This window comes from Lagopus leucura, unplaced genomic scaffold, assembly GCF_019238085.1.
Source record: "Lagopus leucura isolate 7727_CA_CO unplaced genomic scaffold, USGS_WTPT01 Super-Scaffold_739, whole genome shotgun sequence".
NCBI classification, from domain to species: Eukaryota; Metazoa; Chordata; class Aves; order Galliformes; family Phasianidae; genus Lagopus; species Lagopus leucura.
This window is the reverse complement of record NW_024962255.1, coordinates 19,976,942-20,121,120: the sequence shown is the minus strand read 5'-3', so window position 1 is coordinate 20,121,120 and position 144,179 is coordinate 19,976,942. Positions and strand designations below refer to the sequence as shown.

The 144,179-nt window shown below is 37.4% G+C and overlaps 3 protein-coding genes across 10 annotated transcripts in view; 2 read left to right on the top strand and 1 right to left on the bottom strand.

Annotated features, from left to right (window-relative positions):
• Positions 1-2,714, top strand: part of LOC122175443 (cytochrome P450 26A1) — a 2,997-nt gene extending 283 nt beyond the window's left edge. Inside the window, exons 2-8 of one of the 2 annotated variants that reach the window (XM_042863129.1) lie at positions 106-330; positions 439-501; positions 613-723; positions 855-1,004; positions 1,343-1,477; positions 1,678-1,830; positions 2,007-2,707. In XM_042863129.1, the coding sequence (XP_042719063.1) occupies positions 106-330; positions 439-501; positions 613-723; positions 855-1,004; positions 1,343-1,477; positions 1,678-1,830; positions 2,007-2,348 (1,179 nt within the window). In that variant the 3' untranslated portion in view covers positions 2,349-2,707. Of the gene's footprint in view, positions 1-105; positions 331-438; positions 724-854; positions 1,005-1,342; positions 1,478-1,677; positions 1,831-2,006 lie in introns of both variants that reach the window. The other variant, XM_042863128.1, reaches the window with a different exon arrangement.
• A 66,747-nt stretch (positions 2,715-69,461) lies between these two features.
• Positions 69,462-135,648, bottom strand: MYOF (myoferlin). Of its 6 annotated transcripts, XM_042862887.1 has the most exons (55): positions 135,351-135,528; positions 129,762-129,817; positions 128,795-128,886; positions 117,672-117,780; positions 116,395-116,479; positions 114,145-114,308; positions 113,496-113,624; positions 112,377-112,439; positions 112,238-112,288; positions 110,688-110,718; positions 110,148-110,263; positions 108,750-108,876; positions 107,900-108,003; positions 106,912-106,980; positions 106,746-106,789; positions 105,813-105,895; positions 103,490-103,528; positions 102,203-102,327; positions 101,649-101,765; positions 100,622-100,799; positions 99,697-99,821; positions 99,239-99,345; positions 96,994-97,186; positions 95,812-95,967; positions 95,287-95,418; positions 93,771-93,934; positions 92,236-92,350; positions 92,001-92,106; positions 89,596-89,738; positions 89,293-89,466; positions 88,092-88,203; positions 86,551-86,628; positions 84,585-84,766; positions 84,322-84,480; positions 84,038-84,136; positions 83,573-83,734; positions 82,891-83,056; positions 82,218-82,294; positions 80,744-80,800; positions 78,562-78,573; positions 77,411-77,509; positions 76,694-76,819; positions 76,083-76,238; positions 75,880-75,971; positions 75,052-75,222; positions 74,384-74,532; positions 74,034-74,173; positions 73,421-73,509; positions 73,243-73,338; positions 72,501-72,642; positions 72,173-72,272; positions 71,544-71,737; positions 70,802-70,911; positions 70,306-70,453; positions 69,462-70,114 (listed from the first exon to the last, which is right to left on the bottom strand). In XM_042862887.1, exons 1-55 carry the CDS (start codon positions 135,436-135,438, stop codon positions 70,079-70,081), a joined length of 6,237 nt encoding a protein of 2,078 aa, XP_042718821.1. In that variant the 5' UTR covers positions 135,439-135,528; the 3' UTR covers positions 69,462-70,078. The 6 variants fall into 6 exon arrangements, with proteins under 6 accessions (XP_042718821.1, XP_042718823.1, XP_042718825.1 ...); XM_042862889.1 differs by lacking the exon at positions 80,744-80,800 and having other exon boundaries at positions 78,562-78,591; XM_042862891.1 differs by lacking the exon at positions 80,744-80,800.
• A 1,881-nt stretch (positions 135,649-137,529) lies between these two features.
• Positions 137,530-144,179, top strand: part of CEP55 (centrosomal protein 55) — a 13,792-nt gene continuing 7,142 nt past the window's right edge. For both annotated transcript variants that reach the window (XM_042863104.1, XM_042863103.1), the window contains exons 1-4: positions 137,530-137,952; positions 139,430-139,714; positions 142,339-142,404; positions 142,884-143,025. In XM_042863104.1, the coding sequence (XP_042719038.1) occupies positions 137,770-137,952; positions 139,430-139,714; positions 142,339-142,404; positions 142,884-143,025 (676 nt within the window). In that variant the 5' untranslated portion in view covers positions 137,530-137,769. The remainder of the gene's footprint in view (positions 137,953-139,429; positions 139,715-142,338; positions 142,405-142,883; positions 143,026-144,179) is intronic.

The window sequence follows — 144,179 nt, the reverse complement described above, 5'->3', positions numbered from 1 at the left end:
GCTTTCTTTTTTTTTTTTTTTGGCTTCTCTCCCCCTTGACCCCCACTTATTTATTTAAAACTTATTTATTTTTTTTCAATTTACTTACTTCCCTTCCCTGTCCAGCGGCGGAAATTCCTGCAGATGAAGCGCAGGAAATACGGCTTCATCTACAAGACTCATCTCTTCGGGCGGCCCACGGTGAGGGTGATGGGCGCCGAGAACGTGCGGCACATCCTGCTGGGTGAGCACCGCCTGGTCTCCGTGCAGTGGCCCGCCTCGGTGCGCACCATCCTGGGCTCGGGCTGCCTCTCCAACCTCCACAATGGGCAGCACAAACACCGCAAAAAGGTATAGCCCCAAAGGGCGGGCTGGGAACGGGGCAGCTGTCCTGCATGTGGTGGCTGAGCCTGTATCCCCTTCCTCTACTCCTCTTTCTCCTCCTTGTCCCCTGGGCAGGTGATCATGCGGGCCTTCTCCCGGGACGCCCTGCAGCACTATGTGCCCGTCATCCAAGAGGAGGTGAGTGCCTGCCTGGCACAGTGGCTGGGCGCCGGGCCCTGCCTGCTGGTGTACCCTGAGGTGAAGCGCCTCATGTTCCGCATCGCCATGCGCATCCTGCTGGGCTTCCAGCCCCGCCAGGCCGGCCCTGACAGCGAGCAGCAGCTGGTGGAGGCCTTCGAGGAGATGATCCGCAACCTCTTCTCCCTCCCCATCGACGTGCCTTTCAGTGGGCTCTACCGGGTGAGGCTCCAGGCCAGCTAGGGGTGCTCCCAGGGCAGCAGGGAGGGATGGCGGTGTGGTGTAAGTTGGCAGCATGGCGTAAGTTGCTGGGGTGGCACAAGTCCCAGCTCACTCTCCCCCTGCTTGCACAGGGCTTGAGGGCACGCAACATCATCCATGCCAAGATTGAGGAGAACATTCGTGCCAAGATGGCCCGCAAGGAGCCTGAGAGTGGTTACAAGGACGCGCTGCAGCTGCTGATGGAGCACACACAGGGTAACGGAGAGCAGCTCAATATGCAGGTGAGGTTCCCCCCATCCAGATCCATCTCTTCCCACCCTGCTTCTCTCCTTCAGTCAGCAGCGTGTTTATCTTTGGGACTGAAAATGGAGAGCAGGAGTTGCTGTCCCTTTGCCAGGTCATAAAGCAGCTTGTGTAGTGCACGAGAGTCCTGGGGACAGAGGATGCAGCCAGGCTGCTGGATGAGGGATGTAGGGTTGTGCTTGTGGGGACCACCTCCCACTCTGGCTCCAGGGTGCCCGCTCCAGCCTAAGATCACCAAGCCGCATTGGTGGTGGAGTGGGCCCAATGGGGATACCACCCTCAAGGCATATTTTCTCTCTCCTGTCCTGTGAGTAAGGAGCTGAAGGAGTCTGCCACAGAGCTGCTGTTTGGGGGCCATGAAACCACTGCCAGTGCTGCCACATCACTGATCGCCTTCCTGGGGCTCCACCATGATGTTCTGCAGAAAGTGAGGAAGGAGCTGCAAGTAAAGGTGAGTGTCTTTTCCACAGCCACTTCCCATGAGCAAGCAGTAGGAAGGTGCCTCAGAGAGGTGTCCCAGGATGGGTTCCCCTTGACATAGGAGGTTCCCTACTTATAGGAGGGTAGGGAAATACCATTAGCTGAGGGACAGCTGTCTTGCAGTGCACGGAGCCTGTTCTATAAATGTCATGGCAGCATCTTCCTACCTAGGGGTTACTGTCTGGTCCCAACCAAGAGAAGCAATTGGACATGGAGGTCTTGGAGCAGCTGAAGTACACAGGCTGTGTTATCAAGGAGACCCTCAGGCTGAGCCCTCCCGTTCCTGGAGGATTCCGAATAGCACTCAAGACCCTTGAGCTGAATGTAAGTAGGGCTGGGGCTCAGCTCCTCGTAGCACTGCCAAGTATGAATGTGCTTCTGTAGGTACCTGCCTTAGTGAGTGGGGGGAATCAGAAGGTGCACCTGCATGTCCCATGCTGAATCTTCAGCTTCCTTAACAAAACAATGTGCTTCATGTCTCCTCTCTCTTCTTTTGGTAGGGATACCAGATCCCCAAAGGCTGGAACGTTATTTACAGTATCTGTGATACCCACGACGTGGCCGATCTCTTTACTGACAAGGACGAGTTCAACCCAGACCGCTTCATGTCTCCGTCTCCGGAGGACTCCTCTAGGTTCAGTTTCATTCCTTTTGGTGGGGGCTTGAGGAGCTGCGTAGGCAAAGAGTTTGCAAAAGTCCTTCTAAAAATATTTACGGTGGAGCTGGCGCGAAGCTGTGACTGGCAGCTGCTAAATGGACCTCCTACAATGAAAACGGGCCCCATAGTGTACCCTGTGGACAATCTGCCTGCCAAATTCATAGGTTTCAGCGGCCAAATCTGAGTGCTCAACGCTTCCCTCCGGCTGGATTTCTGTATAACATCTCATATGTACATAGTAACTTTTTATTGTAACGAAGGCCTTTAAATATTTAAACTTGTAAATGTACAGTAGTTATTTATGTCTAAGTATTTCAAAAGGCTGTGATTTTTTTTCCCCAAGCACTACAATTATGGGTCGCTGATTCATAATTAGATAATTTTATTTCTATAGAAATAAGTTTTCCCCTATTTAAAAATCTTACTGCAAGCTGGCCAGATACATGTTTGACAAGACATTTCACCATGGTGTATGCATTCAGAAATATTCTCAAAGGCATTTGGGACAATGGCAAGTAGCTATCATCCAAATTATCTAAATCATTATGGTTTGAGGTTTTCAGTATTATTTGTGTCTAGACCTCATGTCTAATGTGTGAATTTTAAGTTTGATAATAAAGTTTATTTTTGAAGATCCTCTGTATGAAGATCTGCCTACGTACTAGAGGGTAGCTTAGCCAGGTAAACGAGTCTAAAGGGTTTGAATATCAATCAGGCTTGCTTTTGTGGATATGCTGTTTGCTGTTTTTATGCTCACACCTCTCCCCTACCCTCTTGCCCCACATGTGCTTCTCACTTGTGCACAGTAAACTGTTTCAGCACTGTGATATGACAGTAAGTGCTATGCGTCTCTTTATCATAATGTTGAGACATAGTAAATAAGGAAGTAAAGGGAAGCAGAAGAACAGCACGTAACACGAGTGTTTATCTGGAACTGGAGAAAACAGGTAGGGAGAAAAAAACTCCATGCAGGTTCTCTCCTCCTGTGTTACTGCTGACCTGTATAAACAGAGCACTGGCTCTTGTTCTATGTTGAGTCTGCAGTCCATGAGCCTTTACTTACAAAGGTGTCTCTTATCAGCTGTTAGAGCAAATAAAATCTGCTATGATTTCTTGTTAAAATGCAACAGTTCTGCGTAGGTCAGAGATAGAGTGTGCATTTGGTTTAAGAACTTCTTCCCTGGAATTCAGCAAAGTGAAAACTAAAAGGCAGGCACTAATGTGAATTGATTAACAGGGAATCAACTGTTGAGATGCAATTCCCTAGGGCTGTGTAAGCAGGGCAGATAAAATGCCCTGGGCATGACCCCTGTTTTGACTTAACCATAAGGTTTTTTCTGCCTTCCTGCCCCCCCCCCCCCCCCCCACTGCCCCATTACTACATCGATTAGTCTTCCTTCAAAAGTCAAACAACATTGGGTAGCTCTATAAACATCTACAAAGTAAACTCATGTAATTTGGTGTCATGATCACTTCTAGAAACATGTAATTTTTTTTCCTTTTGCTTCTGTAGCTCACTTTTTCATTATGGTCTCCCAAGGTCAAAATTATGGATGGTGTTAAGCTGATCAAAATCACTGCAGCTTTTTGATTGCCCCTATGAGGTTTGGGTTTATTTTAGGAGATGTTTCTATGATATATTTGATATGTTTTTAAAATGCTAGCTTCAAACACAAACTTCTCATACAAGACCTTATTTATGACTTCCATTTAAAGATGAGCATAGCTGCTGTAGTCTTAAAATGAAAGAGACATTCATTTTAGATTGTGCCTAGGTCTTCTTGGCAGTATTTAGGTTAGAATGTTAAATAATTTTCACTGTGCCAGTGTCCTGTACAATTATGCTCTTCAGGCATTTGATCAATGATCTCAGCTTAAGACCCATTTATCACCAATGTAGTAGTAGAAAGTTGCAAACCCTGATCCCAATTTGGAGATGATCCAGAAGTCTAGAGAACAGTAAATCTCTTGCTTTGGTATTCTTAACGTTGTCCTTGTTAATGTGACAACAACCTGCAGATCCTGATAGGAGCTAATATTTTAGAAATGCTTTATTATTCTCAACTAAAGTTCTTCATATGTGGGAATGTCTTGAATGGTCTTTCATTATTTTAGTTTACGCTTTGTTTTTATAAAGAATGAGAATCTAGTGGTCTCTGGAGAATACATACCTATTTAATGGTATAAGACTATTATCTTCCATACATTTCCCTGTTTCCTTTTATATTTTTCATTCAGAATCGCAAGGATTCTATGTTTGGAGAAAAAAAGGATCATACAATTAATTTGATTTTGTCTGAACATCTGGGGGCACATCCTCAGCTGTTGTAAATCATGACAGCATAACCCATGTTAGGCACTGCCCCCATATAATTCATCCTTGGAGTTCAATGGTCTGTCACTGCTGTGTAATTTAGGCATCCAGGAGCTAGCTTTCAACAAGCAACTCCCAAAACTGGTAGCAGTGTAGCTGCAGTAATGCAGGGCTCAGTGTGGGCTAATTGCTAAAATATTTGCCCTACTTCTTGAGCAGGTTTTACAGCCCTGCTAATCTCTCCGAGCAGCTGTATGTGGCAGGGTGGGTGTGCAGCCCAGCCCCAGGTGAGCTCTACCATGGTTACATGGCTCTACCCACCCAGCAGTGCTGGGCAGCTATGGGCTAAGGCTGCAGCAGCCAAGCACTTAAGAGTTTCTGAAGCCTCCATGCAGTGCTTGATGTGTGGTTCTTGTTAACAGCATGTAGTTATAGCTATCCTTGGATAAAATGACATCAAAGAATGACTTTGGTGTGAACTGACATTGAGGAATGCTACTGGGTAAATCAGTTCCTGGTTGAAAGGCATTAGTATTTCCAGATCAGGCTAGGACAGGTAATGCTGACTTGAAAATGGTTATATGAGCAAGGAAAAAAATTGCAAACAAACACTATAGTTTCAGTGGAAATAAAACGGTGTTGCTTGATTTTTTTAATTGTTTAATCAAATTTATTTCATTTTGTCCTAGTAGAATTTAAAAACAGTCATATTACTTTCAGCAGACAAGACAAGAAAGGATTTCTTTCTGTTCTGGTTCATTAAAACACCCATTGAAGGGACATTAAGGTTTTGCACTTTTCTAATGTTTTTTATTTTTTGTTTGTTTTGTCTTTTCTACAGGAGTCTTTTCCTGGATCTTGCAAAATGAGACTGACAGACAGTTGCCTTCCTTTCTACCCCATTTAATTGTTTGTGTGTTTTCATGTTTTCATCTGGTTAGTGATTTAGAATGAGTTTTAGAAGGGTACCAAGAAAAATGCTTCCTAATATGTAAAATATTCCAACCTTGGCTTTCAAGAAGCACTTGCCTACCTAAAGGGCACGGGAAGTTTATTAAACTGGTTTTATAGATCTGTATCTAATTAGCTTAGAAAACAGAATGCTGCTGTGCTGTGTTAATTCTGCATGTTGGCATTAGTTTTCAATGTGGGTGCTGATGAAAGAGTATGGCCCAGTATAGTTAAAAATTAATGTGCATGAAAATGGACCCCTAAGTCTGCACTTTAATGTTCCTTTTTTTGTGAATTACAAACACTCAAATAATGCTGTGTATCTCAAAGAGCTGCACTGCTGAGGATTCTTGAAAATCCAGCTACTTTTGGATTGGTCCCAAATTAAGCAAGCCACCCATTCCTAAAGTTTTTACCTTGTAATTGTTACACAGATCTTTGTTGGAACAGTCTCTTCTATGCAATACTATGTCTCTGCTGTACGTTCGCATAAGTTAAAGTTCAATCTATTCATTCTTGGTAATGCTTCTATTGATTTCTGGTAACGCTTCTGCAATATAAAGGGTAGTCACAAATGCTGTGTTTGGGACATACTACTTTGTAGGATACACTCCAGTCCCAAATGGGTTATGTTATTTATGGCTTAAATGTACTAAGTCACATGTAGTTGTCTTCTCTATTATAACAAAAAAGGTGGCTAGGTTTGGATAGCCGTTGTTAATGCAGATAGTTTTGTTTGCCAGGTGGTTTGTATTGTAAATTCTCTGTCAAGTTATACATCCAGCATGCAATGCAAAACATATACAGATTAGCAGCAAAGATTCGAAAAGTTTATTAGTTGCAACCATTAGAGTGATAGATTAGGAGAAAGGAAACATAACTGGCAGCAAGTTTAGAGAAGGCTCATTGCTAGACCAGCTTGCTTCACTTGTTTAATAATGTCTTATGAAAAATGTTATATGAGAAGTTCAATGAATAATGCAGCTTTCATTAAGTTATGTAAATGAATGTAACTTCGTGGGTGGGTTCGAAATAAAATATTAACAAATCTGTTTATATCCAAAGAGTAAGAGCAGCAGAGACAGCTTTTAATGAATCTCAAATTAAAATATTTAAAGGTGATAGATGAGAACTTTAGTAGTATGGCATAGTAGTGCTGTTTTAATAGATTTTTGCTGCCAGCCTTTCAGTTGCATCATTGCCAAGGCTGTATTTTACATATTTTCAGCTAATTAGAGCGCTATTCACTCCTTTATCAGCAGTCCCAACAATTCCGTTTAGCTTGCGTATGTTGATGGTACTCTGAGAATACATGCACAACTTGCATGATTTGCAAGGCTAGAAGGATCCATTTAGCAAAAGTGACTTATGATGTACTTGTTTGCAAGGTCACTTTGTTCACAAACGCACAATCATTCACACACCGGTTGGTTTCAATGCATTTTTGTTTTTCAATTTATGACCATTTAAGAAAGCTCAAGTCTCTACTGGTTAAGTTTACACTGCCATACTGCACAACTGCCGCAATGTGAGGAAATTATAAACCAAGGGCTAAATCAGCTGTTGACAACATGCTTTCCCTACCACACCCACAAATGCCAACCTTTTGTATGCCTTTCCCAAAACAAGTCCTTGGATTTGGGCCTCACAGCTTACGCAGAAGGTCAAAGATTATAAGAGGTTGTTTTGAGCAAAGTGGGGAATAAATTCCAGAGCTGAGGGCCCCTCACGGGATATCTGAAGAGATAAAAGTAACCAAAAGGCAGTCACTTTGCACACATCGGGGCGGGAGGCAGGGCAGGCCCTGTTTGCAATGGTTGGGTTCTGCCCAGTGAAGAGCTGAGACAGTTCAGGAAGATGTGTGGAGATGTGACACTTACACAAAAAAAAAAGCTCTTCATTAATGCTGCTTTAAATAAAATAGCTTTCTCCAGGAAACATTATTTTGAGGGAAAAGCAGAAACGTGGCTTTATTTTCTGCTTTTTAATTTGATGTATAAGGTCAACATTAGGTTAATGTGTCTGGGATCTCAGAAATATGCTGCTTTTACAGTAAAATGTAAAAGCATCTTTTACATTTTAGCAGGAAAAGCATCTTTTCAGGATCAGATTTGAATTCGCAGAGAGATGATGGTAGATCTTGGCTGACTGACTTAATTGACTGAAAGAAGCAAAAGGCTGTGGCATGCTTTGCTCTAATAGCCATTATCTCGTAACGAGACCTCCCTGTATTAACCTGTCTGTATCTCATATCTCGAGAGAGAGGAAGGAGGGGATGAGCATGCCCTGCTACTATGTCAGAGCCAGCCTACTGAATGGAATTGTTTTGTTTCCTATTGCTTACAAGTCTGCTTCGTCCACCTGTTTGTAAACTACCACACTTCTCTCATATGCTTCCCTTGGAAGTCTGGGGATTGCAGAGTAATTGGAAATCAGCCTCAGACCCTGGCAATAGCCTCCTCTTTGTGAATTAGTCTGAACTTCCAGAGGAATGGAAAGAGACAGGATGGAAACAAAGGGAAAGGCACTCTGCACACAGGGATGCAAGTGACCCCAGTGTACAGCCCCGCTCCATTGCCCGGGCTGCAAGTGCACAGGTGATTTCTACTCTGGTGTCATCCTTCTTGTCCTGACTTCTTGCATTCTTGGTTGTTGTTACAGTAAATATACATTATTAATGGTACTGATGCCATGTACAGCGCTGTAGCAAGCTGCTGCATGCATTATAAATCTCACAGTTAAAAAGTTCATTAGTCTTATCAACAGATTGTAACATCAAGTTGTGACCTTTTTGCTCATTTATGAAATGGAACAGCTCTGGTTTGTGTCATTTCTGAGGGAATCTTTCCTGTAGCTGGAAGTGGGAGAGTGCTGATCACTTAAGGACACTAATTATTAGCCAGCATCTCAAGAAATAATTACAAATTCTAACCACAGGACTGGACAGAAAGAAGTACATTTCACAGAGGCAAGTTACATGCCCACAAAGTGGAACTATCCGCATTTTATGGAATGATCGTTCTCCTGTTTTTCACAGTGGCAATTTTTTTTTTTTTTTAATAGTTTTTTGTATGCACTTACTATCAGAGCATTCAGAAGTAGAGAGAGAACATGGGCAGAGCATGCTGGGTGAGGAAAAATGAGAATCCTTACTCAGTCAGAGGTATTATGTGTTTATTTTGGTAGCTCCATGGTGATTGTTCTTTTCACCTTTTATTAACCTGCAAATGGATTAGTCCTTGTAAACTAAAGAGGAGAAACTACTGCACAACCCACTGCCCCACGGATAAGGTCACAAAGCGGGGACGTGTCCTGGGCACAACCTCAGAAAAAGAAATAGAAGTCTAAAGGCATTTACACTAGACTGCCATTGCACTTTACTAGCACAAGTGTGATTTACCGTATCAGCTCAACTGCTGACACCTTTATGTCCCTCCCTCCTATCCCAGCAGGCCACAGAGACACAGCCCATGATAGATGCTGGTGAACTTTTCCTCTGATCACCTTCTGAAGAACTTTCCCATAATCTATTGTTTTCCATCACAGTGGAAAACAAAACAAGGGTTTTTTTTGACTCTCAGTTACCAGCTATTTTGCCCTAACTTTAAAGCAATGTACTGAATTTATTACATCAGTGTGAAAGAAGTTTTAAACTCTTGTCTCTTTATCTTACTCCCTGAACTTAACATGGTCCAGAGTAAATCAACGTAATTGCTGTTAGACCTACATTGTTGCAGGAATGTTTTATATTCCATGTTGTCAGTTATTTAGAACAGTTAATTGAAATTGCAAACATAAAAAGAGGAAAGCTACAGTTAAGAAATTAACTTTTTTTTTTTCTCTGCCTGTGTCTACTGTATGAATTATATAAGGAAATAATGTTAACTTCAGCATAAGACCAAAAGTGTCTGGAATATCTAAAAGACAAAATGCAGTTGTGCATTCAAGGCAAGTCCTTCCTTTAATTGACTGCATAAATGTATATGTACTCATTCTGGAAGCAGCTGACCTACAATAACTCTAAAGCATCTACCTGGTTCCCCTAGAAAGTTGCATTTGCTTCTAAATAAATAAATGGCATGGGCTGCACCTGTTTTTCTCTCATCAAAATTCATTATGAAAGCAAAAGTCATAGGGAAGGGACATATAGAAGAGAGTGCACTTTGAAGAGAAATGGTGAAACCATGCTGCAAACTCTCCCGCAAGGGTTATCTTGAGCATGCCCTGTTCCAGCTAGCTTCTGTGTTACCACAGCCTGCCAGCAGAGCTAAGTCTATGAGCAAGCTGGTCTCATCTCAGTGCACAGCAGCATCAGTGTATATGTAGTGGTGAGATAACTGGCAGCTGCACCAGGAGAGGAGATAGCTGAGCAAGGCTGATTTGGTGCCTGCCGGTAATGTTCTTAGCTTCATCCTTTCAGCAGAGAATTACGTCTGAGGTCTACGCTCGAGATGTTTCAAAATATATTTTCTTGAAGCTCTCTGCCCTCTGTAGGTTGCAACAATACATCAGTACATCTATTTTCTAGTTCCAGTATATGAGCTATTCCTGTTAAAGCAGAATTTTCCTTGCAGTGTTGTGTGAGGCCACACTGTTAGTGTGATGCTATCTTTCACTCCAAAAGATCCCACTGTGTAGCTGGGCTCTGCATTGGAGCAGCAGTGAGCATAGGAAAGGAAGGAAAGGATTTGTACCATGGTTCTGGGCAGGATATATAATTGCATCTCATTTCCACAGAGCTGGGCAGTTTGCCTCACTATCCTCAACAAGTCAGACTGCCACCATACGTCCTACAGCTCTACCCTGAGGTGAAGGAATAGTGCCATTGTTGTGGGGTTCATGCTATGATCCCCACGAGCCCTCTGGCTGAGAGGGAGACTTGTTTTCCCCAAAGACTGGAGAAGACACCAAGATTTCAGAAGAATCTTCCAGCTCAGATGTGCTGCCCTTGCAGCCAGAGCAAGGAAGGTGCAGGAGTGGGGTCAGGCTGCCCGCTTGCCTGCTCAGTGCCTTTACACAGGTAAACTGAGGAAATAGCAAGTGAGGACAGCAGAAACATGGCACTTGCAGACTTTGTGGCTCCTGATGCAGATTTGGGATGGTGTGAGGGCCCACCTCGTGTTAGCTTCTGGGCCTCTTTTGCTGTCCTCTTGTCCCCAGGGCTGGCTCTGCGCTGTGCTGCCAGTGGTTTCTCCCTGCTCCCACAGACCCCTGGGCAGAGGGTGAATGTGGGTTTCACACTGTCTCATGCTCTCTGCTTCTCTATTTCCTGTAGCATTTTCCTGCTTCTCTTTCCTGTCCCCTGGTCACCCATGGGTGGCCCAGCAGTGCCCCGAGGCTCCCATCTGAATCCCCTGCCTTCTACCCCTGCTGAAGGCAGCCTCTTCAGCCTTTATTTGTCTGGGAAACAGCTCATTTAACTGGGACAGGGAAGATGGGCAGAGATGAGAAAGAGCCATTGTTAGGCGGAAAGCAGTTAATGGGTGCCACCATACACTTGTGTGATCTACAGACCGTGGCAGAAGTCCCTTAAGCCGTGCTGGTGCTGCCCAGGGCACTTCTCCCCTCCCAGATTTCTGATAGTTTTTGTTTTGTTTTGTTTTGTTTTGTTCTGTTTTTCCCAGCTGAGGAGGGATCTGGTACCAGTCTACACAAGTCCTTGGCATTTCTTAATGGATTGGATGGGGTAGTCACAACACACCGCACCCTGAGCAAAGGCCTTACAGTGTGCCATCAGTGACCAAAGGGCCTGGCTTTGGAGAGGGCAGGAGCTACTCTGCTTGGGAAGGACAGAGCAGACAGGGCTCAACATGTCTTCTTGGAGCAAGCTGAGCACTTGTTGGCTGTGTGGAGAGAGGGCTAGGGCCCTCACTTTCTTGAGTGTTTAAATATGCCGTGAAAAAAAAATACCACGTTGCATTTTTCATAGGTAGACACTGAGCTTTCAGCAGGTGTGTGTCAACCGTGTACTCCCAAGTGTGCTTATTTGATTCAGTCTCTGTGCTTCTGTACAAATTTGCTTTAATTCTGTATTGAACACAGTCAAATAATTTGAAAGAGTAAATTATAACTTAACTTGGGCTTTTACACCAAAAATCATTCACTGTTGCATTTCTTCCACTTTCCAGGGGACTATCTTTTGGTAGCAATCTGTGCTGTAGCTCACATCTTCAGTTCTGCTGTCTGAAGACTTGGAAATAGCTTACATTTTCATCCTTTCCCATTTTTTTTTTCTCTCATTCCATCTCTGTCTATCTCACAAATGCTGGCTTCAGTATTTAATTCTTCATAAGCAGTAAGCCTACCTGAGAGGCTAACTGTTTTTGTTGTGGCCAGCAATTTGGAATATGAGTAAGACTTTGTTAGTCAGAAATTGAGTGTTACTGATTCATTGAAGCAAATCCATGTGGCTGGTGGGAAGTAAATATGCTGTAATAAATCACCAGTGACCTCTAAGGGGAAGATAATGTGTCTAAGATTGCCTACAGGTACATCTTCTCGACTGATATGGAAGATGGCTGTTTCCATATTCCCTGAGAGGTGTAGGGAAGGGGCTTGAAATAAATCTTGTAAGAAATAGGGTGGCTGGCATATGGTGTCAGTCACCTAGAAGTCACATCCAGCCCAGCAGTGGCTGAAGTTGTTAATATATCATTGCCCTTTAATGGTCAATGAAAATGAACTTTTGATCCCAGTCCTGTTTTAAGTAAATAGATGACCCCATCAAGCAACACCATCCCATTTGGGAGCTCAACAGAGGCTAAAACTAGCAGTTAAAGATCTGCAATTTACAGACATTGCTAGTCAGCTGTGAACTTTTGTCCGGGGTGATAGTGGTGAAAGGACACAGAAGGAAGAAGGAGTGAAATTTGGGTCTGCCCAATTTCTGGTAGATTTTTTGTTTTTTTTAACTCAACTTCTTTCTGTCACAGGATATTTTGGAAATTAATGATATTATTCACAGATAATCTCAGGAGGCAGAAAACATTACTAACCCTGCTGTCTCTCTGGAAGCTGCTTGTGTGGTGGCAGGAGAGAGGTCACCTGTGGTTCAACTGTCCTCTGCCCAGAGGACTCTACTGGCAGCACAGCATTGCTGCTTTTAGTTCAAGTGATGGTGAAAAATGACAGCACATGTGCAGGCTTTGGCCCTGCTGATCCAAACTCGGTGATAAAGTAAATAAATGCTTCTACTGGGACTGGCATGCAGATTGAACTATTTTCCATTTCACTGCAAGGAATCGAAAAGGTAACGCAATATGCTGCACTGAAGGGATATGACAACCCACTTCTGATTTTATATAAAAAGTGTTTTTTCATGAACAAGAAAATTCACTGTCTATAAATATTTTATTAATTAATTTATTTATTTTTACAGATTAAAATCTTCTTTGGTAAGCCCAAACTATTAGTTAGGAATTGTCTTGTACCATAAAGCTGGATAACCCTATTTTGCTGGGGGAAGGGAACTACACAGCTTTTCACCCTCCAGCTTTACAAGCAAAGCCAAACTTCTGGGCAATCACTGTGCAAAATGCTTTCTCCCTCCCCCCCTTTCAGCGATGGCTGCAAACAAAGGTCTTTAGGGCTGGCTATCCCAGACTTCAGGACTTTTAAGGGTCTTTACTTGACTGGAGATCAAAGGTTTCTCCTTAAAGAGTTTATCACTCAGACAAATATTCTGCAGTTAGCATTTCAAACTGGGTTTACAAGTCAAATAATTTAGCAATTTCTTCCAACCATGTGGCCTTATGCAGAGGCTGCTGGATGCCAATTATAGCACCACTTTGACATGGAGTGCAGCAGTAGCTATTGACAATTATGTGTGCCCTTTTCACCATTCCTTGCCACAGGGAAAGCGTTTTCCACATATTATGAGTAGATCTCAGACTACTCAGCTGCGGTTTGAGTTCCCTTCCTGGGATTTCTGATTCCTTACTTGTCCCTTTCAGGATGTCTCTTCACCTCTCTCCCTGTTCAGAAAGCCTTTATCTCCTTTAAAAGTGTGACAGCTGTGGAAACATATAACTGGATGGTGGGCATTATTGCAATTGGTGTACAGCACAGCAATGGAACTAAAACAAAGTCTTAAATATTATTGTTCAGATTCCCTTTACTGTTAAGCCTTCTCTGCTCATGGTTGTTGTTAGAATGTTGTGGCTTTAGGAAGAAGAATTTGCCTGCTGCATTGGTGATAAAGGCCAAGGAACTTCCCAAAATGCTGTTGAGAACAAACCTTTACCAACAGCTCTTTCATGGTGGCTGCCTTAGTCCAAGGCCCATTTGTGTTCTGTCCTAGATTTTCATCTAATATAGTCTAGGTGGATTCATGCATTTTTTTTTTAATCACTTTCAGCATCTTCCAGAAATATACTGAATAATGTCACTAGCACCTGTCTTGGATTCATGCATTTTTTTCATTCCATCAGGCACAGAAATTGGGTAAATGGCGTGTTAAACAATGTCTCCACCATGCTGAAGGCTTTGACAGAATAAGTTGAAGCAGAGGAGGTAACTACATCGCTTCAAAAATAACCTTTCAGGTGAAGGCAATGACAAATACTGTGTTTGTATCATCTAATATGCAACAACTTAAAATCACAGTATACCTTACCCGAACTACCTATATAGAAATGTTGGCAAAACAAATGGAATGAACACTAGTTTCTAGTTTATTCAAGTACTAACTGAGTTACCAAAAAGATGATCAGATAACTGTTGTGTATGATATACATAGTATACAGTGGACTATGGAAGAGTGGTAGAATGCACAATTCCAGGGGAGAAAGCTGATTTTACTTGATCCATTAATTCCAGAACAAGATCATAAGGATATACTGATCTGACCATGAGGCAGGATTCCAACATAGGAGTTGGGGTGCTCATCTGAAAGTGGGGGCTTCACTCTACCTTTTGTAAAGTAGAATGTCTTTTGTGTCATTTGAAGAAAGCGTTATTAGTCTAAAGATGAGTTCTGTGTTGTCCTTCTGACTACTATGGTGGTGAGAGGGATAGATGAGTGTGAAGCTGATGTGTTAACCTGTCTGTTTTTTACGCTGCCATCTAATATGTCAGCACTGGAAAACAAACAACCAAAATTTCCTAAGATGAGTGATTTTAATTTTTGAGAGCAGAATATTTTTTTTAAGGATGAAAGTTAGGCTTCTGGAAGACTCTGCTTCCAAGGGCTCAAGCCTAACCCTTCAATAACTTAGTGCAATTGTTTCCTTTAATGGCAGTACAAACCATTGCACTGGATAGAATAATTACACAATTGTGGTCATGAGAATAGTAGTTAAAACTGACAACTGAGGCAAAAAGTTGCAAAACTAGATTATTGTAGACATCCTCCTCAGATTTCCTAATGGTCTATCAGTGTTTCAGTGCTTGAATATGAATATTGTCCACTTTATTATCTCTTTCGGGAGAGAGGAATTGGGTACAAGATAGACCTAAACTTTTGAGAGTGATTTATCAAGTACTAGGAGAATTTGGAATATGACAGTTAAGTCTGGAAAACAGCCGTGTTGTGGGCAGAATCAATGCAAAATATAAATTCCTTGTTCTCTTATATCCTATTTGGTGTGTTTATTTTACTTCAATGTAGTAAATGGAGATTCAGTTTTGCATTCCTTACACAAAAGCATAATTAATGTAAAAGAATCGTATTACCTGAAAAGTAGTTGTTATAGGTCTGAGTTAAATAAGACAGGACTGAGCAGTAAGTCTCACACTACAGATGAATAACTCCCTAGAATAATAATATTATGTGCCACAAAAAGTAGAAACTAAAATATTCACACTGACTGTAAAAGTATCTTTCTACGCTTCACCACATCCTAAGGTATGTTTTCTTTTGGAAGTAATGATATACTGAACTTTCAATATAACCAGGTCAACATTTTGCATAATATATTCCTATCGTTGCTATTGCTTTCTGAAATAGTTCTTGTCAAGTTTAGTATCTGATGGAGCAAGTGGTGGAGGGAAGTAAAGAGAGAAAGAACTGTTGTTTCTAGAATTCAATTTTGTGGGACACGATATTAATATGTCAATACCTTGCAGATGTTATTTTACAGATAACTTTATCTTGGCAACAGTGTGGTAATTTTTGTATGAGCTAGCATGTTTTATCACAAGCAGTATATCAGACCAGAAGAAATCTGCTTTGATAGTGCCATTGCAGGTAACTACTGTCTGGTCACAAAATCCATTCTCAAAATGTGTCAGACAGTCTTAACATCAGTAAAGATTTTTGGTGCTACTACATTTAGTGGAAAGCTCTTCTTGACTGTCACTTTTATAATAGTTCAAATCTTTGAAATCCAGAAAAAAAAATACTGAGCTCAATTACATTTATTTCCTTTTGCACTAATTTGGTTTAAAATTCATTATGTTTTTTTCCATCTTGAGTAATCTTTTTTTTCATGTACTTATAGGGAGCCATATTAGCAGTCTTCTCTCTGTTGCGCCACTTGAACCTTTTCATTCTCATCTCTGTGATGCTGTTAGTGAAAAAAAATCTCTCCAGTCATTCAATTTTGAAAGAAAAAACAGTTTATAATATGGGAAAATGTGAACAGTAATCCAGATGAGGCTTGAAAACACCTTCTCCGGTGTTACGAGTCTTTGACTATTTCCACTGGAAATGCCTTGCCTCATATATTCCAGGATCATTTCTGGTTTTTCATGGTCATATCATGTTGGCATTACAGTCTTTCCAAAAACAGGTAATACCTCCTGATCTCTTTTTCCCCTTTAATATTTCCAAAGGATGAGCCCCTTAGCTTAATTTAAATTGTCATTATTAGTTGTTAAGCATATATTTCTACTTGAAGTTGTACTTTTCTTCCAGTTTCTACTATTCTAACTTTCAAGAGCATCTGTTTCTCTCATGTGCTGTTCTAATCATTTTTTTGCACAGCCTCCTCCACAAGCTTTTTGTCATTCTATGAAACAAGTTAGTCACAAAACTGATCATTGCAAACTTAAGTAGCAAACCACCTCCAACAAATTCTTCTTTCAACACTTTGCCCCTAGCAAACTTTGCATCCACCTCACAACTCTCTCAGCTCCTGCTTTCTCTACCTTAGCTAACAACTTATGAAGACAGCATCAGATGCTCCACCACAGGCTTTGCCTGTGCCCAGAAATTCTGTTATTTTCTCAACACAAGGCATAATAAAATGTTATCATCCACTCTGGCATATTTACGATAAATTCTCAAAGTAAAGCTGAGCTGCACATTAGTTCTGTAGAATCTTCTACAAAACAGTCCTATGAAAATCATGCAAGAATTGATCCAACATTATCACAGAGTAAGCAGAAAGAAAAGAGATTGTTCTCTGACAAAGCAAGTTATGTGTATTCAACTTTATCAATGTTTTTAAGTTTGGAACTTTATCATGGCTCATGCTAAGGCAAGGACATTCTAGGGATATTCTAGGGAATGTTATCTGAGATCTGCAATTGTATGCATTTCAAATATTGGTGATAGTATTGTTAACAGGTGCAGCTTTGTGGTATGTTGGGAAATACTGAACAGCCAATTTCTCCCTTTGCAGAGGGGATAAAATGCAATAGCAGGATAATTTATTTTGAAATGTTCATCTGGCTTTCATGTTTGTCTGTTGATTTGTCCGCCCAGATTCAGTGTGATGAAGTTCTTTCAAAGCTGATGAAAAAATTCTCATGATTTTGAGTGGTTCTGTGTGGAGTCAGGTGTTGGACTCAATGATCCTTACAAGTCCCTTCCAACTCAGTGTATTCTATAACTTCGGTTGTGCAAAATATCTTTATTTTTTACTTGTTAAGTCTTGGTAATAACAACCTGGCACTGCTGATCTGCTTCAAGAAAAATTAACGTTTCCCGAAGTACAGGGAGTTGATATAAAATAATACCTTCATTTCTGTATTGTCTTATGATATTGCATTCATCTGAATACAGATCATCATGACGTACAACTAAATTGAGAAAAGTAAAAGGGAATTTCATACTTTTCTGCTTTGGCCGACTTCAAGCAAGTCTAATTATCTATACAAAGTTATCTGTATACTATTAAAAAATTAGAGAGACTTCAGAAAGTTTCTTTCTTGGGCTCTCTTGTAAAATATCTTCTATAATTTATATAGTAGCCATTTCTTAATGGTGGAATTTTTTTGATTATTTATATGCAACCTTATTGTGCTTTCTTATATTTTTTTTTTATTTTGTCATTAATCATGATTTGAAAAAGGGAGTAACTATGCGGTTTGGGCTCATATTTGGTCAGACAATTTATATGTGATAAGTCAACAAAATCTTTTCTCTACAAAATGGAAAGAAGCCATGAAAGATTTTTTTTTTTTTTTCTCAAAGAAAACATTCTGTATTTTTGTAAGTTCAGAAATCCAGCTAAAAATAATAGGAAGGTAAACATTCAGACTTCAGACTTAGACACCTGGTTTTGAAACATAAAACCACCTGTGCAGTGTTAAACAAGAGAGGAAGGAAGTACAGTATACAAGGTAAAAAGTACAGAGTGAGGTGATGTGATGTATCCCTTAGGTCAAACAAGAGGCTGTTTGTAAATGACCCTTCTGAGGCAGACATATGACTTCCCAAGATTGGAGCTTTCTACAAAGGGATGCATAAATAGCAGTTGTTCACAGCAAGGGTTATACTATATGGCTATTAGAGTGAATAGAAGCAACTCACTTCTTGCCAATGACAGGAAATAAGGTCAAGTAAAGATAACAGGTCTTTGAATTAGAGGTTTTCAAAATATTAGTCTTACACCTTCAGTATGGAGTTGAACGAGTGGTTCTCTTAAAAATGGCCTGCTTCTGTAACTCAGAGATATTTGAGACCAAGGGCATGAAATAGCAGTCTCTAGATTTTATACTTGCCTTAGTCAGCAACACTTATTCCAGAAGGCAGTACAATTAATAGCATAGCCAGCCTGAATGTAAATGATTCAAAAACACAACAGAGGGGTTTGGGACATGTTTTAAAATACTTTTGTGTGACACGATTGTCCGCTTTAAAAAAAAAAAGAAGAAATCATAAAGTCAGTGCTATAATAGAACTGCTAAACATTTGACTTGATAAAATATCCATAACAATGTATTGTTTGACATTTATCTTTAATATGTGTATTCCTATGGCGCATGTATGTCTCTCCTTTTCCATGATCTTTGAAGGATTAACTACTTAATCCATTCCCAGAGCATCCAAGCACTCAGCTCTGTTTGACCTTTTTTTAAAGCAAAAATTGATCTTTTCTTGTTGTTTGTTGTTGTTTGTGTCTTGTAAGTCATTTAGAATGCAAGCACTTTCAATCAGAATTTGTTAAGGAAATAGATTTTAAATGCTTTCTACAACTTCAGTCTGAGCTACTGTCCTCTTACCTCTTGAAACCTCACATGTTTTCCTGTGAATAATTTAAAAATGCAAAGTGATCAGTTTTGACAAGTTTATAAAACTAAATCATGGACACAACCTTAGATTATTTAAACTCCTGTGTATACGTGTTATGTCAGTAAGAAAATAGTAAGTAAGCTTATGTATACTTGCTCTGTAATGGGATGGATTGAAAATTAGTAAAACTATGAGAAAAAGAGAGGATCTGTACAAAACATTTTTTTAAAAAAGGGCCAATCTTGTTTTGTAGCTCCCTTAGTAAATCAGCAGATTCCATCCATTTTATATAAAAATCTTTCAGTCCAAATCAGAAATTAAAAAATAGTTAAATGCAAAATAATTTCTTTGATTTTACACATATGTTGTTATTTCAGTAAAATACAAATTGTTGGTAAATGAATAAATTCTGGATAGTTAGTAAGGTCATATAGCATGAACAGACAGACTTCGTATTTTGTTTCAGTGTTTGCATATTGTGTTTCAAGACAAATGTACAAGAAACAATGGATAAAGTCATTTATTTTTCAGAAAAAAAGAAGTAACAAGTCTGGCCTTTCATTAGCAAGAAAGGGTAAAAACTCTTGATGGTCATTAACATGTGTTAGGTGGACTAGAAAAAAAAAAGATTAAACATCCTTTCGTATTATCCCTTAATCATAGGCAATTTCCTTGATGCAGGAGTTTCATACCTTTCACAGGGATGCCAAAGTGACCTGTCTAAATAGATCAGCTGCGAGACAAGGAGAGAAAAAGGTTCACACATTTGTGTTGCTTTTGTAATGCTGCAGTCCTTCTTTAAAACAACAGAAAGTATATTTCCACCTGGAGTTTTGCATTTAAGTGAAAAATCTTACCCCTTTTATATTTTCTGCTTTGTTCAGCAGTAAAATGCCAGTGATGTTAACTGGATAAATATTGTGATTGCATGAGCAAAATGTTTGTTTCTGGTAAAAATGTGCTGTTTAGGTAGAATCAATCTGAAATATTAAAATGTATTTATTTAAAATAAAAGTTGTAAGGATATATTATGCTTAGAAGAAATATTCTTTGTATCACAGAGTGATCTATAACTTATAATGAAACCTATAGTAAGGAGCAAATGCTGTAAATAATTATATTCCAGCTATATTTTAAGGACTGATGCTTTGAAACAGTGCTAAGACAAGGTTCTTTAGCTGAAATATATTTCTTCACTACTGTACATCTCTAAATGGTGGGGATAAAAAAAAAGACAGTAGTCTTCATCAGTTGTAATATCATATTAAAAAGTCTATGAAAATCTGAATTGCAGACCAAGTGCACAGGCAGGGAGATACTGTCTTCTTAAAATAGAGACACTGTGCCAAGTCCACAGATCCAATGGTTTAAAAACTGAATATAGCATCTGCCTACTATCGAAACTTCTACTAATTATTTTTTGCAAGTGCCAGTATGTGCCTTTGGGAGGACATAACAACTTAAAAATAAAAAAAGCTATGTTATCTACTTTGAAGCCAGCCAAATCTAAACAGATCAATGTTCAGTTTTAATTGTTCTCTTTTCTGTTGCTCATCTTAGCCATGTTGGTGATACAATGCTTATAAATGACTACAGTGGTCAGTGGTGTATTGAATGTCTGAGCAGCATAGCAGAAAAATTTCCTGTTTCTCACCCATTTGCAATAATAAATATGTTGCTCACAAGTGAAATGTAGAAGGACTGTTGAAAACCATGAAGCCCAATTTGTAGTAAAATCCAATAAAATTATAGAAAAGGAGAAGAAGAAAAAGACAGAGGAAACAACTTATACTCCTCTACATAATTGTTTGAACTGGTCAGCTTAGTAGTTATAGATTTATTATCCCATTTGAGCCTAAAGTTCTGTTAACAGTACATTGAGGTAAATCTAGGTGTACTGGAGGAGGAGATCAACATCATATCTGTAATTTCTCAGTGTTTAGTAGCAGTTGCCTCTGAAGCTCTGAGTTTATGAACTCAGTAGATGCTATTCAACAAATTACATTAAGGTGTGAACAGTGATCTGTATTAAACTTTTCTGAAGGCACATATATCCAAACACTTATAGCCATCAGGATTGCTTACATGGCTTCTCCCTGTACTTCTCCTGCCCTGGTAAGCTGTTTCTTGTCTCCATTTCCTTACAGAAATCTCCATTCTCTCTGTCTTCTTTTGGCTTTACTGAGGAAATGAAAGAGAGAAAGAAAAATATTATTTGCAATTCTACTTTGGCTTTTTTCACAAATGTGAATGTTTATAAATGTCAGTCAGTCAATGCTTGTGTTGCTTAGACATTTTGTTCTTTCTGTCAATTCTACTTTTTTTTTTCTTTTCTATTTTTGAATAAAGGATACCCTCAGTTTTCTCTTAAATAATGTGTAGAGTATTATCAGTTTGACAATATGCTCTTCTGCTTTGTGTTTTCAAATACATGACAGATTATCTGTCTCACATACGTCTGTTCTTCTACTCTTCATTAACTTTAATGACTGCTTATTTCTACCTATGAGGTCCCTAAAGTAAATTTCCGAGTGGTATTTCATTTTCCTTCTTCCTTGAATCTTTAACTTTTATTTAAAAACATTTTAGAACTGGTGCCACATTTTCCTGCAGTTGTCATCTGGAGTTATTCTTTAAAACATTTTACTCAGAGTTAACTGATTCTGTTAACTCTTCTATTCAAATCATTTGGGGGCAAAAGATGGCAGTTTTCCAAGGCTTGAATGATTTTTTTTTTGGTAAATGTCTAAAGTTAAATATTTTTATATGCTCTTGAGAGGTTTACCACTCTTCCACACTTGCAATCTCTACCTGAAGAGGATGTACTAACTCAGCATATTGGCTATGCTTCTGTGCCATGACAACCTTGAGCTCAGTCATTCTGCTTGAACTTTCATTCCCAAAGTATTGGGAGGCTTCCTGAGCAGCTCCTGAGCAGTGTTGTTATTCCCATTTCACATGCGGCTCTTCATGCTTCAGTTTATAATCAGCCCATTCCTCTGCTGGATGACACACATCAACACAGATATTCATTTCTTCAACTTACATCCTAACTGCCAAATTGTTTGGTTACTGTTCTGCCTGTACAGTTTCTATCTTAACTTTAAAAAGATCATTCTTTAAAACAGACATTCATACAGCCCAAAATTCTCAAGTTTTTAGACAAAATATGGTTAGAAATTGTTGCACAAAATAAGTATGAGTTTGAGTCCTTCTGCTTTGTTTTATTTTCTACCTACATGTGTGCTGGGTTTTTTTCTTCTTCTTCTTTTTTTTTTTTTTTTCTCTTGCCTTACATGTATGGACTTTCTGTGTCTATTGTAGCAACATTCAAAAACATTAATATTGTATCTGAGATGCCTGCTGAGTGTTTTCGACACTTAGCCTGGGAGGGGCACATATGTTAGTAATGATATCTCCAGCTGCTGCTATATAAATCATAATGCCATCTTAAAAACATTGACAAAATAGAACCAGATTCTATATTGAAAGCTGGCCAATGTTTCACACGAATGTCTTTTGCAGAAATTCCTGGGCACCTGTTATAAAACTTACTCTTCACTTTCAATTAAAAGATATCCATAAGTATTTTTATTAAATACCTAAGCACAAGTGGCCATCTCTTTTTGTCTTTGGTTTCTTTCTTGTGTAAAATAATCTGCTAGACATTGTAATCTGTGCAAACTGTGTGGTTTGAGGGTCAGGTTGAAGTGGGGAACCTAACAGATGAAAAAAATTGATGTACAATTCTGAAGCTGTGCTTGTATATCTGATGTACAGTTCTGAAGCTGTGCTTGTATATCCAGTGCATACAATGCCTCCTTCAAATGCAGGCATTTTCGTTTTATTTTGTTTCAAGCAGCATCAACTGTAGTCCTATTATTTCCTGCTGGAGAAGCCTGAGTATACGAGGGAAAAAGTACTAAAAACAATACAAAATTAAAGAACGAAAACGTGCTGAAAAGGATTTTTAAATAACTACACTTGCATATTCTTCACTTTAACGTCTCAGTCTGAAATCAAATTCCTTCACTTTGAAGGTTGTTCTTTTTCTGTTTTTCTGTCCTGTGACAAACAGGTATGCTTCTGCCTGCTGCTTAAATCTTTATTATGATGCTTTTTTTGTATTCTGTGTGCTTTTCACCTGTGTTACCCATCTTTAATTTTCTCTATGGGAAATTGCACAGCTACAAAAATTACCAGCAGCTTAGAGTATTCAAATTCATTGATCACTTTTTATAGACAGTTCTCTATCTTCCTTCAGCACTTTGCTTTCTTGGGAGAATTTACTTGACAGCTTAGAAATAGTTTTTAGTAGTCTCTTTAAGAGATATGACTTTTGGACGATTTTTCCCTGTGTCAATGAGCTCTGCAGATCACAGTCTGTTTTCAGCACAGGTTTGGAGAGAGAGATGTCCTCTCTTCCTGCTCTATGCTGTCCTTTGGAACAGGGCCTTCATATTGTTTTAGCCGAATAGCAAACACCAGTAAAGTAATGTTAGCTGTCTTAAGAAGGTAAAATGAGTGAAGATCTTAGGATATTCAGACTATGGAGATAAGCATGTTGTATATCAAAGTTTTTAAAACTTTCAACATAATTTTCCCTAAGACAAAGATTTATGAAGCTGAAAGACAAATAGAAGTAAATTTTTAATGTTAACAAAACAAGCTACATAGCTATTACCTGCAAGGAAACAGCTTCTGTAATACAAGAAGCATATTTAGACCATTGAATCTTCTGTGTGGTGGCAGAAGTAGAATCATAGAATCAAGTACAATATGTATTCAGTGGCAACCAATGCTGCTAACATTAAACTATAATTTTCAGTTCATAAGTCTACTGTTGTGCTGAAGTTCTGTATTGTGAGAGCTACTAAGAGATGGAATTAGAGAAGCAGTGCAGCACAATTGAGTGTTGACCTATAATCACTCCTGAAGGTGGCTGATTCACAAAGTCGTTAGGAAAATTTATCACTAGTTCTTAAGAGACAGAGGACACTTGATCAGGAAAACATAACCAAGCAGAAATTAGCATTAGTACCTGTCACTAGCTAATGGAGTGCTACTATGAAATCATTCCATCATATCTTACATCAGAGGTGGTATTTCATATAGCTGTTAAGTTAAGCTCTGTAGAGAACACTGCCAAACCAGGAGGCTCTGTGTGCCTTATGTTGAACATGCTGTATTTGTTGCCTAACACCTTGAAGAAACTGTTAAAAAACTGTTTATGCAAAGAGAATCCCTGAAATTTTGCCAAGGTTAACGTTAGTGTGGGTTACAGACCATTCCAGAGCCCATAGGACTAGAAAGCCTGCCCAAGGGCATAGGAAGGGTGTAGCATAGTTTGGAATGGATTAATATGATAAGGAATGTAATGTAATTTCTGAATACTGAAGAGTAACAAAGCATTTTAAATTAAAGATAGGACTGACACTTTTTTTCTGTAGTTGAAACATATGCAGTGGAAAGAAAACATTTTCAAAAAAAATTTCTTCTTCTAACCTTGTACTGTAAGCAATCATTCTTTGCGAATATTGCATAGCTAACCAGCCATATTTTAGAGCCTTATTCTCTTCATTAATCTCTTTTCTTGTGGTAAAGTCCTGAAAAGCCAACACTTTGACTGTGAGCTCACTTAACATCCATTAATGGAAGTGTATGTATATTGACAGTGTAACATAAAATGAGTCTAGAGTTAAATTTAAAGTGACTATTAAAATTGTTCCATGTAATAAATAAAAAAGGGGAGTAAAAACTGTCTGGGGCATTGTCATATACAAAGTACGCAAAACATCTCATCTGCTCTCTGGCATTAACCCAGCTGAGACCTAGCTACCATGTAAAAAACAGATTAAACTAACATCCATCAAGGTGAAAGATAATTATTGCTTGTGTCAGACAACACCTGTTTTTGCAGCATTCCTCAACTCAGTTAAACTAGAGACATGCTGAAGCTTTCCACTGAATTTTACATTTGACAGTTCCCTGAGGCAATTGCGTCTGCAAAACACCTTAAACACCTTCACCTCTTCCTTTGTTTACATTTTGGGTAGATTAAAAGTGTTGAAATACTAAACAGAAAATTTAAAATGAAGCAGAAAATCCAACAGCAGACAAGACAATGATGGCCATTTGCTGAAAAGTGTCTACATAAAGATCTGTTGAAAGCATTCATTTTAGAATGAGTTGTTTACCTTCTCACGTGAATAATTTCACTTACCTCACTGGAAGTTTATAAGATGGAAAGACAGTGCCTAAAAAATGCCGTCATGCACTCTCGCTATCTTTAATTGCACTGCATAAGTTGTAAAGTAAAATGTTCATCCTGTGTATTATCTGTATTACAGGCCCAAGGCTTCACAACGAAGTCATGCTTCAGATGTCCCAAAACAGTTTAGGGCTCATGGACCAAAGTGCATTCTGTTATGTGACAAGGAATGATACATATGCTTGCTATAGCTTTTAATAGGTCAGCTCACAGAGGGATTCGGTGTCTTTTCTGTTTGGTTTTGCCCTTTTGTGCAGTGTAGTATAAAGTTTGATTTTGTGATTGCAATATCAGCAGATGTCTTTTGAAATAGACTTCTTTTGAAATACAGCTTATTTTTGCTGTAAATGGACAAAAATAAGTTGAGAACTCTAGGTCATCAGCTACTCTGCAAGTAACAACCCAACTTGATCAGGTTAAACACTGAAAAGTCCAATCCAGACTGCTTATATCAGAAAGGGTCTTTTAATGGAATTGAAGTTTGGATTATAGCTGATAGAAAGGCCAGGTGGGTGATTGTGCAAAATGGTATCTCATACGTGAATTTGATTGTAGGAGAATTGCAGCCTCTGGTGGAAAATGCACACTGAGCCGAGAGGGATTGGAAGTGGATAGGAGTACAAATAATGGAGTACCAATCATCCCATTAAAAACAAAACTGCCAGCACACGGTAATCTATGGCAAACTGTGTTCAAAGGGTGAAGAAAGCCTCTCTGCAAAAATGTGCTTCCCAAGAGAGAAGCAGAGGTACACAGAACAGAATGCACTGAGGTCACAGATGTGATATTTATTGGGGCAATAGATTCAGAGGCAGCACAGCATGCCTCATTGCAAAAGGAGGCAGCACTTAACAGTGATTGGTACTAGATGTTTTTAATGACACAGTACTTCTAAAGGCTGCACAAAGATTTGAAAACAATCATAATCAGATGGAAAGATTGGAAACAGATAAAATATATATGCCTTAAATGAAAAGGTGCTGCTGCAAACAAGTTAGGGTAGACAGTTGCACTACCACTGATAAAGTTTTAAGAACATCTTGTGGGAAACATTCACTAAAAGACCAGGTAGAGGAAATACTGAGTCTATTTCAATTAGTCTTACGGGTTTTATCTGAGAGCATGTTAGGGCAAGGGCAGTGCTGATGCCACCCGCAAAGAGGAGGGGTTGAAGGGACTGCAGTGTCACCTTTTCTTTTTGAAATTAATGTGGAGTACAGACCTTGGTCAGCAGAGTACATCCTTAAATGAGTAACCATACTCCTAGTAGAATTAAGAGAGCAACAACCATAACAAAATCAACAGAGGAGACCACAAATTCATTAAAATGAAAGGGTATCTGTCAAAAAAACAAAAACACACACACACAAAAAACCCCTCAGAAAATTAGTGATCCGTATCAATCCCTGAGTTTTTGTTAAGCTTGAAATACAAGAAGAATATTAAGTGCTGATGCAGGAAGGACAGTTATTGACACAAACACAAACACTTCATACAAAGGATGCTCTACAAGAATCCATGGTCTTAAAATAGATGGCAGGATGGCCAAGATACGTACACAAAAATATTTTAGTAACATCAACACATCAATTTCCAGAAACTTCAGAACTGTGGATGGACAGAGACCCAAACCTGATATGTCAATACAGTAACTAGAGGCAGCAGTTAAGAGTATGCAAACAGTGTGAGTGTGCCTGTGGAAAGTGTTTTGGAGACAATGCATCAATAGAGGATGAGGTCAGTGGAGAAAGCTGTCAATTATTTGAGCTGGAAATCTACATTGCTGGGAGCTGTATTAACAATACAGCTGGTACTGATTACATAAAAGCAGTACAGGAAATACCAGAAACAGAAGATAAAAAATGTCCTTTGGCTTTAGTATATGAAAAATACTTCTTTGTAGTTACAGCGACAACTGTGGAAGGTCTAGAGCATTGCTTTACATTTATTTTAATGTACCAATTCTCTGTTTTGAATAATGTGTTTAGAGCATGACTCTGTTACATTGAACCTAACTAAATAAAAGGTGCAATTGATTATTAGAGAAGTGCAATGAGATCAGTGTGAGGAACCAAATAATTAGGTCCTATATGATGTTTTTTCAGCATTTTATTTTTCAGACAAATCTGAGTACAGACCTAACATGCATTCTTTCAAATCCCAGACATAAAAAAAAAAACAAAAACATTGTCATGGTTATGAAACATAATAGTCTTACCCCTGAGTTTATAGCTTAGAACTGAGTGCCAAGTCTATATTTCTATCTGTGTTAACGCTTTAACCTCTAGTACTATCTGAAGTGATTGAAAACTGGTAGAGAAAAACCAAATCCCTAGGCCAACAGCCAACTTGAAGAACAAATCATTACAATTAGCTGCCAAAGAGGAGATGATCACAGCTGGATCCTCGTTGAAGGAACGGACCCACTAATCATGTGCACCAGTTGAATCCCATGTAACAAACCCTCACCCGTGTGTCTATATACCATGTACTTGAGTTGGTACTAGTGTTGAATGTGGCACTACATTTATCTTACAGATTTTTTCTGATCCACAGCTTCCAGATACCTGCACAGCTAAAACCTGCTTATAAAACTCACAGCCTCTCATATCTCAGTTCCAAGGTACCTTTCTGTCTGGTTTTCACAATTCAGTTTTTCCATGTTCATTTCCATTCAGAAAGACAGCTAAAACCTTTATTTTCCTACCCTGTTATTTCACTCATCTCTCTTTCAGAGCCATTCCCTCTGTAGTGTAAGTCAGTGTAAATGATTTGTCTGTGAAGGAGTTTCATAGCTTTATCTGAGCTTCTCATTCAGCATCTAAAGGTCGACTCCTATTTTTAACCCATTAATAATGCCAGTATCTATTTTCCACTTGTTACGTTTTCAAAAGAGCACCATAGTGCTTTCATCCATATATTTGGCAGAAAGCGTCATTAAGAACTTCTTTAGAAGTGCAATCTATTTATCTTCATTACCCTTAGATACAATGCCTGCACAAAAATTGCCATCAGCAGACCACTTGGGGTCCTGAGACGCCTGCTCCTCAAGCTGATGAGTATTGCTCTGGTGTTCTGTTGAAAAGCTGTAATTTGTTCTCTTTTATGTGACAGTAGAGCTCTTTGGGGCAGGGACTTAGGGATTTCTTCTGTTCTGTGTTTATGCAACATTATTAGGACCAACAGATAACAGATGCCAACAGATAAATAATTAATAAAACAGCATTAAAAAGTATGACTCCCAGAATCCAGGGTTATTTACCTCTATCTTATACCTTATGGACAGTTCTACACAGGGACTTACAACCAGTAAGTGGAAGACTTAACACGATCAGCTAGCTATCATGAAATCCTGATCTTTCTTTACCATCAAGCAGAGAGTTTGTGTGTGATTACACACATCATGTCTGAAAATGGTCTTTACAAAAGCCTGTAGCATAGCTCCAAACATCATACTCTGTATGTTCCCATGTATTTGGCTTCTGCTAACTCCTAAATTTCAGTGACACTGCTTCCTTCTAAACTTTCTCCCTCCTAATCTCTTAAAAATGCATGCATCAAAACAGCGGTCTAACAAGCCATTTTAGGAGCTGATTTGATTGATGCTTCTGTAATAGGTTGCCAGTACAAGTCCTACAACAAATTAGAAAGAAATGGGAAAGCAGCAGCACACTCAGGGTCTACAGAGCAAGGGTCAACTTCCTAAGTCTCACAGAGGGTTCAGTGTTTCTGCTGGGGAGTGGGTTTGGTATACTGTTCTGAACTTCCCAGAAGGAAGACAAGGGAATATGAAGGACTAAACCCATATTGGTCACTGCTGCAAAGGTAACAGCAGCCTCAGGGGGCTGGCAGCAAAATATTTCCTGTGCATTATTGTTCCAGGGTAATACTCCCTACTTAGGTGCCAACAGCCCCTTCCTCTCCACAGTCAGCCTGGATGAATCTCACAGAGGGGTGGGCTATGGGGGCTATGTCAGGGTGTTCTGCAGGGACAGGCCCCACCTGGAGTATTGCATCCAGTTCTGGAACCCCTGAAAAAGAACATGGAATTGTTGGAGAAGGTCGAGAGGAGGGCCACAAAGATGTGCAGAGGACTGGAGCATCTCCCTGTAAGGATAGGGTGAAAGAATTGGGGCTCTTCAGCATGGAGAAGAGAAGGCTCTAGGGAAACTTTAATGCAGCCTTCCAGTACCTGAAGAAGGCCTACAGAAAAGCTGGGGAGAGACTTTTTATAAGGGCATGTAGTGACAGGATGAGGGAAAATGGTTTTAAACTGAAAGAGAGGGGGTTTAGACTATCTGTAAGGAAGAAATTCTTTACTGTGAGTTGGGGAGACACTGGAACAGATTGCCCAAAGAGGTGTGAATGTCCCCTCCTTAGAAGCATTCAAAGTCAGGATGGACAGGGCTGTAAACAACTGGTCTAGAGGAAGGTGTCTGTGCCTACAGCAGGGATTGGAACGAGATTAATTAATTAATGATCTTAAAGGTCCCTTCCAATCCAAACTGCTCAATGATTCTGTGCATGTCAGCAGCTGGAGAAGGGTAACTTCATCCCTTGTAAAGTTCAGCAGGTTGTGAATTCTCTGCTGCATGGGGGGTACATAGAAACAATGAACAATTCAACTGGTTTGTTTATTTGTTTTCAAAATAGAATGACTATGGGAGTGTACAGAATGTTCTTGCTGTAGGTCAGACCTCCACATGGAATCTCACTGGGTTGTTGGCCTTGGAACAGTGACTCAATGCCTTACTATCCCTGTCTTTGTGTACTTTAGGCACATGGGTGGGTCCCCAAACCGAAAAAAAATATTAAGAGAAAGCAGCTGCTATCACTGATGGGGCTCCCTGGCTAACGAGAGGGCCGGATTGCAGCTGGATTCACCTCCAGGTGCGATGTCCTTTTGCAGAGCACACGCCCACGCGCCGCACCGCTCCCTGCTCTGGTGGGAGCGCGGCCGTTAGCGACGTTAATGAGGGCAGCGCGTGGCGGGCGGGCCGTGCGCAGGTGCTCGCAACAGGTGCGGGCGGACAGCGATGCACCGTCACCGGCTCGGCCTCTCCCTGCCACCGGGCTCGGGGCCGTGCCGACGGGAGGGCTTCTTCTGCTGCAAGGCATCGCCGGGCTCTGGCTCTAAAAAGCGACTGCCTCCTCCTCGCAAACGCAGTTCGCGCAGTTTTGGTCTCCTTGGGAAGTGACGTAAGAAGACGGTGGAACTGCTAACCCAGGTACGAGACGCTCTCTGGTCTGTTTGTAGTTAAGCGCGTCTGCGGTTGGCTCTGGGCGCCGGTTGCTTATCGTTATTTGCATCTGCGTAACCCGTTAATTGCGCGATCTGGAGCTCGGCAGCTCCCAGGGCGCGGCCCCGCAGGGTGCAGCCGCTCGTTGGTGCAGAGCGGTGCCTGCATCGCACCTGTGCATCCGAGCGGCGGAGCTGGGGCCGCCCGCACGGCTGCGGGGTCAGATCTGCCTGAGGATGAAGTGGATGGCTTGGAGGCACAGCTATGCTATTAGGCTTTGGTGCTAAATTCTGGAAAATAAAGTACTATCCTAAGCTGCCTTAGGAGCTTTCTGGTACTCGAATTTGTGGTGCTGTCATTGTTCAGTTGAATGGAAAGATGGGTAACATCGTTATTAAGCTTTGTTGCAGAGGTGGCACGAAATGTAGTGTTGTTAGTGATTGTTACAGCTGCAGTAAGTGAGTAATTACAGTAAGTAGAGTCTGGGTTGTTTTTTCCACTCTTTTCAATGGAAGGAAGTACTGAGTGACTGTAGTCCTACAGATCCTTGTGCAGTGTTGTTATTTTTACAGACAGTTTACAAGAGGCTGAGCAGTTGCAGGGCTTTAACGCTAATGATATCGTACTGTAAGGCTTGTTTGAATCCTATGTAGTATGTAGTTATGGCTTAAGGTGGTCAGAAATCTTTGTCATTTGTGTGTGCTGGTGAGTTATGAAGCTGAAATATGGGACATCTTGCAGGGTCTTAAAAAAAAAAAATAATTTTTAAAACCTCAAAACATTTTCCAAGTTGTGTCAGCTAATGGGTCTGAAGTTGATAAAGCATGAATTGAGACTGCTCTAGAATTTTCAGTCACTCTTAAGAAGGGATCATAACAGTTGTGTGCAAGCAGGCTGAAATTTAGGGTCTGTAAAGAGCATCACTAAGAACCTTAAATGCTCTGTGTTCTCTTCCTGTCCCCCTTCCCCCTCACCCCAGTTTTTTTTTTTTTATTTTTTTTTTATTTTTTTAAGGATAGAACTGTGAGATAAGTCAGGAGTGACTGTGACAACCTTCTTCCTTTTGGGGGAAAAAAGATTTCAGCTTCTCCATAATAAAGAGAATTCAGCACAAACATAAAAATGAAATCGCAATGCAGGCAGCCAAGTGAATTCATGTGTGCAGAGTACGTGCATTTTAACTAACTTTATCTGTGAATTCCCAGCCCTGGAGCCTATTTGAAATAAGATAGGAAGCTTCAGTCTTGTCACAAATGCAGCTACAACTTGTCCTGGGGAAGCCTTCGTAATGGGGTCAGGTAAAGTTCAATGAACTACCAAACCAGCACTATTTCAGAAATGCTAAGGTGCTCTTTCCACTGATCTCTCCACTCTCTCTGGCTGTTATTAAACTGGTAGTTTTTACAACATCAATAAAGAACTTTCCTACCCAATTGCCCCAGACAAAGGCCTGAAAGCTAGGTTTAAACTATGAAAACTTTGTGTTAGGTTCATTTAGATTGTTTTGCTGTGTCAAATACTCACTTGAGTTCAAAAGTTCACATGAACCATGAACTTTGTCATTTCACAGCAGGCAGTTCTACAAATACAACCTGAAAGTGAAAAAATTCACGATATTTAGGGTGCATTTGTTGTTGGGTACGGAACATGCTTGGAGTTCTGTGTTTGCAAAGTCCTGTCTGATTTAAATAAATTTTTAATTCTTTAAAAGAAGGAAAAATACAAAACTAAACACAAGCCAAATAATTCCTTGATCCCTGACCTTTTAGGCTTTCAAACTAACACATATTCAGTGTCTAATCATTACTGCACAAACTAAACCCAGCTAATCTTCTTAATAAATTGTGAAGTCTTGTATGTCTCATGGTTTCAGTGATGGCTTTTCTCCCTGTCTGGAATACTGTGGAATATCAAAACAAATGGGTCATGGCTTCGCATATTTGTTTAAGGCTTGAATCTATGTCATCTCATGATACGGTCTTGAGTTGAGCAGGTTTTACAAGTGTGTGTGAAGTAGAAGACCATTAGGAATGAAAAAGCAGTCAATGCAGTTTTCACCTATTTATTAGATAAAAACAGGTCGGCAAAAACTGTTTGTGCAGAGCTGCTTTTTAAATGTGGAAATTTAGCTGACCGAGGAGCCTGTAATAAATTCAGCCTCTTTTCCATGAAAAGGAATTCTTTATGCCTACTCTCCTTGTATCTAGTAGGTCTGGAGACTCAATCTATCAGGAATAAGCAGCATTTTATTTCAGACTTAAATCTGACATTAAAAACTACTGCTTTAAATCTGTCATCCTCGACTGTTAAGAAATTGTGATTCAGAGAATTGCTATGTCTGTTTTAAATAAATAATTAATCCATGACATCTGAACTATGCTTTTTTAGTATCACGCATATTTTGTGACTTCTACATTAGGAAAAAGCTCAAATTTTTGAAGTTCTCTTCATGCTGTGTAAGAACTTGTACCTTGTTTTGAGGGCTTGTCTTATAATTGCCACACTCTTGGAAACCCTCACCTAAGGGAAATATCAACTAATTATAGAATGGGTTTTTTGTTTGTTTTGTTAAATTCGCTACATTTGGTCACTGTATGAGGCACGTGTTCTTTGCAGAAGGAATCATTTGATTATTCAAAATAATTGATCGCTATTGTGTAACTCAGCAAAGAACAGACAAACATAAGGAAGAAATTAACAGTCATGTCCTTTGTGAACAACAAAGATGGAAGAATGAGGAAATGTCACATTTGGCGGACATCTGCAGTAGTTCAAAATTTATGGTGCTAAACCAATAGTGGTAGTTGAGATTGTGATCGAGCTGGTGATGTGAGCTGTGATTGTTGCTAGGATCACAACTCTACCTCCTGCCTCTTGATTCTGTTAAGTGGAAAAAAGTATTTGCTGTAAGAAAGCTTTCGTTATCTTGGGCAGTTCTGTTACATTAGAAAAGGCTACAGTATCTTAATGCCATGCACCCGTTCCAGGAGTTGGTAGTGCTTATCTTATTGGGCTAGCTCTGCTGCAGTGTGAGCTTTCCTCCTGCTTCCAGGATGTTGTGGGATTAAGCTAGCGAAGAAAAAGCTGATTTTTCCCAAACGCAAGCAGCATGTCTCAGTGGCAATAGCTTCTTATTAGGGTTAGTGAGAAGTATTATATACCACAGACCCGTCTAATGGTTTGTGTGTAACCAACCTAGTTCATGCATGTACGTGTAAGACTCTTCAGTTCTTCATGCTGGGTAAAAATCACAGTGGTAATAAAAGCCTTAAGAATTTCGGGTGTAGGTAAGACTAAGACTTCTGTTCTCTTTTCCAGCACTTGTGCAGATGGGTTGGGCAGTAGGAGAGTTACTGCAGGTGAGGGCTGTGGGCTATGCTGTTACCATAATTTGGTTGGTGAGTGACCCTAGAAACTGCGAGACAGCCTAGCATCACAGAAATCTCAGAGACAGCTTTAAGCCAGCTGGGCATCCTGAAAGCTCTCTGTGCATCTGCATAGGATTACAATATGTGTACAGTGTGCCTGAAGTGCTGTATAACCTGAGCTGAAGACAATTTCTGTTGATTTGCAATGTGTAGTTTTGCAATACAAAGTCCTGTATAAATGTGCGAATGAAGGTAGTTAGCTAATGCTAAGGCAGCTGTTCTTTGCATCTAGTCGCTGACATTGGTACAGGTGAAGACATTGGAAGGGAAAGTTATTTTTCTCCTATTCTGGACCTGGCCAGTAGTTTTAATTATCACCTTCTATTTGGGAAGCTGTGTTTTATCTGAAGAACATTCTGCTGAACCAGGCTGCAGAACTAACAATGTTTATGCAATTAAGTATTTTAATTTGATTAAAATAGGCAATGAAATATAGTGAGAGCAGTATTTTTCTACTTGTGGATATCTCTTGCATAAACAGATGTTCAGGGTCTATCTAATTCACTGTGGTAGGTCCTAACAGGTGAAAACTTCTTACCAGGTCCCCTGTTTTTAGTATCAGTTCTCCTAAATGTTTCAGGAATGCATTGATTTTTTTTTTTTTTATTTTTTTTATTTTTTTAATTTTTTTTCCAGTTTTCTAACTGTAACTCCATAATACATAATATGGAGTATTACATAATACATAATAATTTAGTTACAGTTAGAAAACTGAAAAACTCACTTTTTTTTTTTTTTGTTAGAAATTTATTTCTATAGGTCACCTTGGTCCTCTGTAGGTACAAATAAAAAATGATAGATACAAGATTTCTTATTAAAGCTACATGAAAAAGGTCAAATTCATGTAGTACCAATCCACAAATTAGACTATGGTAATTTCTTGTATTCTTTTGACTGGAATATTATTGGTGGCAAATTCAATCAGGCTTTCTTTTCAGGTTGTTGTTAATTGGAGTCATCAAATTGTTTGATTAATTGAAATAATTCTAGAGTTAGAGAAAGTGACTCACCTGGGACTGTGTTCCTTGTGAATGCTTGGATTACTAGACTTTTCTTATTATTTATTACATTAATTATTTAACAAATGTAACAGATGTGATATGTTATTGTAACTTTTTAAAAACTTTTATTGAATCTTTTTTTTAAATTTTGGTGTATAGACAGTGTACTAACATAAAAAGAAAGCATGATTCCTGTTTCAAGAAATAGTGAAGTTCTGGGTTGGCAGTTTAGGCACCTAAAATACAGTTGGGTCTTCTCAAGCTTCTTTGGATTTGAAATGTTGGACAGAAAGCTTGAAATAAAAAGTCAGTTTCCGAAATTAACCTCTTACTGTCTATTTAGGCATATTTGGTGAAAAGAGTTTTCAGTGGTATTTTGGCCTTTTGGCTCTGATTGCAAGGTAAGTAAGATTGAAAAATCATTAGGGTTATTTCAGAAATGTTCTGTTTAGACTTTGTGTAAAAGCATTTAAAATATTTTTGGATTACCATGGTGGAAAAATTGTACATTTTTTTCCAAAGCAGTTGAACTAACTCAGTGCGGTATTACCTATATAACACAGTACAAGTTTTGAGCTTCTTTTTGAAACAATGTCCTTTAGGAGTAAATACTACTCTTACACTCTACCTCCATAAATATTGCGTTACTTTGGTTGGATTTGTGTCACTAGATCAACTAGTCTTTTGGGGTTTGACTTTAAATAAGTGCTGAACAGTAGAAAAGCTGAGGTTGGCAGTGAGACCGCAGAGAAGGCAGTGGTGCACTTGGTTACTGTGTTAATGGAAAGCTGACCAAAAGATGTGGTTGGAAGTCTGAAAATAATGCAGTAGTATTGGTGCCCTCCCAAGAGGGAACAGGCAAGTGGCAAATTGCAGTTCCAACTGTATGTGTTTGTAGTCAAACCCTGTATGGGCAGAGACAGCTGCTGTGGTGTTTTGGTGTTGGTGTGCAGGCGCAGGGAGATGTTTCTTCTAGTGACTTGTGGAAGCGTTTGCCTTTAATGGAAGTGTTTACATACACAGCAGTTTCCCTGTGAATGGCAAGGAACAACATAATCGAAACAGTGGAAAGAGCAGAATGATGATATGTTGTAATAGTTGCAGCAAGGAGTTTGTCTTGTTTTTGTCTGCCTTCTGTATTCTCCAGTGTGCTCCCTGACATCCTGTTAGGGATGCTGTCAGGAGAGGGCTTTGCTTTGACCTTACAAAACAGTTGCTGTTTTCCTGCTAAATGAGAGTCCCTCCCAGCAGGTTAGCTGTGAATTTACATAGTTTACATCTTTCATATCCTCCTTCTCAGATCAGATAATTCACCAAATTCTGGTTAGCAAGTCTACTTCTTTGGATTGTTTGCTGGCTGCAAAGCTCCATTGCCTCGGCCTTCAGCACTGCCTCCTGTCCTTCAGCCAGTTACTCAACTACTACCCTCTGTTTCCCTGTTCTTTTTGAAACGTATTTCCACTGCTACAAACATTATTTTTACCTCCATTTTCTCATGGCTAGATGAAAATGATGAACTGTCAGTACTGGCTTCACAGCCCAGAAATGAATCTGTGCTATTCCTAGTTTTCACCACGGTTTTTTTGGGAAGCTGTACTGTTGTAGGAGGCTGCTCCTGTGCAGCTGTCAGAGCTCATGCAGTAAAGTGACACTCATTGCTGTATGTTTCCACCTTGGTAGGTCATGAATGCTGCTGGCCTGTCCTGTGCCCTTGGAGGCTATCCCACCGCAATACAAACTGCAGAGGATTAACTGTTTTGCTGTACTGAGAATGCTGTCTTGTCAGGTCATCCACTGCTTCAGGTTTCTGATGTGGCCAGCCTTGATTACTGAATCAATAGGTCTATCTGTACAAGTGGCAGCAATCCTCCGTGTGCAGACTGACATATTTTGTTTGCCTAAAAAGAAAGTTTATTTCCGTGCTTTATTGCAGCTGTGGAGAAAACTTAATATAGATCCACTGCCTCAGGTGTCTTGGTGCATTTCACTGCCACTTTATATGGGCAGTTCATTTATTAAGGTCTCTACAGGATGGCTTAAGAGCCTCAAAGCAACGTTCAGTTGGGTAGACTTTTGTCTCTGGCAGAAGTCCTGCTCTGAAATTGTCTGATAATAAGATCCCTCTCCAAGTCAGAGGCTTGAGATTCTCAGGATTTTGTGAGGAGAATTGTCCCTACTTGCAGTCATGCCTGGCAAGTATGCTAAGCTGCCTGCATGTACTTGCTTACTGGTGTGTTTAGAGTAGGCTCAGTCATCCCTGATGTTTAGCTGAGATGCTGTTTCAAAACTGAGTGTTCTGTTATGTGACAGGGCCTTGAAACTTCAGAAGGGGATAAAATAACTGAGACAGCCCGTTAAATAGTTGAATTTTTCCAGTGTAGTCAGTGATATGTGACATTGCTAAGAAACTTCTTGCAGAGAAGTGTGATGGGAATAGGAAGAGAAGCAGCTACTTTGAAAACAAGTTCATCATATATACAACCTCTCTTTGGATAAATCCATTATATTCAGAAAAGAACTTTGATTCTACTAAGATACTAAGGTTTTACGTCTTATATACAAATATTGTTGAAACAACTTCATATAAATACATACATATGTTTGTTGGGAACAAATATTTTAATTAATAGCTTTTCTTCCACTGTCAACTTTTGTATACAAATCCTGTCCTTACCTGTCTTTATGCTTGTCTTCTGAAGCTTTTCCTTGGATTGATAGTGAGCAGTGTTAAATACCCACTTTCATCTTCCAACCAGAAATGAAAGATTATGCAGTGACACCTTATTAATCTATGTGGAGTGAGTATCTTTTGACTTTAAATATTGTTTATTATATAGGTCAAATGTATTGTGAAAGATAGTATTCGTTTTCGAAACAAAGGAACACCTGTGTGTCACTTGCTAAAATCCCTGTGCTGTAAATTCTGTAAACTCAGTTTTGCAAGTGTTTGCTTTTTAATGTTCTGAATAAACTTATTAATCTTCATAGGAGTTGCTTCTTTGGTTAGTTATATTAGTGGACTTCCTGATGTTGTTTCCAACTTAAGATAGTGTTCATGCAGTACTTTCACAGTTTGTTTCAAATCCCAAGTCCAGTCCAATGAAATAACTTTATTTAAATGATTCACTACCCAATCTGTAGATGGCTGTTTCATGTAGCTCACAATTCACTGTGACGCTGATGATCTGCTCAGCCTATATATGACTGTGCAGACATCTGTCCTTTTTGTAGTTCTTGTGTTCTCTAAAAGTATTAAGTTGTGGCTGGTAAATCTGAAAGTTTGTGGTCATGCTAGAGAATCAGGATCTGTTCTAAGTTCAAGTGATGCTGTACTTATTTCCCGTGTTGTTTGTATTTTATGTGCTTCTAGAAGGCATTAATTTTTCTTTAAAAAGAATCTCTTTTACCTGCGGTCTTATCTATTCACTTTCATGTTAGCCTCCTAAATATCACTGCTACTTCAGCTGTTCTGTAAATATAGGAAATATACTTCCACTTTTAAAAATATTATTTTAGTGGAATGGCTTTCTGTCATAAAACCACACAGAAAGCACAGCTGAGGAGAGACAGAACAGAGGAAATCTCATTTTTATGCTACCTCACATTGGGATCTGGTTAGCTTCTGACACAGGTGTGCTCGGAGCAATCTTGCATTACTGCTGGTGGGTTAGTGTGTGGTCCAGGATAAATGGAGTATATGATAGGCTTGAGACTCATCTTCTATATAGAAAATGCTGTATTTTTTTTTTTTTTTTTTTTCTCTTTTCAATCTGATTTCTATAAGGATGTTGTTATGGCAGCGGAGTAGCAGTTAGTTATTTTTGGAAGAAAAGCACTTTACCTGTCAAAGAGTGTGCAGGCACAGGACCTGCAGTGTACCCACTGTTTCCTTGGGAATATTTGATCTCCTTGTATTGATGTGTCTATGATGCGTGGGTTTTGGAAGAATCATAGAAGACCAGGATTCTTCAGATGGTTTATTATTTAGAGCCGTGCTGTGTTATTAAAGTTAGGATTGTAATGCAGTGAGAAGACTGGATTCCTGGGCAATATGAAAACCCTGGAAATCAGGCCTAACTGCTTAGAGAAGAGGACAGAAGGAAAAGGTAAAATCAAGAGTTGATGAGAAATTATTTGGCATGGGAGGATGTATTCATCAAATGTCAATGGCACTTTCAAATAACAATCTACCTTCTAGATGTTCTTGCATCTGTGATCTCTGCTCTGAAAAATCTCTTGCATTCTTTCATCTTACAGCTGGAATATTGAATAAGTGACCTTTTCTGACTCGGATACATTGTTGTCTCTGACCTCTTCAAATCATGGTTTCACCTTTGTTGCTGCCAGATGCTTGACTACCTTCCATCTTCCATTTCTTTACACCTCAAAAACTGTCCTTCACTGCTAGCCGAGACTTTCCTGTTGGTCTGTCACTGAGCTGCTTTTCTCACCACTTGCCTCTCAGATAATTATAATTGACAGGCATTTACATTTTATTCCACTTTAGGAAAGCAAATTCCATATGGGAAACACATTTTATTTGATGCTTATTTTATCCAGGAGCTGATCTTAGTCATAACTGTTTCTCATTCAGGGTTGCTGCTTTTCTTTCTGTATTTTCCAGCTGGACTGTTTGAGGCATAGGAGGTCAAGTGACTTGTTCCAGACTGAGTCAGTGCTGTGAATTTGGACTAAACCCAGTATCCTAATAGCTCTGTCTTCTCCTCTGACCATCGCTAGACCATGCAGCATCTCTGAAAGGCTTGGCTCTATAGAAGAAAAGAAATTAAGAACGCCGAATTTGAATCATTAATTCCCAGAATGTAGCCATTGAGCCTTACTCAAATTACAATGAAAATATGTTTTTGTAAGTAAATAAACCATGCTACAGCTTTTTTAGGTTTTGAATTTGTCTCTTTTGTGCCTTCTTAAGTCCATAGTACTGATAAAATGTTTTTTATCACCAACTAATACAGCAGGGTAAGCATGAAGGGGCAGAAATCTATAAGTATTTGGCCTGTCATCATGATTGTATCATGTTGTATCATGATGTATTTTGGGCAGTCTGACTCCTGTAGCTGCATGAAATTGTAGCTGGGTAACTATTCCACTTAGTTTGAGCGTACTGCTGTTGAAAGTCTCAAGGTCAAACCCTCTTCTTTATTTGTGGTATATACCATATCCTATTTTTTTCAGAGGTGCCTTCTAGAATGCTTAGGCTTCAGAGACCGTAGTTAAACCATTTTGCTTTCTGGGAAGCTCCACAAAGTGACAGAGTGCTCCTCAAATTAAATGAAGTATGATTAAAGTGAAGAGAGGTTGGTGCAAGAGTGTCTGCTAAATTTGGGTCTCCAGTCTAAAGACTTTAGACTTGAGTTATGAGGGAGAAGAAATTATGTTGCTTATGCTTTAAAGGACTTTTAGTTATTGTTGCCTGGTTTTTTTTTTTTTGTTTTTTTTTTTTTTTTTTTTTTTGTTTTTTTTTTTTTTGTTTTTTAAAAAAAAAGAAACAATACGAAAATGACTTGTTCACAGCATCATTGTAATTCCACAAGATAGAATTTCAAAGAATTCATCTTATGGAGACTTGTGGCAGAGTTTTTATGCTTACAGCACTTATAGTGTTGTCCTCTGCGACTCAGTAAAAAAGTAATTTGCAGATATAAATCCTTTTGCTGATGCCCCATGAAGTCTTTTTCTGCTTTACTGTTGTTTTTGTTTGTTTGTTTCTCTCTTCCCATCCTCTGGCTCTTCATCCTGGTTTCCAGTCTGAGCTTGTACATGTGCAAAATAATGGTTTCCCATCTAAGTCTTTGTTCTTGAACGTAATAGTGCCAGGCATTGTCATCTGCATGTCCTGATGAGGCAGAGCTATTCCTCTCTTCCTAAACTTATTTCAGGCAGCAGTGCTACAATTGCACTGAAATTGTCCAGGAGTCTGTCCTGGAGCAGGTAGGAGGAATGGGAGCATTCAGATTAATCAGTTGAGGATCTGCAAAATTAGAGGCAGTTGATAATGTGATGTGAAATATTGTATATCCTTAGCTTATTTGGAGTCAGACATTAATAGAGTGAAGCTTCCAATGGTGAGTTGGCTCTGCAAAGCCACTGTTACATTGTTAGTATGGCTATGGGGCTGAGCTGTGAAGGAAAACAGCAGAACTTGGCTGACAGGCAGTTAGATTTTGCTAGATACCTGGCTTTGCCATTGTGTATCTTGTTTTCTTTTGAATAACATGCAGGCCCCTGGCTGCTTCCATCTGCTTTATTACCTCATATAATTAAGGCTAAATTTGCTTTTAGTCTAAAATCTATCATCAACGCTTTGACTTTCATATCTATATTACTATAAGCCATTGGTAACAGCAGTCCTGATAATGCATTATGTAGTCTTTTGGAAGATCTTTAAACTACAGGAGCTCTTTTGGTTTTGAAAATACCTAAATGTGATCATCATGCTGCTTTTCGTCAGCTGAGATCACTTCAGTTATCTGGTTCTTGTGTCAAATGTTTTTGATGATGCTCAGAATTGATTTTGAACTGGTGTTTATCTCTCTTTAGGTGCTCTGCTCAGTGGAAGATCTAAGATCCCTTTCACCACATACACAAATTACCCAATTATGTTTTAACTTTATTCTAATTTTAAATTTAAATTCATTTTGTAAGTCTCTAGACAGAGGGGAGTACAGTTAGTACTCCAACTAGTACATCTCTAGAAGCAATCATTAAAGAGGTCATTTAAGACTGACTTGAAAAAAAATGGGCACATAAGAGATGGCATTTACATACTGTAAGATTCCAAGGGAAATAACTCAAGTTTAGCAATTCTTGTAAGATGTCTGCTCTTTCAAACTCTTGGAAATTCATATTCTCATGAATTTTTCAACGAATGAACAGAATAGAACTAAAGCAGATCTGTCTAGTGTTGATTTCTAACTGTAGTCAGAGCAATTGGTTCAGTATTGGGCAACTTCAAGAATACTGGCTTTCATATCTGAAATCCTTTAATCTGCTGAAATATTAGGCTGAGGCAGAAATATGTAATTGAGGTTCTTACTGTATCTCCTGTCTAACAAGCTTTCCATAATCATGTGTACACATAATTTTTTCCTTTTTCTTTTTTAAACTAATTTTGTTTATCAGCTTACACCTCTTGTAGAATATAGGGTGAGGAAGCATTGCATGTTGAGGGGATTTGGGGAGGGAGGGTGTTGGGTTGTTAGTTCTCTTTGGACTTTTTCTGCTTAAACTTAAATTTGAGCTCTAGAGGTAAAACTTCCCAAAGTGTATCTCTCTTGGATTTTTTATTTTTTTTATTTTTTTTTTAAAGACATAAGTACTTACGAAATGGGGAATGTCTGGTTCAACACTTAATCTCAATTTAGAAAATATCAGTTTGCTATTGCTCAGTCTTTATGGTGAAAAGAAAGTATTTTATCTTCCGATGCTGTCTATTGTTTTTCCTGCATTTGAAACTTTTCTGAGGTAGTGGAACAGGAACAGTATATACTTAGTAAGTATAGTGAATGTGTTATGTAAGCACTGGATTTTTTTTATTTTTTATTTTTTTTTTTATTTTTTTTTTTTTTTAGCTCTGTAACTGTGAAATGAATAGTTTTAGTGCTCGATCTGTCTGGAAAGCTGAGCGAAGTAGCAACATACGGTTCCGCTTACTTTACTGTGGGACCACAGTATGCAAACTTGCAGCATAAACTGTTGCATTCAAATGAGAGAAAATGAGAGTGAGGGAGGCTTGCCTGGTTTTTCACCTGCTGCTATGAACTTCTGACTTCACAGAATTTGTATAAAGCCTGGAAAAGCATTAAAGTTTAACAGCTACTGGTTCTTCATCAAATCATTTGTAACAAGCAGTGCATAGAATAATAGTTGCTCCCTTGAGTTTTTTATGTGCAACACACAAGTGAAGTTTTACTTTTGCTGTTTCATGTACTGCATTTTCTTCTATTTAATAAAAACTTACTGAATGCTTCATAAGATCTGCTGTTCAACATACACTGCCAGCCTCCTACAACTGCAGCTGGTAAAGGAAGTAAAAATGTTTCACTGCTTTTATTTTTATTTTGTTGTGTTTTCTTTGTTTCTCTTTTCCTTTCTCCTTCTTTCTGCATATTACAGCCCCTTTATTGTCATTAACACTTAACATTGACATTTTTTCTTTCCTCTACAGTACCTTACAAACTGGGCAAATAATTTTTTTTTATATGACACAGAAAATAAAGCTATGCATTAGATGCTGCTTTTAGCTCTTTGAATCTCCCATCTACTTGTTCAAAAAACCTTGCTACTGATGTTAAGTGCTGAACACAGGAACAGGTAGTTTGCATCAGGGCTTCCCTTATAGCTGCAATAAGTTAATTAGAAAGGAAGGAAAAACTGACCCATAATTAGTAGGTTTAACTTTTATTGTGGTCATCACTAAATTTTGTTTTTGGGTTGTTGTTATTGTTGTTGTTCCCCCCTCTCCCCTCCCCCCACCCCGCAAAGAATATTCTTTGAAGGAGATATAAGTAAAAACAAATGACTTCCACAAATTTGCTACAGTAACTGGAAGGTTAAATGAAACAAGTTTTGATATTCTGTTGTTTGAGGGGAAGGAGGAAGGTGACTATTTGTATGAGATATCTGAAATGGGGAAAAAAATCTTTGGGAAATTTGTTTTATCTTTTATTGAATTTTCTTTTGAATCAGTTATGACATGGTGCACCAAGAATGGCTATTTCTCTCCTTCCTCCCCCAATGAATTCTTCAACAAGTAGCAAATTATTTAAGATAAATGTCTACTGCTGTAGACAGCTGCCAGAATAGAAGTGAAAATAAACTGGTGAAAGGAAACTGCCCAGTTCATGGAAAGGGCAGCAACGATATAGTGCAGCAAGTCCATGACACTTCTGGATACACATGCTGAAAGACTTACCCTGGCTGGCCTGCTACAAATCTCCCAGTAATTCATTAAGGGAAATGCTCCTTGCAACATTTCACTCCTATTTTAACACTCTTTGTCTTTACTTTCCATACTCAGTGGGTTCATTCCTATGTCAAGTGAGCCTCACTGAAACCAGTTTTTCATTCCTGATAGAGCATTCTGTTTTGCTCGAGTAGAAAGATTAGATGGATGCTTTTACTGTAAGTATTTTAACAGTCTGCAGTATTTTTCAAGGTTTGGGGTCAAAAGAAGGATATGATCATTGTGATCCAATAAATAATGCAGAATAAAGTAGCGTGACTAGTGACTGTAGCAGTGATGAATGTTGTCATGTTTTGCTGTAACTTTGAGAGACAGCCTTGAAGAAACAACATCCTCTAAACACATTGCAATGCATATTAAGATAGAAAGATAAAAATATTGTGGTGCTTCTGATCTGCTTCAAATCCCTGAAATTACAGAATTAATTTATTTTCATTATCATAGAGGGCAATTTGAGGACAATTAGTCATAGTTGTTCAGGGAGGAGTCCCATTAAGCTCACTCTTAAATTTTTCTGAATGCTGACCGTGAGATTTGTTCCATTTAAACAAAAGTTTGCCATTTATGCCAACTGCTATTTAGTTACATCAAATGTCTCTATTCTTCCTTATGTAACTTGACTACCCCAAAGAAAGTCATAGCTGAGTCCTGGTTTTGTAATTTTGTATTTCTAAAACAGATCAGAGTGAGATGGGACAATACTTGATTTTACACAATAGTTTCTGAAATATGTTGGCAGAAACCTCGATAACCTGAGTGTGTGTATCCACAGAAGTCAAGAATGTCATCTTTTTGATTATAGTCTACAGTGTTATAAGATTAGGCAGAATGGGAAGACAAAGTATAGGAATACCTGTGCTTCTGGTATACTTTTAATTTAAGATGTAATAATGTAAAGGAAAAAAGGGCATGATGGATTGATGGCAACTGCTGCTGTAGCTAGAACTGATTTGATTTTTCTAAACAGTAGTGTGCAGATCTTTGAGTGCAGTTTGTGGAGAATAGTTCTATTGAGCAGATTACAATATTGTTCTATTAAGCATGTTGTTCAAGATGTCTGTTTAACTTCAGTGTGTCTCTAGCCACAGATTCCACCTTCTTATAGACTGGAGAAAAAAAAAACCACCAACAACAAGAAGATAAAATGTTCATCATGGATGGCCTTCTGTGTGGCCTCTAGATTTTATTCATAATCCTGATGGGATCTCCATGGTCTGGAGATATATTCTATTGTGCATATGTGCTCATATATACATGCACATGATGCGGTGTTAGATGCGTAAAGGAAACTGGTCTTGAGTAGATGCATGTAAGTGAGGCATGATCTGGCTGCTGGATTTTTATACTGGGATGGGAGTGGATTGTATGTTTATACTCATCCCTAATCCAGTAAGAAAGCTAATTGCTATAAATCTTGGGAAATTTTATTGGCTGTGTCTTGTGTTGCCGGCATTATGCATCATTATTATTTTGTGCTTTTTAAAGTTTGTTTTTAGTGGTACTAATCTCTGAGACTAGAATCTAGATTGCAATAAATGCTGTTAAATCTGATGGGGGTTTCAACTTGGAAATCTGGTCAGCTGCTATGTCAGTGGTTTCATGCAAAAAGTTGTTTCATTTGCTTGTAACTCACTGGGACGGGAACTGGTAGCATTATGAAGCAGAAGGAAGCAAACTCTTTGCAGTAGTTATTTTATTTTACTCTCTGCTTTAAGTTTGAGATACTACATCAATTTCTTTAAGTCAACTTCATCTTTCTAAGTGATGAGAATATCTTAAGTGATGAGTTTGTATATGGGTGAGAGGAATGTGTATTTGACATCTTACTGAAGTCCTATGCTTTATGTGTTCTTACTATTAATGTAGAACATTATTAAAGTTTCTCTTTCACTCTTACGTTTTAGCATTCCTGTTTTTCCTTTGTGATTCTGTTTTGTGTCTAAATATTTTTCAATGTGCTATGATTCATTTAGGCTTAAACTGTCCCTACTCTGTCAGATATGTGCATCACCACATGATGAAACTAAATGATCACTGTTGTCCTTTTCATCCCAGGCCATTCTATGATTCTATCACCTGCTTGGTATCGTAACATATGCTTTGCACTTTAAGAAAGAATGCAGTGGTGCAGTCTGAATTCTAACAAGACTATATTTAATGCTCTGTACAGTTTTGGAACCTGAGGTTTCCTTCTCCTAAGATGAATAAATTCTCTGTGTTTATCTATGTGTTCTTGTAAAGCCGACCACATCTGATAGAGCGGGTGCAATTACAAGGCTCCAGGGTTTTTACTGAGAGATAATTTTTCCCTTTATTCTGTGTGGAAATATCTCCTTCCTTTCTCAGTTCTTTCAAAGTACGCCCTTTATTTGCACATATGACTGCTAGGTTAATCAGTCCTTGTCATATATGGACAGGAATATTCTTTTCACCTTTTACCTTTATAAAAGTTGCCTGGTCTGTTAGAATGTAATCACTCTTTTAATTAAGCACATATTTTAAACTGTTTTGATTTCTTGTGTCTTTATTCCAATTGATTGTATTAGCCTTCTGCCACTTTATGTTACTAATCCACCAGCAGTATCTCCCTTTTTGGTCAGCTTGCACAATGTAATCAGATACAGACTTCAAGAGCAATGGCAAATCAATGTACTAATAATATGAAAAGCAAAGAGTAATGAAGGTAGAAGAACTAAAGCCAGTAATAAATTGAGTAGCTAACAGAAAAAAAATATTAAGTAATATTATTTTTGAGTTACTGTGATGGATGTGGTTTTAGCTAGAGACCTATTACACATGCCTTAATGAAACAAAGCAGTATCAACTGGTGAAAAAGCAGCAAAGCTGATTTTGGTAACTCTAAAAATAGGAAAGTGGCAAACTGTGATGAATAACTGCTTACAGAGGTGCTTCTCTCAGTCAGATGAGCTGTGGTACCAGGAGTCATTACAAACGTGAAGATTTAACTTACCTGAACTTACCTCACCTTGTGTACAAATAAGGTGATGCATGACTTTAAAATTAACATTTAATACATTTCTGTAATTCTTCAGATTCTATGTTTATGCCTTTTCCTTTGTTAGATGGAAATGGAAATTAAATATTCTGCAGTATAAAGTAAAATGAGAACTTGCTGCTAAAGTATGTGGTATTTTTGCCTTTGCTAGTGTGTTCAGTTTTTGAAATAATGACTTCTAATATCTGGAAAGCTTTTTAAGAACCTTTCAGATTCAAAAAAGATCAGTGCCTTCCTGATTCAGCACCAAATGCATTTGTGTGTTTAAGGCTGCTAAAGTGCAGCCTTCTCTAATTTGTAAATTCTTTTGGAAGATAAAGTGATAGACTGAAAACCTCTGTTACATAAATCATTGTTTGCTCTTAAAGATTATTTGTATGCCCTGTAGTCTGAGCATGGCACTAGTATGCAAGCAAGTTATTTCTTCGTGTTTGCCATTCATTATGAGAATCCACAAGTGCTGTTGTGTTATCCAAATTCAGACTGTTTGACTGCAGCACTGGTTTTATGAGTTTAGGTTTTACTGCTGGAGTTGCATTGCTTTTTGGGAGTAAGGTAAATTGTTACTCCCCTTTTTAGCTGGAGGTTAATAAATAACAGGTACAAGAAACATTCTTATTTCTGTGATTTGAGATATCCTTGTCCACAGTGAACTAATTAATTTGTCAGTGATAGGACTAATTTGTCTTCTTACAGATCTGTGTTCTGTATCCCTATTTCCTAGCTAAACCCTAACTCTCTTAAGCTGTGTGGTTCCTTTTGCAGTGTGCTGTTCCCATGTCTGACAGTTGCTCCTCTATTTAAGAACACCTGTGACTGTCTCATACCCGTTTGCCACCCATACAACAAGAAGCAGTGTGTTCTTTGTTGGCTTAGATTTAGTTGTACTTACTTGCCAGTCATTTTGTATGTCTAAATTAGCCAACATGCAGGCAACACAGGATGGATGGCTATCAAAAAAAGGTTACAGTCTTGCAGAGATGTTACTGGTGCTTGCCTCTTTACTCCTCTTTTGAATTCACAAACTGTGTGTGAACTTGAGAGCACTACTTAGCTTTCTCAATTTGCTTAATCCAGTTAACAGGCATAAAAATTATAGGGGAAAATGACAGATAAACAAACTATACAGTTTTAGGAGCCTCACTTGAAAATGAATTAGAGCAGCAAAATATCAGCTCTTCTTGAAACAGAAGATATATTTGTAGCACTTGAAGAGCTTACCCTACCCTGTTCTTTCACTTGGCGTATAGATGAGTCTTGTAAATCAAATGAAATTAAGTAGCTGTTTGAGTTGAATCATGAATTTGATTATCATTATCAATGATGAGCTTTGATTGCCTCTGCTGCTTTTTTAGCAACTCTTGTCATCTTCTGTTTTCACATACCCTAGCAGTGAAGAACTTGGAGTTTTATCCTTGTGCACCCCATGAGAATGTGGGTTTGTTTGTTTGTGGTGTGGTTTTTTTTTTTTATTTTTATTTTTTGTGTGTGTGTGATCCACATTCTTCTTCTTCTTATGTTTCTTCCAATTCTTTGGTATCTCAGCAGTGATCTTACTGTTGAATCTGAGGAAATATTCACATTTTAGTTTACACATTGTTTCTTTTTTTCCATTTCCATGTAGTTTAGGAGTGTGTCTCCTATAAATTCAGCAGCAGCTCAAAGCAAGAGTAGAATTGTCAGTAACATGTGAAAGGGGAATCAGTTCCTCTCTGTAGACTGCTGAACTTGTATAGAGATCTATGGAGGCATCTCTCTCTGCAGATTCCTAAGCCATATCAAGAGGAGCTGTACTTTAGCAGCCTTAAACACACAAACGCATTTGGTACTGAATCAGGAAGGCACTGATCTTTTTTGAATCTGAAAGATTCTTAAAAAGCTTTCCAGATATTAGTAGTTATTATTTCAAAAACTGATATCTTTAAATTCAAATGCACGTGTTTATGATGCAATTTCATTAGGAGCTCTTTTATGGTACTTCCAAAAACCTGTGCTTTGCAGAGAACTGTTTCTCATCATGTAGACCCGTTAACCACTGCAAAAATCGATGTTACTTTCCAGAAGTTCATCCCTGGATACCCTAGTGATGACTGCCCAGAACATCAGAAAGCCGTCTTTTTAGAAAGTGAAAGTACAGCTAGCTTCTCATTTCAGAAGGGCTCTAGCGACCTTCCTGCTGGAACCTTACAGCTCCAGAAGTGCAAAGTGCATTTCCTTGGAAGGTTTTAATCTGGCTGTTGTAGCAGGAGTGTTACAATCTCTGGATTGACACAGAAGGTTATTAATACAGGCATAACTACCGTTTCTTGTGTTCAAAATAAGAATCCCAAAGCTAAATTCTAAGTAAAAATGCACATAGTGTGGGATGGAGTGTCTGCCTTACCAAAGTATATTGGTTTAGTATAGCAAAAAGGAAAGACTGTAATGCATAGCGCAAAAATGAAGGGTCATCGTGAGCATCATTGCTTTGCCGCATCATGTCCCTGCTTCAGGAAGTCATCCTTACTTTAGGAAGCATTAATAATAGAAAAAGTGAGATTAGAAACAAATCTAACTGGGCACAAACATAAGCACGGATGTGTGTTAGAAACATTAAGATTCCATAAGATTTTTTTCTTCACTGAAAGTGAAAGAATGTTTCAAATAAGGAACTTGCAGTAATTCAGTGCCCCAAGTGTATGCTCTTTGAATTGCAATAATTACTATTAGGGTAGGAGAAGAGTCAGAGTTCACTTCCTTCGTGCTGTTTATTCTTTCTAGTGTGTTGCATCATTGAATGTATGGCAGGATGGGTGTCCTGCCAGTCTTCTGTGACACTTTAAATATGGCCAATCAAAAAGAAAGAGTTTAGTGTACCATCACCATTGAGTCATGTTTTCATCTGGCAAGAGTATCAATTACAGCAAACATTAAAGGGAAAGGAGGACTTTCAGAGAGCAACAGGTCTTAGAAATGCAAATTTTCTAGTGTTCCAAAAGTGGTAGAAATGCATAGGCATTAGTAGAATAACTTTTGAGAACAGTGTATGCTTTAGTGGAATAGCTGCATATTTTCTGAATTAGATCACATACAGTGCTAAATTAGCTCATCCCTACCTTAGCCACTTCAGAAAAGAGCCAAGGGCCTGTTTATCAGACAACTAGCAGTTCATCAGAGGAGCAGATCAAAGGCACAACCTGGTAGGTGCCCTTTCATACACTCAGTGTTCTCATGCTTTTCCTTCTGGGAGTCTGTCTCTCATCAGTTCTGTCCTGTGAACAGTCAAGTGTGTCCAGTGAGATAGAGAAGTCACTTGCCCCTATACTCCAAACACTGGCTTGTCTAGAGTTGGGCTCAGGTTTTAGAATTCACTGTGACAGTTGTCCTTAAGGTGAATTAAAAATGCCATAGATTTGTCTGCTAGGTAAAGTAGAACATTCAGATCCTTGGGTTTGGATTTGCCTTGCTATCACCATATTACAGTACTAAACAAAGAAGATCAATACCACTAAATTTTATTAAGCCATTAGTGAAACCATTATGAAAAAATTACCGGCAATACTAATTCTTGATCATGGTTATTTACTAAAAAAGAAGAGGAATAAATAGAAGTTTTAGAGCAGCTGGGATTACTTCAATCCAGGAATGAGTGGCTCTGATTTTCAAGAGAGGTCTTTTGGGGAAATTGATTACAAAATTCTCTTTGCTTTCATGATAGTTCTTGATTCCTATTTGTTCCTAAGTTGTGTTATGTACATAATCAAAGGTGGGCTTTTTGTTTGTTTTTTGGGAAAGCAGTTTGGTATTTGAAGGAAAAGCCATGAAAGAAAGAGTTCAGAAATCAGTTTATATTTTAGACTTAAGAGCTGAGTTACCACTGTAGTCCAGTTACTGAATATCTGGAATACTTTCCTGCCACCTCTAAGGAAAGTGCAGTGGGAAATGGGGATATCCATTTATTCCTGGGAAAGAAAGGTAAATACCTGCAGGTTCATGCTTAGACCATGATCATGAAAAACCAATCGGTTTGTCTCCTGCTCAAAGGAGAAACCATGGTACATCCACCAAAGTGTGTAAGACATTTATTATGACATAAATAAAGGGAAATGATGGCAGTCTTAAATAAATTTGTGAAAAGAGGATTCTCTGTGTTCACAAAGAGTGAATCTGAGCTTAGCGAAGTTCTCAGACTTACTGAGAAGCCCTTAATACAAGAGAGCAAATGCTAAAATATGAAATTAAGAGTGAGCTGCCATGGGAACTTCTTGAGTGATTAAGAATTGCCATAAGCAAATTTTGTCCACAGAGGTTTACCTAGTATCATGTAACAAGTTAATGGCTGTGCCAGGAATAGAGCCTGGATCTCTTGGCTGCTGATCCAGTGACTTATCCACTGCCAAAAGCAAACGGTGATTAATGAAAAAGCATCAACATCAATTCTGGCAAGAAATAGGAAGCCATTATATGTTTGAGATGGCAAATGCCAAAAAGCTGCTTAGTCCACCTCTTACACACATTTGAATTGGAAGTACATTAATAAATCTTGGTTAGACAAATGAGCAAATGTCAGGAAATATAATATTTCTAGTTAATCTTATTTTATTTAGTTAATCCTGTAATTCATACAAAAGGACTCCCACTTACCCAGAATAGCAAAATAAAAATAACTCAAACTTTTCCTCTGTTGAGGTCTTAGTTAATCGTTAGAAATGTTGTGTTCTGTGTGTGTGTGTGTGTGTGTGTGTGTGTGTGTGTGTGTGTGTGGTGATGGTGGTGGTGGTGGCGTTTTGATTTCCCTCCCCCACCCCATATTTTCCTCTTTGGGTTTGTTGTCATTTCCAGGTACTTTTTTGGTCTGATTTTCAAGCAGCATACCTGACTTACTATATCTCTTTTAACTTCAGTTGCAAAGTTTTAGAAGTTCAATAATTATTTTTTTTGCCATGAAAAATGAAGTTCTCAGTGAAAAAAGCTTTTATATGGTGATTGATAGGTCTACTGTATTTCTGGTTTTAAAATTAACTTTGTTCATTTTTTTCCAAAATTTTTTTGCAAAGAAGAATAGTGTCAATATTGCATTCTATTGAGCGAGTTTCCACTATAGGCACTCAGACGTCAAAATGTTTCAAAAAAATATAAAAAATAAAGAAATGAATAGAAGCTTCCTTGTTCCTTAAGTTATTACTGTGTTACCCTGAACTGTAAGTGAACCCTTTTTGCTTATAAAAGAAGCAGCTGTTCATGCGATTGAAACCATGGTTCATTACAAGCTGACCTCAAATTCAGGAGTAAAACTTCCTCTATTTTACTACAACTATTCAGACGTGGACTAGAGATAAACAATAATCAAAATCAGGATGAAACTTGACTGGGAAACCCTCTATACTCTTTGGCAGAATTATAGCAGCACTTGGATCAGGGAGAGTGATATAATGTTAAATGACCCTAAAACATTCCCTTCTCAAATGCAGCAGGTCCATGCTGCCAACTCTGTAGCAAACAAAGGCTGATTGTGATGACTCCTTAAGCATAAGAGTATAGAAACATTAATTATCACATTTTTTCACTTTAAACATTTACGGAGAGTCAAGATGGAAATGGGCCTGTTTATGTTCATTTTATACTTATTTTTTGGGTGAATTGCGTCCTATTTGAATTTCTTTCCTAAATGAATGGCTTTACTTTTAGCTAGCTTTGTAGTTATATTGGGTGTAAAACTAATGAAAGTAAGCTCCTGTTACACTACTATTTTGACCGATGATGTACATCTAGAATAATGTCATACCATTAAAAAACGTAAACTAAATTAATGCTCATTACTAGCCAGCTCTCTTTTATAAATGAAGTAGGGCAGTGACATAGTGCCTTGGATGTATGTTTCTCTCTTTTGGTCTATTGTGTTTGTTATCCCTTTTCTGTAGCTCCCTTGTTTGTTGTTTGTTTTGAGACCCAGCAATCCTTTCTAATATTATTCATGACCCATATAACGAGACTTGGAGATATGATCTTTTAGTATTAACAAGAGTTCCATAGGATTTATTTCTGAATACGTGTTTGCCATGATATATTTAACTACATAGATTTGGGGTAACAAGTTTGAGTCTGTGAAGTACAGGATGCGTCAAGTAATACCAATATTAATGATACTTGTTCAGTAATTTGTAGTATAACTGTTCAGATCATTCTTTTGGGATCTGGCCTGACTTTAAGTGAGGGGATTTTAAAAACTCTGCAGTGAGTACACGTCTCTGGATTTTAAAAATGTGTTGTGGAAATATCTTAAGAAATGTCAGAAGTAAAAATCAGGGGGCGAAGCTGTTTTGCTGGATGGGAATTGCTGGGGATTCATAATGTTGTTCTGAGAAAATGTGTATATAAAATCTGATGCTATCTCCCATTGATAGATAGTTTTCATTATGCCTTATTCTCCCCCTGAAGTGCATGTGGTTTGTGGCTTTCATTATTAATAATGCATAGAATTGTTGATTTCCTTTACCTACAGATTATTAAAGGTGGTGCTTTTATTTTTTATTTCTTTTTTTTTCCCCTCCCCAGAGATGGGGTTTAAATTGTCTAGGCTTTCAATCTTAGGAAAACAAAACTTTCTTCTCCTTTACTGAGGTGTCGTTTTGAGTGAAGATCACTGAAGAGATGAGATGTTAGATTTCTCTGAAATGTTTTCTTAAGTTTGTTGGATTTTCTCTGCTCTGCATGCAGTGCCATTTTCCTTGCTTTGTGGCATTCCACATCATCTTTGTCCATGTCTGTCCTCCCATTTCTGTAAATAAACCAGGAGGATACCAGCTAACTGTCACAACAGTCTTACTAAAGCCACTGTTTGGGTTCATCCCAGCACCTTTAGACTCCATTGGGTTACTCATGTCTTCTTGTTAGAGTATTGAGGAGCCTTCCTTGAAGCCACAAGTGGGAGAGAATAAACTAATAAACTTAATATGTCTGGGCTTTTTCCTCTCACTTTCTGCTTAAGTTTTTGCCCTGTTGGTGCGAACTCTGCCACAGTCTAAGTGGAGAAGATAAAGGAAAGGGGGAAGGGAGGCTGGCTGCCTTTCTCTCCATCCAGACTCCAGGGATGAATCCCTTTCACAGGCTGCATATATCCTGTTTTCCATGTCCTACAGTTTCCTCTATAGGCATCTGTCCTGCTAGAGGAATTAAAGCAGTATTACTGTTAAGACTGGGAGTCCAATTACCTTCTTTTGATAAGCGAGCATCCGCCTTGGTACTGATCTTTTTGATATTTGAAGGGCACAGGCTCATTGGTCATTGTGACCTGCTTTATTTCTAAAACAACTTTGTGGTGTTTTAGACAGCTTCAGCTAATTTCAGGACCTTTTGAGGCAGAGCAAATCTTAGGTCAGCTACACTTGTATTTTCTAAGCACAGTTGAAACTTTGCAACTGATTTTAAAGGTACTTTTCAACAGGTACATCAAATATATCAGACTGAGAGATTACTGAAGAGATGGATTAGAACAAAGCTTCTCAAGTTACTCAAAGTTGTTTCACCCACTCCTAAAATGAAACCATGCTGCTTCCAAGAAAGGGAACCGAGGATGATGTGCTATAGAAGAATGAACAGGACTGTCCAGAGAAATCAGTATGCTCACCCCTAAAGATGGCCTGAAATAATTAAAGATCTAAGTGATCAGGAATATTTTTGTGCCTGTCATAGCAGTTGCTCTAAGTTCTGAACTAAAGCCAAAGGAGCCTGTTCTCCTTGCCTGATAGCAATAGTGTCACCTATTGAACTGCTGTTTCTCCTGCTTAGAGCATTCTGAATTGTCTTGTGTCTGTTCTTGTCTGCCCAGGCTTTACCAGGCTGATGGTAAACTATTTAGATGGCAGTGTGATGGGTACAAATTGCAGACAGGCTACCGCTTTCTGCCTCCCTCTCCTATCTCTGATGAATTTTTTAGATAAGAATATTTGTAGTTTTAACCTTTCTTCTCCTTTGCAGTGGTTTGAGTTAAAAATGAAGTGTCAGATGTAATTTTTAATTTCCTGTCTATTTCATTTTAACCCAGGTCTTTTTGCTTGTTTTAATCAGTGTGATATTTTAATGCAGCTGTTGACAAGTGACTCTTGCTTAGGCATGTTTTAGAAACATGCAAAATATCTGCAATTCAAAAAGCAAATGATGCATTGCAAAATTGAAGAGCATAAAGAGCAAAGTAGTAGACTTGTTTTTCTCTATATAGCTAGAAAGTAACAAAAACTGGTTATCCTAAAGCAACCTAGAGCAGACTTAAAAAAAAAATGATGAAGGCCGTATGTTCTTGGAAGATGCTGCATAGGTACAGCCCATGCGGAGGAGAAAATGGTTTAAAATGCGAGGGATGGTTTTCATTTAAGAGACTTTGTAATTTTTTTCAGGCTTCAAAAATGGGTTAACAGAAAAAAGATACCCACTGCTATTCATTCTTTGTAAGAACAAAACAGATAAATGCCTGTATCAAAATTGATATTAGGATAAAGCCTATGCAGGCTGTACTGTTTGTCATTCATGGTCCCTGTTTCAGGGAAGCTAGTTTTCCCTGTTTTCATCTTGGATTCACTCAGGAAAATGTAGAGGGGTCTAAACATCCTGGAGAGGACTTCTGGTGCCTGTTGCAGAGGCTGCTCTTGTAGTGATGTAGATTGTACTCATTTTCAAGAAGAGTCAGAAGAAGACAATCCCTCCATGACTAAAACCAAAATATACGGTACCTGAAATGTATCAACTTTCTGGTGCCTTCTTTGTATTGAAGTATTTGTTTATTTTGTATGTCTGAAAGTTTTTGCTTTCATACGTGTTAGAAACATTTAAGAAGGTAACAGCACGACTAAAGACTTACTGAAGCTAAAGCTAAGCAAACGCGATGTAAGGGGAGAGTGGACACTTCTATTTATTTCTACTTGCCTTTGTTATTTTGTTTTCTCCATCTGCTGCTTTATATCTGTTTACTCGCAGCATTCTGTTACTGGGTATTTAATTGCACATATGTGCCGTGCCTTGTCTTGTATAACCCTTTCTTAATCTATTGTACAACTCTTATGAGTTTTTCCGTTTCATCTTAGATTTCTTCAATTTTCAAACTTATGTAAAGCATTTATTTCAGCTGTAAAAATGTAATGTTCTGCTTCAAACTGGTTGGTTGTCCCAGACCTTATTGGGAATTGCTCCTAACATGTTGGTTTTTGTGAAAAGTGCTTATTAGTCTGCCAATTATCTTACTATGCCAGAAAGATATACATGCACATGAAAGATATACCTACAGCAAAAATGAAACCTGCACTGTGCTTATTGCTTATGGTCTACTCTGTGCTTGCTAGTCCCGGGTTGCTGCAGCCTGGAACGTCTTTTACTTGCTTGCAAGAATGTTAACTGTGTGATCTGCATACAAGTGCCAAACAGACGATTCATCCCATCTTGGGGGTGTTTGTGTCCCTAGGCATAGAAGAACAATGGACTTTGATATCCTCTGTGGTTATAGAAAAGCTAGAGAAGAATGCAGGCACTCGATTTTGCAGTTCAGATATCTTATGAGGCAGATTATTTGCAGATTAAATGGATATTAAATTGTTTCTTTTATGTTAGTTACTGTTTGTCTTTAATTTGATTTTTCAGAACAAGACAGTCTATCAGGAGGTACTGATAGCTAGACCCAAAACTTACAACCTCTATAGGGTGTTTTTTTTTGTTTTTTGTTTTTTTTTAGTGCTACTCCTGGCTTATCTCATAACTGTATTGATTTGTCTTTCATTTTCTCTTTGCTGTCCTCACTTCAAGAAAATCACACTACTCTGTAAACTGTCAAACTGGTTAATGAAATGAATATTAGTACGTGCAGAACAATTCTAAATGAACCAAAGAGGTTGGTTGGCAAAGCCATGTTTCAGCTCTAAATTTGAGATCAGTTAAGTGGCTTAAATGCAAAAGCTTTGACGTGGTTTTATGCTACTGCACTTACACTGCTTTTTTTTTTTTTTTTTTTTTTTTTCTTTTTCCCCCTATAATCACTTACTTTCTGTATGGAAAAGTAAGCTGTGTAGTGTGGAGAGCAAGTGGAAATTGTGTGGGAAAAGGTTTGGGTCTCGGAAGTCCTTAAAAAGGAGTTCTTAAGCTTTTAAATCAAAGAAGAAATTTGTCAGTTATTCTACTTCACAGCAGTAGGACAAATTTGGTGTGAGTGAGGACTTCTGTCCCAAAGCTACCTGAAGTTGCAAGTTTTGGCTTTGTTGTTGATCCTTGACAGAAATTGTAGTCCAAGTTCCCTTCACCCTCTTGAGACTTAAAGAATGCTGGCTCTCTTCCAGCTAAGGCACTGTTCCAGAGGAAGGTAGTATAGCTAAGCCGGTTAACTGTCTGAACGTAGCTGAACTAGAAAGGAAAAAAGAGTGAAAGTAGAGAGTGTCTTTTATATAAAAATAAGAGTTGCTTTGCTACAGGTTTTTACATTGACTTATTCTGACTTCTCTCTAATAATAGCCTGAATACGTTTCCCATTTATCCCAAGTTTACTATGTCCCCACCAGAAGAAACTGGCTTGAGGAAAACTTGGCATAACAAAAAGTCCTATATTAAAGAAAACTAAAAATTAAGCAAAAAGATTTAATTGGTGGGTGTCTTTTAAAACTGATTTTATCTGAAACACCTCTTCAGAGCTGAGACAGGAGAGAACAGTGTTGGCTACTTTGCAGATTGGTTAGAGACATTTAAAATTAAATATCACTTAATGCCAGATGTAATTTAATCATTTTTTTCAACCAGAAGATTAAATGAAAGAACGCAAACTTCTGTAATAAGTAATTGAACTGAAACATCTTTCAGAGAAAGGTCTCCTGCTTTCTTGTCCTGTGCCTTCCTGGACTAGTAACGTTTGTGCAGCCGGAGCGTTATCCTGTATGGCTTCAGTGCAGTTTGGTGCTGTCTTTTGCCTCTGTACATATAAATGTCTTTTTCATGGGTATTTCTAATTTGGGTATCTGCATATTTATAATGACTTAGCATTATTTATTGGTGTAAGTGCTCTTCTTTTCAAACTTTTCTTCATAAAATTTCAGGAAATCCAGGTGGTTTGTTTTTTTTTTTTGTTAGTAGTACATTTATAGGATTAAGACTATAGATGCTCAAATAAAGAACCTCAAAATAAATTGCTTTTTTTTTTTTTTTTTTTTTTTTTTTTTAATTTGGCAGAAGTTCTCTCCACTTTGCTGAATTTAGATTAATGAAGTTTGGTTTTCACGAGGTCAAGTTTGTGTTCATCATGAGCAGCAAGCCCACAAGTGGGTGCCATTTTCAGTCAGGATAACAGAGTTTGGTGAAAATAGCATTGACATATGGGGTGATTAGATTAGATCAGATGTGGTATGTTATGGTAAAGGCTGGTTTGGGGAGTGAGAGAGCTGTGATATGCCAGTGAATAGTTTTCAAAGACATGCTAAGCATCTTGGGCTTAGTCAAAGGTCCACTTCTGTGGTGGTCCCATGTGGACTAGTATTTTATTTATTTTTATATATATGTTGTTTTTTTCTCTCCAGTGTTTGTTGTTTTGGGGAATGTAATGAGGGAGTTCCTGAATACATGCAAAGGCTTAAATGTTTTTTTTTTTTTTTTTGTGTGTGTGTGTGTGTGTGTGTGTGTGTCCCTTTGGACTTAAATCCCAGTGTGACTTTGAAATATCTTTAGTCTTTGAAACATTTTGTTTTTCCTAGCATGCCTTACAAATAATCAGCCTTTAAAAAAAATTCTAACCAGAACTGAAAGCTGTTAAGAGAGTCTGGAAATATTGTTCAGATATCTTTATGATGAACAGTTAAGGCTTTTGCAACTATAATCCAGGATTTAAAAATAAAATAATAGTTAAAAACAGACAGATTCAGAGAGCACCACCTTTACAAAAGATAATAATTAGATGAAATGACTAATGGTCCTTAAAGGCTGTAAGTGAGCTGAGCATCAGTGTTAGTGTCACACCATGTCCACACAGGGGAGGATTCAGGCATGTGGAGGGAAAGCTAAGCCTTACAGAGCATGGGTTTTTTTTTTGTTTTTTTTTTTTCTCCGTGCTGCCTCATATTGGCTAGCTCAAGTAACAGAAATATTCACCTTCAATGCGTTTAAGGTATCATGCAAGCCACTTAATCAATCTTTTCTACTGATGAGTGCATGAAAATAAGAGAAGCTTTGTCTGAACATCATAACTTTGAATGTTTGTAGCAGGTGATTGTGGATTCCACAGTTCCTTTTTTCAAGTCTAACCATAATACCAAACTCACTCAGTAGGATGGACAAAATAGTTCACAGGACCAGCCACCATCTTAAAAATGTTGGGAATGTGTTGTCTCCCCTGGCTTTGGCATTGCTCCCTCTTGTGTTTCCAGTAATGTCTTAGTAGAGATTCCCACTCCTATTGCGTGGAGGATATGTCAGCCTCATTTAGCATCAGCCAAGGTTAGGATCATTGAAGTTGATGCATCCGCATAGTTCAGCATAATTTGGCACAAAGCTATGGCTCAGGTCCCAAAAGCAGGATATTACCGATACTACTGTGGGGCTGCACTTCTTCCTCGGAGAATTTGATTATTTGGGTATGGCACTGATTTTGGCTGTAGCAGATGAGTTACTATTACTTTTTAATGCTCTGTTTAGGCAATGACTCTATAATTGTTACACTGAAACCATGGAGGTTTGTTCTGGTGGATTAAACCTTGGACCAGAATTTTAGAAAACTGACTCCTCTGGTTTCTGACCTGTTGACGACAGTGGGCAAAGCTCAATACTTAACTAATAAGGCATGTTCATAAGCACTGTAGGGAGATATCACTATTACATGCCAGAGCCAGGAGTAAGAGTGTTGCTCTACAATATGAGCTGTTTTAGTCTGATGCGACATTAATCTGTACTCATCATGAGTGTGATCAGTGGGGAGTTACCCGGATCTTGGTTCATGAAGATAAATGTCAAATGTTATCAATCCAAATTCTCATATGTTTTTTATCATCACAGTACCTGAGTGCGTCCGAAGTCATAGCACTCACAAATTCATACCTAAACCAGTTAGCAAAAGATGGTTGTAAAGATGCCTCTGACAATTTTTCTGGCGGTGTCTGTGTGGATCGAATCTATGCTGTTTCCGCTAATTCTGCAACAGGCAGAGATAAGCTTGTTTAATTATTTTGGTGGTGAGGGAAAGGATTAAAACAAGGCTAGACTTGGACTCAATAATGGAGTACTAAACTCATAATAAATTCTTTCTTTTACCTTCCTCCTAGTTTGTCTTTCTACCCAGGAGGCTAAGGACATGTTCTCTCTTCTGAAATCAGTCTTTGGAATAAGCACTGCCAACAAGGCCAGGTGTAATTTAAAAATATTTATGCATTGTCAGTTCTGGAATTAATCTTTCTTAATTGAATTGACACGAACGCATGTCTGCAGGTAATGTAAACTGTCAAACACTCTGCCAGTGACAGCATGTTGGTCAGGGTGGTTAAGTTAATGAGAGATCTAAATAGTGATGGAATATCTCAGTGTTGGCTTTGGAGCCTGGTGTTTATAAATGCATTAGTAACATCACATTAACTGCAGGCTACAAGACTCCTGAGTTCAGAAGGGCTAATTATTTGTTTGCAGTTGCTGAAAGAACCAGGAACAAAACGTTTGTACCTCAGAAACAGGAGTATATTTACTGTATTGAAGTTTCTTGCTCTTGAAATGCATATAATGGAAGTTTTAAGCAGGATTTGTTTCATTTGATAATCTATTTTCATAGACTGGATATACTATTTTAAAACAAACACACTGAAGCATTTATCAGTGCTGTCTAGGAGCATCTTAGCCATTTCCACTGACAGCTAGATCAAGCCTACTGCTACCTTACAACAGAGCACACAGTCTAATAATGATGCTTCCTTCCCCTCATGGCGAAATGCTTTAGCTTTTGCTTTAGCTGTCTAACATCTGGAGCAGTGCAGGAAGGATACTGTGAGAATAGCAGGAATCATAGATAACGTTTGTGTTGAAAGAACAAAATTAGCAGATGAACCATTGCTCGCTGTAGACAAATGTTCATAGGGGTTTCCCAGGTTCCTCCAAGTTTAGCAAAGTATGCAATCTGCGTGACATGCTCAAGGGCTGAGGCTGCAGCCAAGTTATGTGCGTGGAGGTAGGAACTTATGAATTTGCAGCCTGAATGATCTATATCCTGAGAGAAATACTTGCTTAAGTGCCATAATAAATAGTAGTAAGTATCACGCTGCTTTCTGGGCTAGAGTTCAGACCTTCTTTACCATAGGCAGGCTGAGCTCAATGGAGATTTACTGCGTGTTCCTGGGTGGAGCCCTGGGAGCAAAGTGTTAAAACGTTTGAATAGGAGATAATTGAATGCTTGACACTGGGACAGTCACTCTGTAGATGTGAGTAAAAATGAGCTCAGAACTAAGTTTCCTTTGAGACACCATTTTGCTCTGGAATTTGTCAAAAATACTTTTAAGTCACACAAATCTTCCAGAGAGATGTACTTATCTTAAAGAACTAAGTAACATAAGTGAAACTTCAAGTTTGCGGGTTGATTTCTGACTGTTGGGAATTGTTAATAGCTGATTATCCACTACAAAAGCAATAACTGAGAAGATGCACTGACATCTGTGCAGGCAAGCCTGCTCTGCAATGAGAAATGTGCTGCATGCAAAGAGCAGATAGGTTACTTCTTGGTTGTAACCCTGCTGAGGTGGTGGTAGTTTCATGAGAAACTTGGCATTCTGTCTTATTTTACAGTCTTAGGTGAGTGATGCAGTTTTGGAAAAGGAGATAGCTCACAGAAGTAGTCTTGTTCCCTGATAAATGTTGTTCTTACCAGATCACTATTGTCTAGTAGTTTTTTTTTTTCCTCCTAGGAATGTAACTCATTGGCCTTTTTCCTCATGTACTTTCTTAGTAGCATCATAAATTATGAAAATTCTGTAAAGCATCCATCCACATTTTTACAAGGCAATAGCTTTTATGGCATAATTCAATTCACTGCTAGTATGTGTCTTCTTTTGATTTTGTCCGTGTTACTCATTCTCTTCCTTATCTCATGGAGACAGAGATGAAAGAAATTTATAAATGGGTCATCTGAAAAATGCAACCCCAGTAAGACTGCAGTTCACCAGGATCTTTGGAGCTGTTGTCTTCATGTTAGCACTTGGCTTCCACATCGGAGTTCATTCTGTTGTTTCTGCCAGCTAATCCATAAGTTCTTTCAGTTTTCTCTTACGGCTGGAGTAGTATGGCAAGTGTTGGGGTTGACAAGTTCAGAGTGTTCTGGCCAGTATTTCAACTCATTCTCCTAAGGTTCTGGTGGTGGTTTTTTTTGGTTTTTTTTTTTTTTTTTTTTTTTGTTTGTTTGTTTGTTTTTTTCCTGCTAAAAATTACAGTGACTATTTAAACCCTTCTAGATTATATGTGGTATGTGATAGCGTGGTTTGGATTCTTTTTATATCCATACTCCTGAAAATTTGTACTGCCATTATCCTGGACATGATCATGAACTGGTTAAAAACAATAGTAATAGGACTAGCACTTATGCTGGTAGGTTGTTGTGATCAGGCCTTGCCTGTATGGATTAACAGGAGTTTCTACTTTGTCCAAAACTGGAAGTAGCTTACTTGGTTGAAGCCAACAGTAGACAGACCATTTCTGAATCAGCTAAGCAGAGTCAAAGTAGTCACTTCATTTTAGAAGGATTATGACTAATGAAGCAAGTTCACCAAACTTAACTTTCAGTTGAGGTACTGCGTGCTGATCTTTTGCAGATAGTGGGGCAAGTTACTATTACAGCCTGACCCGTGATCCTAAGAGCTTGTGTAGTTCCAACACTACATACTGGAAGCAATACTGGTAACTTTCTGCAGGTTTTAATTGAAATTGAAACTTGTATTCATGATAAAACTGATGTGTATGTTATTTTTACAGATCAGCAATCAATTTCTTTTCTTTCTTCTTTTTAAATTTTCACACCAAATTTTCTCAGCAGTTAATAAGATTGTATTTTCTTTATATCCAGATCAAAATATTTCAGAGGTGAAATTTGGGTATTTCAGTTTTTGAGGCAGTAGTGAGGTGCAGCAGTGGATGTATACAAGATAGCTGAGGTTTTACCGAGCACGCATCCAGATGCTGAACAATCGCTGTGGGAAGGTATTTTAGACACGACTTTCTCACATAGACCCTGAGTCATCATCTCTACCGTGTGATCTTTGCAAAGGTAAGGCTGGCTGAATTAGAGACGTTTCCCCATCTGTTCCAAAACGGACTAAGAGCAGATAAGTAGTCAAAACTGACGCTAAGTGCGGAACCCTCACAGGCTTTGCCAAGTTGTCTGGCTTTTGCTGTGCAAAATGAATTTGGGGTTTCCACGCATTTTTTCTTCTCGTTGCCCTGAATGCAGAAGTTTGCTTTCAGGCCCTTCTGCTAGTTTGCGAGCAGGGGAGGTACATTTCTCTTTTCATTGCTTTGGGGGATTTCCATTCCATTTTCCTTTAATTTGCTCCTCCCTGTTAATCGCATAAGAGAAGCTCAGAGTGTTAAGTGAACAGATAATTATTGGTCTATGTATATGGACAAGAAGAATTCAGATTTACATGAAAATAGCTAACTTCAGGTTAGATCTTTACATTTGGAAATAAGCTCTTTTCAGGTCTATTTTCCTTCTATTGTTATGTGCTTTATTTAATGTGAATGGTGGATGTTTGAGGAGGGACAGAGGTTTGTTTGACTATTCAGATTCATTGGCAGGGTTTAAGTTGGCACAGCATGGATCGGAGCTGGATGAGTGGAGGCATCTGATTTCTAATTAAAAACACACGCAGCACGTATACTTCTGCAGTTGAAGTAAATCAATTAAATCTTTTCTCAGAGTCGATCGCTTTTACCGGTCTACTTTTTTGTATGCGTATGTTTAAACTCTCAGCACAGTGGGACCATCACCGTTCTGTCAGAATTTTCTAAGGCAACAAAGAGAGCCAAAAGCCAAAACAGATCCCCCATAACAAAGCCTGTGAATGAGAACACCGGGATGAATTTCTGACCAGGTGTTCCAGTTCTCTTATTGAGTAAATACTTGTCTCGGTCTTTTTTCTCTCTTAATTTTCTAACAGTAGCATTTACACTGCGCAGGATTTTGCGGGAAGGCTCGCAGGTTATGTGGTAGAGCCCGTGTTTTGGGCTAGGGGACTTGATGCGGGCAGGATTAATTGTAGGAGTTTCATTGTTTGTCTCCTGCTCTGAAAGGGAAATCCTTCGCTGTGGGGGGAAAAAAGGAAGCTGAAGGTAACTTCTGTGCCAGCTCGGAGTGTCAGAAATGGGGAGCAGGAGCTGATGGCTGGAGCTGCCGGAGGTGCCGTGTCTGGTGTCTTTGCTCGCTAGAAGTAAGGGCATAAGGCTGAAGCAAAGGCGCTAATTAACTGTTAGTTCTCAGTCGTTGTCTGAAGGAAAATATTTGTCAGCTTTGTTAATTAAAATAAAGACTTGGTGTATCCAGGAGAGCAGATGCATGTACAGAATATTTCTGCAGCATTTCTCCCCTTGAAATCAGGAAAAGTAGCATCGGGAAGTCTGGAATTGTGTTGCTGATACACTTCTCCCCAGTTAGCGATTTGTAAGGCTTTGCTCCTAACTACTTTTACATTTAAATAAGTGTCAAGCGTCTGAAGGGATTCTCTTAACTGCTTAGTTGCCATACTTGCAAGGTCTGTCTCCATGTCTAGTATACATGTGGACTGGTGGCCAAATACTTCTTAGTTGGTGTTTGTTTTTCTTTTTTTCTTTTTCCTCTTACGGTATTTATTCTTGGGGAGGTGGGGGAGAGAATATTCGGAAGGTCCTTCGTACGCGGTGGATATGATCTCATCCTTTGAGTCTGGCAACTGTCCTGAAAGTGGTTTTGGTGCACTGGGGCTTGCTAACAGAGGGCTTGACTTCAGAATATTTTGTTTGGTGTCTTAAGAGATTACCCTGTAGGATATACCCTCTGTTATTTATGTCAGCACACTGTAGCGCTATGGTTTGAAGCAAATAATAGTTTCACACTGGAGGAAAAAAAAAACAAAAAACAAAAAACAAGAATAAAAACAAAACAAGACAGGGTGTAGTAAGAAATTGGTGTTGCTTTTTTTGGTCTAAGTCTGATTTTGTTGGCTGAGGATGGGGCAGTGGACAGGAATAAATATCTAAAGCTACTAGTAGCATCATTGCCAGTGTATTGTGGGGCTGTAGCCCCAGTGGAGCAGGGACTCTATAGCTGATTCATGATCTTAAGAGAGTTTAATTTCTTCTTCATGATATTTGATCTGATAACCTGAATGGTAAGGAGGAGTATACACACAAGTCAAGAAAGCTTGGCAACTGTGCAACGAGAGTCTTTCAGCTGTGAGTATACATTGCTGTTCCCAGCTGCACAGTGCAGAGCTGAGTGCTTTCGTAGGGGTTCCTGCCATGGGCACGGGATGCAGTGAAATATGGGAGCTTGTTTATTTTGCAGTGTTTTCTTATGTAAATGCAGGGAGGTACTGTGTCTTTTCTTTGTTCCTATAGAGTTATATTCTCTGGTGTTTCAACAGTAAGCTAAAATATGAACAAAAATGTCTGTTATCATTTAGTAGGTTTTTTGCATTTTTTTTATGCTCAAGATTCTGAGGGGGAGAGTAAGTCTTCATGTGTGCATATGGGTGGTTTTAATATTCTCCCTGAAGAGAAGCATCTAATTTATATGATCTCTACTTCCCTGTGGCTTCCATTAGAAGTAATATTATTACTCTGTCACTTCTCAGGCTAGTGCTGACCTCTTCATCTTTTCTTCTACAGGAAGCCTTACTGATTGCTTTCATTGTTCACATTTGAATCTTTATTCATTTATTACAGGCCTCTTTTGAGACCTATGTCAAAATCAAACAGGAGGTTTGAACATAAGCTGATTATGATTGATAGAACATTGTGACATTGGTTTATTCACTGTGCCCCCCTGGATGATGGCTGCATTTTTTTTCTTAATTGCTGTTTCACACAGAGCTGTCCCATAGAGGACATACCTGTTCAGTGGGAGTTCAGGTGCTTGGGTGCAAATTAACAGTTCCATTACTGCCTAGCACCAGTTGCACTTAAGGTATGAATTCCCTACTCTGCTGTTCTGCATCTCTTTATTTATAGGGATGTCTGTGTCTTCTTACAGCTTGGCACCTCAGCTTTGTTGTGGCCAAAAATTCAGTGTTTCTGAAGTACTAAGAGGAAGCCTGTGCATATTCAGTTCATTTCTCTGTCTGAAAAGATTCAACTCAAATTTGCTACCTCACTGTGTGTGCCCTTACAGATGTGGTGTTGGTAGGAACTTCCTCCAGCACTGTTACTATGGTAGCAGCACTATTGCAGGAAAAGGATGGTGAAAAAAGTTTTGGTCTGTGGATCCCAAATAGTTGCTGGCAACTTGCTGCAGCCCTCAGCTGTGTCATGTACGATGCTAGAGGATCCTTGTCCGGAACTGGTGACAAGTAGCTCCCCTGAAGGAAGTCAGTGAATGCCTTGCTCCTCTGTGCTGCCACCTGTGCTTCCCTTTGAGGTGGCTGATGGTACCACTGCTGTTCAGGTCTGTTCACCTCCTGTGGTGTTCTGAATGCCCTGGTGCTTTGGTGCTTTTTGCTGCTATTTCTGGCAACTGTTAGAGCTAGGAGAGGAGCAGAACTGTCTTGGAGTCTTTCATAAGCAATTATAGTGTATTCAGAGCTTTTTGGTGGCTTTAGGAAAGAAAGCATTTTCCCTGCGGTATTCTTCATCCTGTATTTGTTACTGGAATTTATCTGTCAGCCACAGTAAATGTAACAAAAGAAACTTTTCTGAAGAGTAGCTTTGTGGTTAGAGCACTTTTGGGCTCAGCAGAGCTTTTTCGGTTGTTTGTGGTTTTTTTTTTTTTTTTTTGGTTGTGTATTTTTACAGAATTTTTCAATTTTCTTTTTTTAGAGAATTACTTTCCGATACACTGCATGACAGTTCATTCATATCTAACAGCGAGCAGTTGTGTAAAACACCTGTGTTATTTACTAGCTAAGATAATAAGTTAGATTCAGCACTGAATGCTGCATTCTTGTTATCTGGTACTGCTTTCAAGTTGCCAGTAGACACTTAGGCGTCACTTCAGCATGGAATGGAAACTTACACAACTGCAGCACTAGACTCGGTGTGAACCAGGCTGTCACTTTGAATCACTTTCTGTATGTATTTGTAGATTAGGTATGTTCCAAAGGCGTTGACAGCTGTGCTTACCAAATACACTTTGTGAAGGAATGGGCTTCGGTGAGACTGCATTCTCCCTTAACTATTAAATAATGTTATTGTTCGTATGTGAACTGTCTTTAAGGCAGGGATGAAGCATAAGCACTGGACTTTTGCAAACAAATGAGACTTGGGATGTCATCTTGTGGTTGTTTGAAGAAATGCATGAACAGCGTGTGGCTGTTGCTGAGTTTACTCCTTTATTTTACCCTGAGCTGGTTTGGGAGCAAACATTTCTTCTTGAGCTACATCATAATTTTTTTTTTCCTCATATAATCCATCGAGTTGTAAAGTAAATTACAGGAGCTCTTAATTTTCTCACAGCCAGTAGTCTGGTCCTGGGAAACTACAGAGTGCATTTACCACCATTTGAAGGGCATCTGATAGGAAATTGTACACTTCTTGGAAGGCTGAGTGCATCATTGCAGCTGCTGCTTTTGGAATATATGTGACTTCAGTGCTGCAGTTTTGGTGTATTGATAGCAAGTGATGATATACCGATTTTATTTAGCCTTTTTTTGTTAAGTGCTCTCTGTCCAGCTTTAGCCTTTCCTAGGCTTTCAGCTAGCTTGTATTTCATGCCTTAAGGACACTCAGGTGTAGCGAAGGTAGCCTCATCAAATAGAATTCATTTTTCCAAAACAGAGAAGTTATTTTGGACCCAGGTAATCATTTCTTTGGAACAAAGAGTCTATGTGTGTACTATGTGTGGACTTGTTACAGGAGTGTCCCTGAACTGAACATGTCACTACAGTATTTTGGATGTGTAATTGCTGAAGTGAAAGACCAAGTTTATTTCTATTTTTCTGATCTGATCTTTACTTCCTGGTTGAAGGCTGGATTTATTTTTTTGATTGGGTGGATGTACTTCCCAAGCTGCATTAACAGCTTGCAAACTTGAAGGGTGCAGCTTGTGGAAAAAGTGACACAGACCTGCTCCAGGCCTTGAAGGAAATTTTCATTAGGAAAGTGTGCAACCTCATGTGCCAAAACACAGATCAACTATAGGAATATGCTTAGTTGCAGTACAGAAGACAATTACTCTATAAACAGGATTTTTATGTAAAGTCATATCTGTGTGTATTTAACAAGCTACTATTTGAAGCAAAGCAAACTTACAGAAATTCCTCCTCCCTTGAGGAATTTCTAGGGTTAATTCATTTCCCATTTCCTATCACAAGGACTGGTGTGTTTGTTTTTTTTTTTTTTTTCTTCTGTGGATGTAAAGGGTGTTACCTTCAGTTGCTGTCAAGTAGAGCAATACAGAGCCATCTTGGCTGGCATGGCAAGAAACAGCATAATGTTGTTACCCAGACAGAGCTAAATCTTTGCTACAGTCTTTTTAAGCTGCTGTATTTTGGAGTCAAGCCTAATAGTTCTGTCAAGGATTACAGATGTGACTAGCATTGTATGTAAATGATAATGCTCACATTTACTTGCTTGTAAACACATGCTTTCTTTGTTTCTGAAGTCAGCTGGGAACTAGGATGGATTTTCCAGCTTTTTAGTTACTTAAAACTGTAACACTTGCATAATTATAGCAAAGCCATCAAGCCTAGGTTTGTTTGCACAAAGGCAGCTGGAAGAGAGTACCAAACTAGGTGCTAAGGGAGGAATCTTGCGTGGATCTCTGCTCCATTTTATTATTGTGTTCTGAGGAATGCTGTTCCTAAATACCTCCTTAAAGCTAAATGCTTGTCTTGTGATAGCCATTACAAGCAACAGGTTTTTCTGAACTATGATGAGAAGCAAGCTGCTGTTTTTTTTTTTTTTTTTTTCTCTGTCATACCTATGGCATTGACTGAGATAGGCTTTATTGGTATATGAGCAAACACTAGTGATGCTACCGTCAATTATTTCTGGAGTGTATTTCATTATTACTGTAGGGACAGTCCATCTGGGTAGAGATTAGTTCTAGCTCTGAGCTCTCGTTCACAGATCAAGATGCTTGAGCATTTTTTCACCAAAAAATAAGGATGTATCTTTTTGACAGGATGACTGTTGCTTGTGCCTCCACTTTAACCAACAGGGCATCACAGTTACGTAAAGGCATCCTTTACTCTAACTTGTTCAACAGAATTAAGGCAGTAACATTTATTTTGCCTGACATGTGCACAGTTTTCACAGTACTGCTTAAAAAAAGAAATCTGTGTACTGCTAAATACAGACTTTAATTCTTGCAATTTTGACTGCCATCTTTCTTTAAGGCACGAGGAGTCTCAATGCAGTTACGTATGTCACTATCACACAAAGTACAGATCCTACTGCAGACTTCCTATGTTTAAAGAACTGGAAAATGTTCATAGAGAGGCTACTGCTTTGACCATCCATATAATGAAGGTGAATCTCAGACTACAAACCTGATTTTAGTGCAACTGAAGTTTTGCAATGGATGAATCTGAAAACTTGCATTTTACTTGTGGATAAGTTTATTTAACCATTTTTAAGTTGCAATAAGTAAATAGTATATTAATATAGTTGTTTCTACATATATGCAGTTCTGATACGTACTAGTTACTGCAATGTAGATTTGATAACGTTGTACCCTAAGCAGAATGATGCTGAATCATTTTATGAAATCTGACCTATCTTTAATACACTGTAACATTTCCTTGGTACATGTAATAATAGTGGTGTAGTTTTTCATTAATTTAAAATGCAAGGTGCACCAATGGAGAGGAATTATCAGAAGATGTATCTGTTGAAAAACAGAAATAGCAAGAACTGGCAGTTTCCTGAGTGATTTTCATGAAAAATCTAGTTGGTATAGAAGCAAGGAAAGTCAGAACCTTACTGGGGTAGATATTACTGTATTCAAGAAATATACACATGGGTCTTTTGTTTGCTTTCTAAAATACCAGTCATGACCCCTTGAGTCTTGGATAACCTTGGTTAAATTCTTGTAATCTATTTTCCAGTTCAAAATACTAGCCAACAAAATACATGGAAAACCTTGCTCAATTTGGTCCGCAGTCTGAGGCAAAACCTCAGTACTATTTAAAAAGATGAGGTGGAAAAAAACTCTTCTTCAAATTGGTTTCACCATCTTCATTGACAAGTAGTTCTGTGGAAGTGAGAGAGGAAGAAACGAGGTGAAATGATGTATATGAAATACTCAGTGTATTTTTCAAAGAGATGTTAGGATTCTAGCTGCGTCAGAATGCATTCAGGATGTGCTAATTTCAGTTAAAGAAAATAAAATATTTCAGAGTAAAGTAGAATGTAGGGAGTAAAGTAACACTTAAACATTCTTACCGGCAATGAATAGAGGAGTACTGCTACAAACAAGAGTATAATCAACAGGATGATAAGGCCTATGAAGAGCCATTTAAACCTGCGCCACACAATAAATTTCATTGTCTTGCAGGGGTTTGTAAACCAAAGGAAGGAAGTATCAGGTCGGCTATATTTTGAAAAAACAAACAAATATTAATCATAGTTTAAATACAGACAATACTTAAGTGTGATAGTACAAATTATTTAAAATGCTCTGATCTAAAGCTCTGAGTTTAGAGCTGAAGGAGTTTTTTTTTAAAATCAGTGTCACTCAAATATTGTGCCATTACACTGAAACAATCTTGCATTTTATCCTTATGCTTGTGGAAGGAAGCACAGATGGCTTTTAGAAGCAGTTCTTTAAAGGACAGATACAGCTAATCTATAATAGCTCACTGTAAATGAAGATTTTTGTCAGGAACATCATAGTAGCTAGAAATACGTTCCTCAAGCTAGTAAGAGAAAGATATCTTACTTTGGCAGATCTAGTTTGGGGTTCATGTTGGGTTCATCTCTTCCTTTACCAGCTGGCCTCTCCTCAGCTTCTTTTTCATTGACAACTTCCAGTGTCATTTCAACTTTACCCTTCAGAAAACATATGACATAGTATCTTATTGAAAGAGCAAGAAGAATACTTGTTTGGTACCTAAACACAGTAGTCATGGACAAGCTCATTTTGTGTGTGTCTGGGGGTTGGTGTTCCATTTCCATCTGAAAGTTCTGTACTGCAATGGTGTCTGAGAATGATAAATAGGAAAAAAGATCAACAAAAACAGCACATGTTTTTGCTGATTTATTAGTAGTTGCATATTAAGCTCCATATTGCTTTTTCCAATTTACTAAAACAAAAACAATTCTGCTTTTCTCAATGACTGCATCTTTGCCTAATGACTAAGCATCTTGTTTTTTTTATTGCTGTTGCTGACAAATGTTTTCGACTTTTTTCCCTTCGTTTATTGAGTTGTATCAAGTTTTAAAAGCAAAAGCACTGGAAGAAAATAGAGCATATATTGAAAACGCTTAACACTCTAGCAAATGATAAATATGTATTTTGTTTAATTCTTCACACATTCTGAGTCCAAGGTCTAATCATATGCTTGAATATCTTTAATTATGAGAGTTCAAACATAGCAGCGGTTAATTAGAATTTTTTCCCAGGTAGATCCTTTGCAATTAAAAGATTGCAATTTTGAAGAGAAGGAAAGTAATAACCATACCGCTAAAATGCGAGAGCCATCCTTTTCAACACAACATGGCCACCACCCCTTCATGGATTTCTGCTCAAAGAGAGAGGCAGTCATGGAAGCCTTCTGAGAACTGTCTGCTTTGTATTCTGGAATCATGTCTATATTGCACTTCTCTGGAACTTTTGCTGGAATTATTGTTCTATGTAAATCAAGTTCCACAAAACCTAGCAGACAAACAGACACTGCATAATGTAACCAACAAAAAGCAAAGTGGTTCAATATAAACCTTTCCCGTATCCAAACATGTTCCAGGAAAAAAAAAAAAAAAAAATCAAATACATGTTACATTCTTCTTTGTTTAAGCATGTTGTGAGGGGCAAGTTTGATGCAGTAGGCTGTGTTTACACTTATCTTTTTGATGTTGACTGCATTAGTATTGATAAAATGTAGTTAGCGAGCTGCAGTACCAACCCTCATTTTTTTTAAATGAAAGATAACTTGATCTTTAATATTTTTTCCCTAGGTACCTAAAAAGAATATAACAAAGTATAGAAATATAATGCTCAAGTAATTTGTGATAGTTAAATGTATTATTTAGCCAACAATACTTTCAACATACAGCCCTTATATAATAATTTAAAATTGTTTTGCTTTCTTACCAAGATAGTCATCCAGGGAGAATTTGTCATTATCCCATATCTGGATGATCAGTTTGGGTGGGATTCTGAATTCTGTCTTGTCAAGGCTCCAAAAATGTTCCTAAATATTTAAGAAAAAAAGGGGGGGAAAAAAACAAGAGAAAAAGAGAAGCCTGCCACTTGTGGCCAACATTGTTCCTGGCTAAAAGGAATCTAATGTTTAAATTTAATATTTGTATTGAGAAAACTATGACAAATTGAGCCAAGCTGCCTCTGTGTATACAGTGAACAAAATTATCAGAGCTAGTTAAAATCTGTTTTAACTATAGAAATTTTCAAAAATACCTACCTTTTTGGAAACTATGCAGAGTTGCTCTGCTGGGAGATAGTCAAAAGGAAAAACAAATCTCCAGTTGAAGTTTCCTTCTCCATCCAGTGATCGGTAGTGAACATCTGTTTTCTGCTTATTTTCCTCATTACCAGGCATCCATCTGTAAGTACAGATGGACATCTTTGGTGGCTGCAGTGGAACCACACAGTAGCTTGTACTACAGCCATGTTACCGAGTAGCTGCAAACAAGCCAGACAAGATGCTCACAGAGGCATGGAGGCTTTCACACTCTTCCAGTTCAGTGCTGCAAACATGAACACTCAAAACAAGCTTTTGATCTGCCAAGACTATTGCTCTCTCTGTGGTGAATTGGTTTGTTACTATTTTTTTTTTTTTTTTTTTTTTTTTAGGAGTTGTTAGATAAATATTCTATAGTCTTTTGGTTTCTGTTGAATTTTTTTACATTAAGACTAGGAAATTTACAAGATTTCAGGATACGTAGCACCAAAGCTAACTCCCTACTTATCTGTTACTTCTCATCTCTAGGTTTTATTTTTTTAAGGCTGCACTTCTGGGATTTTTTTTATAAAACAGTAACTGATCATGCTGTATCTTACAGTACTTCTGAGCTGGGTACTATTTCAGAGGGTACAGGGTACACTGATTTGGCTGAACCAGATCATTTTTGAAATTCATTCTCTGGGCCAGGATATCCTGAACATCATTCATCTGCAAGTGTTACAGAATAGGATGCTCCTACCCCTTCACATAAATGTCGCTCATTTCTTCCCCTGTGATGCTTTTTTCATCCAGAAGGACATCTTTGGTGTTCCAGACAATCACTCGTAAGACATACCTAAGAGAAAAGATGTTCAGAGAAAAATAATTGAGTTAGCTTTGTCAGGGCTGACAGATGGTGTGCAAATACAAATACTTACTTTTTAGCTTTTCGGGGAGTGATGTTGAATGGAGGGCCTGGAGGTCCTAAGCTTTTGGGGAAAACATCAACCCACATCTGAAGCTTTCCCTGCAGTGGTAGAGAAGATGAATGAGGGAGTGCCATGTACACGTTCATGTTGGTCATGATAATTCCCTGGAAATGCCTACTGACTTGCTTAGCAGCATCTTCTAGCCACAGAGCAGACTTGATGTTAAGATTGTCAGAACTTCTCAGGTTCCAGCTAGGGGTAAGCACAATCCCTCATGTTATACTTCCTCAAATAAACAATGCCAAAAATTCAGAAGGTGGTAGGGACATGAATTCCTAGGGAATTCAGTGCAGCTGGGTGCCTAAGTAGTTCTCATTCTGTAGTTACAATTTTTTGTTCTCCTATATTTTATTAAGTGCAGCATCATTTGTGTCTGATTATTTGTGGCTGGTGGCCTTCGTGCTGTAGAGGAACTGCCCTCTACACTAGACTTAAGCGAGGCAACCACTGCAGATTTCGTACTCTATTTGAGGCTCATCTATTTAACTTCAACTTCTCTGATTGCTATGGGAATGCAATATTTCTGCATTCAAGAAACTGAAATAAAACCATTTCACAGTACCTGAGGGATGTTGGGCTGGAAGGTGCTATACAAGGTCCTTGTCTCCACATGCTCAGGTACCAAACCCTGAGTTCTGAGAATATGAAGGGCAAGCCGCTCTTCACCTGGACCTAGGTGCTGATGTAGTACTTTATTGGCTTCTGAAATAGAAAAAGGAAATAGAGCAAGGGCTTATGATCCAGAATTTGCATTTGAAACTTAAAAAAAAATAAAATAGAATTTAGCACAAATCTGTGCACACTAGAGTCAGATTTTTTTCCCCCCCTCATCTTCCCTAAATAGTGGAGAAGTTTTATATCTGTACCAATGTGAATTTAAGAGAGAAATATAGAGTAGATGAACAAGCTCACCAACTTCCTCCAAAGTATAATCTCGTCCCCCGTAGGTAATCCTTCTACCATTTTCAGAGAAGACAGGAGGAGCGTAGCCTTTAAACCTGGCTATGTTTTGCAATAACTGGGTTGGTTTCAGCTGATCACGCCAGGTATTCACACCTGAACTTTTAGGAAAGCAACAAAATGTGTCCTAAAATTAATCACTATTCCAGGTATTTGCAGATTGTGTATAATGTATTTACTAGCTTTAAACCAATCCAGAAAGGGCAGAATTGCAGCTGCCTGGACCAGCTGATTGATCTTCATAATGACACAATTACCTTTTGAGAGAGAGTGCATTTTTCTTTGCATATCAAAACAACGCTTTAACAATGCTTTCATGTTAATTCCCATGAATAAGTCAGAAAATTGTGTTGTGTGTTCTCTGCATAGAAAACATACATTTTACTACAGGAAAGGAATACTGAACTTTGACTTTTCTTTTTTCATTTAAGGCTCTTCTGAAGATTTTGCAGCTTTACTTTAAAGATGATACAGTGAGCTTAACACAACCAAGCAACAGAAGCCACATTCTTGTTTTTCTTCATTTTAATTATATATTTTAAAGTGCCAGTTTGTTTTATTTGTTACAGAGTGAGGACTAGATCTACCAGATACAATTTTGAATGGACAGCATGACTTACGTGCAGTACTGCTGTGGGATGCCACAGTGAGATCCGTAACGGGACAGAAATCTGTTCTCAAGATCAATTATGGTTTCACCTACTTTTTCATCACGAGTCAACGTGTCATAGTCATAGACTGAAATTTTCAGGTCTTTTTCTTGAGGTAAGAAGCAGCTGAGTTCATACATTCTAAATATAAAAATGTCCAGTTATCACTATTTCTCAAAAAGTTTATTTTTGAGGAATGACCTTTATAAGATGTTAAACAGATGCTTTTGGTGTTGATAATTCTAGCAGCAGTTACTACTGATACACTCCTTGGTATTTGTACTCATTAATAATTATGTTTTATAGTCTTACAGATATTGCAACATTCCTTTTTGCACAATGTGATACTGATAGTATGGCTTTATTAGCCACGGTATAAAAAATGCTTGTTTAATCCATAGCTTTTGTATGATTAGAACTTAATCTATGTTTTTAAAATCACAATACAAACACAGCTGGAGCTTCTATAAATGTTTTAAATGTTTTCAAATTTCCCAAATGTAAAAATTTTCCTTCTTTTTTGTATTTCTTTATTCTGGCATTAGGGCAATTTTAAGATGCATGTTGTGTTTGTGCTGTTTACGTGTGTAATTCAGAACATTTATAGACTAGCCAAACACCTTTGCTGCCCATTGATTTCAAAGTGAAATGCCTTTTGGAGCTTAATTTGTAATTGTCCATCTATAACTGTGAATACTACACTGGATCTCCATAATAACAGTTAATTGTACGACATTATCAGAAAGCATGAAAACATTCTAAAATACAGAAGATTAAAAATACAAAGAAGTTTGTTACCTGCCAAAAATGGGGTTGAGAGTATTAGGCACATAATTATCTCTGTCTTCAATTACTTTTTTGCTTAGGGTTATTTTTATATAAGGATCACACTATTCAAAATAAGAAGAAATACTGTTAAGAAATTATTATAAGCTTAATTGTATTTAATCTCTAGTACAGCAGGGTTACATCACAGACATTCCAAAGCCAACAAGTCTTACCAGCCCATTATTATCCTGGGGTTGAAGCTGCAAAGCTCTAACAATATAAATTCGCACAATACACTCCTGAGGCCCACTGTCTGGTAGCTCACAGAACTGGCGGGGAGGAGCTGGAGTAGTGGGATCATCAGGTAATGCATAGATTTTAAAGGATCCCTAAAAAGTAACACAGAGAATCAGTCAAGATAAATGTCAGAAAAGTCAGTCCTATTTATCCTATGCATATAGACAATTTTACATAGAAACAGGAAAATCACAGTTTAATTCAACTTAAAAGTTATAACTCAGAAGTCATTTGACTTGAGTAAGACCATAAAGGTAAAATTACATCCTGGGAAGGTTCTGTTCCACAGGGAAGAATGCATTAATATTAATTAGTTCTTTTGAATTAACAATTATCACATACAGTGTAAGCCATGTGCAGCTGTTCCTTCTGTGAAAAATAAAAAGGATCATACCTAAGCAGTTAAGAGCATCTGTTGCCCCTACTAACACACGCCTCTGTATTTAACTGCTGAAATGCTTGCATTTAGATTTACTAAAATGATAAAAACTTAAATGCTGGATGCAGTCTCTTGTACTCTGTTTTTTGCCCATTACCTGACATTTACCTTAAATTCCCCAACAACTGATGGATCATCACTGTCCTCAGCTTTGCCTCTGTATAGCTTAAACGTATCACAGAAATCTGTTAGATTATTAAATTCTGGTACCTTTTCCAATTCACAGTCATACACCTTTAAAGAAAGAAGAAAGGGTAAAAGCACAGTTCAGAAATTGTATGTATCAGCCACAACAGTTGGCACTGTTGGGAAAGCATATTGTACATTGGTTAGAATATCTTATGGAACTAAAGAATTCAGAGCTATTTTTATTTTTACATCTAAGTGGAAGCAATGGAATATTTGAATTGCTATCAGGCTTCATTTAAGCCTCATTAAAAACAATAAATAGCATCTCACCACCTAATCTTTACCTTCTTCATTGAGTGCATTTAGAAAAGTGTGGAAGTGGTAAGGTTTCAAATTCTAATGAAGGAATGCTAACTGATACTGCCCCCTGTCTGTTCATACTTTCTCAGTCTGGATGTTTAGGAATAAAATTCCGTTTCGATGTTAGACTAAACTCTTAATACGTCTCTCAATAAGGGGAGTCATACAGTAAAGAAGCAGATTTCTTAAACTTTTACCACAAGAATTAATAACAGACCTTTACATGAAATCATTACAGCTAAATTTTGAGGTTTTAAAAAACAAAGGGTACAGCTTTGACCAGGTTTGGGGCTTTTAAAGTTGGCAAATATTCACTTCTTTTTTCTAGAGCAATACCTTTAATGTATCATATCCTTTTGTAATATACTGTCCACATTTCTCATGTTCTCCTATTGAAGCATAAAATTTGCTCCACCAATCAACAATTTCTTCCTCCTTTAAAAAAAAAAAAAAGACAAGACTTTTTACAGGGAGGTAGAGCCTCTCATTCCATGCTGTGCAGCCAAAACAACAGTTAACCATATCAGAATGTATTCTCCAAAACTTGTTAGCAGTTAAAAAATATCAAAGGTTTATATGAAAGACAGAATTTAGAATATAATTAAGGCTGAAATAGGTGGAATTTCTCTTACCCAGGGTTAGGCGTCTATAATGCAACTACATTTAGTAGTCAGAGAGCCATGTCCAAGAAAACAATTATTAATTAGCTGTGTCTAGATAACCATTTTAAAGGTTTGATTTCTGGAGGCATACTTATTTCTCTCCTCCATCTTCCAGTAGTGCAGCACAGCCGTCTATAGCTTCCTATGTCCTAGACTGCTTAAGTCAGAGGAAGTGAATGTACGCTTAGATGGAGCATTCAGTTACTTAGTGTTTTTCCTTAAGTCTATCATACCTGGGGTCCATTGCAGGAATTGCATTCCTCTAAAAACTATAGCAAACCTGTTATGTAATTGTTTAAGGTATTTATCCTGATGGGAAAGTGTGCTAATTTGCTTTTGGCATTCCCTTTTCTTTTCAAATTGTTGCTGTATAATTACATCAATTATAATTACAGATCTGCAAATCTAAACATACATCACTCCATTAAACGCGGTGGAAATCATCTGTACCACCGTGTCAGAATCCTGTAGGTTTCAAATGCAGTTGAAGAAAAAAATGAGCAATGAACTCTTAAACACAATACTTCAGCAACTCTCATGCAACTGCTACATGCTAACAGTTTGTACGTTCAAGTAACTGTAGTTTTGATTTATTTTTTTTTTAGTTATTTAACACTGATAACAGATTTTCCCCTGCCCTCTCCCCCGCCCCCGCCCAGCAGAGTACTATTTTCCATATTTTTCCCCACCTATTAATATAACATAACTACTCTCTTCTGAAAACATACTCTAATCAGAAGTAGCACTTTTCCACTGTATATTTTCAATTGGGGGTTTCATTTGTGAGAAAGCAATGTATAGATTTTGAAGAATAGTATACGTTACCTTTTCTGTAAGCTGCTCAGGAGGATCAATCCATTAAAAAAAAAAAATAGAAACAATTATGAGGATATGCTTTGTAGAATTTAATAGACTTAAGTAAGCTTTTAGAGCTTTGCTTTCTTGTATTTTGTTTTTGTATAGTTTTGCATGTAAAGTAACCAATACCTTAAAACTTGTAGAGAATATTCAGACTGCATGCATATAACTTTTTTGCTGCTGTCAGTATGACCTTGATGTTAAACTTAATTGAAAATATATATAAATGAAAAACAAACTATCAAAAAAAATCCCAAGCTGTATGTTTATAGGGCTGTGAGGCACTACAGTCCTGTGCTCCCTGTCCTTCTTCACATAAAAAAGCAAAACCTTTCACTGCAGCATTCAATTCTGGCTTCTATTTATTCATTTCCACAGTACTTGGAGCATTCCCTGCTTTTCCACTTGCACTTGCAGAGTACACCGGATCTGATTTAAACATATTTCATCTGAAGTAAGAGCACTTGCGCAAGTGAATTTATTCAAGAGATTCTTTCCCAAACAAGTTTTGCATATATAGAATTGAAGTGTTTTGGTTTTTTTTTTTTTTTTTTTTTTTGCATATTTTAGATATCAACTTCTTTACAAAACAATTTGCTAAAAATCAGTAGCGTTTTCCCTTTCTACTACCATTTTTTCGTTTGTTTACAGGCTACAGAATTTCAGAAACTGGAAAAAAACGTGAATTATAAAATGCACTAACAATCAGGATGTGTGCCTACAGATTTATCTGTGCAATAACAATCTGCACAATCCAAAACGCTTCACCTGTTGAATAAGAGATACTGCAAACAAGATCAGATGTTCCATTAAGAGCAAGCATCATGCATTCCATTTGGAAGCCAGGATTATCTAGCGCAATTTGTTCATGTCCATGTTGTGTTTATTGTGGCTTAATTTAAAGGCATAATCCATACATTTTGGTGAAAAGCAAAGCATTTTATGAGTACAAGCCAAATGCATCAATAGGTCAGGACGCCATTCTGATATATTCTTTTAACTCTATTTATATTCTGAACATAATTATCTTTCAGGGATTTTCAGGCCTGCTATGTTTTAGTAGTCTTGTCTAACTGTAAAACAAAGTGCCCCATAAATCTGCAAAATATTGTCTATTTCTGCTTTAAAGGTAACTCAAGTTATTTATTCTTAGAAACTATATTACTAATTCACAAAATTTATAGGCAACACTGAATTAATTGCCATATTTAAAATTGACTTTGTTTAAACACTGGTTTACAACATGAAGGGTAGCTTACAACTGTGTAACAATTGCCGAAACTCCAAATTTGGAGACTATTCACAAAATATAATTGCAGCATAATACTGATTTATATATATATATTTTTATATACCTTCAGGTGTCCCTTCAAGTAATGTACTTCTTTGCATTGAGAAGAAATGGTTATGGAAAAAGTAAATCCAAATCTTCGGGCTTTCTTTCAAAATTATCAAAACAAATAATGAGTCCTCTGGCTTTGGATGCTATTGCTAAAAGTGGTAAGCAGGATGCACTCATAGAATGCCAAGGAAACAGGGTAAAATGCCATATGATAAATTTGAGATTTTGGAGTGAAATATTCACTTGGTAAAGACCATTTAGCAGTTACTGCCTTTTTTTTTTTTTTTTTCTTTTTAAATCTGTCCATTGATTTCACTGTGGATTGTTATACATAAGGTATGTCTACACTTAGCTATTAGCTTTTGAATACCTTAAAATTATAGGAAAAAAGAGAATGGATCCCTACCAAAAGTTAGGGTTAGAATTTTATTTACAGCACATTTATTTTAGTGTCTGGAAAACAGACTTTTGAACAAATTTCATACACCAATGGTGTCATTGAATCATTTTTGTTAATTTTGGTGCTTTTAGTATGAAGATTTTAAATAATTAATAATGATATAGTAATATTTAAATATTATAACAGTAGTTAATACACAGACATAGCGGGATATTTATAAATCTCCAAAGAAAGTTTTTTTATTACCTTAATATTTGTAATTAATCTTATTAGATTCACTTATAAGAATCATTTCCTCCAAGATCTCTGTATGGAATTATTGCTAAGATAAGCTCAGCCACAAGACCACATCCCATTAATATTGTGCTACCATTCTGGTCATCTCCATGCAGTATTTCCATACATACATGCACTGTGGTTGGAGAAGCCATTTTGCTGAGTGCTGTTGACATACTGCTTAAACACTGGAAATTGGAATGTAATTGATGAAATTTCTGCCTTTTGTGTCCTTATGATATTGCCTGCATATCCCTTATGCCTTCCACAGTTGTACTTAGTTATTTCAGACTGAATTGCTTTGAATATTATTCCTTCTCTCATATGGATGCAATAACTGTACACAGGTTTGTACTATGTTTTGTTTGGGTGATGTCAAACTCCAAAAGAAATTGTTTCACTTTATCTAGCATTTAAAATATTTCCTATCATAAACAAAATCAGCTAAAACTATTCACATCAGTTTTGCCAGTGGGTTCGGATCTTTTTAAAGTCTTTTTTCTTAATTTTTACTACCTTTAGAAATGCTATCTATGCCATCTAGAAAACATTAGAACATAACAAGGCTTAATTCAGATTAAAGAAAAGACATTTTTCTACTGTTATAAATTAAATATTAGGACGCTTTATTTGTATGAAGGAAATAAATATAAGAAAATCTATGAAACAACTCAGTTGTAAAGTTTCATGACATGAGAATGCTAAAGAAGAAATAAAGGAAGAATAATACAATCAGTGGTATTAAAATAACAAATACTATTTACTTTGGGACCTCTGTAACAATGAAAAAACACGTATTTTTGAAAAATCAAAGTTATGGATTAAAAGCCTACAAAATTAACATACTAAAGCATACTTAGCCTATTTTTGTCAAGAAAGCTCTATCAGCAATTTGTGAAAATATCTTCTAGATTAAGTTCTAAAATTACGGATAATTTTTCCTTGAAAAGATGTTTGGAATTTGCCTTCTGAGGTTCTAAGCCAGGAATACAATTCTGCAAGCTGAATTATTTTTACCTGTAATGTCAGACTGCACTGTGGATGTCCTGAAAGAATCAGAGCAGTAGTGTAGGAAGAGTCAGAAGGCACAAGAGAACAGGAAAGAAAAGAGGTGTTAGTATAGAAAATGTTTCAGTGTTAGCAGTTTTGGATGACTGTACAGTAAGAAAGGCAAAACCATACCTATGGGGGAAAAAAAAAAAATGAACAGCTGTAGGTCTGTGCTACAGCAGTTTTGATTCTGTCATCACCAAAGCATATACCATCTGCTTGCTTTATTTGAAACTGCTGTGTGAGAACAGGCCACTCTAAAATTACCAGTAGGTGACTGGGTAATATTCTATCATACTATCATATTCTTTCCATTGAATGACTGAATTCCTAAGCTACTGGGTAAACTGTAACTTACATTTACAGTTTGATGTTTACTATATGAAAACAGAGGATAAAATAATTATCGCATTTCCTTTGCTTTCCTGTATTCAAAGGAAGTTTGCTCCATCTGACTTTTCAGGCGGCTACATTACTGATAGTTTTGCTGCTTAGCTAATCAGAAATCACAGCTCTGAAGAAGAAGAAAGTCAAGCATCAAATTTCAGACACTACCTGAGCTGCTAGCAGTGGTTGCGTGTCCTCCATTTCTATTACTGTATCCCGGCGAGGTGCAGCAGAGAGTAGACTAACTGTAAGCCAAAGATTTTAATAAGACAATACCACGTTGGAAAAATACCATACTAAAACTTTCCATGGGATTTGAAATCCAAACAGTTACAGAAGATGTAAATTAATTCACTGACTATAAGCTTGATCCTCCAGAGAAAGCAAAACATGGCAATGAATTAAGAATAGATATGCATCATGTTTCTGTGCACTATATACAAATATTTGTCAAAAAAAAGAAGAGAATTAAAAAGAAAAAAATGGAAAAAAATACAGTTGAAGATGTCAGCTTTGCAGTCAGACCATTTTTTGCTACATTACTGTATTGTATCTTTGTTAATGAGAACAGTGGTAACATGCAGGTAGTTAAAATTCAAGTTAATTCTAAAGAAGAACTTCAGTGAAGCAGCATGCCCATTCCGACACTAGACTTTCCTTTGCACTTTTAATATCCCACAAACTACTGCACCATTTAATTTTTTTCCTTCAGGTCATATCTCCAAATAAGTATGCAACACAAGAAGGCTGTTCATCAGTACAGCATGCACAGTAAACATCAAAGGTTGGTTATTCTAGCATTTCACAGGAAAGCATAACTTGTCTTTTTCCAGCTTTTTACCTTTCAGTTGTGGAGCAATGTCTTCTTTTGTAGCGTAGGGGTCACAGCGAAAGCTTTCCAGTAAATCAATAGTACACTGTCCCACAATGGGCTTCCGTCCAAATGGTCTGTGGTCTATTACTTTAATAACAAGAGACGGGGCGTACAACTCCTCTTTTGGCAAAAGCTAAAAGCAAAATGTTAGAGTTTGATTATAATGCAGGCAAAAGGAAAATGAATAATAAAGATTCCCCCCCAAATTAGAGCTGTTACTTGATTTAGTATTGATCTACTACATTTTATGAGTATATGGTGAATGAAATTTCTGACTACATGAATGATTCAATAGAAGTCATTAAGAATACTTTTAGTTGCCCTAAATCTTCAGTATTCTTGAATCTTATGCAGCCCCCATCCTAGCAATAGGAAAGTAATCACACTTCTATATGTAAAATGATGTCTTCTCAAATACATACATCTATCCACTGTACTGGAGCATATCAGACTATACTTTTTCAATGTACACACAGACATGATTACACGATCTTCACTAGAATTTTCATGCTCAGTAACTTGCTTATGTTAAGTCAAAAAAGGATGCACAGGTTTTTCTTTTCATTCTTACATTACAAACCTTAAAAAGTATGCGGCAACTCATTTTGCTACTGATAGTTTATACAGTAAATAGGTTTTAGCAACGTACAACTTTCATGAAGAGAACAGAAGATGGAAAATTTGGCGTCTTTTTGAGGTTTTTGATCACCACAGATTCCACCATTTCACCCCCACATTCCACTATGAGACTCGGTGATGTAACAGGTGCCAGCTGGTAATTTTTCATGTTCCGCAACCCCCAAGCCAGAATCTGTGAAATAAAATCCAATAGAAGCGAAAGACAGAGAAAGATCGAGGATCAGCATGCTTAGCATGATATTCAAAAAGAAGGAAAGAAGAGTCTTTTCAATTAAAAAAAACCAAAAACATAACATGACTGACAAGACATTAAGGTTGTTTGAATGATGAGAGAAAAAGTGAAACCCAAAAATGCTTATTAAAAAAATCCCAGATATTTCTCACTATTTTTCTCCTCAAAGCAAAGAAACAATCTTGCTACCTGGAAGATGAGATTGCTGCATTTGTTTTCAGTTAGCTTAAAAATAAACAGTACCTCAACAGCAGTGAGTTGAACGACTGGTCTGATTCCTTGAGGTACCATGTAAAGCTTTGGCGCTCTTTGTGATGGAAGAATTGGAAGGTTGGAGCCACTCTGTTAAGAGACACACACACAAATACTGATTTCTTTCCTCTTACTTAAATGAAATACTTGGCAAGCATTAAAATAATTCGTTACATTATGACTTTCTATGAAAGAATATATATGATATGACACACACACACATATATACGTACACACATAAACATATACACACACACAGTATAATAAATACATGCCTTGTCCCTTAAAATAAGTTCTGCAGCAAAAAGAATGTCTCCGCTAGCTTTGCCATTATTTGTTACAGGATACCAGAGCAGTTTTGGTGTGATGTCTTCTTCTGGGATTAACTTGACCATGGGGGCACAAACACTTCTTCCAAGGAATTCATCTTTACCCTGCAATAAAAAATGAAAATCATAGTCGTTAATGTTATTGTCAAATAACAATAATAGAAAAAATAATGATAAAACAAGAATCAAGGTAAAAAGCTTTCACATACCACTTGGTCACTGTCAAACAGTTCAATAACAACATTAGGTGGATTTTGGGCTACTGTCTGTGGGTCCCCATAGATCTCAATTTCATTAAATATTAGAGTTTGGTCCCATGTAGGATTTAGAGTTGAATGAATGATCTCAGTTGTTTTGCTTTGATGGAGGAAAGAAACATGAGCGTACGGATCTGAAATATTATGCAAAGATTGAAAAGCCTGAAACCATAAGGCACACAAGCACAATTTTTATCAAACAGTACATTGTTCTTCTTTTCTGTCATTACTATTTCTACAGTCTGTTCTACAGGAAAAAAAAAAAACACAAAACAACACACTGTACATATCACTTACATTTAATAGAGCAAATTTCTCTTGATTACTAAATAGCATCCTTTATACCACTCTTTAATAACATAGTAATAAATGAAAATGATTACAGTATCTTGAAAATCACAAACTAAAATAAAAATAAAATAAAACTAAAATAAAACATTGGCTGTACTACACTCCTCTTAAATATGATCTGTAGAAGCTTTTTTCACTATCTCCACTGATACATAACTATATGGATCCATAAATAATAGAAAGGAGTTCATTCTAACTAGCTTGTGCCAAGTAAGTTTTCACAGGCTATATTACTCAGATGAAGCTTCGATTTCAGACATCTTATTTATAACAACCTCTTCTTATGAAACAACTGTATGATTAAAGCAGCCCTCTGTTTGTCAGGTCTTTAAATCAAGAGCTCTACACAAGGTATCTGATGATGGTCATTAACATTTCCTGTACAAATTGCAATTGCTAAAGACTTGAGGCTGTTTTAAAGGTTATTTTTAGGTCAGTTTCAACAGCTTTTAGTACCTGATCAGAATTGTACAACATTTGCATAACTACAAACTAGTTTCAGAAGAAAATAAAATAGAGGTGTTTTGGTTTACGTGTGACTGTGTCTGAGGTACCCCTCTTAAATTCTACATATATAAATCAGAAGTATTTTTTATTGTCTCTTAATATTGTTTTTAAATGCTACATATTGATTTAAGACAAAACACAAGACAGACAGCAGTACAAAAAAAAGCCCAACAGCTTCCTCTCAAGAAACTGCAGTAAAATATCTACAGCTGTTTATCTTATTTAACAGTATAAGAGGTGCAATTGACTTAACTAAAAAGGGGAAAAAAGAATACCAATGAATGACAGTTCTGATAAAAATGTATTCTAAACTGTCCCTTTCATCTTTCTTTGAATTTACATAAAGTGTAAAGTTATTCTAATAGAATCCAATTTCAATTTACTCTCTGACTTGTCAGTGGAATTTTCATTGTAGTTAACAATAACTAAATACTTAATAACCTGAACATTGAATTAGTCTGACTACAGAGATGCTAACTAGATACAGCACAGGTGGAATACATTGCAAGAGCTGGAAATAACAGTGCTGAAGTTATTCTTGTAAAAGCAAACAAAATCTCTGCCTCTTAGTAAAACTCAGTGTAGCTTTCTACAAGTTCATATCCCAGAAATTAATTAATATAAAATATTGAACACTGGCAGGAAGTTGCTCACATAACAACCATCCAGCTTTCCTCATCCCCACTTTTATGCAGGTTTTCTGTAAGACATCTTAAGAACTGCATGTATTGTTATTATTATTAGTACGCATGTATGGTTAAGAGAAGCTAAGGCATAGGGAAACAACCAGTCATAGGAAAGTGACCTGACCAGACCAATTCCCATTCCCCACTGAGAATTCCATTGACAGCAGAAAGTGCATGTTCAGAGCACTTATTTTTTAGCTGTACTAACAAAACCTGGATCATACACAATGAAGCCGAGGCTTCCTTCCTGGCATAGTTTCAGTGACTGGGACCTACACACAGAACTTACAGATTTAAGATCCTCTGTAGGTAATTCAGATTCCTAGCTCATTGTAAGCCTACTTTTCCACACTACAAGTAGGATTTTTCCATACCTGAAAAGCTGTCTTTGTCTAAAGCCATGAGATTTCTTGCCTGGTATACATAACAGCGCAGGTGGTAAGTATACACCCCTGTATCAAAAGGGAAAAAAAAAGTTCAAATGGATTGCACAAACATCTTTCCTACAGTGAAGCTATTTTCAGTCTATACGAATGCTTAAAACATTTTCTTGAGAAAAGCACAAGCACTATATTAACTTTTCTGCATGCTTGCAGTAGAACCTGCAAAAATTTGTTCCAACACAAGGACAAATTAACTTAAAGTAGAAATGAAAATAAAAAAGAATGCTAATTCTATTTGGGCTTCTTCAGTGCATTATCATCTAAAAATCCTTGTATTATTATTATTATTTTTTAAAACAGTGTGATAATCTAGCTCTTCCAAACAGAATCAATAACTGGGTATTCTAAAACTTAAATTATTCATTATGGAACTTGTAAAGGCCTAGGAGAGACCTTTCAACTACCTCTACATAATAATTTCAATTGCATCCTTATTTCTGTGGCTAAAATATATTAAAAAAAAAAAAAAAAAAGAATCTGCAGAAACATGATGGAGTAGCTGAAAAGTAGGATGTGATGGAAACCCTGACCCAGGGCAACATATGGCTAAGTTACTACACATTTTCTTTGAAGATGTCAGCTCTATCACTTCCAGACCTTGTTTGGAAGCAAGCGCCACTCATAACCACAGTGAGTTGAAACCTCTGAACTCTGGCAGGAAAAGGAGCTATTTTCCTCCTATTGTGGTCATTACTTGAAAGAAACAGCAAGATTACTTCCTCAGCTTCTGAAAGATTTGGGCACTTATTCCCAGAAGGGAGATAGGAGTTACTTAGGTTTCAAATAAAGGCAAATTTTCCAGTCACAGATCTTCAAGAAGGATACTGAGTCTTAAGAGGGGCACTGAATTGGGCTCTATTCCTTTTAGCACTCACACCTCAGTGTTCCCATCTTTGTGAATCCCACTATGGTAACTTCAAGGCATTTTAATTCAGTCAAGGCTGGCAAAGTAATAGTTCTCAACTCACCTGTATGGTCTTACTGCTTATACTGGGTCAGGCATTTGTCTGACCTAGCAGTGAGTTGGTTAAGTGAACCAAACCAGCAGAAAATTAACTGTACATACATAATTCTCTGCTGGTTTAGCTTCCTGCATTCTCATGAATGGACCTTAATGCTAAAGATGCCTTTCAATAAGGCCTAGAATTCTGCTTTTGTAAAAAATAGCTTAGGAACTTTGTCCATGTTACAAATGTCTGATATCAAACAAAATGAGATTACTTTATCCATATTAAATTACTTCATTCTTTTTAAAATATTAGAATATAAACTAATATGAACTGTAGACTATAATATTGAAATGATCAACAGTATTTTTCACTTAGTAGGATAAATAGGCTCCAATCAAGAATCAGATGGATAATTATCACAGGAGGTTTGTAAGTCTACATGTAAAACACAAAGAATTACAATTCTGTTTGCTACCAAAGAGAAACAGACAATTTGTAAGAAAGGAATTGCTAGGAACCTACTGTCAAAGTAGCAGGAAACAAGTGGTGTATTGGCACCAAACACCTTTGTGGCTGAGTCCTTGGTTTTGTCTGAACCCTTCCCTTCTCCATCATCGGTACTAGTGTCTGCTCCCTAAAATTTTGTGAAGAAAAAACATCACTGCATAGTTACAACTGCAGAAACAATCTGATAAAAGTATACCATATGCAGGAACATACAGGTTTCAGCCTCATTTCCTGGAAAAAGTATAACTTAATTTCTTAAGTAAATGGACATTAAAATATGTTTAGTTCCTACAAAGCTCATGTCATCTTGCCACTGAAGGTGTGCAGAAATCAATCCAGTCGTTTCATCTCATTGCCAGAATGTCTTACTGCTGGAGATACATTAGCTACCTCAGCTCTTAGTGCAGCAGAGTTCTTCTGCATTGCCCTGTTGCAGAGAAATGCTCTAAGGATTTATTTTAGCAATAGTGCAGGAAATACAGTCAAATGAGAAAGTTAGTTTTCAACTCTGTGGCATCAAACCAAGTGGTGAATCATGGACTGATATTTGGTGGGGGGAAAAAAAAAAAGGAAACAGAGAAAGGAAAAAAAAAAGAAACATTAATGCTATACTCTGAATAATCAGCTTAGAAAAACAAAGTAGTTTCCTTACAAGACTGTGTTTTACTATTATGGGCTCAAATTTGTATCTCGATAAACAGAGCTTACCTATGAAGCTGTGTTAACCTGAAAACTTGACAAGTAATTAAATTTTGATAAACTGTGACCTACAATATTCTGACCTTTCAGATACTTAGCTATTTTCTTTTTTTTCTTGTGCTTGGTTATTTATACTTGCAAATATTCATCAAGGGTAGCTATTTCAGTTTCTTTTGCTTCTGGTACTGATGCTGACACATCTAAATTATGCACATTAAAATCTTTTGTAAGTCACCTTTTCACTTTATTGCAGAAAAGCCTTCTGTAAGTAAAGTGAAAAGATGACTTACAAAAGTAATTTTGCCTTTTGATCTAGATCTCATTATACAATAATAATTTGAAGAATCAACAAGCATGTTATTTAGGAACTTAAGTACTTACTTCAATGGTCCCCTTCAGACTAAACAATATAAACTGTGTTAGTTCCTCAGTTACACATCAATTTAATGATTCAGAGACTAAAAATTAATAGATTCACCTCTTAAGGACTTTTTTTGTTTTGATACTGTGTCCTTACCAAAGCACCTTCAAGTTTAAAGATAGCTGCAGCACCATGTGTCTCTGAGGGAGCCATCTTTCGTCTCCATCGTCTTCGACGGAAAGTGTCAGAACTGCGTTGTTTCCAGTGAAATTTCCAACCAATCAAGGAAGCATATTCCCATCCTTCTTGATCTTCATATGATGACATTCCCTAGGAGATGTAAATCTCTGTTATCCACAATATTGTATAAGTGTCATGAAAAAAAAATATGCAATTGCTTTTGTAGGCACTGTTGTGATGTGCAAGTACAGTCTGTAATTACAGCTCTCTTCTGCTCACCCTTCCTGTTGTTACTGCCTGAGCTGAATCCCTCCTACGCTTCCGCACCAGTCTTCTTCGTCGGTGTGTATGATACATTTTCTCTGCAGCAACCCATGACTTTGGTTTAGTGTCTGGAGGAATAGTAATTCCATATTCCCATCCTAAAACAGAATTGAATAGTTGGCATATTTCTAGAAACACATGCAAGACACAAATAAGAATAACATGAGAATTTATTTTTTATTGTGACTACAAAGAATGAAGATTTAGTCACATGAAACTATTTGATATGTCCTATGAAGACAGGACGAGAGAACTGAAGTTGTTCAGCCTAGAGGAGGCTGCAGAGAGACTTTAAAGTGGCCTTCCATTACTTGAAGGGGGGCTATCAGGGAGTGCAGTGGTAGGATAAGGGGTAATGATTTTCAACTAAAAAGAGGTAGGCTTATATTAGACATTAGGATGAAATTCATTACTACAAGGTGCTGATGCACAGGAAGAAGTTTCTGTATTTTGGATCTACATGTTAGAATTCAGTTGTCAGGTATTTAGGACTCTGTCTTTTACCTAGATTGAACTCCTAATAAAATGTTACTGCAGAATCCTAGCAGACATTCCAGTTAAGACACTTATGGGTACTCTACAATAAATAAGATCTCCTTTTTCCTGTTAAAATCGCTATTTATTTAACTTATGTTTAAAGCAGTAACTGTTTGAGAACTTTTAACTGTTTTAAAATGAATTGAAATTCATGACCACTTAGCAAATCTTCTTGACTTCAGTCTTCTACAGGCTTCCCTTTTGCTTTTATTACCTATTTGCTTTCCATACTATTAAATACCCCTTAGATACTTTGCTATGAAGGACTGACTGCTTTTTCTTATTTCTGTAGAATCCAATTTATTGGTTTAAGTGGTTGTTTTCATCACAAGTTCCAAGATGGTAGTAGTTTTCATTTTGTAAAAGTGACAAGCACGTTAGAGTTGTAGCAACTATAAACAATGGCTCTGCTTGGTTAGGATTTTCCTGATTTGTAGTACTTGAAAACATTCTGTTTAGCAGTGTTACACTTGTCACAGAAAGACCCTGAAATCATCTTCATTTTGGAACTGGCTAGTAACTAATTTGTTTTGTAGTGTTTACATTCTGATCAGTTTTGCACACCACCTGCACATATTCATATGAATATGAAAGCAATCATTTTGTTTTCAACAATATAGAAATTCTTCACACCCTTGTGTCATCTCCTACTAGGACAAACAGACTCCTTCCCTTGCTTGATTCCTAGACCTCCTGTTTCACCTCTTAGCCTTCAGAGAATCACAGAGCAGTTGGAAGGGAGCTTTAAGATCATCTAGTTTCAACTCCTGCTATAGGAAGGGACACCTCCCTCTAAACCAACTTGCTCAAAGCTCCATCTAGCCTGGCCTTGAACACCAGTGAGGGCATCCACAAACTCTCTCTGGGCAACCTGTTCCAGTGCCTCACCACCCTCACAGTAAGTAATTTCTTCCTTATAGCTAGGCTAAATCTACTCTCTTTCAATTTAAAGCCATTTCCCCTTGTCTTGTCACTGCCCTTACAAAGAGTCCCTCCCCAGCGTTCCTATAGGCCCCCTTTAGTTACTGGAAGGATGCTACAAGGTCCCCCCCAGAGCCTTCTCTCCTCTGAGCTGAAGAGCCCCAACTCTCTCATCCTGTCCTTGAAAAGGAGGTGTTCCAGCCCTCTGATAATCTCTGTGGCCCTTCTCTAGACCCAGTCTGACAGCTCGATGTCTTTCTTGTATGGGGGGGCTCCAGAACTGGACACAGTACTTCAGGTAGGGTCTCACAAGAGCAGAGATTCTGCCTCAATCTGCTGGTGAAGCTTTTCTTGATGCAGCCCAGGATATAGTTGGCCTTCTTGGCTGCAAGTGCACATTGCCAGCTCATTTTTCGAGTTTTGCTTGTTGACTCTTTCCCTGGCTGAAGGCTTCCACCTGAAATACCAGACAAACCCGACCCTGGCTTTGCCACATACTCTAAGGTAGAATTTTAGGTGCTTGACGTCTCAACCTAAGCTTCCGTCTTCTTTAAAACAATTGACAGTACTGATCTACATCTTACAGGCCAAATCCTAATCATTGGATTTCACTAACACTGGATGTAGGAAAAAAGTTTTGGAAATGTATTTCAAACAAGGACAGGTTCTATTTCTAAGCATACTGTTCATACAACCCAGCTTTATGTGGGTTGTATGTGGAACCTTTCATGTTAGCAGATTATTGTTCACATGACACTTCTTATTTTCTTAATTTTTTAAAGCTTTTGGCTCAAAAATACCTGCTGCACTCGAGACCAACATACAGCTTCTTGGATTCTATGATTTGTTCTCTGGTAGACACAGATACATTTATTAGATAACATATAAACAGTAAATCTTACCATGCTCATCTACTGCTCGATTTAAGTCTGACTTCCAAGCATCATCTTCCCACATCCATCCAACAGGACATGTGAACTCACGTGGCGGTGGAGCTTTTTCTCCATTCTTTTATGTAGGGAAAACAGAGCAGTTCCATGTATTAGTAGATAAAATACACTGTGTAGCAAATCTTGGAACTTTTCCTCTTAAACTCTCATCTTTTTACAGTGAAAAGCACTGATTAATACATCTCACCACATCTGTGAAACTCTCTTCAGCAGCTTTCCATTCTCCCCCAGGATAGCGGCTCTCATTCTCATACACTTCATCGGTAAACTCGGTATGACCAGCATCAGCTTCAGTCAACAAACTGCAAATCCAAAGCAAACACAGTATTAAGCCAAAATTACTTAAGTAGGTCCCAGAGAATACACAGAAGCAATGTACATGCTGTAGTTCCGGATTATTGGTCTTTGTAAAGTTCAATTTTCAACACAGCTCACAAGTACAAGAACTTTATTCTCCTAGAACATCTTCCTAACATTGCAGCACCTCCTCTAGAAGTAGAAATAAGTGCTAAATTACTCATGTGTGACTAGCAGGAGTTGTTTCAACTGCCATTATTATTCAGCTGCTTTGAGAACTTCTCTTGGAAAAAAAACACATCATACATCTAAACAGAGAGAAAAAACAGACCATGTGATAACTGTATGTATTTCTAACTTTTATATAACTAGCTATACACTAAAATTTGAGAATATTGTTGATTTTATCCCTGTTCTGTTATTTACAAACTGAGTAACCATTTGATAAGTTTCTAACTCGAAAGCAAAATAAATAAAAGAACATCAAATTAGAGAAAATAGCTTCTATTTCCATTTGTTATTGTGAGTCAGAAAGCACTGAAATATGTTCTTAAGTGCCACCTGCTGGTCAAGTAGAGCCACAAGACTATTTTCCAATATGATCAGGTATGAGGCATAAACAAATGTGCATTTTAACTGGAGATTTCTCTCCTGTTATCTGAGAAAGCATCTCCATGTTATTGCTTTTCTTCATCTCAAACTATTCATTGAAATAATATGGAAATAAATCTATCCATTTATACCTACAAACATGCATGACTTCAAAATGGATCAAATAGCACATATTATCCTGCAGTGATTCTATAGGAACATCCTGTGTATTTCTCACAAGAACAAAAGAATTAAAGATTGAGTGAATCTTTCATTAAAAAAAAAAACACACCAAAACAACAAAAACAACACACCATAAAACACACACACACACCCCACACCTTTTTATTTTTATGCTGGTTTTTGTTTTTTGAGCAGTTCATTTACCCAGTCCTATTTTAAGTGTGACAACACAAATGGCTGAGCTGGGACAACTTAGGAATTGACAGCCTCTGACACAGCAAGACTGAACCTGGTGGAGCTGGGGAAAGATGGAGACCTCATGAACTGGAGCTGTCAAGGGAAGAAGAATCATATGACAGCACAGCCCCAGCCCCTAATATAATATCCCCTGCCTTGAGTCACTCTGACAAATAACATGTAACAGTTGTTTCATGAGGGTCCACAGACCTTCTCAACATACAGTGAAATAAACAAAAAAATAATAATCCAGTGTATGTGAACAACAAAAGGCAATAGTATTTTTAGAGTTATTAAAAAGCTCTGACTATTCTCAGCAAAGAAAACAGAGAGGGGATATCTTCCTCCACTCTCAGAAGAATAATTATTATAAATTCCTATATTCCTGCTTGAATAAAATTAGAAGTATCTTACCTTCTTTCAGGGTCAACCATCCATTCTCCTTCCCACTCCCAGCCTTTTGGGGGTAGAAAATACTCTCTCTTCAGTTTGATTTTTCCTGTGACATCAGAAAACTTGTGGCGACCAACAAGACCTGAGGTACCCCACTTTCCAAAAAGAAGAGCCTGATTTTCATACTGTTTGAGAAGAAAGAATAAAACAGTACTTCAGGAACAAGGAAAAGATTTCAGGAGGAAAAAAAAAAAAAAAAGGTTTATTTAATAGTTATAATTGAAGCACTCTACTAGTCACTTTATTTGAAATTAAATACCTCCTTGCCATGCCTTCCACTACTCATTAATTTCTTTTTCTTCTGTGTTGTCTTATAAATGTAAGCAATGATTCTGCTATTAATTGACACTTTATTCTACAGCCAAGCTCCCACCAAGTTAAAGGTTTGTTAAATAAAATACCTTTGCATCATTTGAACAAGAGTTTCTTCCATTCCCTAAATGCACAATCCTCTCATTCTTTTCCATTTTCCATCTCCTATTTATACTTTTATTTTGTAACACATAAAACTGAAAATAATTAGTCTTACGGAAGCTAATCAGGAAACAATTCTGATGTCAGCACAGATTATATACTGTATTTCCCTTGCTGTTAATGGGCTTATCCTAGTTTATAATGTTCTGTTCTTACTGCTATAAAATTGTTGGATTGCTTTATGAAGAGCAACAGATATTCCATATCCTCATAAACTTCTACACTAAACAAATAATAGCTTTGAAAAATCCACTGCCTATTTTAAGCTACTTAATATAGCACTACATTTAGTATTTCAGGCGTAGGTGCAATGATGACACTAGCCTCTGTAAAAATGCCATTTCCTCAACTGATATAGTAGATTACATGCAGCTTTAGGCATGCAAATTAGGCAGAGATAAGACGCTTACAGCTTATCATTATCATGAAGAATCTCTATTATATGCTGTGGGACTACTAGAAGTATTTTTCTTTCAAATTTTTTTTGCTTTTACCATTCACATGTTACAATATAGTCCTTTGTCAATGAAATCTACTGGTTTTGGCCAGTTTTTCCTGTAGCAGTTAGTTTTTGGCATTTTTTCTGCTCCTACAAAAGAACCATTATTAAGCAAAAACTGCTTGTATCCATGCATCATTTGTAAAGAAGTGAAGAACCAATTAAAATATATATTAGTATGCCAAAACATTATGTTCTAGAACTCAATCTTAATTACAATGATAAAAATCTAAAACAAGTGTCTTGAAATCACTGGAATAATCCAGATTTTCATCTGATTAGCCAGTTCAGATTCTGTTTGCTGATGTTCATCTGGTAGGCACAATGGACTTGATTATTAATTGCCTTCAATGTGGTCTACTTGTTTCAGCACTTATTTCAGTATAATAAATAATACTCTCCTTTTCTGCCAGGCATGCAAAACAATTACAGAAGAGCTCAAATTGCATAGAATTCATAAGGTTCACATCCAAGTTTAATGTAAGAAAGCGATGATGGACATACCATTTCTGCAAAAACACTGAACGTTCCCTCTGCAAAGCTATTGAACTTCTTTTCAACTGCACTGAGCCCAAGCCAAATGTTAACTCGCAACTCCACAGGCATTTTGACATCTTTTGTCTTGTCCTGTGGGTACTGACACACACATAAATAAGGTTATTCTTTGTTATGTTATATAGGTGTTTTAGCTTTCAGTACTATCTAAACAATAACATAGTTAAATGAGTAATAATACACGATTTATCTCTTCCTGCATGGCATTTCCTCAGAAAGAGCTAATAAAATAGTTCAGGAAGGAGACATTCTTTAAACGGTGCCTGCCCTAGGCATGTAAAAACCAAACACAGAGAACATTTGTATAATCCCTGCTCCTGTATATCCTCTCTCAAGTTTAATCCAGTAATGTGTTCTTAATTATGACAATAATTTAAAGCTCACGTGGATGTTAGTGTTTCTTGTCAGGAGAGTCATGCACATAAAAGAAAGTTTAAGGATTTAAAGTTTAAGGATTTTGAGGAAAAAAAATACCTTTAAGAAGATTGTTTGTGTTTTTCCACAGTATTTACCAGATGATTCAGGGCTTGTGGTGGAATACAGCACTTGGTGTGCAGGAACACGAGCATAAGCCAGTCTTTTCTCCCCTCGGATCATCCATATGATTACATCAGGCATACTGTTTTGTGGCTGTGGATTATTTGCAGGACAAAAAAAGTTGAAGTTAGTAATTAATAGAAGGTTAAATGAATCTAATGCTTAGATAACAGAAACATAAATTGACCCAATGCTTAGGCAACAGCAACATAAATCTAGTTTGTGTTTTCAGTTAAGAATCAATAATAAGCTTGAACTTACGGTAAAGAGAGGAAATTGATTCACCTCACAAGTAATGCAGTATATGGTGGTGAAATAATTATTAAAAATATCATAAAGATTGCTGGAAAACAATGTGTTGTTAAAAAGATTTTGTTCCTATATCTTTTGCAATTTTATCTAGAAATGCACTGTATTGCAATTCGTTTACTGTACAGTGACAGATCTCAGTTGCTATAGCTTTGGATTGACAAATACACACTGAAATGCTTGCAATGCTTGCACATTAAGAGTAAATCCTCATAAGACTTAGCAGAAGACAAAAACAGCCTCCCACCTTTTTTTTTTTCAGCTTTGTCCAGACTTCTGCTGAAGTCTTCCAAATTAAGTGATGTTTTTTAAAACATTTCAAAGTAGAAGTGACAAAGAGAAAATAAACACTTCTACAATGTCATGAAAACCAATTATGAAAGAGCATAATCCAGATAAAAACTCAAGACATTGTTGAGAATTCAAAAATCTCCACAAGGAGTTAATTACTATGCCTTATGACCTGCAGAAGTACTACATACACCCTGTAGTCCTTGAATCTGCAGTGTGATTTGCAGATCTGGAATAAAATAAAGGAAAAAACACAGCCACTTGGATGAGGTAAAGAGCCTGCTGTAATTCTACAAGGTTATGTTCCAACAATACATTCTCAGTGAAATTGGGTAACAAGCTGGAATAATATATTTAAGTAAATCCTAATTACAGAGAGGCATGTTTTACTTTCATGGCATCTAAAACTACCTTTCTAAATAGAGCAGATATTGCTTGATCAGCAGTGAACATTATACCAATTTGGATGAGATGGCTACTTTTAAACTTACTGAATCATTGATATTGTGTGGAACTAACCTCTTCACTTAGTTGCATTAATTTATCCAACCAATCCTCAATTTCTGTCAAAGTGGTTTTCACATCAGTAGCTTCATTCCTCATCCTTGTTGCTGCTTCTCCAATCTGTTTGAGAGACCTTAAGCGCAGCTTTTCTATCTGAGTGTCAAGGACTGTAATATTAGATTTACCTTCTATGAGGGGAAATGGTTTACTGAAAAACAGAATTATTATCATGGTTAATAACCTAAGTGAATTTTATTTAGCCATACACTAAAGGAGTACATGCATACAGTGACAAAAGACTGAGAGCTATCGCTTTCTGTAACTGAAAATCACCAGAATAGTTCTACAGCATTCATTTCTGCAGACATTTCCAGCTGACCAAGTGTTTACAGTAAGTTGAAGAAATGCTGTGCTTATGTAAGAAGCCCCAATGTAGAATAGTTTGAGGCATGTGCTATCATGTAATTGCTGCTTACCAAATCAAGCAAAATCTATTCCCTAAAATATGCAGATCAGAACATTATTGTCTCAGAATGTATACCTCAAAGATTAAACTGGCACCTTCAGACCAAGTTTAGGTTTCCTTACTTCACCGAAGCCATAAATTCTCAGAAATTCAATATATAAATACAGCTCATGTCTGTGACTACGAGAGCTATCTAACTCTGGCAACAATACATGGAAAAATCTCTAAAGGAAATCTGTTACACAGAACTTTTGTGACGCCAGAGGGCAGAGTAACTATTTAATGGAAGTAAGCAATACTTCAGCACTGCAATAAAGCCCAGGAAAGAAATGGCTTTTCTGAGGTGTGGGTTTGGAGAAGAAAAAAAAAAAAAAAAAAAAAAAAAAAAAAAAAAAAAGTAGCTTTTCATAGATCCACAATTAAATTCCTTCGGTAGAGTTCATTAGAAGTTTTTTAATGTGATACTTATAGAAAATTTCAGATGCATGGCAAAGTTTGGAAAGAGTGACTCTTCTCTGACCTAGCTTTAATAATAAGCCATGCATTTCTAAGGACTTTGACTCTGCAAAACCTTACCACTGACTATTGCACCTATCACTAGAGTTATTTCTACTAATCTCATTGCAAATGCTGCCTGTCCAGGTACAAGTACTTACACTTGGTCCAAGTGTACCATATCCAAACTTCACAAAGTCATCACATTTTAGTTATAAATGGTGCACTGAAAACTCCTATTCATTAAAACTTTATCACTGCAAAGAAAATTGTTCTATGAATTCAGTCCAAGGTATTTATTTGCTTTTGACAAAGTTTTTGTGAGTTTCCTGAAAATAAACTTCAGAGGGCTCTGTATCCTATAAACAACAGAAAGCTAATGTGGTTGGTATGTCTAGGTGCTACTGTCGTTTAATAAAACAAGTTTGAATAGCAGTGCAGATGTGTCAGATGATAGATTGTAATCACCAACACAAAGCTTAAAGTTTCTATACTCTTCAGATGGCTCCATGGTGATAATAGCTTGCCCTTAACGTTTTGCTTTCCTAAAGCACATCAGTTCTTTCTCTGCTTCCTTCTGTCCAATAGGAGGTTTATATTTTGAAATAAGTTATATAACATACAATTATTTGCTAATGTAAAATGATCTTCACCATGTTTGCTTTTTCCTCTGTTCACTTCTACTTTGGTTCTAGAGCTTGATGAATTAGTTCTTCTATAATTGCATATTTTCTGTTATTTATTCTAACAAATAATAATTACTCTCATCTTTCATTTCCCTTCCTCATCCCCTTCTGTTAATTCCTCTTTCTCATACAATTCTTTCCATGCTATTAAGAATTTGTTTTCTTTCTAGACCTTACGTGATGACTCCCACTGCATTTTCTGACTACATTACAGATATGTTGACTAAAGGATCACTCAAAAATCTTATCTTTACAGCCCTTAAGCTCTAAACATCTTAAAAAGCTTTAAGAAGATAAAGTGGTAGAAAGACATCAGAGATTCACAACATTCACATCTGCAAGGCAGTTCTGCCTTAGATTCCCCCCCTCCCCAAAGAGATGCTGATGCATTACCATTGACATAACAGAGAATAATACACCTAGATGGCTGACTGGCAATATCTGTGATGTTTTACTACTTTCAGAAACTTCTGGAATTCCAGTTTTCAAGTCAGTTCATACGGGCAATGAGTTTTATAGTCTTTAGAATTTGTTCTCTGACTCAGTAAAGGCAACAAAGAAGATTAAAAGCAGACCTAGAATGATAAGGCAAGAGATAAAAACATTATTTTACCTTATATCATCTGTAAGTTCGTCAATCAGCTTCAACCACATCTCAGCTAATCTGTTTTCAGAAATTTTAGCCTGCATTCCTGATTTTAAGTTGGTTAAGTTGGATTGCTGAGGAATTTAAAAGAAAAGGATTTGCACTTAGAAACTTAAATTGCAGTATTGTAGTCAATATAATTTCAAGACTTTATTTTGATCTTATTTTAAAGCCCAAATCAAAAAAAGACTAAGATATTCAATCTTGATTCCAATGTAACATGACTTTTTATATGTTCTTTCATACTGTATTTATTACTTCACATTGATTATCAGTGCCATTTCTCACACTGTTCAACATTTAACTTTGAACAGGAAAGAAGGAGAAAAATTATGTTCTGTCATTTGCTCAAAATGTCTTTCTTTTCATTACACATTCAAGAAAACAGACAGACCAGCAAAAAAGAAAGCTCTTAAGTAACTTACCAGTCTTTCAACAACGTTCAGGATTACATTCACAGGGTCTAATCTATGACTTATGTCCTCCCAAAAAGAAGTCAGTGTTACCACTGGCTTTGTGTTTGCCCATGGCAGATAGTAATAATAATTACCTGGTGTGAGACATCTACACGTTAGATGTAGAACTCATGGCAGGGATACATACTGTACACTGTACAAGTTGTTCTATTCACATCATTTATAAACTATCATTTAGTAAGAACATGCAAGCTAGCCCAACTTATCAAAGGATTTATATTTTTCAGCGTCTATAGCATCGGTTGGATGGTAAAACTTGACTTCAAACTGTACCATAATCAAGTGGATTTTTTTCAATAAATAATCCATTAACATTCATTATTTTAACCAATTATTTAATAATGTAAAACATTGTGAGAATTAATGCATTTCTCTGAAATAAAGTATTCAAAGAATAATTTTCTGTGATCTTTTAATATACAGAGAAAATAACTCCTACTGTTTGCATTTAATAAACTAATTTTATAGCCAAAACATATTTTTCTGTGAAATTGGTTACTAGCTTTTCTTTCAGGCCGCCAGACCCTCAGTTAAAAAAAGTTTCTGCTACCTTTGAAAGCAGAATGTTCTGACGGTGTTTTCCCTTCTTAATCCCTAGCTTTTAGATACCTGTAAAACACCGTGACTTATTTTTCCTACTAGTTTTCCTAGCATATAGTCAGAGACCAAACTGAATTCTACAAAAATTTCTTTACAAGCCTTTGCAGGCTTTTCGGTCTACTCTTCAAAGATCACGAAGAACCATGCATTATTTTCTGTCCATTTTCCAGTAATTTTTAGTGGAGTAAGAACTGTCATTCCAAAGCTATAAATACCCTGCACCTTCAAAGCACAATTTCACATGATCTTATCCCAAGATCAGCAGCAACCTTACCATCAAAAACAGCACGACTGTACTGAGTTGTCGATGCCAAAGGTTTACAGGTGGTATCAAACTTATTGCCATAGTTACCGATGCTAACTTCAAACTGGATAGGCTCACCAGTGTCTTGCAGCATGGTAGCAGAATGAAACACAGCAGCCAAGCAAAATTTTCGTCTGCGCTGGTATTTCTACAACAAGAACATTTTTAGTTCTGTTTAAATACTTGTAAGATATGAACCACAATTAAAAAAAAAATAGTAGTATTTGCTCAATGGAAACAATTTTAATATTTTCTGCTTATTTCTGGGATGTACCAAAACAACTGATGTGTGTCATAAGTTACTGCATTTGAGAGTATAAAAATGATACAATATCATAGAAAGGCTAATGTTGGAAGGGACCGTAAAAATTATTGCACTCTACTGCCCCTGGACAGGGCTGCCACCCAGGGCTCCATCCAACCTGGCCATGAACACCTCCCGGGATGGGACACATCCATGGATTTTCTCAGCAACCTGTTCCAGCGCTTCACCACTCTCTAAGTAAAGAATTTCCAGCCAATATCTACCCTAGATCTCCCCCTTGTTCTATCACTATTAGATTGGCAGCCCTTCCTTCTATTGTATCAACTGTATTTGTATCACTTTGCTTGGTGTCATCAGCAAACTTGAGGAGGGTGCACTTGATCCCATCATTTATGTCACCAATAAAGCCCAGAAGCCTGCAGGGCATGGGCTGGATGAGTCAGCTCCCAGCTGGGGGTGCAGGGTGGGGTGTAGTATCCCCTGCTCCAGCCAAAGGCTCCAACCCTGATGGACTCTGCTCCAGACCCCTCATGAAGGGTCCCAACTCAGCATCAATAGCAGGGTGGACATACACCTGGGTCTGATATTTCTGTAGCTGTGTTATAAATAAGCATCTCTTGATTCTAAGATTCAACTCAACAGTTTCAATTTTAGTACATTAGATCACACTCCAGAAATAAGCATACAAGGCAGAACTCCATTACCAGCAGTGACAATAAAACAAGAACTTACTTCAACAACCAGTATGTCATCATTAGGAATCATATCTAACTTTTTATTAACAGGTTTGCTTTCAAGCACTGTAGATAGTTCAACCAGAATTCTTCCTCTATAAGCAACTCCTTCTCCCTAGAACAGAATGACAGATTTAATCCAGTTTTACATTTTTCTCTTGAAGTAACAATCTTTCTTTGCCTGCACATGCTTATGGCATCACTGAAGTGTTTTTAAAACTTCTGCATAGGCATGCATATACATATTTGAACAAATGAAAAAAAAAAAAAAGCAGTTAGAATTAATTATAAATATAGAAGTGAAAAATATTGCATACTTGGGAAAACAAAGAGGTAAGAAATACAAGTGCACTAAAAACCTCTGTTGCTCCTTCAAAAATATGATTTTTTAAAAAATATAAGAAGCTACCATCAGAAAGAAAAACCAAAGGGAGTATAATATGGAAAAAACAAAATTTAAAGTGAGTTAATAAATTGATTTCACCCGAGTTTAATCCTTTTATTAAAATAAATAAATAAATAAATAAATAAAAAATCAATAAAGAAACTGACCTTTCCAAAGTTTAATTCGTCATATGGATCTGGGAATCCTGTGTATTCTCTTGGACTTCCGTAGAAATTTAAGTAACAGGGGCCAAATGTTGGTAAAAAGCCAACTTCTGTTTCTCCAGTGTTGACTAATAAGCAAACATCACCATTATATCTTTGTTAGTTATCATTCAGAGACAGAAAAAAGTCATCATTACTTTCAAACTGAACAGAACAAATGTTAGATATTAGTTAGGTATTAGTTATTAGTAAATTAAGAACACTTTATTATCTGAGTACATAATATGAATTTAAAGTAACTATATTTATTATTTGTTGACTATTTGTTCCTAAACTCCTCTTTCATTGTATATATTTACTGTATACTTCTGCGTGCAGTAAAAAAAGCACAAAATAAACAGAACTTCTGCCCCACTCCAAATACTAGATTTTCATGAATGTGAATACACTCACATGTTAATAGAAAAACATCTTTTCCACACAGAAATGAAACGCAACATTTGCATTCATTTAAATGCAGAGGTCATCACTTCTCTAGCTGAACAGCCACAATAAAGATGCACACCATACCACAGAAATCTAGAATTTAGCAGAATTAATCTCACTGTTTTAATTGTGGTGTAACTTCTCTGTGATTGTACTTCATGGTAAAGCAAAGACTAACATTTAGAAGGCTGATGATCACATACTACAGAAGGCAATTCCAAAAAGCTATTTTGGCCTTTAACTTAGTATTACTTTAAGAAAAATAGTAAAAAGTATTTGGGTGCAGGAATGTGTTTGTTACCTTTGAGCTGCACTCCAACTATATTTATTTTTCATTACATAAATATTTATATGAAATCTTCCAAAGTGGTGAAAAAGAGCCATATCTCCAGCTAGTCACAGAATCAGATTTCATTTTTCAAACTTTATACACATGGCTAACTATAAGCAAAGCATGTGCTAATTGTTTTTTGCAGTTATTTACTACTGCAGGGCTAAGCAGCTGCAAACATAGTTTTGACCTCATGAGTAAGTTAAAAATTGCAATCCACTGTTAGAGCACTTCATAATTGAAGCGAGCGCATGCTGAACTCTAAAACACAGCTTGAAGCATCAGCCAACCAGAAGCAACCAGTTCCAATGCCAAAACTGTTTTATACAGTAAGCTATGTTTGATAGTTTGTAATTACAATGGTGAAGTCTTTGAGAGAACTTCTAAAATATGTTTATACATTAGAAATGACGAGTTTTCTTAGGCAGTTTGGGCAACGGAGTAAAATCAGTAACAGACCAAGATATATAAACCTTCATATGATGAAGACCCAGTTCCCGAAGATGAAAGTTCTATATTATAAAAAGAGAAGATGTTGAAGATGTTACAAGACAGGAGACAACAGCATTAAAAAACAAAACAAAACAAAGAAAAAAAAAACTGCTTTAAAAATATAGTTGAAGGCCTGAGAAAAAAAACAAAAGTTCACATGGGCTAGAATTTCACGTATAATACAAAGTTTTATACGACTTCCAAAGGAAAAGGAGCTTCTCAGTCATTTAGAAACTGGAACAGGCTTCAATCCCTGAAGCTCCTGGGAATATAATCTGTGATTTTACACAGAAATGGTTTATTCCAATGTCAGTACTTCAGTAGAGAGAGAATCCAAGTAACATGTTACCCAGCACCTAAATGACGCGCTCCTGGCTCATAAGTGAGCTCTGACTCAGCAGCAGTTCAAGTTACATACTTGTGTTGGTAGTACAAGCGATTGTTTCAGAGCTGGAATTTCCCCAACAGCCCAGCCTTTCTCTCTTGGGTTTCTCATTGCCTTCCTAACCTTCGCTTTTGGCTCCGGTTGCATGTGGCGTATATGAAAGTAAAGCTGTACTTTCAAAAGCAGTATTTTTAAGGGAACCAGACCCTAAGCTTGATGTTATGTGGCTGGCAATACAATTCTATCTCATATTTCAATATCTGCTCACATCATGCAGAGTTGGAGCCACGCATTTTGTTTATAAACTCCTGATATAGTTATTTGCTGAAAGACAAACTGGACTGCTTTCTGACAATAAGTACACATCTCATAGGTTTTGTGAGCAAGAGAAAAAGAAATAAAAATCAGTGTTTTAGGTTCTTATTGTGGAAATGGTTTTGCGTCAGTATCCTACAAGTTAATGAACAACATATTAATAAATGTCAAGTGTGTTTAACCATGAGCTTTAAAATTACGTATGGACACCCAATATGCCACACTATGTTCGTGAAAAAGACAAAATATTTTTTCAGGTAAAGTAACATAGAATCATTGTCATGGAGCTGGCTCAATTGTATGAAAACCTCTTAGGAAAAGATGATATTATAGATATAGATACCAAAGATATTATTTGCAAAACATTCTCAGTATTATATTGGAACAGAAAGATAATAGAAACTGCATTACTTAGTATTCTCCAAAATCTCTGCACAAAACTGCTTATCATACTATTATAAAGAGTTTTATTACAAACTTACTGTCTAATGGAGACAATAAGCTGGAACACAGGAGGTTCCACATAAATATGAGAAATAGCTTCTTCACAGTAAGGTAACAGAACACTAGAACAGGCTGCCCAGAGAGGTCATAGGGTCTCCACTGGAGACATTCAAAATCCTCCTGGACACATTCCTATGTGACCTAATCTAGGTGTTCTTGCTCTTGCAGGGCGATTGGACTAGATGGTCTTTTAAGGTCCCTTCCAATTCCTGACATTCTGTGATTCCGGTGATAGGACAAGGGGCAGTGGGTGCAAGCTGGAACACAGGAGGTTCTACAGTATGTTACAAGCTTCACATCCTGCCTAACAAAATCTGATTTCTTGCAGTTAGTGAGTTTTACCTTTCAATTTTTATGAAGTTACAAATCCAGCAATGTAAACTGACTGGCATGCAAATTAACGACGCGCAATCATAGTTCCTAGTGAAACTATTAACATAAGGGTTGCTAAATGACAGCCATGTGGAGTTCTTAAGCAATGAGTTACAAAGCTGCTGATTAAAGCAGTGACTGACCAAAATTCCTCTCATCATCTGAAAGCAGTATGGTGGTTCTAGATCATTCCTGCAGGCTAACTACTCAGGAATATTCCAGTTTTTATTTTTTTTACATTCTTTTCCCAAGAAGAAAAGAGATTGACTTACAAGGTCGCAAAAGAAATCTTGTCTGCTAGTACCCAATGAAGTAATGATTATGAAACACTGCCTCTGAATTGTTTTTAAATATCTTAGCAAATTTACTTATCTCACTAATGGTACACTGTGAGATTACGTGGTTTTCTGAATTTGGGAAATTACAAATTTAATTGACTCATTAACTGTATGTACATATTTATCATTATATTTATTAAATATTATTTATTAAAAATACAACACTGACTTTTGAGTTACTGCTATTTTGATGTGATGTGGTATAACATTAATACTCTGAAAAGTTCCACTGTATGTTTTCTGTGAGCATTGTTTTGAAATCTCTGGAAACAGATAATCCTGTTGCCACAGAACTGAGGAGCTATATGAAAGTATGCTTTCTTAACAGCACTGATGCTTACTGTTCCTTCAAAGAGAAGAAAGTATGTTACATACTGCTGAATTATTTACCTTCAACTTCCCCTCCAGAAGAAGCAATTTTTGAGAGACTTAAATATGTTGTTCCTACTACATCATTTTTGGTAAGACGATCCCTGAAAAAGAAAAAGGAAAGGTTTTAATTAAACTTTATATTGGCTATCCTACACAGAAGCAAGTACAGGTGGCTAAAATGCACTCCAAGACAGTGTGCTCACGTTTGTATCATCTAGAATGTTTTTTTATTATTAGCAGAAGGTAATGACTAGTTACAAAAATGGTTTTTATCATGAGGAAGTCATGAAAAACTGAAAAACTCCTTCAAAAATAGTAGAATTTTAGTAACCAACTTAGAAGCCCTGCTGAAAATAATCATTTATATATCTAAGGATACAGTCAGAAATTTGTAGTAGTCAGAAATTTGCAAACCAGATCCCTGTGAGATTTTCTGCCTTCTCTCCAGAACTATGCTTAGTAAGAATAAACAGGCATACAGATAGAACAGCAACTCTAGCATACAAAGATTTGAACCACCTAAACCTAAACGCTAAGTGTGCTTAATATTCAACAATCCATGAATTAATAGGGAAGACAATATTGATACGTGAAAGACAAATATTTACAGAATCAGTCATTCAAGTTTTATCTGAAAATGCAGTGGAATTCAAGCATTTTTAAAAATACAAACATACTAGTTAGTGAGCACAAAACTAGGAAAGAAAAAAGACAAACACAAGTATTACAAATACTACTCTTCACTATCACCTAAGTAACAATAGTGTGTATTGCTCACTGCACAAAACTAACACTATGCTAATCAGGCATCTTGTAAAGAAACCGTATTAAGGATACCTATGCATCTTCTTAAATACTCTTATAGATTGAGGCCAACAATATTTGACAGATAAAGAACCAGACTTCACATAATATAATTTATGTTGTCCAGTGCTTTAAGTCATAACTCACCAGTCAACAATTGCAAGCTTTATTTTCTCACACATTGAGGGAAACTGAAAAAAACAAAGCAATGATAATAAAATAACCCATTAATTGTTTCAACTTTCTAATCTTAATAATTTGAGTACCAAAAGAATGTCTGTCTTCTAAATAAACAAGAAAAAAAAAAACTGACCTTGACTTGAAGATAAATAATTTGGTTCCATTCTGGATTAGCATTTTTCTCAATTATGTTTGTGCAAACCTGAAAAAACATAAAATTAAAAAAGGACAAAGATTAAATGGACCAAAAAAAGCATATTCTAGCTATGATTGGGGGTCAATCATATTCTACTCAGAGAGATAAGGGGTAGTGATTAATGATGAATACTGAGGTTCTTATGCTGCAATAAACCAGTTGTTTTCAATTCATAAATATTACTACACTGACCTGCATAGGCAACCTTAACAACTATTGGAGGGAAAATTCTGAAATAGCATTTAAACCTGACACTGGAATTACCCTAAGGGGAAAAAAAGCTTCTTGTTTCCACTAGCTATAATGAAGGTGCTTGTAAACTAATAATGATCCCTTACCACTGCAAAGAAACAAGGCAAAGGACAGACCTAATTTAAGCTTACTTTATGCAGATTTTGATGAAAAATATACTTTTTGGGGAAGCCTGTATTATTTGTTGGTAATGCCTACTGAAAACCTCCTCTGAGATCTGGCTTACTGAGGATGGTAATTTGATTATATAGCATAATAAAAGACTGACATTTTTCCTCTTTAAGACTGGATAGCTATGAGTGTAGGCTGTGCAATTGAGCTTCAGCTCAAATTTGGTATTCTGAGGAACATATTAGTCATAAAATGTACAAATGCTGTTAATCTGTCCAGAAAAATCCGCACAACCAGTTACATAAAAGCAATCAGGAACCAGTAGATAAGCAATCTAGCATGCATCAGTTCTTAGCCTTTAGTCATACATTCTTTTTATTAGTCATCAGCTTTACACCCATTCTGCTGTACCTTGTAGACTGTCCTCATTTTATTAGGTGAATTTTAGCACCAATGCTTTTACATTTCCATAATTTTGGTAAGCTTAAAACATATATTGGAATATAAATTCTCCCTCACAACCATGATTAAAATGCAATGACTCAGATACTTATTTAATTACCTTTTTTCCAGCAAAAGAAACTTCCACAAAGGGATCTACCAGATTTTTCTTGTCTGCTTCTCCTCCAAATATTTCCTTGACAGTCTGTGCAAAAGCATCATCCACTGCAGAGAATATTCATAACAGACATTAAAGTCTGTACATTTTTCTCTAATTTTAAACTTGCCATAACATTCACACTAAAATCAACCAAGTAATAGATCAAGGTAGAGTGAAGTCTAATCTGATGAACAAAGTTATGAAGCGCACACATTTACTAGTGAAAGGGGACAACTTAGGCTCTGGTGTAATTTCAAGAATATAAATTCCTGAAAGACCATAAAGAATGCTGGTGTGCTCCTGAGTTGACAATCACAGTTGTATATTTCAAATATTTTACTCAAGTACCTGTAGACATGGCCATCTATCACAAGTAGAGGGGAGAAATCATGCTATAAAGGGATAAAATTGGCACATGCACTGCATACTCAAAACCAATCATAGAACATTCAGCATACCTGCAGACCAACTGTGCTTGAATGTTAATTATGTGCATCTAACTTCTGTGATTGGATGAAGGCTAATGAACCACCTCTTGAATCCCACTCATCAGATGAACATCACTAATCCAGTGGATGACATTAAATTATCCACTATAAGAATTAAGAAGATATACTGAGAACTACCAAAGGGCTGAAATAGGCTACTTAAGCCATCACAGAATTATTAGCTCAAGCAGCAATGTTTTATGTTCCTGCACAGCTAACATAGTTAGCTGTGTCTGAGCAGCTAGCGTAGGTAGTTCTATTATGTTAATTTTTCTAATGTGCAATCAAATACACCAATAGGCACATAGTTAGAATCTACATACTTTGTGGAATGTCCTCAGCTCTGTAGATTTTGAGAAGGAAAGTGACCCATCGAAGTGCAATTCCAGCTGGAAGTAACAGATTGCTCTCCACATCATCGCTTTCATTATCTCTTTCCCTTTTTTCAACCTGTTGGGAGATACAATGGTACACAGCAGATAGTATCTAAGAAAGATAGAGTTTAACATACAGGTTTAAGGCAATTATTTAAACTGGTGCCTGCAGTCCACTTCAGGAAGAACACTGTTATCAGTTCCATTATAAAGAATGAAATTTTGTTGTATTATCAATCAAAAAAAATTAATTTCATTTAAACTATTTCATTTAGTTTTCACCTCTATCCAACTTATCACAATCACACTTTTAAAACCATTATCATCTGATGATCATTAGTATACTCACACAAAATGCCAACTTCATGCAATTTTCATACTCATCTTGAGATTAATATTGTGGTAAGGCATCATATTACAACTAGCTAACATGTACAATTCTGATATAATTTACCAGAACTTACTGTTTTAAAAATAAAGAGATCAAAAACTTCACCATAAAAAACTGCAAGCATCACTGTTATATCAAGAATCATTAAGACAGCACGAACTTTAAAGATCCTTTCCAACCCAAATTATTCCATGGTTCTATAACACGGAACAACAAGGAGATACTCCATGATTCTAGGGACCACATTACGTTTAATTAAGGAAGAGCAGAATGTAGAAGTCTCAGGCAGGGGTAATAGCAGAATTGAAGCTACAGAAAACATTAAGGGTTAAAAAAAAAAAAAAAAAAAAAAAAAAGGTGACACAGGAAGAGGGTCTGTTTTTACCTTGACAAGACAGCAAACTGTTAAGGACTGAATTTTTAGTAGCAGTAGTTACTTTAAACAATCATTCTTTCCTATACATCAAATTAACTAACCTGAAACTATTGAATGGCCTGATTTTCACCAGTTAAGTATTTGGAGCTTTCTGGTACGGAGGTTTCTCTGCATGCTCATCTACATTATGCAATAGCTGAGACATTCCTGAGTTAGTCTTTCAACTGATACCAATATCCTGCTCAGCCTGATTACCAGTGTTAAGTAGAATTACATATTAGCTCACATGCAGCACCAAGATAGCACATTTCTGCTTCTTCCAGGACATGAAGAAATACCTACAAATGGTTGATCAGCATATACAAAGTTTGTCCAAAGGTTGCTTAATTGGAGAGGGTAACACTTTGAGAGTCACTTAGTACTGGATGCCCCTGAAACAATTCCTAAGTATTTCCTTACTTTTACACACTGCTCACAGAAGGACTTACACAGAATCCATGAAGTGTGAGGAGGAACATGAATACATACCATGAATGAGGTGCAGAAAATAGAAGCAAAAAAGCATATCAGTCAAACTTACTGGTGGCTCATCTCCAGTTCCCAAGACAAACATGCTGACTTTCATATAGCCTTTAGCTCCTGAACTTGTATCCTCAGGATCACTCAGCAAAAGCCATTTTCTCATCACTGCATGGCCTAAAATTAAACAGGCAAAACTCACCTAATAAAACCCATTTCACAAAAGGCAAATTTCATAGTGTCAAAGCTAACTATTTAAAAAAATTATCCTGTCTTAGGTCTCAGTATCTACATTCAGATGAGACATCTAGTACAGCTAAAAAATTAAATGGCATACTAGTACAGTGACACAATGAACAAACAGTTTTGCAGTGCTTTAAGCACTTCTAAAAAATGTCTTTGATATCAAAATTAACATACAAATTTTAGTGCTTGTTCTTCATCTTGAAAGCACTGAAAGGAATTACATACTGGTTTTTCTTTTTTTTTTTTTTTTTTAATACTTTAAGCAAAGTCTCAATTTACTTAAGAAATTGTAATGAAAATGTTTTGATTTCAAGTTTCAAACTAGGAAAGAAGTTATGAAGTAGCTGTTACTTACCAGGTTCATCATAGATATAGCCAATGTCAATCTGCAATAAAGAACAAAAACTTCACATCTGAAGATAGATAGAAGCAAAATGGCTGGGAAAACTCCTTTGAAGTTTTTCCACAAGCTTGGGACAAACAGGATAAAAGTTTACACAGTATATTCTTGGGAAGAAAAAGAGAAAATGCCCTACATTGACAAATGAGGAATTTTGAACAGATATAGCATCCAAGAAAAAACACCATAAAAGATGTATACAGTCTAACAGAGATAGTTAATTCCTTCTTTCTTTGGATCTCTGGTTTTTCCATTTATCAGAGACAGAAGATGGAGTTAGCTTATCGCTTTCTTGAATTTCCGGATTTTCCCTTAATTTTACATTCATAAAGCAAGAAAACAGTTCTGAAAAGCCTTTCTCCTGCTGAAAATCTAATCCTTCAGTTGCAGAAATTAAACTCTTTTTTCTAATGAATTGTTTTTCTTTTATAAGAGATAAGCAATATTTCTTCCACTAGGCGAAACCTGGACAAGATTGCACATACACCACTACTGTATTAATTGTATCAGATTTCAAACATGTTCAGGAAGGTTAAGTATGTCTGCTCATGGCAACTGGAGCCAGTATTCCTCGCAGGTCTGAAAACAGTCATTTTTTCTAGAGTGAATTTCTCCTGCGGGGGTTACTCCTGAAATTTGTGCAGGAACAGAAAGCATTTGAAGTACAAGCTGTCATCTGCTTATTTTTCTTAGTGAATGAACAATCAGAGCAACACTTCACTGTTGGAACACAGCAACATTCACTGTTGGAATCACTAGAAATTATAGAGGAACTAAGCAGCAAGGAGCAAAAGCTGCCAGATTTGCGTCATAATCTTCATATAAAGAGCATTCTTCCATACGTATCTGGTCTAGAGATGTACTGATTTTTTTCATTACAAAATAAGCAAATGTAAGACAATCAACAATAATACTGCAAATGTTATAATGGAGAATTTGAGCAAGCATTATAATTAGCATGTGAACGCTTTGTTTGTACTGCTTTAGGAATACCCTTAATAGGGCAGATATTTACCTCCCAATATTGACTGTAACACATACCAATAAAACCAAACACACTATTATCATGAGAAGTTACTTTAAAAGGTTTTCTGTGATCTCTTTTACTTAAGCTTCTGATCAAATTTACACTTTTCTGCACCATTTCAGAACCTGCATCTTTATGCTGTCGTGCCAAATAATCAGCCTGTTACTTTTTGAGTAGAACAACTACATTTTGGAAAATAGGTTTTTTCACTTGGATTACAAGTGAGAGAACTTGGTATATAAAGCAGGTACAGTTTTCTTCTAATTTAATTCTTTTTTTTTCTTTTAATCTACTCAAATAAGAAAAGCAATTACTAGTGGTTAGAGCAAATAGTCTCTAGCATAACAATCAAGGCATCAGGTAATTCTCTGGCCCCATGATAAAGCACTATAAATTTAAATGCTTAAAACAGAGACTTCAATAATTTCTCTTGTTTATTTTAAATTTGGTCAAGATACTGAAGGTGTTTCATACCCACCTTAAATTCACCCATTAGACAGTCTGCTCGAAGGGAGTAAGAATCATACACCTATAAAGACAGACATGAATCAGGAATGCTCCTAACTAATTATGACAGTGAAACGGCCAGAGAATCCCATATGCACTGCCTTCCTTACCCGAATGCTAATTGTTTCATCAAGCAGCTCTAAAGGAGTCATGTGGACATTGTAGAAGAATATCTGTTAAGGTAAAAACAAACAAAAAAAACTTGTCTCAAAATGGCAAACATATAATCCTTTGAGAAGAAAATCTGAAAACATGACCTTAGAAGGCTTACAAAGCCTAACCTGTTATCATATTTTCAGTCTGCTTCTGTATTGAAAACATTATATAATTATTTACTACAGAATTAAAAACTGAACATGGTAAATAAACTTAGTACAAAACAGAAGACAGTCAAGACTTCCACTGAAAAGAATGTAGTAGGTATAGTTGTGTCGGAAACTTTGAGCACTGCCTTTGCTCTGCACTTCATGTTCTCCTCAGGGAATTTTCTGCAATTGTAGAAGTTTTGTTCTCTAGGACATTCAATCCTAATTTAGTCACCTCTGCAATAGCTGTCAAGAAGGTTTTGTGTAGTGTTTATAATGATAATCATTTTAATGATTTGCATCTTTGAATTTCAGTGCTACAGTAAAAATCTGAGTTGGACAGCATGAGGATAAATACACTAGCTTACTTGCTCTACTTATAGTATGTGCTTTACCAGGTTTGGTGTTTGAGCTCAGCCATACTTCAGTTCATACTCTATTCAACAAGAAATAAGGGTACATAAATATGGTCCCTCTTTTACATATTGACGAAAAATTGATTAAATTAAGGTGCAAGTTATTTTCTCACTCTTTTTTTTTTTTTTGGCCAGTATGAGTGAAACATCATAAACAGTTACTGTTCCAGATACACAATCACTTTTGTGCCCTTTAAACTGCTATGAATTCTATTCTGCCATTTCCGTATGTTTCAGGTACAAGTCTCTATCTGGAGAGAAATCTAGCTGTGCATTCACAAATTATATATAGTGAGGCAGTGACATTTCCAGATTCTGCGTGGCAGTCTTAATAAACTAAAGCACTGCACTGAAAGCTCAGTTGCAGACACCATAGAGGTCTACAGTAATTTCTTTTTTTTTTTTCTCAGTGATTTTATAGCCTGCACACAACTATTCAAAGCCCTTATTATATCACATGGGCAATAGCATCAAGGAACAGGTTCCACATGACTCTTACAACACCCACTTCATCAAAATAAGGGTTGTTTCCTCTTTTGATTCTCGTTCGGTGTGTCTGACCACAAACATGAACTTTGACGACTGGTTTTATGTTATTTCCAGGTAACTGACGGCCTTCGATGACTCTAACGCGAATCTGAGTAAACAAAAAAAGACATAAATAATCAAACATTTGTATTAGCTTATTCCCCAAGGTTTCTATTGCCCAGCAATTTCTGAATACACCATCAAAAAAAGTTAACCGAACCTCAAGTAGCTGGTAGATATGGACAGACTCCAGCAAAATTAATTATGACAGCAAATATAACTTTACCTGAATTTTACAGGACAAACTGGAGATAAGTTTTTCAATACAGTTTCTTTTTTTACCTGCTTTCACTACTTATTTTTAAAGCTGATACTGTAACTTGGTATCTTCCAACTACATAGCAAATAAGATTCACACATATTTCAGTCAGCTCTTCAAAGCTGGACGTCTCCGTAACAATATGAAAAATTCTATGGAATTTTTCATTATTTAAAGGTTTTTAAATTTAGAGGTTGATTTTCTTCACAGTGCATTAGCTTTGAATGATCTGACATTAAAAATACTCAACATAATGTGAAAGGAGTGATGTCAGAAAAAGGCAACATGCGGTATTTAATAAATTGGTTACCTGAAAATCTTGTGGTTTGTTAGAAAGGATTCTCCGTGTTTTCTTTCCCTTGGTGATGCGTCTAGCTAGCTGCGATTCCCTTGTGCCACTTGGAACTGTTGGTGTGATGCCAGCAACAGCACCATCCACAACATCTTCACAATCTCCATCATCTTCTCCATCTGCTACAGTTAAAAAACAGTGCAGATGATAAACATCTTGATGTACTGTTGTTGAAGTTTCAGTAATAAGAATCTGACACACATGAATAGTATTGAAATTATATTATCTCATTTACATCCTAGCCAAACTAGCCGTAGATCTGTCCTTATCTTGGGTGCAGATTATCTAAGACAATTAGAATTATATAATCATTTGAGTTGAAAGGGACCCTTAAAAGTCATCTGGTCCAACTTCCCTGCAATGAACAGGGACATCTACAGCTAGATTAGGTTGCCCAGAGCCCTGTCCAGCCTGACCTTGAATGTCTCCAGGGACAAGGCAACTATCACCCCATAGGCAACCTGCACCAGTGTCTCACCACCCTTAGTGTGAAAAAAACCAAAAACTTCTTCCTTACATCCAATCTAAATTTCTCTCTTAGTTTGAAACTATTTCCCCTTGCCTTATCACAACAGACCCCATTAAAGAGTCTGCCTTTAGTCTCCCTTTAGATACCGGAAGGCCACTCTCAGGTCTCCCCAGAGCCTTCTCTTCTCCAGGCTGAACACCACCAATTATTTCAGCCTGTCCTTGTAGAGGAGGCGTTCCATCGCTTGAATCATTTTTGTGGCCCTTCTCTGTATGCACTCCAGCAGGTCCATGTCTCTCCTGTACTGATGACTCTACATTTATGTGCATTACTCTTTGTGAGGTCTCAGAAGTGCAGAGCAGAGGGGCAGGATCACCTCCCCCACCCTGCTGACCATACTTCTTTTGATGCAGCCTAGGATACAGTTGGCTTTCTGGGCCACAAATGCAGAATGCTGGTTCACGTTCAGCTTGCCATCCATGAGCTGAAGCTATTTCCCCTAGCAGCAAGACTAGACTGTTGCATAGCATTGGTTTTTACTTCAGTATCTTGAAAATATGAAACCATTTATGAGTTTGTGAAGGGAAATACTGCCATTTAAAATAAAACATTGAATCCACCTCCACAGCATGCATCTGCAGAATAAGGGGAAGTTTGTTAAAACTCCTCTTTAAAGAGGGTTCTGAAATCACAGTTATCTTAGTGGAATACAGTTCCACAACCCCATGACACTACAGTACTGAATCATACAGTGAAATTCCAGTATTATGAAACAGGACCTATAAATATCTAGACCACAGAAGTGTAATTCCCTTGTGTTTTTAGCTTCCTTTATTAAATGAAGGACGATGAACATGGTAAAACATACAGGAAGAATGTGCTGTGTATGGTAGTTAGCATTAACAGAATGCTTGTTAAATTCATGAGTAAGTTTACCAACACAGGATGTTGATCACTTTGCATAATGAATTCCTCAGTGATCCTTGTAAGAGATGCCTAAAATCATGATTGACATACATTTTGTGACTGGAAGTCTCCATCTCCCTAACAACTTTAAGAATTCTTCTGCCCTGGTTGAAACATGCAACTGACTTAATACTTCATTTTTAACTTCTGATTCAGAAGTGCAGTAATCACAACCCATTTAACAGGAAATAGACATTTTACAATAATGCACTAAGAGGTGTTTGCTAACTAGCACTGAAATAATTTTCAGTTGCTGGATACTATCTAAAAACCTGTATTTTATCTGTATTCCATCATAGAATATCTTTTAAAAACTATCAAAATAATCTCATACAAATTGATTAACATTTTTAGCCTTCAAGTCCACTTTTCCACGTAACTATTCTGAATTTTAGTAATTTAACACACAACTTTTGTGTCTGCATTACCTATCCTTCCACTCCCCAAGCACATCTCTCAGTGGAATCAAAATTTCACCCCGGGAGACTCTTAACTTCATTTTTTTCCTATCTTATGTTACTTAATATCAGTAGATAATAGCGAAACTGATTTCTTCTCAAGCATATAACAGTTATTACATTTAATTATTTCTGCACAAGCATGGTCTGACTATTAGCGTAACTATTTACCTGTCAACTGAAAACAGTTGTTCCTTCACAGTTCTCTGATGAGTTGGAAAAAATGGAGGATCTCAAAAACATTCTCAGCAAAAGTCTGGTTAAAATGACACATAAGACAGCAAACAGTAATTTTCTGAAAAAAGATTGAAATACCTTCTTGTGAATTGGTCCCTCCTGGGTCATTTGGATTTGCAGGTCCAGCTGGTGGCTCATATCCTACTACCAAATCTATTGTTGCCTACAGAAAAATACATGGTTTTCAATGTTCACAACAACTCATTTAAAGCAGTGAGTTATTATTCATGTACAGTATTAGAACAACTACGTATGTTCACAGGTAATTTTATAATAAAATTTCAGACTATTGCTCTACAATTTTATTTTACAAAGTGATATATATTTTTTATATTTAGAAAAATCAGTTGGACTATACAAGTACATAACGCATTCAACAAATATTAATTTATTTAGTTTCACGATACTGATGAAGATTAGGTAACATCCTACATTTAAAATTAAGAAAACAAAGAGACAAATAACACTATCTGACCAGCAACGTAAGTCTGAAAAACAAGCAGCATTTCCTGTCTGGCTCTTTAAATTGCCAGTTCATACGTCCATCCTGGAAGTAAAAACACGTTTCATTTTCCATTCTAATTGCAGAATTGCATTTTTGTGCTTCTCTGTGGTTTTAGACGATTGAATAAAACATTATTATTCCTAGTTGCCACAGTAACATGAGGAGTCGGGAAAAAAGAAACAGACTCCATGACCAACCAACCATGATATTAAACTGTAGCTGATGAAATACTGAAATTACCCTTTAAGGCCTCTTATTATGTGAGCTGGAATGTAATATGAAGTGCCTTAGCAGCCAGTCTGCACAAACAGCAAGTTTTGTTCCAGACATTACTTTTATCAGACACTGGTTAATCACTCTGTTAAATTTAAACTCATGCTAAACTAAGTTAAGCAAGTTCTTGTGTAATTTTCAGAACTGAGCTGGAAGTAAACATTCACATGATTATGTGCTTCCTAGAATCACTGCTATGACACAGGTGGACATTAGAAAGAATACAGCAAAAAGTGAAGTCAACTTGTTACTTGGGAAAAGAATATATGTATGTGAAAATCAGCCTAGTATTAAATACACCCTATGGCTCATTGTATCTATAACACATATACAGATATGTAATACAAGCACAGAAAATAATTTAACTAACCTAGAGGAATCTCTCTGATATCAATCAGGCTGCCCATACAGGAATAATTAAATCTTGCTACAAATTATATTTGTCTAAAGCTTTTACTATGGAACTGCAAAGCACTTAATCTATACAGTAAAAATAACTTTGAAATATATTTGCTTCTTGCTGCTGGACCATTTTTGATCAAGACTACAATAAAAGCAGGAAATGCAAGCCACTCACGCCAGTTTCTTGTCCCCTTTCATTTAGCAGAGGTATGAGTTTGAAAGGGCATGATCTGCTTTGGTTACCAACAAGATCCTTAAGTGCTATGGATGCACTGCCAATTAACCTGAAATGAAGTAAATATCATTATTAGAATACAAGTATTTGTTAAGCACAATTTCCTTTTCATCCATAGCTTGTGTCTGTCAACCAAACAATTCCAGCTGTAACTTGAAAACCTAAAAGACCATTGTAGATGTCATCTAATGACTGAGTAGTGCTAATTCACATTTTCTTTTTCACTGAGCTTATAGGTACTCATTTTCTTCACAGAAGAAACACTTTTAAACAAGTAAATTAAAATAATATATACATTTCTGATTATTACATTCTGTATAGCCATCATCAGTCATGTTAATTGTTTCACTCACAGTTCTCACTGGCAATCAAATCTTTTCCTATGTAATTTTGCAAACTCTCAGATGAAAAGTACTGCATATAGATGTTACACCTTAACACACAAAAACATACACAAAAAGACACACACACACCTCTGTAATAAAAACAGTGAAACAGAACAAATGCAATCAATGTTCTTTCTACATTGTTCACAAATAATCTTTTTACCATACTCCACATTTTCAAATAGGTTTATCATGCTTTCCTCTTGGTTCTCTAATGCTTATATATGCCTCTAGAGATACCTACCAAAAGAAGATGCCCAGGAGTTACAAGTCAGACTCTCTTAAGCTGCTTCTGCCTTCTTGAAACTGCCTTTCTAATCCTCATCTTCATTAAAAAGTGAAAATTACATTTATTTTTAAACTGAGAAATTTCTTTTAGGCTGAGTTTCTATCTGTGTAGAATCACTGTCACAATGTCTGGCATTGGATTTAGTTACCAAAATATGTAGTAACAGTTAACACCTATAAAGTGGATTATTGGAATAAGTGAGATTTTTGCCAGTGAGAAACCCCTGGAATAATTTCATCCTGTAAATACTGTAAGAGAACTTTTTCAAACAAGACACCAATTTTGCTGCTGACATGGCAAAAAAAGAGATCTAAGTGCAGCCCCTTTATGTTGCTTTTTAGAGTATGGTGCTTTTTCACGCAGAGGGTAAAGATCCAAAGGCATTTGTGACATGAAGCAAGAACATTATCGTAGCCATTTTCAGGTGCTATGTCACAAGAACATAAGTTGCTAAGTACATTAGGATAGGTATAAAACACTACTTTCCTGCAAATACTGATTTCAGGTAATACATACTACAGCTTTTGCTTAGCTGTGCACAAAGCCCTATGCTTCCTGCTAGAATAACCCATTTGAACCACCTTGTAAAGCAACTCTGCTTTCCCAGTTCATTTCACACCTCCAATCCCAGTTCTCTTTTTGATTGTTTTCACTCATTCTTCTAACCTTTCACTCCTGTCTCCATTTTTGTTCCTGATATATATTGAGATAAATTGATCTTGTGATCAATACCAGGATTAATAATTCTGATAATTTTTCAGGATTCTGCTGGGTCTATGCAGTTCAGCCCTGCCATCTTTCCATTTATACAACTCTGCATGCCAGATGCAGAACTTGTCTCCAGTTCCCTGCTGACATTTCTCATTGAACTTGTAACCCTCTAGACATTCTGTATCCCAATCTACTGTTCCTTCCCTTGTCTTAATCTTTCTCCTTCTCTGTCCCACCTTAAGAAAAAACACTCTGCTGTGTTTGCATTCATACTATTGCCATTTTGTTTTATCTGCCACTTCACTGAACACTTTAGTTACTTTTCATGGGGGATACTCCAGCTCTCAGAACCTCTCCAGTCCAGCCTCCTCTCCTTCACTAAAAGGTTTCAGTGTCTTCTGAGCTAAATCACAGGCCATGCAGAACAGGTGAAGCTGTTCTAACCTTTAAAATTATCACAATTGAAACTCTGATTCCATTTCTGACACCTGCTTTTTTTCCCTTTATTAAACAGACACCTCAATTCAGTAGTGTAGTCTCGATCCAGCATTCTTTAAAAGCCATAGGAATACAGGTTATTTTCAGTGGGCATTTAATCAGTCCTAGGTACATTTTCACGTTTTACAAACTGTTGTACAGAGCTGAAATTAGCTGTACATGGGAACTGTTGAATCATGGCCTGAACCTCTGATTGATCACCTGAGACAAGCACCTAGTCAGCCATGGGAGCACAGGTGAAGGCAATTCAGCTGTGTGACCAGAAGGGGTGGAGCCTGGCTGCACCTCTTTTAGACCTCATTTAAGGGTTGACTGCCACTGAGGAAGGATCTCTTCCTGCAGAATGCTCCCTTGGGAGTTTTCCTGTGAGCCTAGGACACGGGTGAGCGTTTTCATTTATTTGCGATTATCCCTTTCCATCGTGATAATCTTTCTAGATATACAATCTGTAGATACCAGCCTAAGCACATCACTCTGTATATTTGTTGATTATACAAGCTGACACTCCGACTCCATGCATTTCTCAACTTCAGGGAGCATAAGAATCATTTTCCCCTGTTATGTAATAATTGCATTCAGTTCACAAGAAAAACTTAGATTGCAAACATCTGATATGCATTACCACAGTGCTTATACCTCCAACTGCAGTATTATTTGACATTGCCTTCAGCAGTGATTTCATTCAGCAAATCTTACCAGGCAATAATATATACTGACACAAGAAACAACAGTAGATGGCCTTTCTCAAACAGATAAAGGCTTTTCCCCACCATGTCTTAACATTCCCCAAATTGATGATCCATGGAAGTCACATAAGTCTGACATTATACACCAGAGAGATGTCTTCCTCTGCATTTGACCAAATTTTACCACACTAAGGGCAAACAGCCTGCAGGCAGTTATACTATTCAGCTGTCAAAGAGAAGTCAAAGAAGTTCATTCCATGTGACTGCAAAGCTCAAAGTGGTTAAGCCAGGAAAATCCTGTGTAGCTTAATGCCTTTTTATCTCATAGGCTTCTAAGATGTAAATATCATTGAAAGCAAGTATATGAACAAATGGGAAACAACTCCTATAAATGAAAGGTACAAATGCTTGAATGCTTTATGCAGCTACATACTGAAAGAAATCAATTTCTCTTCACTATTCTTCCTTCAATGCAAAATTAATCAATTAAAAATTCTATTTCAGATTTTCCTAATATCCTTCAACTATGACTATGCTTTTTTATTTGAAAATAAGAGACATAAGTATACGTATCTTGAAGTATCACAAAAGGGGAAAAAAAAACAGAAACAAAACCATGACTACTCAAAACCAACTAGCCATACCTGATTCTACAGAAAGGCAAATAAAATCTTTTCCCATGTACATAAGCAGAAAAAACCTGCATGCTTGCTATTATGTTTTGATATGAGCTGGAATGACTTATATTAACTTTGAAAAGAGCATCATCTGGCTGGTAGGTTCAGCAACCACACTCTCTTATCTGGTGGCGTTAACTGAAGAAATAGCTCATCAGTGGTAGTGCTTCTGAGATTTTGCAGCCTAAGTTTGTACTTCTGAATCCTCTTCTGTCCCAAGCAAATAAAAACAGTGCACGCATTTAAATACATTGTAATGTTTTCTAACACACTGATCACCTCAGGCAGACTGAGTACGACAGACCACCTGTCTGCTTCTAGTTGCCTCTAAAGTCCTTTATTTTACCCTCCTCTAACAGATTGGACAACAGTCTCCTATCTTTTCCACTCCAGCGAGACCAAGAAATCTAATAAATAGCTGATACGTATCTTAGACTTATTCTAAGCTTTAGAGAAACTTTAGGAAGTCAGTCATTTGCCTTCCTCAAAGTGCTCCTTTTCATTGGATGTCAGTTGTTCCACTGCTCCCCTGTAAGAATGACAGAACTGCTCTAAAGCTGTTCAAACCCCACTAAGAGTCAGCTACAACAGGTTGCCAGTCCAGTCTGGTTCTGATCATGTGGCTGCTCAATGGCTGAAGTCTTGTTTTTCCAAAGTAACAAGGACTACTTCAGGGTCATTGCTGAGTCTCATCTTTATGACTTTAAAGATGACAGGGGGTCTTTTAGCAACTGAGCGTTACTTCTTAACTCTGCATACATACCTATCCAGTCATCCCCAGGACTGGTACACGCAATCTGCTCGGTCAGGCAGGTCTCAAACTTTTCTGGCTTTGCAGAAGAAAAACAAAAGAACTTGGCCTGCCACAAGCAGTTCTGGTATATCACATAATAAGACCTCAAAAGAGAAATGTAACTTCCACATTCAGAAGCACATTTTTAACCACTTGAAGTATAATTTACCATACTCGGCCTGTGATACTTTCCTGTCCATAATCAATGGAAATACTTAAGTTTATCAGCATGAAGTCACTAAGCTGCTGATGCCCAACTATTAGAAATAGTGTTGTATTTGTGCTAATGCTAATTAATCTGTTAGTGGTGTGGTTAGCACTTCCTGTTAGCTGCCCAAATAAATACCCAAGAGAAGTGAAACTTCACACCCATTCCTGGATCAGGATATGCTAACTCACAGTACCAATCGTTTTATTATTCTATCCCTGTTTGGAGGTCGCAACCTGTACTGAATTCTTTGGCATATCAAGTACTCCATCTGCTTAAATACTACTTGTACTAAGTTCCAAGTGACCTTAAATCAGCTGACGTTCAAGCCTTTGAATTCTTCTGCCTTATTTTTGTGGATTTACTTTGGCAGAGCATATACTGATTGTTCTCATCAGCAAACTTGAACATAAGAGTTACAATTTCTACACTCACTCTTTCAGTATGTATGTTGCATTATAGCTTTTGTGTTACAAGACCCTCTGTTAATTATCTTGTGTTTGCTCTTAATAAACACTTTCAAGCCAACTACTTTTATCTTCTTTAGTTATTAGATAATAGTTGTTCCACGAACAAAATTTAAGAAACAATACACACATATTATTTTGTGCAAAGCAGAAAGCTCCCAAATTGAATCTTAACCAGCCTAGATCTTGCATGCAATGCAAAGAAAAGCCAACTCATGCACAGCCACTCTGACATAGAGAAGAATTCACACTACAGGATCCAACTGCAGGAAGATTCAAACAATCCAGTAATTGTTTACCTATGGAAAATACTTAAACATGATTAAATTATTTGCTGCACAGTAAGGGTGTGCCCAATCTGTTTCTCCTCTGTGTTGCTATGTTGCTAACTACAAAGAACTCAGAGAAACATGTAATCCCAGCTCTTCCCCTGAAATCAAATTAAAACACTTCATTCAAACAAGATTGTAACTTAGTAGTATTTCTTTTAAACTTCTCAGGGATGACTGATGCAATTTTTTTTTTTTTTCCCCCCCCAACTGCATAAAGATTTGTTCAGAGAGTTTGAAATCTTTCAACTAACATTTCTAGACATAATAGAAAGCAGATGTGTTCCTTTTTCAGACAACTTTACATTGGAAAATCTAGCTCAACACAGATCATGAGTGCTTTCTGGTTTATTCTTATGATGATCTGTCTACATACATGTAAGTTGTGGTTTGCTTCATTTCTCTTTTTGAATGACTGTGTCTTTTTACCATGAACAGTACTTATTTAATCTATCTGCAAAAGTTTAGTGATCTTGTAAATAGAACAGTAAATTCTATCTCCAGGAAAAGAGAAAGGGAAAACATTCAAGTGCTCTTTCAAGCTTGTTTTTACAGAAACATGCCAAAGCAATGAGTCATTCACCGCACTCCTCATCCTGCACCACCATAAGAATGTTCCTCTAGAACAAAGAAAATAAAGCTGAACACATGGTGTAGTTTCTTCTCATTGCTCTCTCAGCAAACACAGACCCCTGCACTAACCTGTTACAATCAAAAGCTAAATCCCAGTTCAATCTAGAATTCAACGGAAAATAACATAAAAAAAATAATGAACCTCTACAGAAGAGGTTACAGTAATGAACTATTTATTTGCTTTAGAGTCAAATCCCATTACACAAGTACAAGACATAATTCCAAAGCTCACAAATAAAGTCAGAAGTCCATGACAAACACTGTTTTTCTGAAATAATGAGCCTTTACACCTGAAAAGCTTGAGTTCAGTTAGCAACATCAATATTGCATCTAAAAATTAATACAATACACTACAGCACTCACTTTCCTGTCCTGCCTTATGTTTGTTGCTTTGTTTAACATTACTGTCATTTATAATGAAAGCTGTAAGGACCATAGGCAGACACTGAACTCAACCTTTCCAGTCCTGAACTAGAGATACATGATACAGTCCTGAACATAGAGATACACTGCCCTGAGATACATGCAAGACAATTTGCGCTTCCTTTGGCTATCCACCTCACAGAGCAACAGATTCATAGAAAAATTAACTGGAGGAGTTTTCAACAAAAATCTTCTCAGATATATACAAAGAAAACAGAATTGTGTAATTGACTTCCTTGCAGTACAAGACTTTCACAAGCTTTTTGCGGACTTCAGTAGTTCCCTAATTATAAATGTAAAGTGCTCATTTCTTGGAAGTCAGCAGAAGTTGAGCTAGATGTCATGAAAAAGGTTGCATTTGGGAACCAAAATTTGAATTATTCTAGGAACTAAAAACCTACATTCTTCTTTACCTACCTGCAGTTGTTCCTGTTCATTGCAGGGGTGCTGGACTAGATGACCCCTAAAGGTCTCTTCCAACTCAAACTATTCTATGATTACAAATGAACAAGGATAATAACCTGGAAATAAACTTAATTTCTATTATATTTATGCACTGATTAAATAAATATACCACTGTGTTTGACTGACTAGAAGATCTTGTCTTTAAAGACAAGATTTTTGTATTAAAAAGAAGAAAATTTTTAAAGTATTCTTAATTCAAATAAGTTTTAGTCTCATTAGTTTTCAGAGACTCAAACTGTGATTGAGACCACTTTGATAAAAACAACTATCAGACTATTCTGAAGAGCGTAAGCAATGTAAAACAATAACATGGCAGATCTAAAACCTTCCCCAACTCAATGATACTAAGTAGGATCAGTAACTCTACAGAAATACAGGTTACGCATGCATGCAAGTATTATGTGGGAAACTCATTCCCGAACTTCCTCTCCCTCTTTTATATACTCCTGTCACTAGATATTCATTAACATAAAGCCTCTTCTGCTGTTACAGTGCTTTCTGTATTGAAAAGAAATTTTGAGATGACATTTCCTATTATCACATTGGAGTCAGGATGCCTACTCATCTATTCCTACTTCTAACTCTGCTTATCCTGTTTCCTTGCCAAATACATCACATACTGCAAATATGTGGGGGAGGGTTCAGGATTTATTTTCAAAGATAACAACTTTGCAGGCACTGCTCCATCTTCAGTATGGACTATATGTATTCTTGCACAGCTCTGGGCATGAAAATCACTTTCCCAAAGAATTTTACTCTTTTTTTTTTCCCCAGTTTTTTTTTTTTTTTTTTTTTTTTTTTTTAATCTGTACACAGAATAGGTGAGTGGACACACTACATAAGCATGGCATTTGTATTAACTGTGGCTAGGCTCTACAAGCCCAAGTCACAGGCCCAGATGATAGTTACAGAAGGGTTTGAAAAACATGCTTGCTACAGTTTGAACCCCTGTACAGAATGAAGTATTTTAAGGGCTCAAGTTAAGTACCTTCCCTTTTTTGGTAACAATCTACAAATTCCATTACAACATTCAGATTCCTGGCAAGCTTTCCTCCATTAAGTGGTTTCTGGGATTTTCCTAAAGTCAGAGGCATGCTTTACTGCTTTACTGACCTAAAGAAATCTCAGGGATCTAAGGGCATCTGCTCACATAGCGAGTTTTAAAGGCAGACCTGATGAAGCACTATAAAAATATGAAATGCAGTTTAACTGTCGGGAGGAGGTAGAAAGGCTCAAAGAAAATCTACAATGGAAGTAGACCGCTATCAATAGGTGCAAATAGTGCCATAAAATACGCAAATTCATCATCATTGCCTTTCAAAACAGCATTAGCCCTACTTGGCATTTATGGAGAGGAAGGAGCTGACCAGGAAAGGAACAGATCCGTTTAAAAATCTTGGAACTTCATACAAAGTAGTAGGGAACTGACATCTCATTTTGTATAAGGGTTGTGCTGTTTTTTTTTTTCCTGGTCACATTTTAAAAATTCCTCTCTGACTTCAAGAGTGGATACTTGGCAAAATATACTTATTTACCTTCTCAGCAAAAAGCAGATTAGCTGAAGATCCTAACCACAGTGGGAGCTTAAACGGACTAAAATCTTTATCTTGATAGGAGCGCTAAGAAAGAAATCCTAGGCTTTGCCAGAGCTTTTAGTACAATCATGTTTGGACACAAAATAATACATTCTATCCCTGCTGTGGATTGCCTAAAACAGGCACATCCAAGTCGCTGGCCACATGTGGCCCAGCACAGCTTGCAATGCCCCCTGCCCTGCACCATCATGGCAGTGGCTCTGCCCCACTGAGTGGCCCCGTCCGGCCCCAGGCATCCCCATCACTCAGTGCCAACTCACTTTCTTTATGACTTGCTTTGCTATATTTGCGACTCCATTTTCAGTCAACATAAATACATGACCTGCAAGTTTTCAAATGAATTGTACAGCATTGCAATCAAATATTCAAGTAAAAAAAACGCAATTGTCTCTCTCTACTAGCTTTTATAATCCATCACACAGAGAAATATCCCTCGCTTCACAGTCACACCTTATTCATGCCATCACTTTTTGGCAGTACATACGTTTGCAAACAACTGTTTTCAAGGATGAAAACCAGGAAAAAATTCATCATAAATCTCTGACACCTTGAGAGCTCACTGGGAATGGCAACCACTTCCACTAAACAACACTGATGCATTACGTTCACAAAAACAGGGCCACATACCCCACTAGTTTTATGATTTTGTTGCTCTTCTTTGTTGTGTTTTAATAAAAAACATTTAAAATGTTTTGTTACTCTTATACATTAACTATATATTTTATGAGGGCAGCTCCAAAAGTAATGCCTCCTATATGAATCTGTTTCCCCACAACAGAGGCAGATGGTGGTATTATGGTAGCAGATGCTCAACCTTCCCACGAGTATTCCATTACATGTTGTTGCCACATGACAGATGGCAGCTGAGAGGAAGTCTGACAAAATGGTGTCTGACATGGATGTGTGTACAAGCCAAAGGTGTGGAACTGAATTTCTACATGCGGAAAAAATGTCATCACTGACATTCATTGATGCTTGCTGAACGTTTATGGAGACCAAACAGAGAATGTAAGCACAGTGAGGCAGTGGGTGGTACACTTCAGCAGTGGTAAGAGCTACAGTGGCTTGTCTCTGCTGATGGAGGTTTTTTATGAGTATGGCATGCAACTTCCTGTTCATCACTGACAAGACTTCTCTGCTGTAATCACAGCACGTCTAGAAAGCCTGGACAAATTTTTCTTTGTTTAGTTGAAGGAAATCCATTCACATTTTATATCCTTCCAGACATGGGTAGATATTGGTACCATTTGTTTATCTTTAGTTCTCTAATGTTGATAACGAAGCCTGATTTAGTAAACACTTAAACTAAGCTTCTTAGTACTGCATGAAAAATTTTTGTCTGAGCAGTGAGGATTTCCTCAAAAGCCTGACAAAACTGCATGAATGAAACTCTCGTTCAGCCTCTCACAATGAAAAAAAAAAAAAAAGAAAAAAAAGAAAATCTGCAGCCTCAGATCCCATGATATTTGATTTTTAGATGCCTGAAAAATACTTAGGATGATGTTAACTGTATAGACGCTCTACATATTATACTAGGAAAGTTCAGATTTTTAGAGCAGGATTCACAGGCCTCTCTGCATACACTAACAGTACAAACCAGAAGAGAAATGGAGCAGGAAGGATAAAGCCTTAAATTCCTGCACATGATCAACATAAAGAAAATGGATATGTCTGTGTGCAGAATCCTTTACTGATACCAAGAATCTCTGCTTTCCTTTCAGATAAATGAACAACGAAAAAAGTAATTCTCAGTGCCTTCCCCATTTCCCATTTTTATAACCCTAGTTCTCCTAACAAATGGAAAGCCAGATATGCAACTCCTTCCACTAACGTTACTTGATTTACTTTTCCCAGAAGACTCTCGTAATATCAAACTACATATTTTCTTAAAAATAAAAAACACAAAACACAACAAAGCCAACAAAACAAAAATCCTCACTGCTTTTAAAATCTTTTTATGATAAAATCAGAAGAGAAGGTAGCAACAGTGTTGTCAATCTTCAACGTATGTCACGAGTGTTAGGTTTATAACATTCAGCCAACAGGCTGAGCTAAGATTTAGTTCCTCTGCTCAGTGTAAGGGAATATACCCTCCACTAAAAAGAGATTTACAAGTTGACCTTGGGGAAGTTACTCTTGTTTTCAAGTCTTTTATTAACTGCACAGAGAGCTTAAAATTATTGAGTCAGGAAGAGTAAGGAACCTGACTTTTCAGACATTCCATTTACTAGGATACTCAAAGGAAAAGGAACCTGGATTTCATTCCCAAGACAATTTTATTCAACATATTTATCCTGATGATTAAGTTACTCTCCCAGGAGATGAATCCCTTCAGACAAGGTAGGAAATTGAACAACTTCTGCTTCCTTTCTTAGACAACACTTTGATAAGTGATGTAAAATACAGTATCTTACGGAGATTTTAAATAAAGAGCTTTTAACAGCATTACAATTTCTTCAGGGCTAATTTTTGGAAATTTATTAAGTATAGTAGTTTTGGGTACTGCACTGCACACTTCTGCAAGATAATGACCTGCTCCAGGTATCCGAAGTGACAGAAGTCTACTTACAAGAACCTTAACTACAAGGAAGTATTGACTGAATCATGGTATCTGTGCTTTTCAAATGGCAGTAATAGCCACAGGGGTCTGAATTTTAACAAAACTCTGCCGTAAACACCTTTGACTTAGCTTCAGAATTTCTAAAATTAAGCTGGCACTTTTTTCACAGTAACAATCCAATGGGTGAGGGATGGGAAACATGCTGCCTTACAGGCTAAAAGTAGTTATTACATCAGAAAACATTGAATTGCACACATCATTTCTCTGCAGCAACTATCAGTTTTAACTGTTTCCTAGACTTCTATGTTAAAAGTTGTGTTTAATGCTGCAAAAAAGCACATACTTGTTTTGTCCAATGGTTTCAAAATCCTTCACAATAGCTGCCAGGGAAGATGAATTATCCAGAGGGATTCCTTTCAAGTCAAATTCAAGAATCTGAGTGGAAAAAAAAAGTAGTAACAAAACTAAATCATATTAAAAGTTATATATAAGGTAATCAACAGCAGAGCAGTATACACAGTAAAATTAGTCAGAAATAAATTCTGCATTTAGTTAGAGATATACAAGTATGAACTGGCATTTGCAAAAGCAGAATTTGAAATCTTGGAACATGCTCAGAGAACATTGAGTTGCTGCTTTCTATTAACAATGCAGAGAAAGAACTCAATTGTTTAATTTTTAGATACCATCTTTTGCAGTTCCACTTTGCCATACTAAATAGTTTATCATTATTCATAAGATCAGATACAATTTCCCTCCAAATCTGGAGGAAGTCAGTTGCTGTTGAATTTACACAGATATTTGAAGCTTCCCTTTCTTACATGTTATAAATTCAAAGAACAACCTTTAGCTTTAATTTCTGTTTAAAAAAAAAAAAAAAAAAAAAAAGGAAAATATTTTCCCCAAGAAAAATATTACTGAAGATGCAAAATAGCAACCATAGCATAAACCACAAGGAACTTCAGTTTACAATTCATTCTGGTTTTTTTTTTCCTCCTTAGTGTATCATAAAGGATCCAATTACACACTCGTATACAGCACTGAAGGGCTGAATATCATTCGGTCCTAAGTAAGGAGGAAAATAATACCAACCACGTGCCACAAACTCACCAGATACTCATTTACATTACCTAAAATCATTATTTACTGCATTATAGTATGTGGCACAGGATGAACCCATTCACTTGTATTTACTAACACCTTTTAAGAACATACATTCATTAGCTCCAGCCTCTAATATTCACAACTGTAGAAACTGACTTTCAAATTTTATAAGCATTTTGAATCATAAAAAATCAAATAAAAATTACCTCATTCCAAACAGGATTGAGTTCACTGTCAATTTTCTTTGTTTTCTTTTTTTCATCTGCAAAGACAAATAAAGAATGATCATTTGATTTCAATAAGGCATTACTGGTACCAAAATTTTTCCTTTGATTTCTCAAAACAAAACTTGAGTGTTAAACCAAACTTTTCAATTCTTTCTGCCCCCTTCCAATATCTGCAGATCTTTCAGTCAAAAAAACAATGTTCCTGGGCAATTTTAGAGGTTGCTGAGGCTTTTTATTTTGTTTTGTTTAGGCATGGCTAGACCTATTCCCATAAAGTAAAATTATTGTTTAGGTACTTCAATCTTTTGTGACTTTTGACTACAAGTTCAGTACTGATGGAATAACACAGACTAAAAAGCCTGGAGACACCTATGTGGTGACCTCAAGGGAAGGAACTTTACTAGTTAAGGCAACAGGTTGCACACATACCAAATCTGTATTACACAATAGTCTAATTCTGAAAAAGCATCACTTGAAAAAAAAAATCTTAAGGTATTAAACTGTCAGCATTTTCTGCTTTAAATGAGCAAGTATTAGCAGAAGTAAATCTGCATTTAAGAGGAAATAGTCCTTCCAGAAAAAAAAAAAAAAAAAAAAAAAAAGAGGTTTCCAGAGATCAAGTGTTTTCAGAGGTTACATGTATGACTTTATTAACAAATACTTCATAGTAAAATTTGCACTTGCTTAACCTACAAATGACAGAGGAATTGTCAGTTTCTTAGACTGTGGTGTTTCAAGTTCCTTCTCTGGCCAGGAATACTACAACTAACTGCTGCAGAGGCCCTCTGCAGGCCCCCTTGCCCCTAAGAAAGGGAAATACAATTCTGTTGTTACAGAAGGTTCAAAGCAAGTAATAGTTAAAGTTTTAGCAGGCATACGGCTCTGCTGGAAAAGATGTCTTGACATAGCACTTGGGAGTACAGAAGAATACCAGCAATCAAGCAGATCTCTAAAGAGAAATGCCATATAATAGTGTTAACATATATGTGCATCTCAGCAAAGTCAGTATCCTAGGTGCTGATCCGTCAGATGCTCAGCCATCTCAAGAAGCCCACATTTCAGACAGACTTTGAGTTAAAGAAGTACAGTAAAGGTGGTGACACTACTTGCATGTTATGTCTGTACTTTCCCAGGAAAGCTCTGTAAAGGTCTGGGAAGCAAGAGCAAAGATATGCCATATGGGCAGATTCATATACACACTATACAAGCAGAAGCCTGCAGTGACTGCTTCTGTTGGATGAGTGTACTGTACTGGGAAAAAAAAAAAAGTCATCCCATAATGTAAATTGCGAGAACTGACTTGCATTTATGCAACAGGAATTGTCCACAATTCATACAGGATATTGACTCACATCACACCACCAAGGAAAGAGCATTCATAACCTACTATGCTTCAGACTCAGAACAAGGAACTAAATACCATGCTAATAAGGGAAATCCACTTACTATAAAAAAGTTATCTAATAAAAGACAAAGCATTTTGAAATCTGGATATCCTAAAATGTCTGTGGCTTGGAATTGATACTTGAAGACCTCCTACGAATTGGAGCCAGGAGTCAGGGAAAAGATGTTCTTAGTGCCAGTGGAAAAAGGAACAGTTGCAGCTGTTTGCAAAGGAGACGCTGAATCACAGATCCTGAGAGAACTAACAAATAAAAGTCCTATGATCCCTGTCTAAGCTCAAATGCAACTCTGTAACGTGAGGAATGCCTTGCCTCTAACATCAGGCAAGACAATTACTGACAGGGAGTGAAGTATTCCCACTCTGGACTATCACTTTTCATAAAAACAAGAAAGTGAGATTTACAATTCTCCACTACCTGTCTGCATATCCTAGACTGTTCTAAGAGAAAACATCTTGTGTTGTGCATTTATATGAAAGTTGGATGAAAAACACTGGGAAGCAGTGCATACATTGGTGTTCTGCTGTAATCTTAGTCTGAGCGTAGCATTTATATTTCTTAGTCACATATTTTCTCCACTTTCCTCTTTTTTGCAAACTTTCTATTTATTACCATTCTTATAATGTACTGCTTTTTTTTGTTTGTTTGTTTCTCTTTAGACTGTAAGAAAAACACCTTCTTCCCACCAAAGTTACCTTGCTAAACACGTTATTGCCAAGCAGGATAGGATGGACAGCCCAGTTAAAAGTTCTCAGTCTGTCCTCTTCTACTGGTAACAAACCCACTTACAGCAGCCAAGACTATAATGCCACTCACAGTATGTTCTAAGATGGGGCCTGTCATCATTTTTAGCTTGGTCCTATCAAGAAATAAGAGTAAGAAATGATAATGGATATGAATGTGACACTCCACCTGTTTGTTTCCTTAAAAAGTAACTATGGCATTCCAGATACCACAGAAGAAATCTTTCTTTGCTTTATCTGGAAAAAGGCACTATGCTACTGCAGGTTGTTCATTCTTCACTGAAAACATTTCAGTGCAAAAAGAACTTTGTGATAAGTCAATGAGATGACAGCATTCAAAAGATTCATTCAAAGATGAGCTGTTTAAACAACAACTGTTCCATCATTAGAAAGACAATCACAATACTACAAAACACCAATGCATAAATCTTGCGTTTACAACTCCTACAACAACTGGTGTTTTTAACAACTTCAGCGTGTGGGGAACAGCAGAAGCAAACATTATCTGCTAAAACAATCCTAATCCTGAGATTCAAAAGAGCATCACAATCCACTACACTGCATTTACCACAGAAGTGTTGTTAATGAAGAATTAAGATTGCACAGTAGTAGAAACAGAGCCAGTCAAGCAGACAGACCTCCAAAAGCCACAAAATGAATGTTATTTAATCTCTGCAAAACAGAAGGTATACATTTTGTGAATCATTACATTCTAATAGACCTTTCTTTCGCACACTGAAATACGAACCAATAAATGGCTGCGGATCTGCTGGAAAGCTCTTAGATTAGCCACATGTGGAAGATGACATATTCAGACAGGCCCAGTTAAACTGAATACTGTTTCATGGCGGTTTTTAATGAATAAAGATAAACGACAGTCAAAAGGAGGGAACAATGCATTAAATGTCCTAGACCTGACTGCACAGATGAGCAATTACATCAATTTTTGCTTCCAAAGACAAATCTTACATGTTTTTTTCCAACTCAACATATTTAACAAGAAAAAAAAAAATAATACTGCCATAATCATTATCACTTCCTGCCACTTCAGCAAACGACAACACTTTCTCATTAGTTTGACAAATCATTTATCTTGCATAAAATAACAACAAACTCAGAATTCCGCAGCAACAGCAGCCAGTTCCAGATGGCCGTACTGGTTTGCTCTCGGGGCGTAGCTCTCTTTGAACAATGAGCTGATCGTAAGGTAAATAAATGAAATGTTCCAACCCGCTGGACTGAATAGAAATGTGCAAAATAATGTCAAATGCTTACACAAAAAGTCTTTGTTGTAAATAAAACATCCCATGAAAACAGATGCTTATTTCCTCTTTATATGTACTTGGCACCACTTTATTAATTGTGCTGGCACTAGACAGTCTATAACTAGCTTAGATACACAAGTACTGATGAAGTCTATTGAATAACAGATAAAACTCCAGTAATGTATGCAGGCTAACACCAAGCGTTCTCAGTTACTTCCATAGTAGTAGCTGTAGGGCCATGGCCTTTTCTTCACAATAACGGCTGTAAAGATCTAACCCTGAAAGATACTGAGAAATCATCTAAAAATCATTGAACCTTGACACCAGCAAAGGCTATGGAAAGCTGAAGTCTGAAAAAGCTCAGGAAAAAGCAACATTTTAATGACATGAACTTGAAACCGGTGTGGGGGAACTGGCTGTGCATAAAACACCTCAATAAAGAGCCAGAAGTTCAAGGTATTTCAGATGTGATCCCTGCTCCTTCGCATTCAGCAACCAGCTACTTCAGCTGCAAACTAAAGCAGAGCTCCTCAACAGCCCACACAAGCCTGACACTGCTCACCTTACGCAACTTTGCTCAGAAAGCCAAAATGCTGACCTCTGCTAGGTAATGCAATGACATAAAAGAGAAGTAGCAGGCATAAGGATAAATTAAATGCCAAAATTGTGAGGTTAAATTGAAGACAATAATTGACCATGTTTGTGAATATCAATAATGCCAACTACAGAACATAAAGTATAAAAGTAAACTCATTCCTTTAATATTTGTCACAAAATTCTTCTGTTAGGGTACTAACATCAATACCAAAATAAGTAAATAAGCGAATTCTGAAAATTATATTTACTAAGTACCACTGAATTGCATTAGACAATGTAGTAAGAACAGCATATCACTGGCAGGATTTAAACAGACACTTGAGGTACAAAAGAAGAGAAGGAACAAGGCAGTTCTGTAGTATGGAACTACAGGAACAGATGTAACACAGAAAGGCAAAATTGACACAAGAAAGCAAAGAGAAGAAAAAGAAGCTGAAAATATGAATAGCCTCTTTGACAGGCTCAGCCCTAATACATTGAAAATCCAAGACAAACTTGAGAACACGGAGCAAAAAAAAGGAAATGGAATGATATCATGTCTTTTTAGTGCTAAAGAATCTGCAAACTTTTTATTTTGGAAGTTAAGATACTGAGTACCCACTGTCTCTTTCTATTCCAGCCTCCAGCAAAATGTCATGATTTCATACTTGGTTTCTGAAGGCAGTAAGCCCTTTCTATGATTAATGACTTCATGCTTTAAGAAATACCATTCTCATTTCAGGGCAGTTAGAAAACCAGATAACTTTGCCACAGTTTCATCTAAAAATCCAAAATAGTTTGTTTCTACAGGGTTTCTATACCTTTAAGATAAATCAATATTTGCAATCAAGTTCCTTTAGTCAAGACAAGAGAGGAAATGATAGCAATAGATAAAACACATGGCAAAACAAATAATAAAACACAGTAAACTTTACATATTACAAGTGATGGCAATAGTTAAAACATACAGTTTTCATATATTACATGTAAATGCTAATTATACCAGTTTTCTCCCTGTCTCAGATGCATCTAGCCATTAAAAATGCAAAATGTGGTATCCGTTCTTCATCTTTAAATTAAATAGTCTCAAAATTGAAACATTTTAAGTGCAAATCATCTTGTTAAAAAAATTACCCTAGCATCTTCAGTAATCGTACTGCTCTTTTACATACTGGTAATATGGCAATAAACAAGTCAACAACTAAAGATACAGTGCTGCAACAGTGGCCCTGCTAGTGGACAACAGCTCTGCAAAATAAAGGAGTGATTGATCAGAGGGTACTTTTAGATATCAAAATTAAAAATCAATCTCTGCAATGTGGCTGGGTTTTAAAGCAAAGGGCTCATCTTCTGCAAAAGCCCATAATCTGCATCCCACGACAGAAGTGCAGGAAAAAAGCAGTGCACTCCACCCAAGTGCAACCCACGCAGGTAACTTCAGGTTCTCTAATTAAAGTTTTTCCTAACAGTACATCAGAAGTAACTTCATGCAAACGTGTTTTTACAGATTTTCTAACTCATATACAGGACACTATCCTTAAACGTTCAGAAGGGAGGTTTGCGTATGACAGCTTTCCTTACCTTTAAAAACAACGGAAACGATCGGATCTGGCTTCCCAAACTTGGTTTTAGGGATATTGGACGCAGATTCTACGATCACCCGGAGCATCGCTCCGAGCCGTCACTGAACGCAGAGCCACGTAAGGAAGCTGCGGGCTCCCAGGCGCAGCTCAGGGCGGCAGCGCGAGCAGGAAGAGGCGGCAGGGAATGGCACGGCACGGCCGGAGCTCGGGGTGGGTCTATGACGAACTGCTCCCGAAGGCTATGACAAATTCAATGCCTGTAAATTGACACCAAGCGCCGCGTTTTTTGCACAAAAGGAGATCTGACTGGTGAGATCCAGCGACAGAAAGGGCAGATTTTTCGGTGCGCATCAGTAACCAAGGCAAGCATGAGCAACGTATTCAAGGTAACTCCAGCAGTCAGGATGCATCGCATCTGTCTCTACACCAAGGCACTGCATTCCATGGCAGCTTTTCTCCGTTCCTTTTCAGAACTTCGCAGGCCGACCGCACGGCCCCGCCGCCTCGCGCGCCCCCTGCTGCCAGCTGCGGGATCTCCGCGCGCCCAACGAGGATCGGCCGCACAACAGCTGCGCTTGGAACGGACCCACCAGCAGCACGCAGCGCACCTGCTGCCTCCACACACGGCCGCCCAAAATCACACCGTGCGTTGTGCAGGAGATTCCTGAACTTTGCCAAGAAGGATGTGCCAAACTACTGCCTTCGCTGCATTTAATGCAATGTATTTAGTAGATGTCTCGAAAAGACATGACCAGAAGTTATAAGTAAAACTGTACAAGAATTAAGCAAATATGTGCAGTAAACAACCAAGACAATGAGACCCTGTGTATTGGAGGCCTATATTTTAAACACAAACACATGCAGTAAACTCCACTAAAAAAATCTTGCTAAAAATTGCTTGGCAAGAACAAGAACTCTTTGCTCCAAGTTACCCCATCCTCAGTTTTATCATGGTTTTTCTCAGCTATGAGCCAGATGTAAAAAAAGAAGTGGTTCATGCTACTTCTGCAAAATCTGTGTTTTTTAAGCAGAGATGAGGGCAGCCAACAAAACAGCACAGAATGAGTCCTCCACAAAGGTCAACCGAGTTTTTATGTGGGGACCCACAGGAACTACCTGTAACTTATTATTTTTGAAGCTGGTATGAAACTTGCTTCCTTTTTCAGATGAATCACAGCATTGCTAAGGTTGGAAAAGACCTCTAAGATCACCAAGTCCAACATCAGCCCCCGCCCTCCCCCCACTGACCATGTCCATCAGTGCCACAGCAACATGTTTCTTGAACACCTCCATGGACGGTGACCCCACCACCTCCCTAAGCAGTGCATTCCAGTGCATCGCCACCATTTCTGAGGAGAAATGTGTCTTTACCATCCAACCTGAACCTCCCTTGGTGCAACTTAAAGCTATTACCTACCCTCCTATTGCTGCTACCTGGAAGAAGACACCAAGCCATTCTGCCTCCACCGCAGCTTCTTTTCAGGCAGTTACAGAGAGAAGATGGCTAGATTTTAGGTAGCGGTGAGGAATCCAAGAGAAAAGAAGCAATGCAACATGGCACGTTCAGGAAAGGTGATGAGAACAGAAGGACTGTAGCCCTAACTGGACTCAAAGAACTTGGGTAAGCACTACTCTAAGCCTTTTAGCCCTCCTGGCTGCCACTTATCTTCCTGTCTGAATGTCTCACACAGAGCAGGACAGCCACACTTAACAAGCAACACATGGAGTGCACGCCTGTCACCAGCCCACATTATAAAACCACCTTCTCATTACAAACTAAAAAATCCCGTCAAGCAAAAAATTAATTATGACTTTATACAAGAGAAACAACCAGCAGCATACCCTACTCAGCTCAGCTCCAGGTGTGCCGGTACAGCCAAATGAAGCCTCGCCTTACTGCGGCCAGGTGTGAGCGCAAGAGCTGGGGCAACACGGGGTGAGCAGAAGGCCCCACCGTATTGGCCAGGCAGCTCTGCCACTGCCGCGGCAGCCAATGGGGAGCCTCCTCCCAAGCCCGCAGCAGCGCATGACCGGCCATTAACGGCCACCTGGCCCAGGGCAGCACGTGCGCCTCAGCCCCGCCCCTTCGCCCCGCCCCCGCAGAAGCGCTCGTCAATCCCCGCCGCCGCTCTATTTTAACCCTTGGGGGACGCCGTAGCTCTCGCTTGTGAGGCGGTGTGGGCGGAAGTGACGATGTTGCAGCCGCGGCATTCAAACTCCCGGAAGCGAAGCACGGACTGAGTGGGGTGGCCGCTGCCCTGTGCCGCCCGGGTCTGTGGGCCGCCTGGTTCCGCTGCAGAGGAACTGTGCTGCGGGTGTGGGGCTCTGTGGGAGCTGAGAGCCCTGTGTCGTCTGAGCTCCCTCAGAGCTGCGGGAGAGGTCCTGCTAGGGGGAACGGTCTGCGTAGGCGCTGGAAAATGAATTCTAAGACGGCCAAGGGCGTCATTATTGGCAAATGGGGCTTAAAGTCCGGTAGCTCCCGACTAGAGAGCGATCTCGAGAAGTACAAGCAGGAGAATGCAGCCCTAAGAAAATCCCTGGAGGAAATCGCCAAAGGCAAGAGCCGAGCAGAGGAACCGGAGCGGAGCCGACTGCTGGAGGTGAGAGATGCGCTGTGACGCTTCTGTCATCAATTATTTCCCCGTGATGACTGAGCAGATAGTCTTTTATATTGTTAAATATAAAGGCTCGAGGCCGGAGCACTACTGAGTCTGTTTGGTCCTGCCCTGGTGTGTCCAGCTGACCTGATTGCATCGGGTCCTTTGCATGAACGAGGCTGCCAAGCACCTTCTCATCCATGGGTAAATAAAACTGTAACTAATTCCTCATGTTGTTATTCTATGCTCATTTCAGAGCAAAAACTAAAACACTGCTACTTCCATGCCTTGTAGTCCATTAAAGGTAAACCTGTGACTGCAGAGAAAGAAGTTATGCTTGATGTGTGGTGCTGTCAGGCTTTCCAAAAACACTGGGAAACTTTAAGTGGATTCTCAAGGAATGTACTTAACAGGCCAGGCACAGTATTTCTGGGCTACTTCTTCATAATGGTTTTGCTGTGTCTGTGCTGTAGTGTCAGTTCTGATGCTAGTTTAAGTACCAGTTATGGCTCATTGCCATGGCGAATTCCTATTGTGTATTTCTTGTGTGTGGTGGAGTATGCTGTTTGCTGAATGTTGGTTACTTCATAGCTAGCTACTAGTTTACACGTGGACAATTGTAGGTATACTTAAGTATACCATTAGGCATCGATGTTCTAGCTTCAGTGAGTGCTGGGTGTGGTCACTGTGGTCATAAACCACTCCCTAACTGAGGTCTTATAAAACATGAATGCTTCAAGTTTCTCTGCCACCTTGTAATGACTTGATAGCCACTTATAGGATTTCAGCTTCAATATTTCTTGTGGGGAATTACTTGCTATTGTTACAAGTTCTGTGATTCTGTGAAATTTAGCTCTGAGGTATCTCAAAATTCTAATGCTATTCAAGAATTTACTGCACTAGAGGCCTACCTAAAAGTCAATGTGTGTGTGGGGGGGGGAAGGGGAGTAAAATGTTCTTTGCTAGATCTTTAAACTGAAATGCTAGGTAACTTATGAAAAAAAATAGAATTTTTCTCCTGAAAGCTCTATTAGGCTCTTGTAGGTTGAGTAATTGTTGCCTTAACTTATATAAAAAGTTCAATTGCTCCTCAAAAACTGCTAAATATCTTACTGATGTTAAGAGAAGTATTAACTTCTCTTTTTGAATTGGAAATGCTCTAGAGTGCTTACAATATTTATTCTCTAAGGCTCATACACCACAGTGATTTGTATTTGTAAGCAAAGCTGCTTACCAAGTCTGTGAAATGTAGTTCTCTGCATTATTTTCTTGATTCACCTGCTACAGACTTACAATCACTTGAAATATTTCAGGTGGTTGCTGTAGCATTGTCTGTTTTACTAAAATAGTAATATTCTCAGGTAACTAAAGGTGAGGAGAATGTTTCAAAGTGAATATCTTAAACTGCTGTGCATTTGCTAATGTTATTGCTATATATGCAGATGTTTACTCCTCTGTGTCAATTCTTTGTTTCATTCAGAAAATTCTTTGTCTTGAAAAAGAAAAAGAAAAATACAACCATCTTCTTGGAGAGAAGGATAAAGAAATCCAAAACCTAAGAGACAGACTTAAGTCCAAAAACAAGAACAGTGAAGTCTCCTTATTACACAGTCAACTAGAAGAAAAAATGAAGGAAGCAGAAAGGAGAGAACTGTTACTTAGTTCTCTGTCAGAAGAAATGAACCAATTAAAATGTAACTTATCCACTATTACTGTGAAATGTTCTGAGATTGAAAACAGAACTGGTAGTTCGCAGGCATCCCAGGTAAGCATTAAAGAAATATAGTAATTGTTTACAGGTTAGACTTGCAATTTTAACCCATTGAGCACCTTTATTTGTTATAAAATGCGATTTTTAATCTTACAAGTCTTCATATAAGATTTCAGCATACAACACAGCAGGTGGCATCCAGACTGAACACTAAATAAACAGTCAGGAAGTACAACTTCTGGTAGCACAGCTGGGAAGAATTCTGTGCTGCCATGACCTCTTTTCCTGCTCTTGTGCAGGCAGGTATGACTGGTGGTATGGTATGGATTCACCTGCTATTGCTTTAGCAGACAGTGTAGCCTTCATGGATTTGTGTGCTCAATGAGTAATCAGAGTGGGAAGGCAGCAGGAATAGGCATGGGGCCTTAAAGGAATGCTAAACTCCGCACCTACTTAACTAAGGGTAAATGGAGAGAATACCTTTCTCCTCTCTACTCTTATAAATCTTCATTTATTCTTGGTTAACATGGCATAATGCATGAAAAATACTTCAGTGTAACAGAAGATAGAGTAATTTTCCATTTAAACTCGTTAATAGCTGTGGTGTCAGGCACTTTGTTACTTTTACGAATGCATTTTGTTTGCTCTGGTTGTTTTTTCACCTATTACAATGCTCTATAGAAAATTCAGTATTGTCTCAGTAGGGGGCACATGGGATTCAGTACTTGAAAGCAGCTCCTTTCAAGTCTCTTTCAGCTTGCAACCTGTAGATGGTGCTAGCTCTCCAAGCTATATAATGGAGTTGAGCAATTTCTAGAAATTCAGTTTTTAACAAATACGTTAAGTTGGTGGTTTATTTAATCTGTTCATTTTCAATTATAATACTGCACTATTCAGTGGAATACAAATATGTATTTTGGGAAATAAACACATTACATCTAGCAGTATTATGCCTAATTCCAAAGCACTGAAGAGTTTTGGAGAAAATTTTAGACTTGCATTCATTCACCGTGGCTTTTATGCTGTCCCTGTCAATGGATTTATTTGTCTAGTAATCACTGCATGGATTTGTAGCACAGCAATAGCAGGACTGCAACTCTGAACAGTAAGTTGCTTTGTGTGGACTTTCCTTATTGCATCTAGCATAGTATCCTACAGGCAGCGCAAAGTTACAGTTCAGTGGCAGAGCACATAATATTCTAATACACATGATATTCTGACTCTGCAGAAAGGTTTAGTGGCATACCAAGATAATAGGTCATTAAAAAAAAAAGTAAAGAATCCTGTAGCTTGATTTTGAAGGATGACCACTTCCTTTCTGTACTGAGTCTTCAGTTCTTAGTTAAGGAGTTTTAAGCAGGAAGTGTATCTTTCAATCTGAGGTACAGAATAGGAGAATTAAAGAGTAATTACTACTTACCTCAGCAGTGAGGTAAGTGTTCAGCAGGTTTTTTTTCTAATGCTAGGAAATTGCACTCTTATTTTAAAATAACTTGTTTGCAACTGGTCATAAAAGAAGCCTGAGGGAAGGCATTTTGCACTGTTATAAATTGGATTCTGATTGCCAGATTAGATATATTAGTAGAGGACAAAAATGTTCTTAGACTTTCTTTTGAATGTTTTGGGAAAGTTGAGAGCAAATTGAGTAGTGTTTCTTAAAACTGATAAGTGATGCACAAGCAGCAGGTATACTCTGAAGTGGAAAGAACAGTTGTATGAGAACTTGAAGTGGTGCAGTTTTCACTGGTGCACAAGTTCTAATACTTACAGAAATTAGAATCTGAACAGTTGTGGTGAATCTAAATCCTATTAGAAAGAACTGAGCTTTAATAACTGTGTCCAGCTTTAAAATCTCTTGTATTTTTCAGTCATGAAACTTGTTCTAAATCATATTCTGCAAAAACAGGAATACTTTAGCTAAATCCAACTACATTTTTCTAATCTCCATTTGTGTCCTTACAAGTTCCCTCTGGCTTATCTACACAACTTTGAAAAGCTTTCTATTGTACAGTGAATAAACAACATATTATGAAGAAGTTTAAATGTTTAACAGATTTTTCAGTTCTACATGGGGCTAAAGAACTGTGAAACTCATACTTTAAGTGCTCTGCTGTGGATCGGGCCTTGGGGAAACTCATATGTCCTTATGGTTCTGAGCAGAAATCCTTTTCCAAGCATTTATAATCCTATGGTTATCTCAAAGATATTTAAGTTCTCTGGCTTCCCCCAAGAACTCCCATAGGTCTGTTTTATTGTCAAACTGCTATAATGATGATATGAAAATAGAAAAAAAATTTACGTTTTGTTTTTTAAGTAAAAACTGTAGATATTTGAGTTCTTCAGAAGCTTTCCTGTACCCTTCAGATCTCTCAAGACAGAAGTTCAACCAAAAGTGGTGTTTTTATGAAATGTTTTAATGTAACTGTTATTCAGTAAACTAAATTGAGATATATCCTATATTTTCCAGGAGACTTTAAAAAAATCTATGTAATGTTTTGCCATGTAATTTAGTTCCTTCTTAAAATAGAACATAGATTTTCTTTTTTTAATTCAAGTGTTAGATAAATGCATCTTAAATTTTAAACTACTCTTATGCTAATCCTGAGATTAATAGTTATACAGAACTAGATATGCTCTTCTATTTTAAAGAATGCTAATTGATTGCTCTTTGTCTGTAGGAAACAGTAATAAACTGCCCTGGATCTCCAACTAATCTTAGTGAAGTTGAAAAACAGCTAAAAGATGTAAGTTCCCCTATACAACATTATATGTAAAGTCATGTATTATAATGTATAAGAATGTAAATGATCACCATATATATTTTTGGTTAGAATGGGACCTCAGAGGGTATGGTAGAGGATACTATCAGATAAAGCTGCTAAGAAGATATCTGACATCAGACTGTAAGTTGTAGTGTTAGCTTATTCCACTGTATTTGACCAAACGAAAGGTTAATTCATTAAATTTTTCAGTGATTTCCCTTTTCCAGTAAACAAGCCAATCAGAATTTAATATTGGTGCTTTTTCAACTTATGCTCAATAACACCAAGAAAGGTTTTATTAATTATGCAGAAAAGATTAATGCAGTTTGCAGGAAAACTAAGTAGCTTTTCTTTAAACAAATGTAAAACATGTAGTTTTTCCTCTTTCGTTAAGAAACAAGGTGAATAATACTTACAAATCTGGTGAAGTACTAGAGGCTTTTTTTTTTTTTTCCACAAAGGCTCTTGAGAAAAACCAGCAGTGGTTACTGTATGACCAGCAACGTGAAGCATATGTCAGGGGACTGCTGGGAAGGATCTTGGAACTTGAACAGAGATTGGAAACTGTTAGTCAGCAACAACCCAAAGAATCTAATGCAGAAGGTATTGGTATTTTTTTTTTCCATGAATGACCCAAACCATAATTATCTGTAAAATACATTTCCTATAAAAGCAGTGATCATTGACTTTCTTCATAATATTTTGCTTTATTTGTAAAACTTCTGAATTTCTTTGTTTCCTGTTTTTTAGTTGTGTTACCTGATCATTTCCTCTTTTTCCTATTTACTTCACTAAACATTTTTTTAAAAGCTTTGACAGTTTATTGGCCACCTTTCTGCTTGCTAAAAGTGTCGAGGCAAATATATGCATATCTCCCATCCTTCAAAGTACACAGCCTCCATAAAGAAAGCATTAAGAATTTACTGGCTAGGTGTGTATCAGTCTGTTTCTTTCAAAATAAATATTATAAAAATGACTCAAGCCTGACATGATCTGTTCAGATGAATAAAGAACACTTGGCATCTGTGATAGGTTTTGACACTTGTCCAAAATGTTTTGCAATAATGGGTCTGGTTACCTCTAGCTTACTTCCATGTTGTGGAGTTCCTCATTAAGCACCTTCTCTGTAGCATGTATTCAGATTGACTTGAGTCATGCTTGACCAGCTTGTAGGATAAAATTAATTTTGAACAGAAGAGCCAGAAGGAGTTGGCTTCCTTTTCACATCAAATTATCAGTTTCATACTGCAGCTGATCTGCAAGGTAAATATATGAAATAGGCATGTTATTACTCCAGGTGAGGATAGTTCTGTGGGTAATTACCACTTTGTAATTAATATGCAGTGGCTTTGTTTCTGTGTTGCTGCTGGTAACCTTACAGAAAACTGTGAAATGTTACTTTTTAAATCTTTAAGAGTCTATGAACAGTGTATTGGAGGGAGGGCAGCCTGTAGTAGCTCACCAGATGAAGTAATCAGAGTTACTATGGTCAAAGCTTTGTCATGGAAGCAGCCAAGAAACACAGAGTAAATGTTCCTCTTCAAGCAAATAGAGAGCATAGAAATCAAAGATTAAAAAGCTAGCTATATGAATTGAAAATGTTTTTTTTCCAAGGAAAATGTTGACATCTCTCTGAAGAGCTCATTGCCCTGTAAAGGAGTATTGCTAATAAATTTAAGGCTTAGCATCAGGTGGGGAGTGTTGAACATTCAAGGAAGAAACTTTCCCTAGTAAGTTTCATTTTGAAGAACATGAGG

Bases quoted from the DNA above. Each gene is read 5' to 3' on its own strand.
- MYOF (XM_042862887.1), bottom strand. From the start codon at position 135,438: ATGCTCCGGGTGATCGTAGAATCTGCGTCCAATATCCCTAAAACCAAG. The intron at 110,719-112,237 runs GTGGGTATGAAA...TCTTTATTGCAG, and splicing joins GTCTAATGGGTGAATTTAAG to ATTGACATTGGCTATATCTA. The intron at 110,264-110,687 runs GTAAGTAACAGC...GTTTAATTTTAG, and splicing joins CTATATCTATGATGAACCTG to GCCATGCAGTGATGAGAAAA.